We start from the raw sequence: 144,179 nt of genomic DNA on the forward strand, positions 1-144,179 counted from the left end.
TGGATGTTTCTGATACTTGAAAATTAAAGGTGGCATGAATATGACATATCAGTATGGATTAATGAAACCCGTCCCAGGCACTGTCTTGCCAGCAGGCGGCATTTTGCCTTTTTATTTAGACTCAGCATTATTATGATTGATTGCGATCATTTCACTCGAAGTGTGGAATCAAATTTTGTATGAGTAAAGGTGTCACAATAATACTCTACAACAATAGACTTGGATCTAGTGAAACAAATAGAAAGCTTCCTTCTACTGCCATCCAAGTAAGAAAGAAAAGTCATTTTAAATCATCTTATGTAGAAAGAAGAATAATAAATGAAACAATGAAATCCAGCTCAAATACGCCCTATTGAAATCAATGGCCTGGAGTTTAAAAGTCACTTACCTGGACTTAGTGTCTTCAAACTTATTTTAAATCACTGATTTCTCACAGCAAATGTATTCTGAGAACCACTAGCAGGAAAGATCACCTGTTTAATAGTGATTTAATGCTACAGAGGCAGTCACTGGACTGTCTGAGCTGAAGGGCAATCAGTCAGAGAGGGCAGAGTGTTTTGTGCTGGGGACCGTTTCTCCTCATGTCTTCAGCCATCCTGAGGAAGGCACATCACTTCCCTCCACATCATCAGGTCAGAAGAGCAAGCAGAACCAGAGACAGGTGATGAGAGCTGGTTGTGAGTCAGCTTTGGTTATTAACAACATTCCAGCTGTGCTGCTTGTTTTGATACAAGGTAAATGATGGGCCTTTTAAAGACACAAATACATTTTGCACATGCAGCAACAAAAGACCAAAAGGAGTATATGTCTCTTCTTCCACTAACATGAATTAAGACTGATTCACATGCATATGAACAGGATCATGACAGATCAAACCAGGCTACATAATACTTTGCATGAAGTAACCTTTTTTCCCACCTCTCCAGTTACTGAAATAAACCACTGTGTGTCAAACTGAATGCCATTGCTTGGACATAGAACATCATAAGCAATTATTCAGTAATGAAACCCTCCTTACCTAATTTGATGATGACACGTGAATAACAGCACTACAGAGCTGCAAAAAAAACCGGAATGATTTCATGCACTGTAGTTATGGCTGCTTGTAAATTCCTGCTGTGGGGATCCTCTCTGGAGCTTTGCACAGTCCTTTCCCTCCCTGAATTTTAGGGAGTTAACCTTGCATTCCTTAGAAGAGAAAATACAAGAGAAGGTGAATTAAATTGTGAGATAATTTTAAAAATAGATATAGTTGCAATTATGCTCACTGAGACATTCACAGAGACGCTGCATTAACAGTAATAGACTCACCTTAAATGGCACATGCAGTTACCACTAATGTACATGTTTCAAATGCTCCATAGCACGAGACAGGGATTAGCTTAATTGGTGATAAGAGAAATTGTAGAAATCTCTGTAGTTTGTGTGCAAGTCTCAGAAGTATTAATGAACCAGTTGATTAAAATTAGGTAGAATCTGAATCTTCATACAGGCTGAACTATACTTTTGGGAATTCAGTGGATTATAATTGAAGCCCAAAGTCCACATTTTACACATTATTAGCATAATAATTCTCCTATGTATAAGAAACTGAAATGGGGTTCTTTGCCAGTGTTCTCTAGTGCACAAAAGGTGTATTCACTATATACAATTCGTTAATATCAAGAATCTGTGTTTCTTTTGGATGATGACAGTGACAGGACATGAAAATCCAGGTAATAAATACTTTGCATCCTACTTCCAATCCTGTTGAAAAACGTTTTGAAAAACACAAACTGGGACTTTGTGCCCTATTGACTTATGCCCAGAGATGTGCTGTGCCTGGCTCTGCTTTATCTTGCTCTGCTTTTGCAGCTTGGTGCACCTTTGTGTTATCTGACATTGCTGCTGAAGGGAATTCAGATTGGAGCAAGTTGTGGAGGAATGAATGGTGGACTGAGCTAGTGTAGTTCAACCCCAAATTAAGCAGAGACCAAATGGGTGATAATGAACTATATAGTATAGGAATAAAACCTTTACAAATGAATTTTATAAGACAAGGGGAAATGATTTTAAACTAAAAGAGGGTAGATTTACACTAGGTGTAATGAAGAATTTTTTAATGATGAGGGTGGTGAGACACTGGAACAAGTTGCCCAGAGTGACGTGTCCCTGGTATCTCAGTTAATTCTACTTCAGAAAGGTGACTGAATACTAAAAGCTGTTGCTACTTCAAGGAACTATACTTATTATATGAGAACCTAAACCATCATAACCTAACTTAGTGTATAAATGAAATTCACAAGTTCCCCCCCTCCCCCCCTTTTTTAAAAAATTTTTTATTCATACTCCTAGTTTCTTCTGGCAGGAAACTACAAAATCGCAGGTCTTGATGTTTCTCACTTTCTGCATCTGGAGATGCATAATTACAATAAATATCCTTTTCTGTATTCTACCTATAGAGCCTGACCTCATAGGAACCCTCAGAGCACATTTCACAGTTTGGACTTCTGGAAAACATAAAATAATTTTGTGGCTATCTGTAGTCTTCCCTGAGGTGAGGTGTGATATGGAAGTCCAGGACTTGATTTCTCTTTTAATCTGTTGGGTATCTGTAGCATACTCCTATATTGCAAAATAAAAAAGCTCAGGAAGCAATCATTGCTTCCAGGAAACAAGACCAAATGGCACAGAGTGACTATAACACTAAACGATAATGCTCTGTGGAGCAGACTGGCCTATCCATGCTATATGTCACTTGGCTTTGCTCTCCCCCAGCCTCATATGTTGGTCCTAAAATGCAATTATTGCTTTTGCACATTTTCAATTCAAAGTGTCTGAAATAATGGGGAGCTGTGTTACAACCTTCCAAAATGGTATTTTATTAACATCATACTGAAAGAAGTTGTGCACCCTGGGATATGACAGCACAATGCTGTAGGTGTTTGAGGATATCATGCTGTTAGGGTAGCACTGAAAAATTGTGTAAACCAGAGAAAACCAAACTGGTAATGTCTTTTGCACAGACTTTTGCCTGAAGACAGACTCTGAGCAAGGGTGAGGGTGTGCATTTCAGCTCTGGGAGTTCTAACTTGGATGAACAATTATTTAGGAGACAATTCTCTGTACAAGAACTGTTGCAGAAATTCTTCAGAGGGGAATTTTGTGTCTGCTTACTACTTTACCCTTGATTACGATCTCTGTCCAGATCCCTTTACATATATATGTTTTAAATTTGAAATATCATTAATTTTTAAAGGAGTTGTACAAAACATCTGCAGTTATTCAACTCTTTGCCGAGGTTTTTGAGTAACTTTTGTCAGGGAGGAGGGGTGACAGTGCTCAGCACCTGCGTGAAAGAGCTCAAGATCTGCCTCCTTGGCTGCCTTAAGTTCCCTGGATGCTCATCACAGAGAATCAGACAATTTCTGCAATCTTTAGGTTCTTACTGGATCTCACAGCCATTGAATAAGGCTGGCTATTCATAAACAAAATCACAGGCCCTGGAAAAACTCCCAATGTAATCTCTTTCATTTAAACGAAATAGAAAAATATCACTAATGAGGTGCCAAATTAAGGCAGCAAGTGCTCATATACATTCCAGGCAGCTGATTATCTCTCATCAAGGTGGCTAAGTAATACAGTCTTCATAATGAACTAATGGATTTGCAGGTCCAGTTAACACAAAAGTTCAACCTCAGACAAGTTAAAGTTAATCAAGTACAAAAAGGATTAAATTAGTACATTTAAATTCAACTGACAGAGGCATTAGAGCTGTGCTGTATTCCCTTATTTTCTGCTTTGGTGTTAAGTGTTGGGGAGAGAATGGCAGTTGAAGTATCCCACTCTTTGGGGACTTCATGCTTCAGTTCCTTACCACCCATGCATATGGAGTCGCTAATGACAGAGCAGCTACCCATCAGGGAATGCAATTCCACATAGACATTTTCACCAAAATGGATTATTTCAGCCTCGTTGGTCACAGATTCTGTAGTTTTCCAGTGATTCATCTTACTATTAATAATGTCAGAGAATTTTAGGCCCTTGAATTAAATAATGATAAATAGGAGCCACTGAGCGAGCTCGGCAGAGGCAGTGCTGTTTATTTCAGTGTGAAGCTCTGTCAGGCCTGATAAATCGGATCCCTGAAATAGTTTATAAAGTACTGAATTGATGTGGTGGTGGGTGAGGGAGAGAATTAATGTTACGAAATAGGCCTGCAACCTAGATTTGATGAAAGCTGAGGAAAGCCTTTTATATAAATTCTGTGTCTGTGTAGGAAATGGTTGCAGCAAGAGGTGAAAGAGCTGCACAGGGAAATAATGTGCTTCTGTAATCTCCGTGGGCGACAGGTCAGGGAAAGAGGTGCTTTGTGGATGCGGGTGGTGCTGGAGCTCTGCGGTGCTACATGAGAGCTCTGCTGAGTGGAGAGCTGGTCACAGACTGCTCATTTCTAACACCAAACACTGAGGACATGCTGCACAAAAGAAAAATGAAAGCCTGCTTAAAGATGTAGAAGAGGCTTTCAAGTTTCACATGGCTGCCTTTGCCAGGCTGCTGGGGATGAAGAGATCCTTGATGTTGCCTTGAGTAGTGCAGTCACTATTGCTAATCTCTCTGGCTGAATTAATAGTTTACTCTTCAGATCACTTCATAAAAATCTCCTGGAAAATGCATCTTAAAATCATCTTCCACCCAGTTCATAATTCTAGTCAGGTGCTTCAAATTGCAGCAGGCAGGATTGCTAAGAACAGTGGCCGGGAACATAAAGTAGTCTGACCTGGGAGGTAGCTCTGCTTTCAGGTAAAGCATACTATGTGCATAAATGAGAATTTTTTCAAAGCTGCTTACTGATGTAATTGGACACAAAATTACTGTTCAGGTGAGTGAGACCTGGTGAAACCCAGATCTTGCAAGTGATCAGTTATGCAGGTGCAATATTTCTGGACCACCAGACCAAGTTGAGGGGTGAGATGGCAACAGTGTTGCTCTGGCTGTTCCAGATGTGTTAACACACCAATGGACAAACACCTGACTTGTGTATTTTAATTATTACCTGGGACTTAATATTTTTCCCTAAATCTTTAAATAGGAAGTTCCTTTCTGAGATCCTGATACACAATTGTCTTCAGATAAAGAGAAATTCTGTAGGTGGAGTTCTTGATGATCACTCCCCATGTAAATCAAATCTACTATGCTACTTTTCAGTTTCATATTAGCTTGTGATGACTTCCTAGAAGAAAGGAAAGGAGGAAAGGCTTTTTTTTTTTTTGGTGTTACTCCCTCACCATATGAGCATTTTTCTGACATTGTACCACATTATTAAAGCAGTTGCTATTCATGTGGCTCAAAGACTTCAAACTAGCTGTTAACCACAGGATGAGGCTGTCAGATTGTGGTTGATAGTTTTAACGAATTCTGTACCTGCTTCTTGCTACAGGATAGTCAAAGGAGAGAAAGATGGTAGAGGATTGTCACTCCTAAAAGTAAGTCCCAGGTCCCACCTCTAGTCCTTTCTTTCCCTTTAAATGGGTCATTTTCATACAAGTGTTTACCATGCATGTTTAAGAAAACTACAGCATGGCCAAGATCTGAAAACAAAAGCCAGAGATATCTGAAGAGTGAACTCATATACAGTTTGTTCATCAGGAAATCTGATCAAGCTGACAGGGGAATCAGTGGGTTAAGATCTAAAGGGTAATACTTACATGCAATTGAAATCTATAAAATCAGACCCTTAGAATGGTTAGATAATATTCAGCATTTAGACTGAGTTTTGGGAAGATCCTTAACGTGCCTTTTTTTCCTATTCGGTTTATCACATCTCTACTAACAACCATAAAATTACTCTTTAAATTGCATAAGTGCACACAGTAGCAAAACAACGAGAACACCATCATGAAAACAAAAACAAAACCCATTTTTCCTTGAAATGTATTATTTACAAGTGATGTGCATGGAAATATCTTGGTATCTGTTTTCTTTCTCTGTAGTCTTGTATTCCTCCTTGATCTCTGAAAAACACAGGGTCTGATTACAAGTGCCTTGTGCAAAGAGGAGGAATGGAACAGGCTGGATTAAACACTGTGCTGATTACCTTTATATGGACAATTTAACCTCTTCATCTTCAGTATCATAGGGGTAGGGAAAGATTGTAAATGATGAAATAGAAGCAATGAAAGACATTTGGAAAGTTCTGCTTAGTACAGACACAGAAATATATAGAAATGAGGGAATAATACAATTTTTCTCCAACATATTTAATCATTTTTGCCCTTCTAATTATATTTGCGATAAGAAGAAAGATTTGAATATCAAATAGCTTACAGGAGCCTAAAAAAATGCACTGTAAACAGTGGAAAGAATCCCAGACACTCAGCTCACCTAACTTTCAACATTTGCAATGCAGATACCAGCATCTGAGCTAGTTGCTCTGGTCTGCCTTTATAATCAGAGGAGAGAAACAACCGCTTTTATTGCCTTATGTTAGCATAAGATGGATTTATTCTTTTAAGTACATCTCTCTTCTAAATATAAAGGTACTTTTAGGGTGACTATCTCATATGTGAGCATTTTAAACATCTACACTGTTCACACAAAAACTATCTCTGACAGCTTCAATGCATTTGAACCAAGACATTTCCTTTTGCTGTAAGTGGTGTGTAAATAGAAGAGTTGCATCAAAAGTTCCATCTATGAAGCACAAGGAGGCTCCATTCAGTTGCTGTTTCTCCAGTCATTCACACCAGGACACAAAGGACACTCTTCTTTTTTTAGAAAACGGCATGCTGAAATAGCAAATGTTGGGGGGGGGGGGGGACTAATCTCTTCCTTGGTCCCACTCCAATGTATAGCAGGACACTCCAGTACCAGGGCAGTGGTGTTTATTCCTGGATGGGAACGACAGATGTAGTTCAGACGTAGACCCCAGTTCTCTGTCCTATATTAAATAAGAAGTGTTTTAGTCCATTCCCCCAAAATGCATTTCAGTAAATTATTGCTAGAAAGGTCGAACTCTGAGTAATTTATATGTTGTGGCGTTTTGTTTGTTTATTTGCTTTTAATCTGCTTTGGTCTTTGAGTTGCATAAGGGTCCATATTACTAGCCCCTTATTTCCCTGTGCCCACCTGATTTAAGCTGTAACAATTCTTAGGAGTACTTTTCACAGCATAGCGTAGGTCCAGTTAGGTCTAGTCTTAAAAAAGCTGTGTTATAAGATGCAGCTCCTTTAGGTATCTGCGCAGAGGTAAAGAAGATTGTAAAACCAACGGGGAAAGTATTCAGGGTAATAATTACAGTTGAAGCTCTTCTTAAGGAAAAGAGGTACAAGTACCAGAGAATTCACTTTGGGAGGCTGGGATAGCTGGATGAAAATAAATTAGGATGGAAACATATATTTTCTATAAGAAACATTTCAAATAGGAATGTCTTCTATGAAATCTGCTTAGAAAGTATATAGGAAGGAGAAGAGGCCTTGGTACTGAGTTTCTTAATTTTTGGACTGGCACAACTATCAGAGCAGGCTCCAGATGTCACATTTAAGTCCTTTTGTAGGAGAAAAGCTTAGTGATGCTCTCCAATTTAAGGATATTCAATAGTTTTAATAATAATTACAAAGAATATTAGTAATGAATGTGGGTGGCTCTGTGATTACTGATGAAGTATCAGCTTTGAAGTTGCTTGTGATATGTTAGAACTAGTAAATAATGCAAGTGAAACTACACAAAAATATAAAAAAGAAAGATTTTTTTTTGTGTATTTTTTTATGGAAATTTTATGTAAACTGATAAAATCAGGCTATCTACAGTTCATCCAATATGATTTAAGAACAACAAAAAAGCTTCTGTGTTATATATTTCTTGTTCTGCTGAATAGTTCAACCAGACAGTTGAGTTTCTTTAAACAGACAATACATTACAGGTGTTCCTTTCAGGATGAGGAGCTAAAGTTCTATTTTAATCAAAGCAACATTAGTATAGTTGGTATTAAATTAAATTATAAAGTTGGTATATTTGAGCCACAGCCTTCAATTTGCAAAAGTATGTATCACACTACTATTGTTGTTTAGCTTTATGATATATACCAGTACAAAACAGAATGTATATTGTTCAAAGTAGTTTTCTCATCCCCATTTTTTCCTCCCAATATTACCCATCTGAAGCTGAGAGGGTTAAGACCCAGGCATTTTCAAGCTATAAAAAAAACTCTGTAGAACAGATACTGAGAGTTTCTGTGTCTGCGTGAAATCAATATTCTGTGTTCCCTGAAACTGGCTTTCACAACCTTTCTTCATTGGGACCCACTGACATCTTGTGATCACACGTGACCTCCTTTCAGATAGGAAAAAAAAATCCCCCGTTAGAACTGAACTAAATGTACTTGATTATATCATGTATCTTCAATAGCTTATACATACTTGCTTAATCTAGTCCATGCAATAACATAGCACCAGGATAGAAGTTCATTGAATGTTGCTCTCTCTTAACACAGATGAAAGGCTGGAGAACATTCTTTAACCTACTATCAAATATGTGTTCGTATTAGGTAATTTTCCTAAACTGCTTTCTTAGTGTACGCAATGATAGTATAGGAATCCAAGAGGTGTTCCTCAGTGTGAATATATTCCAGTCTGTCTGCTTGAATCCCAAAATAATATAGATTTTATAATGCTTATAACATACATCTGTGATATCCTGCGAGGAGTAGAACCAACATCATCTGAAATAAGTGCCAAGTCCTAATAGCATTGATGTAGAACTTGGTGAAATGAAAGTAATCAGTGGGCAGTAAAGAGGAGAAAGATTTTGTTCTCTAGCAGTGTCTGTGGCACTGTTTTCCTGTAGTATAGAATACCTCTCATTATGATTAATGATCCCAAACAGCTAGGCTAGACCTATAGCTAGGTGGACAGACCAGCCTCTCCCACTGACTGGTTCAGGCAGAAGTGGACAATAGGTATTAGGAGATGTTTCTGCCTGTTTTTATAAGCAGTTATCAGGTGGGGCTCATGACTGAAAAGGAAACATTCATTTTATTATTGAGATTGAATATCTCAGCCTCCGTGTCAACTGTAGGGGTTTTTGAGGCTTTCTCAGTTTCTCCTTGGAAAACTACTCTGTTCAGACCAATCAAGTGTTAACTAGTCTTCCAGGTCACAGAAAGCAAGTGTGACACTACAGCATGGCACTCACCTGTGAGAGGTACAGTTGGTCTCTAGATGTCAGTTATAGATTTCCTAAACATCGAATAGTAAAGCACCTGTTGAATAAGCATCTCTGCCCCTCTTTCCTCAAACTCAACAACAATGATCCCTCCCCATCCACAGTGGGTGCTGCAGTATTAACTTCACATGTGAAAAATAAAATAAGATCCTTGAAGAGTCTGATATTGCTGCTAGAGGACTATAATCTTAATCTCCTTGGTTTTATGTAGAAAATTGAGCCACAGTTTCCCTGTAACAAGATGTGTCTTTGTACTGTTCTGGATGTGAAAGCATGGTGAAAGATGGAAAGAACACCACATTTTAAAACAGTGTTTCCTGGCCTCCAGGGCTTTAGCTTGGTATCGCTGAAATGTTTGGGATACGAATTGGTATGCAGGTGACTTTGTCCACATAAACTGAAATAAATTCAGTTGCCTACAAAGTTCAGCGGATTCAAGCTAGTTATTACAAAGATAGACTTGGATGAAATCTTTTGAAGATTAAGACATAAATATTTACTTTTGAATCAGTACATAAAAATGCTACTAGTTCCTCCTTTTCCTGTCATTGATCTGTCCCCCTGTATCACTTCAATTTTAATGCTCTTATTCAACCAAGTTTAATAATATCCCATAATTGATTTCAAGATAACAGTTTGTACTGAAAGGTTGTCTCAAGTACAGCTTTTCAGATTTGGCTGTAGCTTCCCATATACTGTGATTAAGAATGTTCTCGTTTAGTCTATTGTCATGGAAACCCAGGAAACTCAAAGAAATTTCTGGAACTCCAAAATATGCCTGTCACTTTTTATAAACAGTTAGTAAGAGAACAGGCATGAAGGAAACTCAGCAGTGTTTTTTAAAATAACTTTTTAGGTAATTGTATGGAGAGAACAGTTACCAAAAAACCAATAAACTCTGCAATTTAATAATAGTAATAATCAAGTTACCTAGGAGAATAAATTGAAATTAGAATGTACGGTTTGCTATCAATATCCACAGCAGTAAATGTTACCATATTAACCTTTTTCAATTTATTTTAGCACTGGAATCATAAATCTAATCAAGAGTTCTTTGAAAATAAATAGTTCTCTTTGAAAGCACATTTTTTCATGCAGGGAAACTCCTAATTTTTCTCCTCTTAGCTGTCTAGAGTCTGTTCTCAGAGTATTCAAAACTTCACCCTTTTCCTATAACGTTAGAAACACCAACAGTTAAAGTCAGTGTAGTTTATTAACAAGTCTTCTAAGTCCCTTCACCAGTAAGCAAAGCAATTCCAAGCTGTTGTCTGTGTCCAACAGTGGATGGAATTTGGATCAGTTTTTGTCCTTCTTTCCTAATGGGATTTTAAGTTCTCCTGGAGAATTTTACTACTGATATATGCCATGGCAAGAGTGCAGGTTATACTGCACGGGGTGAAAAAATTCACACATATTAATACTCTGATCTTCAGTTTCATCATTACTGACTTGGAGACACACTTACTTCTACTCTTGCTGTAGCATCTTACTTTTGTGATAAAGTTTCACTCCAGAGAACTGAGTCACAGTTGGAAGACAGGTCCCAAGGTGCAGATGGCAGGTTGAGGCAATCAGAGAACCAGCAAATGTGGCTCTCTTCCCAGGAACTTTTTCTAATACTGTGACCCCGACACACTGAGCATCTTCCACCTGCTTGACATGCAGATGCCTTGCTTGTGCTTTAGGTATATTAAGAGTGTTGCATTCTGTAGCTTCTATTTTGAAACAAATTGGAATTAATCTGCTTACTAGTGAAGAGATTGAGATGAGTTGTTAATGAACCGCACTGGACTTTGTGCTTTAAACAACCTTCTTCCCTTCCTTCCTCTCTCTCCCCCAGCCCCAGAAAACTCTAGAAAAATGTTGTTGAGTTGAATTATACAGACAACTTAATAATTACCAATAAATCACAGATTTGTCTCTATATTACTCTTTTTTTTTTTCTGTAATGATTGCTCTTGAGAGCTAACATTTGTGTGCAATTTCTTGTTTTTTTCAGACATAGCTGCTAAATTGTTTCTACAAATATTTCCAATTAAGCAGGTGATTGGCATACTTGGCATTCAAAATTAAAGACATTTAAATGGCAACAGACGTCACACTGGAGTTTTTTGTTCCCTGATTGCATAAGATGTGTAATTTTAGAATCTGAGCTTTCAACACTATTTTTTCCCTATCAACATTCTTGTCAACAAAATTGTTAGGCAGAATATTTAAAGGAAGCAAAACAAAAGGGATTCCAAAGTATAGATGTGTAATCTCAGACATATGCAAATACATGGCTGTATAGTCTGAGAAATGTACTGCTATCTTGCATGCATATATGAAGAAGCACAATTTTCAAAATAAATGGTGAAATACAATTATTATCTTTAGGTAGACACTGCTGAAAGGAAGAAATGTCGTTATATATTTAGTAAGCCATAATGTTACAAGGTAAGGATGTCAAAATAATCTAAATGTCTTTCATTTCCAACTGAAACTTGACTTTAATATACAGACATTCAGCTGCATGGCCTCAGCCTTTGTTTATAGTAACTGTAGAAGTTGAGAGCTCGATCATTGTCCCCTCTGTATGGTCATCTCCCTACATCTTGGTGTTATACAAATATTTATAACAACAAAAAAAGACAATTAAATGTAAACTAAATAAAAAATTAGTGAGGAGGTCAAGCTAAGCTCTGAAATGTTAGGACGTGTTAAAGCTGCTATCCATTCTCGCTTCAGCTCATTGAATATATGAGATAAGCTGTAATTAGATGCTGACTTGATTTTATTTTTTCAAAGAATGCTTTTGTGGCACATCCCACTGGATGTACTGGAACAGGCTGCCCAAGGGGGTTGTGGAGTCCCCTTCTCTGGAGACATTTAAAACCCACTTGGACACCTTCCTGTGTAACCTCATCTGGGTGTTCCTGCTTCAGCAGGGGGATTGGACTGGATGATCTTTTGAGGTCCCTTCCAATTCCTAACATTCTGTGATTCTGTGATACTGTTCATTCTACTCACTACTTCATTTTTTCTTCTTTGTTTGAAGGGGTGACACCATCATAACACCAGCCTTTCTTTGACATACATTGTTTAAATTACACACAGGATAGTATTCATATTTTTCCCATAGTAATTTTTCAAATATCTGAGAGAGTCACAAGTACTTATTAATTTATTTTCACAGCAGCACTTTAAAAATAGGGAGAATTATTCAAATTTTTTTGGAGATAAAGAACAGAAATAACCAGATGAGAGGGTCGAAAGTAAATACTCAATTTTGACACAATCTGTATGCTTTAAACATTTTGAAGTCTAGCTCCTATTAATTTTCTACTAACTAAAATTTAAATAATAAACCATTACTCAAATCAGTTGCCAAAAATCTCAGGCCAGGAATGAAGAATGTGACCACTCATGAAAACATTTTGGTCATGTTTTGTTTCATGAATTTAATTATCCCATGAAAGCTAAGAGCCATCCTCTCTTTTTCTGTAATCCTCAATTCAACCCCTGCTTGCCTTCCACCTTCTCTAACATTAGCAATACATGAGAGGTCTTCATTAGATGGGTCCATGCAAGCAGACTCCCTGAGCAAATTCCTACCTCTGTACTGAATAAAGTCAGGGGAGTTGTGGAAGACATACATATCCTTTGACCAAATGACTTTGACTGCCAAATCTGTTCAAACTGCCTGCTGTTCTTGTCTGGTAATATCCTTTTAAAAAATCAGTTCAAAACAATTTCCAGAAGGGAAAATGTCCTTTAAGTAACTGAAAATGGTTTGTATTAATGGACTAAAGTGAATCATACATGTTTGTGCCCAGACAACATTCATTGTTTGTTAAACACATGTTCACTCAAATAGGAAGCACTGGGCTACATAAGAACTAAAGTGTGTTACCAATCCCACCTCTAATTAACAGAACTAAAGAACATTATTTCATTTGTACTGGAAATGATTGTGATTCCTCAAAGTGGAACTGAAGCAAATCAATCTGAGCCCATTGGACCCAATCCAATTAAAAAAGAGCTAATCTGTTTTTGGAGAGAGAAACATGGCCTACAAGGAAGACATGATGACAACTAAAAGAAAGTGAAGAATTACTATTAATTCAGATTTCATTTTGCACAGTTGCTCTTTTTTTTTTTTGTGTGTGTGTGTTTAATAGTTTTGTGTATGATCAAAATAGATGAAGCTTATTGATAGCATCACTTGTATTTACAATGCTAACCAAAAGAAAAACTCCAGAGAATAAACACTTATTTTTCACCACACAGTCTTATACTTCAGATTGCATTTCACATTCCAACTATTCATTGGCTGTTCTGGAGGATTTCCTAAGTACTTATAATTGGAATATATAAGCAATTTAATTCAGAAAAAAAAAAAATAGATGTTTACCACTTCTTGATTCCTTATCATTTGTTGTAATGTTGTTCAAAACCCCCTTTTTTTTTTTTTTTAAACAAACAAACAAACAAACAAACTGGAGACACTGTGGTGGTTTAGAGGTAAGTACATAGATAGCTACAAAGTGACTATGAGTTACTACCAGCCATCACTAGGAGCGTATCTTCTTGTTATTCAATCCATTCAAGATACTATAACAAATGCTGTGGGTATAAGTCTTGAGTACCAGCAGCAGGAAAAAGGTTCACTAAATCTTATGTCACCAAATCTTCCAGTTAAGACTAGTGACAGGTGACTTTTAATAGTTCTGCTACAGAGTTTTGCATTCAAGAAATGTCAAAAAGATTATTCAAAGTAAAACACTGAATTGCTTGAGTATGCAGATTTCCAGAGAGCAGGCTTTTTGCTCTTGGCACTGACAGTTCTGGTACAGACTGGGGAATGAATGTCATAAGAGAATGTTTCTCAGCAGATGAACTAAGACTCTGTTTGGGGCCTGTCTGGTATGAAAAAGTCAGCATTTGGGATTCACCATACACCTCCATTTGCTCTGGTCCTCTGGATTACCGTTTCAGTGGGTAGAGAGCAACAAACTCCCTAAAGCACAGGACAGCTGATCCTACAAAGAACAGATGAAAAGCATCAGTGTCTCTTCCTTGTTACAGTTTGTAATGAAAGAGGAGAGTGACTTACTGCAGACACCTGAAATGACATGATGCATCCCCCACGCCACCACTTAAGGCAGGATACTTGATTTTCAACTTTTGTTGCACATATCTTGAATGGATCTGGATACGTCACTTGCATTTATCTCTGTACTTTTCTTGCCTTTTCTATAGAATAGGTGATAATAATTCTTCACCTCAAGAGTGAACGGTAAGGCTTAATTGTATGCTGTACAAATATCACAATTCACTGGACATATACTAGATGAATGAGTGGAGAGAGATAAATGCATTGATAAGATTAATTTTTGTTAAATGCTTTGAGCCCTTTTGATGTATAATGCTATATATCTTCAATATATTACTGTTTTATTATTTTACTTGAACTGGTTTATTCATCCATAGTTTAGAGGATTTTAAGGATAGCCCAGGTTCCTGTCAGATAAATCTCCTCCATTTTACAGCTAAAGAGGAACTGAACTAGATTTATGACAGTTAATACCTTTTTTCTTTTAAGGGGAAAATTGATAGACACCTTCCCATGAGACTCCCTATAGATGTGGTGACTGCCCTAATGATTATTCCATATCAAGCCCACTCTGCTAAAGAGGTACTAAATTAAAAGGCTGCTGTTTGAAGCAAAGCTACAAACTGAATTTCAAACACCTAATAAAATACTGAAAATTACCTCAAGCTTTCAAATGTCAGATACTGTAAAAATACAAATTAGACAGTAAAATTCAGCCTAGCTGTAATTAACACTATGATGTGTTCAAATAATCAAACATTATCCTCAGAGGAGTCTATTGAAGGAGATTAATATGAGCGGTAGTTCACTAATCATTATATGACAACTATTTTTATGTAATTGATCTAGGCTGCCTTGTCTATTTTGTCAGTGTCACTCAGCATCTTTTAAAAAAGGTGATATTTTCCCCCACACAGAGACAGCTCGTCCTACAACTCCAATTGATGTCAACCTTTGCTCACAGTTATCATCTGCACACAGCCAGGCTTCATTTTAAATCAGAGAAGCAGGGATAAATAAAACTAGATAGCTTTCAGTTCCAATCACATCCTGTTTTACCTCACATCAGCCAAAAAGTTATGATGAAATGGTGGATTTTTATCTGTGAAAGTGAAAAAGTAAGTTTAAGATTTTAAAATTTTGTAAATAAGAACTATTCTCTCAGATCTCTCATACATTTTGAAGAAAGGTTTTTTCTTTGGTTGGAAGATGAAAAAGTCTTAAGGATTTTATGATTTTTAACAATAGAAAGGAATTATTTTAGGAAGAGAAAAAAGCAGATATCTTTTGCAGAAAGGAAAATGAGACAGTCACTATATTTCATATTATTAGATAGTCAGCACAGATTCCCAAATCTTGAAAAGCATAGTAATTAAGTTTAAAAGCCCCATTCCTGCTCTTCACCCTTGCAAAATCTTATCCAATCCATAAAGTGTGCACAGATGTAAACTCAAAAAGAGCTGAAGGGTTCAACCTCCTTGTACATTCCTCTTTGGTATTGAGTATCTATGTAAAAAAGTGAAGCTTCTGCAATTTGACTCTTTTTATTTATTTATTTATTTAGTTATTTTTTAATATTTCTGCATTGCATATCTCCAAGCACAGCAGTATGAAAGAGAATAAAAGTTTTTACCTACCATCTATGCGTGGTTTAGTCTAATCCTTGAAAATAAAAATAAAAAGCCATGAATAAGAACTGAGGCTAGCCAAGTGTGTAATATGCTGCACTAACACCACTCACTAGAGGGTAAATCACCTATGACTTAGCTTTCAGAACACACAGACTATTAAGGAAAAAAGTTACACTGTATGATATCCATATGCAATATAATACAATGACAGTCAACTCTAACCTTAGTCTGGAACTCAAACAGAACCTCTGCAGAACTATTTATAAGGTTAGGTAGAGTTACACTTCAGTGGTGTCAAAGGAGTCGATGCAAAATGTTATTCGGGAGGATGTTCTGAAAAACTGTAAGTTCAGTTGGGCTTCTCTGAGAACTTTAAACATATTGTGGCTGGTTAGGAAAAATGCACTCTAAGGTTCATCTTTTCTCGAAAACCAAAATGTGTGTCTATAGTAAGAATATGTAGAAAGGCTGGATTTGGTTCCCATCTCTACCTTAAATCTCCATGCAATATTGGCAGCATGGTTCAGTCTCTCTGCACTTCAGTTCCTTCTCTATAAAGAAGATGTAATGCATTTCTTTTTCAATTTCTTTGCTTCAGCCCTTCAGTAGGTGAGTTGTGTTTTCCATACTATGTTGAAGTGTAGCTGCAAACCAAAAGAAAACAGTGGAAATATCCTTAGTAAATAAAATCCAAGATCTGTGGTGGCCTGGCTAATCATTGAGCATTTGAGATAGAACATTGGTAACTTCAAAATGGCTATAAAAGGAATGAAGAATGGCTGTAAATAGCCTATCCTGTACATATTTAAGTACATATAGTGTAACTTTATTGGGATGCAATAGCTAAGCATTTTCATAATTGGGAGCTAACATTTTTTCGGACTAAAAGTGTGAAGCTCCCTGAGGTATTTCAAAATGGTGTGCCACATGACATAGATTTAATTTTCTAGAAAGGAGACATTCCTTTTGCTCCTGATCTTGCACCTATCCTTCCTTAGAGTAGTCCCCTTCTCTCAAGTAGCACATTAATTTTAAAAGCAGGAGAGGAACAGCAGTGGCAAGACCCTGAAGGAAAAACAATCCCCCTTCAACAATTAAAATCTTACTGAGCTGTAGAAAGGGTGCTGTGCCTGTGGTGCCAGAAACAACCTGCACGCTGGTGAGGAGAAAGATATTGGCAGCGAAGGGCTCAAGCAGACGGAGAGCTGGCTCTGACAGCTGCTTTTCACGTTGAGGGGGTGTGAGCATCTGTCTGGTGTTGGGGCACAGGGACACAGGGATGGTGCCGCCGTGGCTGTCGGGACATTGTGGAGAGGGGCAGGAGCTTAGCAAGGCCTGACTGGGGAGGTTGAGCTGCACCTTCTGGGCAGCAAAAAGGCAGAATGTGTTAAGTAGCAGAGAGAAGCTATTGGAAGTGGCACTTTATCTAAAGTGCAGGAGAAAAAAAAAGGGTTTTCTTTTTGAGAAACATTTTTATCAGGGGCTTTTTGAGGCCTGGTAGAACTTGTGGAAACTGGTAGGAAGAATCCCATTGTGAGGAATGGAAAAGAGGACAAAACACAGGATACTGGTATTTGGTTTTAGTTTTTGTTGTTGGGTTTTTTTTCTGTTGGTTTGCTTTTTTGTGTGTGTGTTTCTTTGTCGTTTTATTTTTTCCCAAATTAAGATTCTGATATCTGCTAGAGAGGATTTCTATTCCTTCAGTGTTTCACAGTGACATTTGGTACACCTACTGATACAACGTTGCTGTTAAGAACAGAAGCCCAGGTTTCAAATCTGCTGGCAGACCTTCATTCAGGGAAGAACACGTCTCTGACTTCCCTGTCTTTTCTTATTTATTTTCATGTTTTCCTTGACATTCAACAATAATTATTTTCCTTCTTTCAAGTACTGTTCAATTATAGATTTTTTTGGTTGGCCAAAAAGGTTATTATTTTGTAGAAACTATGGCACATGGTTCTGGAACACAAATCTTATTCATTTTAACTTTATCTCTATCTTTATTTCTGGTTAATTATAGAAATAAAGAAAACTATTGATTCTCTTAGGTTTAAATTTTTTTCTATAATGAGTCCGCTTGGCACCTTACATTCTTTGTGAGGCTATCATTTTGAAAGTATTAATATACTTTTCTATTATTTTAGATTTTTTTTAACTTCCACATACACATGGTATTACAGATATCACATTTAAATTAAAAGTTTACAGACTGATTTTTAGTTAGTGGGTTTTTGAAGATGAGATATTACAGCTGGTGAATGTAGAAGCTGCATAATCTGTTTTGACTTCTTTTTATATCATTTTTTTAATCTCTTTTTTTTTTTTTTTTTTCTTTTGTCTCTCCTATCAAGTAATTAGCTAAATTTATTTTAGTGCTGCTGGGTAAGTTTGCAGTCATGGAGCTATTCAGTGCCTGTACTGTATCTCTCTTAACCTATTTTCCTGCCTAGCATTGCCTAGCCACTTTAGCCGTTCATTCAAGTCTACTTTTGCTTTCCCTGAGAAAACAGTAAATTGATATTGGTTGACAGTGACATTTTCCATTGATACTCTGCAACCTATCACAGCATCCCACAGCAAACTTGGGTGGTAAATGTTTATGTATTATCATTATCAGGTATCTGTTTGACTACTTCCAGAATGAAAATTGTCCCACTAGTGATTCCCATTGCAAAAATCTATAACTACCCACTGACAGAAGTGGGTACCTCACAAAATTTCCCTGATTTTTATTTTTTTTTTTCAGTGGCTCAGCCTTACTGCCATACTGGAAACCCAGAAAGATTTTTTTAAGAAAAGAACATGACTGAGAGATTTGGACATTTTAAGTAACAGTCTTACAACAAAGGTTTGAGCATCTACTAGTCTTTGATATAGGCTGCCCAGGGGCATTGTGGAGTCTCCTACTCTGGAGACATTCAAAGCCTGCCTGGATACATTCCTGTGTAACCTCATCTAAGTGTTCCTGCTCCAGCAGGGAGATTGGACTAGATGATCTTTTGAGGTCCCTTCCAATCCCTAACATTCTGTGATTCTGTGATCTGTCTGATAAAGGAAAAATAATTATGTTATCTTCGGAACAGGAAACATGCATAGAAAAGTTCATGCTAAATCTTAAGGTCCCTTGGTTATTTTGCCTGGATTTCCATTGAGTATAATGGGACTGTAAACACCTAGCAGAAGGTTTCTGCATTTAGATACTTACATTTATATGTCTAAATGTTGTCTGGAGCCTATCTAGGATGTTTAGTCATAGATAAAGTAAGGGTATTTTTTATTTGCTAGCTCATGCTAGTGAGAAATGGTTATTTTAAAAAGAGGGACTTTAACATCGATCTATAGGAAGACAAAGTTTCCCAGCTTTTGTACCTTATCGTGAAGTAACACAGAGCAGCATGTAGGTGAAAAGCTGGAGCTGCCTATTGCAGTAAGTGCTCTGAATCCTCTGACTCCAGTCCTAACAGCAGGATCCTGTCTGCTCTCCGCACCACTGTTTTTTTTTTTTTTTATTCATTTCCAAATCTTTTTAGTCAATACATAGGAAAAAAGAACTTTCTCTGAACAGAAAGCATACCTGACAAGCAAGCACTTTTACCATAAATGTTATTTAATCAACTAGTAGGCTACTTGAAAAGTAGGGTTTTTTTTTTTGTCCCTGTCTTGTTTGATTTTCTGGTGATAATTCAGTTTAACCCAGTCCAAGTTTGTACTGAAGAATGGCCATCTCTAATCACAAAATACATAGTTATCTCATTCAGGATACTCTAACAAAGAGCCACAGCCCAACTGCTTACTCTGTCTTAATCAGTGTGGGAGATTTGAGGGATTTTCTTGAGGCTGAGTTGTGGAGGGGTTGCTGTTAGATGGAGATTTGTTACTGAACCAGCCAGGAATTTCAAGGCTGGGAACAGGACCTGCCGTGGGAGAGAAGCAACTCCGAAATAACAAGGCCCCAACGTGGTGTAAATCAACGGACCTATTTGCAGTGAGACTTGGGCACATGAACAGCCCATGAACATGGACAATATCCGATCAGCCAATGCGTGTTTGGAACGTGGACATGTGATCAAGAAATAACTGTGTATATAAGGAGGCTTGTCTCTGTAATAAATGGCTTCGCTTGAATTTGTATTGAATTGTGTGGAGTCCATGAGTTTTCGCCCTCGCAAGTCAGCATCCTGAAAAAATTAAATCAGCAACTGTTGGTGTTCCCTGTGAAGGATCTGTGTGGGGATGCCCTTCTCAAGCCAGCTGTTACCATTGCCACTGCTTCTGAGAAAAGACAATACCTGAGGCCCTCCCCAACTCTTTGTCTTAGTTTCATCATTTGCTTTGGCCTTTTCCTTTCCTGGGACAAACCATCTTCCAATTCTTGGGGAACTGAGGTCAACTGAGATGGCATGTGGCTTGAATCAGTACAATTCAACTAATAATTGCATTTTTCTGCCAGGCCTGTGTATGTTCTTATTTAAATTTTTTTTTTTTTTTTGAATCTCTGAAAAAGGCAACACAGGCCAAAGTATTGTATTTAGAGCAAGGTGACCTCTTTGCTTGGCATAAACTCAGCTGTTTCATAACTGGCTGATTCTCAAGTTCTGCTTCTCTTTTCCTTCATACTGAAGAGCAATCCCTCTTGTCCCTCTTATCCTGTCCCCCTCCACTGGGAAAAATAGTGTTTGTTCTGAGTTTGAAGTGCATTAAAATAAAAGCTTACTGAAGTTTTGAAGTCATTATTCAGATTGTTCTAAACATTAAATGAATCATAAAAGTATTGTCAGATATATTTTTATGAACTGTATCTTAATCCAAAACTGATGGGCTGGAAGAATGAGTAAAAGAAAACAGAAAGAGAGGCAGAAAACTTGCCTGCTTGGAGACAAAGTTATTAATGTACTTGTGAGTAAAACTTGAGATGAGCTCTTTCGGATGCTTCCAATGCTTCATAAAATCATTATATTGTATTGTCTGCTATAATTTTTATTGCATGGTTGGAGCTTACTCCAATTTCTGATATGCACCCTGCTAAACCTCTTCATCATGTCTTTCCTGATCCAGGTTCCAAAGCAATATATTATAGTAAGGCCCAAGAGCTCGTAAGCTTGTCATATATCCCTTAAATCTGCAGTATCCAGAAGCTAGTAATTTTCCTTGCTGTGCATACACTGAAAATCTTATTTTCCTTCGTGTTCAAACACAAGTTCTATGCTGCTTGCAGGGGCTCTTTTGTAAAATGATGAAGAAAATTGGCTAGATTTTCTACTGATTTAAACTTGGTGCAGTCCATTTGAAGCTGATGGGATGATACTGATTTATCCTAGTTGAGGCTGTGGCCTTATGTAATACAATATTCTGAAAAACACCTCTGAGCAAAGTAATGCTGAAGTAAATATCAGGGGACATTTATTTTAAAGCACAGTTCAATGTATGCATCAATATTTAATAGTAGGCATATAATTCTACTATATGTACTTTATATGCTTTAGCAATCTGTAATCCCTAGCCATTATAAACTTCAGATAATCAGTGTCTTTAAAGCACTTTTGAAATCCTTATATCGCTGGTGCTGCATAGGTACTTCTAATTTTTTTTCTGACTGCTTCCTTTGAATACTTTTCACAGGATTTTGGAAAATTACCTTTAATTGTATGCCGTAGCATCCATGCATCTAATGGCAAGGCTACATGAAGAATTGTAATGCAGAAGTGGGAGATCACATTGTTATGGACACAACGTAGCGCTCAACTCAACCTCTAAACGTGCAAGGAAACTGATGACAACTTTTTGACAAATTTTGAAATAAGTTCTGAGAAATTTTCTTTTTCTTGGCCATTGTTTATCCTTTTCCGACACTTAAGTTTTGAATGAAATTGCAGCTTTGTGGACAAACATTTGAAAACACAGAGTTCTGTTTTACCTTGTCCATGTCTTTCTCCAGAGTAACTAAATTTACAGTGAAGATGTTTTCAAATTTCCAAAGAAAGGTAATGCTTATATTTTTTGATTTAACTTTTTTATTACTGTCACACTTATGTTGCTGCATTGTATTTGAGGGTGAGGTTTGTGAGGTAAGGTATATGGAGGATATAAAATCTGGATTTATCTGTAAGAATTTTCAAGTGCTGGCAAGTTAAGCTGAAATGAAACCTCAGTGGAGTATAGAAAAGATATGCAACCAGTGAATATTTTAACTATATCACAGTTTTTCTGTGAAAATGGTTTCTCAGTGAGTTTGTAGACTTTGAGAATATGAATGGAAATTCATGAACTCAGTATGCTTGGGAATTCAGTCTAGTTTAGTGAGTTTATACAAAAAAAAATTATCTTCTTCCTCTTTTTTTTTTTTTTTTAATAAAGAGATTTAGTGTTTGAAATAAGAGACTTTACAGACTTATTTAGACAAACAACTTTCAAAAAGAGCTTGGGGAGAGCTGATTCAGGGTTGAAGCATGCATGTGGATTAGCTTGTCTTTTGGTGTCCTTTCCAGACATGTTTTCTGTTGGTGTGTTTCTTGGAATGATGCAGATCGTAATAAAAAAGCTTGAATTTCTGTCCTGAGCTGAGTGATGGCAGGACTGACAGTAAATGATTGCCTCAATTTAATTCCTGTAATTTAAACACTACTTACAGGTTACCTTAAGTATTAGGATTTTGGATTTTACTGCTTGGTAGAATAATTATAAAACTGAAATTAGTGCTTACCAAATGTTTCCAAGTCTAAATTTCAGTTGGAATATTAAAAACCTGAAAAAACAACAAGTGTGGAAATGATCAATAGAGAATTAAGATACAATAGATGTCCACATCCATAAAAAAGTGGCTTTCTCTGTGACACATCTATTTTGTTGTAGAACTGTATCATTCTAACTGGGCATAAATTTAGTTTTTTTCCCCCAATAATCAGATTTGTTTGCAGGTGCTTCCTTCTCTAATTCTAAATAAAAGAAGAATTTAAAAATCAGCAACGTAATTGTTTTGAAAACCGGTAAATTGCACTTTGTCGATTTTTCAAATAATAACTTTAAGATTAATCTCTAATAATTATTGTAAAGGAAGTTCTAAAATTTGCTCTACTAGAAGGTCTTTGGTTGGTTTGTTTTTAAATTTGGTTGCATAATATTGGTAATGGTGTGTTTTGCTTGGTTTATGCCAATATATCAGTTGACAGAATTTGGTCTGTTTCTCATTAGCAAACAGAAAATTGTAACTGGAAAAGTAAAAATTCACTGGTGCCTATGACTTCAGCTGTGGTCATAAACCATGTATTTCCAATTGGTAAATGCTAAGCAATTTCTCTGAGCCAATGTATGAGGTTTTTTAGAATTTGTGGCCTACAAGTAAAGAGGAAAATGTATTCTTTTACTTGTCATGTCAACATTCACATTTGAGCAACTTACAACCACAGATCCAATGCCTCACACTTTTTTATTTTTTTTCTCCCACACAACTACCTCTTTGAAAGCTTAAGAATCATTTAATGTCTGTGGTTTACTAATAATGGGTTTTGTGAAAAACAGGAATTGCCAAGGTAAAGAATATGACCTCCTCTATTCTCTCTTTATCCCTATGTTGCAGCACTGTGCTTCATTTACCTTACCGCACTTCACTGCAAAAGCTAATTACAGTTAAAATTAAACTCTATAGAGTGTGTCCTGCTGCCTTTTAGCTGCTAGATGCAAAGAAGAGGCTGGTTCCTGTGTATTCACTTCTTGTTTAGAAGATTCATGTTTATCTAATGTGAAGTCAATATTATTGTCCTGAAAAGAGTTAGAGTATTGCTAACAATCCATCAGGGAGTGCTTCTTTATAGCACTGACGCTATGCTCTAGTGGCTCAGAAACCATTTAACAGTGCTAAGATTCTGATCTACCTTGGTACATTAACATTCAAACCATCATTTATCTCTTCTTAGATGCTTAACAATAAAATAGTTCTTCGTGTTTAACAGTCAGATATTCTGTAAGCGGAGGGAATGGACAGAATGAAGCACCAATGAAAGCAATGGAAAAATAAAAAAATAAACCAAACTCCCTAGGTTTCTATGCAACACATACATATAAAACATCTATTCACATATATTCCTATATAGCACAGGAATCAGGAGGTCTAGGTGGGGCTATATCATCTACCTTTAAGTGTATATATTAATCTGTGGCTGAACTGGAAGCCCTATGTTTCTGGATAGAGAGATTTAGATCTCGAGAAAGTTACTCATTTTAGGATGAGATGAAAGGTGCTTTAAATTGCTCTCTTTTTTTCACCATTAACCGTAAGAGGAACTTAGGCTGAGGAGCTGTAATTCCAGTATTAAACTTCCAGGTAACTAAGTTAGGACAAGGGAATCGAAGTCTGGATATCTATTACTTGCTTTGGCTTTGTATGCATGGACAAGTCCCTTAATTTTCTTTGTATAATGGATAGTCTGGTGTATAACCATTATCTTTTATTATTCTGTCAACAATATAGATATTCTCCCCTTTAAACGATTCATGAAATCTTATGTGTACATATTTACACATACAAATATATGTCTGCAGGAAAAAAACACGGACCTACCCTTCTCACAAGTTCAGTTGCCTGTGTTGGCCATCAGTCCGTTGAAGAAACATTTGAGACACAGACATATTCCTCTAGTGGTGACTAGCACAATTCTGCCTCTTTACAAAATGCCATTCTTCCACATCTGCAGATGCTGTGCACTTGTGAAGGGAGTCTGTATTAAAATTTACTGTAAGGACAGATATTTAAAAATTAGCTCAACACTAATTTCCATTTAGTTCTGCCCTTGTGATACCATTTTATTAATACAAGTTTTTTTTTCCTTTTATGATTTACAATAAAACTAACCTTTCTCCAAATTAGTGAGAACTGAAATGCCTTTTTTTTTTGTGTGCATTTTTGTTGTTGTTGTTGTTTGTTTGTTTGCTCACTTTTTAAATACACCTGGATTTTTTTCCCTTACTGTCTCAGTTTCATTATGAGAAACCAAAGAATAAATGAGGAAATAAGGCTTTTACTCTGATCTAATTTCTCCCATTGTACCTCCTTCACAATCATTAGAATTACTCCTGCATCACTGGAACTGGTTTGTGAAAGATTAGAGTCAGGCTTCACTGCTTTGTTTTAGACTGTCATTTTTTTTTAGAGATTTTAACTTTACACTATTTATTTTTGCTGTCTCCCCATTTGTTTGTTCATCTTTCAATCTACTGTTTAGAAGATTTGACTGGAGTGGGAAGAGAAAAAATTACAATCAGCACACAAGCTGCTCATGTTCTGCTGAGCAACAAAAAACAAGATTATTTTTGGTAGCAAAAAAACTGTTACAAATACAGAGATAGTTTGTTTTTTTCTTGTTAGCAATGCATTAGTTTTTATTTTAGCAGATAATAATATCAGATTTATTATTTTATTTTAACAATGTGACATTCACAAGACAAGGTCATTTAACCTATGTTTAGTAGGCAAACACATAAAGCTGCAAGATAGCATGTAATGCAAACTATTTTCAAATTGGGTTCGGGAATTAGAATGACAGAATGAATGAACTCCAGATTTGAAGAGCAAACATTTAATGTGGCATGTTCAGCATTGGCCAGCTTGATTAGATTAAATGCCGTATTTTAATGCAAGGTGTAAATATTGAACTAGAGCTCTACGCTGTTGATCAAAGCTGTTTGCTTGGCTGAAATGATTAAATAAGGGTTAATAAATATAACCTCTGTTAAATCTTCTATAACCAAATTTATCTCTCAGCTTCACCTACCACAGAATTAATAACTAAAGCTGGCAATTGTGAGCCAGAACATTTAGGCACAATATCTCTTGAGCAGAGTATTTGATATTTACTCAGACCGAGAGTTGTAATTGATTGACAGTCATAGCAAAAGAACTAGTTCTCGTGTGCTCATCTGGACAGAGAAAGGGACAAGGACAGTCTGAGCATTTCATTCGTAGTATGCCAAAACACGACATACTGATTACTAGTTGTGGATCATCTTCTGTTCCCATGTGTTGTACGAAAAGTTACAGGACATTTGCAGATATGTCGGTGTCTTTGATCAAGTAGTATCTGAAGAAGGAGGCTCCCACCTTTTCCAGAGCAGAAGACCCACTACGGATTGAGGTATGAGCAGGAGGGGAAAGACAACATGACCCTATAAACCCACATTGCAGTAAATATGGGGCAAGGTGCAATGCCAGCCAGGACTCATAGACTGGGATTTTTTCTGTGATCATGGAAGAAGTTTCAGCTGACAATTATAACTTGGCATGCATCACACCAGATGATGTGTTTACCTCTGACAGTTTCTGAGGCTCTTTAACCTTAGCTGGAAAAGCTAGCTACATCTTACTAAGAAAGCTCTGTTTGGATGACTTTGTTGTTCTTGAGCTGCATGATTAAGACAACTTAGCATTTAGTCTCATTTAGCATGCAGTAAGCACCAATAGTCAGGGAGAGAGCTGAAAGCTCATGTTCAGTGTCTCTGGCTACCTTTTTGCTCTGTGCTCAGCTATGTTCCTTGTAGCTCATACTGTGGTCAGTTTGATCCTCTTTGTCTTCAACACCAAGGCTCAGACTTCTGGAATTTCTGTTTACCTATCAGTGGGTTTCAAAGAGGCTTTTCTGTCACTATTTTAAAGTTTGGAAATCTAATCATACTCTACCAATCTTGACAGAATTTTTCATAAGACAAATAATTACATTAGAGTGATGGATGAACTATATCAAAGAAGATCATAAGCAAGTGCATACTTGTGCTGCCTGAGACAGGCAAAGATGGAGTGTACTGCATGACAGCTCAGCACCATATTATAGGATAGAAGAAAGAAGATGAATTATACAGGATAAATCAACATATCCATAATTTTACATAGTTTGTTTCAGGATTTACATTTCAACGTTTTGATGGGTGTCTGATACTAACACTAAATTTGCTAAAAATTCATGTGTAAGTTGCTTTTCATCCTCGAGGAGGGAACAAATAAAGCAATCTAAGAGGGTAACCTTTATCCAAAAGTCTTTCAAGTCCTTCTAGAAGTAGTAAAAATTGAATTGCTATAGTAGCACAATTTCAATACTTTATTTTTCCTTCCTTTTCATGCAATATAGTTTTATGTAATAATTTTGTATGTTTTAAAACTACAAAATCTACCTCATAAGAGCTAGTGGAAAAAAAAATCCTGCCTGACAAGTAAAGAACACTTACCTAAAGATCAGAAGAATGCAGCAAAAGTACAAACAGATTTTTGCTTAAGTCATGCTGGAAACATGTGACGTTAGACCCTGCCATGGAAAGTATGATGAAGTATGATGGTGAAGATTGTAAACATCTAAGTAAACTAATGAATTAGCTGTGCAACATTCCCTCATGATAGATAATGTATGAAAACAGACTTGCACACAGGGGTTACTCCAATGCTTTTAGCTAGTGAGAACCCCTCCAACTGCATCCACCGTACAGACTCAGTGTACCCTTTAATCCAACATGTACATGCTGCCCTGGTCTATTTTGGTACCAGGGATGGTGCCAGCACATGCTGCGTGATTTAGCAATGACAAGTCAGGAAGGGAGAGAGGGAGAGATGAGGCACAAAGGTTTAATGGCTCTGCAAGATCTCGGCAGCTTGTTAAGGCAGAGATGTATAGCATGGGTAAGTAAAGCCAGCCGGGCACAGCACAAAACATGCATCATAAAGCCAGAATTTTGATTGTGGAGATCTGGCATCCAGGACATGGCTTTATTCCCAGAAAGACAAACAGTTACAACACAAAAGGCCTGCAATGAGCTTTATTTCCTGCAGCTAGGACAGCATACTTACATTTTGACAAATGAACCAACATGCATTGGCCTGAGTCTGCATATGGAAGAGGACAGTGATATTGCAAGGATAGCTGGGGCTGTGATCCTCGAGCTATAGGATAGAAAGGGGACAGGAAAGAGCAGAGGAAAGGCCAGTGAACTAAGCTAAGGAATTGCATGGAGACAGCAGCACACAAAACAGCCAAGCTGTGCAAACTCTGCTGTGGTGACAGCAAAATTTTGTGAGAGACAGACTACAACCCATGTCCTGGCAAACTGGCCAGGTACAAGTTTAGTACTGATGGTACTTTTGATTCATCCTAAAGTAAATCAGTGAGTGTGCCAAAAAGATTAGGGTTGGGAAATCAAGATTTGGGCTTAGAAATAAAAGGAAGGGATTGACCTCAAAAAATACCCAACGTAACTAGTTATTTAGTTTGCAGAAAGTTTTCTTAAGAGTATTCTTTATCCTAAAAGAACAAGTTAGAGAATGACACAGTATTTCTGTATGCATAAGAAGGAGATACCAAGAAATAGGAAGAGGAAATATATTTTCTTATAATTCTTTTAAAAAAGGAAGATACTTACGATTTTTACAAAGGAGCTGTTTTCAGTACACACAAATTCCAAAGGACAGGAGGAAAGCCTTAACTGTGAGCCAGTCTTATTTTAATGAAATGCAAATGACTATTTTTAACATATGCACCTCATAATTCAGAGGATGTTGTCTTTGATTGGACCTTCAGGGCAGTTTCATGGGAAAGGTGGAATATTTCTGCCACATAAGAGGACTTCATCTGCACTTCATTCACTGAAAACTATAGAGATGAAAAACTATCCTGCAATCAAAGAAAGGAAGATAAAAGATTTAGATACTGGAACTAAAGCTTGTGAGTTGCCAGAGAGACTAGGTTCTTTATGAAAAGGATTGCAGTTAATTCCTCCAGGCACAGTTCATATTTCTGGCAAGGCAGCCAGACATAATGGGTGCATAAGTGTAAATGAAAGTGCAACTGGACATGATACAGACACACGCATGGCTACACATGAATACACATGAGCACTTGTGATAAATAGACTATACAAGTACATGTTGTAATAATGTGATGTTTTTAGCAGGTTTTTGCTAAATTCTGAACACAGTTCAAATCTATCATAGAAGATTAACATTATCAGTCTAAGACTCCTTTTGTGCAGCAGGATATGTTCTGTATTCACTGCCTAAATTAAAAATTAATATGATGACTTTGTAGAAATTTAACCCAGGATAATGTGATCTGTGAAAATATAGGTTTCCTGAAGCCATGAGAGGTCTTCCAATGATTCTTCCTTTTCCAAGACAGGTGCTGGATCATGCAGATGAAGTTCACCATGTCTGGATCCTAATATTTGCCAGAGCTGACACTGTTAGAGGAGCCAGACAGACTGTATAGCCTTACACAGGAGGACTCATGTCCTGATCTGGTCTCTGGTTTAAGGTACCCTGAAGGCTGCCACTGCCCTGTTTTCTTCAGACTTTTACCTGTGACAAAGAAGAGTCTCCTTCTCCTTTAGGTATGTTTGAATCACTTTACGAGGAGGAAATAAACACAGTTTTATTCTAGCAAAGCAAATGGTTACAGGTGTTTTTTTCATGCCTGGATACAAATTTTAAGCCTACATCTGACAGGCAGACATTGTTCGACGGTCATTAACACAGGTTACTCTGAGGTACCCTTCAGTACTGGAAACCATGGAGCCAGTTCAGCTGCTGGTCCATCCATGGTGAAGATGAGATATTTATAAATAGGTCTCTCGCTCACAGCTGGGGCTACCAGAATTTTACTGCATCTTTCCCTCCACACTAGTATCTTTCCTCTTTATACTTTTTGTTTACAAACACATTATTGTGGCTCTGATTAGAACTACACATTTGTGAGAGTGCAGATGAAAGATCTGAGGGAATTGTGTATGGCTTTTTCAATAAATTGAAAGTCTTTGATGTGTGGATTCTTCCAAGTTTTTCTTTCTGACTGTGCAGTAAACTGAATTACAGTGTAACCTCACTCCTCTGCCTTCCAAGAGGGTGTGATGTGCACTGCTGGCTTTCTACATAGCCTTATTCTAGCCCAGAATTATAATAAATAGTAACTCTGCAACATTTCATAGATTCAGCCGCTGGTTACTTACTCTACAGAAGGCAGGAATGGGGTATAAAAAGCGGGTGATAAATTTGACATTTAGAATGCTTTTTCCAAATCAGAAAACTTCTTTGCCCTTTGTCAGATTGGGATATTCTTGCTAATACAGGCCACCTGAAGAGATAAGGAAATCTCTCATTTCTAACTGAAAAAAACCAAACCAAAACAAAAACAAACAAAAAAACCCAACCAAAACCAGCACTTATAACAGGTATAACAGATAGTATCATATTTTATTATTAAATTAGAAGCAGCACAATTTGAATCAATTCCATATTATTGTTTCTTTATGCTGTACATGACATTTAGCTTCACAAGGATGAAAATGAAAGAGGTGCATATTTAATGGACTAAAAATTTGCTAAGTGATGATTTTTGAGGTATGTTGTAAACATTTAGTACAATCATATAGATGTAAATGGGGAATTGTTAAAAACAATATATTCTCAGAGGTTTGTTTTTCATCTTATTCAAGCTTTATCAATGATTGATGAGAAAATATGAAAACAGTTTGCACAAACAAGTATATAACAGATAGCAACATGTAAGCAAATAAGAAAAACAATCATATTGATTCCTACAGTATAGGGAGATTTGGTATCAAGGATAGTAACTTTGAAAGGAATTGAAAATTATTCATCCTGCCTAATTGCAGGGGATTGGAGATGGCACTCTCCTGAGGTTTCTTCCAGATTTCTTTGTGTATGAAATTGGATGCAAATACCTCCCTATGACTATTTTTCAAAGAAAATTTGCTGCGGAATTCTGTTATCCAACTTTGTACCTGAGCGCTTCCCACCCAAGTATTACATAAAAGAAAATAGCGACTGTGGCTCCTCTGGTTGATAACCTTAGAGGGAGATCCCTCATGCACTTGAGTCTGCAGAGCCTGTGTGAGGACTATGCAGAGGACTCCCTAGGGAAGGGCAGGCATTTTGTTCTGTCATTCTGGTCTTATGACATTATGCAAAGGAAAAGCAATCCTAGCTTCTTACTGGATTTTCAAAGGATCTTTTGAGCTTTGCTGTCTTCTCAGTCAGCATTGAATCCAGTTCAGTTCAGTTGCATCTCTCCCATTTCTTACATTCAGACAGCAATGAATTACTTGGAGCTTACAAACCCGTACACTTTAGGATAGAAGAGGAAAAATGGAAGAGGAAATGAAAGAACCATCTCATTGTTATCTCTATGGTATAATTTCGTATATTAATTCCCTCTCTACCTCTATCCTCGCTTCTTTAAAACACATGGTAAGGACCATTACCAAGTATGAAATACCCATTAAATGGTATATTTGGTACACCATTATAGCACGATGTTGTGCAGTAACACATAATTTCTAAATTGCAGCATTATGAATTGCAATCTATAGCTTATCACAAATTTATTTTGTTATTTTTCCAAGATTCCCCTCTATAAGACATAAAATCTTAAAGCATTACCTGTAATTGCTATTTACGAATTTTAAATTGTTGCCATACTTCTAGCTGAGACAATTAGTTGTGTGGGGTAAAACTTCAGCAGACATAGACATAATTCCTTTGGCTTCACTGGAGCTGAAATAGTGATAACTAGATGATCTGTCTCATAAATCTACAAAACTTCAAATAATTATTTTTATGAACTCTGTAGTGAAGCTTATCCACATTATTTTTCTTTTCCAGAGAAGTTCTGCTTCTGCTGCCAATTTCTCATGTATCTTTTACATAATATGTTCCTGCAAGTCTGCTTGGGTAAGGTAATTAAATGTTTACCAAAAGGTAAGCCAGTGAAGACAGTTTTTAAGGCAGAATAGGTACTGATCTGTATCATAAGCACATTAATAAAAATATTTTAGTCATTGAAACTGTGTGGAGATTCAGAAAAGCAAAGATATATGTTATCTCAGTGATAGTGCATTTTTTTTTCTTACCTTTTGGGAAAAATCCTTTTCTTATTCACCCTAATCCAATGCAGCTGTCTGTGCCATCATGACACTCAGGATCAGGAAAGCATTAACAGGATGGTCTGGAGAAAAATAATAGCAGAATGAAGCCACTGTTTTTCAGAGGCCTTGCAGGGATTGGTACCGATTGTAGCCCGGTTAATACAGTGTTGTCATTGCTTATAGCAGGAATGGGCATAACACCAGAGAAAGGAGGAGATATTGGAAAGTGTGTGTATATCTCACTTTAGCTGTATGAATTTTGGACTCTAACCATTTGTATCGTTCATAGTGGACTAAATTTTGTTGTTGTTGTTGTGAGACTAAGACTAACAAGATTAGACTAGCATTTATTGGATTTGCTTGCAAGGTTTGTTCCTCTTGCTCAGAGCAAGATTTTGAGTGCAATAGCTTCCCGGGGATCCAGGTAACCTATTCTCTAATTTAGATGCAAGAAATTGATAATACGATACAATGATTAGGTTTTGGTCTTTATGGTGTTTGGTTTTGTTGTTGTTGTGTGGTTTTATTGTTTTCTTTTGTTGGTTTCGTTTGTTTAGTTTAGTTTGGTTGTTTGTTTTAATTTTCTTTCCTGCCAATAGTTAAGATTAACATTCATTTTGTTTGGACTGAGAAAAATGACAGAATTAGTGCAGTAGTTCCAGATTTTTAAAGGAGAGAGACCAATCAACAAGTTATAAAAATTGAATGCAATACATACAATTAATTTTTTGCACACATCTCTTCACTTGCCTTAAGCTAGCATTTGTTTAAATCTTTTATGATTCTAGCAACTACAAACATCTTACAAAACACTGTAGTTACCCTACACCCAGTCAATGTCTGTATAATTATAGATGGCAAATCCCAAGAGATGCTGTGAAACATGTGTTTAACTTTTTGTGCTCTGAACTCTTCTGCAGCTTTCTTACACCTGAGAGGCTGATCTCCAGTGTCACTGAGCTGCTTCTCTCCAGTACTTTTTTTGATTGGTGTTCGTTACTTTTTCCTCTCATTTTTGTGATTGGAACCTTGACTCACTAATTGTTGATCTCTCAATAAAGATATTTTTGTCCATGCCTTTGATTTCCTTCTCTTGTGGAGCTCTAGCTGACATGCTTTCTCACGCTTTGACAACAGTTTTCTTAATTTTCACCAGCCTGTTGTACTTCCCTGGACCATGGAACAGAGGCAGCTCAGCCCCTGGGCTCAAAGTTAGTGTGCACCATACTTCAGCCCATTTGTGCTGAATGCCAAGACATTGGCTCATATTTTTTTGTTGTTTTGTGAAACTTGAAATTAAGTCTTCCTGTCTCTCTGTGAGAGACGTATATATTGGTGAAGCAGCACATGTAGAAAGATCTCCTCCCTCTTTGGTGTTGAAGCCTAATTCTGGGTGAAGATCCACTGCTGCAAAACCCGACTGAAGGCAACAACGTCCTTCAAAGCTGAGCATGTTATTACCTGCAAGGTGTGACCTTCTTCTTGGCATTTCCTACTGTTGAGCTCACGCCATCCATTACTTGACTCAAAGACCTCTGAGAGCCACATCTGGAGGCTGGGCCAGCAGCAGCATGTTGTAGGCAGAGCCCTCATGTCCAGCCTGCCTTGCATCCCAGTAGGCAGTGACACTCCTGAAAATTACACCCAGGAGCGCTGAGCCCAGCAACTCATGATTCGTGATCTTTCCTTTGAGAATCTCACCCTGAACTAAGTATGCAATTAACTAAATGGGAATGTTGGTAATCATTTGGGTATGAAATGGCCTGGCTTTTGGCATGCAGAGGTAGAAAATGCATATATGTATGTTTTGACATACACATTTTTTGGCATGTGTGCATGTGTGTCTGCAGCCCTTAATGATTTGGTCTGGTGTTAGCTGTGCTACATCACAGTGATAATACAGAAATTCAGCAGGAGATAGCGGGAGGTTTCCAATTCAAACTAAATTACAATTATAAGCCTGCCATGATCTTCATGGAGCTTGGGCTGCTTTATTAAGTACCCACTTAAACTTACACCAGGCTAATAATGTATTTGCTCAGCTTGAGATTCTCTACAATGAGGAAAAAAATTATGAGAAAAATCTTTGTTTTAATTTACTCTAACAATTTTCAGAAACTGCTGGAATCTCACAGGTATGATCCAGAATAAATTACTGGGGCTGTCACTGCTAATAATGCACTGGAAACACTCTTAAATATAGATTTAATTTAGGGTCTCAGTTGGCCGCTAAGCAATTTTAATTCTTTGGGTTGAAAAGAAGGACTAAATTCCGTACTGTTACCGAGAAGAAACGTGTGAGCAGCCTCTTCTCTGTTCATTAGGACTCATCCATAGGAAGTAATGAAACGTTATCACTGGGCTGACAGAGGTGGGAAGGGCTATACAATGTGTTAGACCCTGATGTGTTGCACAATGAAAACAAGATCTTCCTGCAGAGCTGCTACATGTGGACTATATTTTTGGAGTAAACTGGTTTTGTCTATGTTGACAAGAAAAATTGCTTTTGGGTAAGACCTTTCAGTGAAAATTTGAAAATAATTGTGCAAAAGCCTTGAAATTTTCAGGAAAATTATATAATTACTAGGGTTGGGGAAATACTTCAGTCCTTTTGTTGCAATTTTTTTGCATCTGGGAATGTAGGATAAATGTAGGACAACTTTACAAATAATATGAAGGTTAAAATAAAAGTTTGAAATTTTTTAAATGATCTTTGATTTATTTAATTGGCATTTCTTTGGGATGTTTTTTAATGTTTAAATCTTTCGTCCTAGTTTGGGACCTTAGGTGGTTTTAGAATCCTCCAACTTTCCTATGTGATTCTTCTTTTAGATGTTGTTTCTGTGGCATGTGAATGTATCTCCCCTTTTATTAGTGTATGTTATCTATTTCATGAGAGTTTAAAGGTTGGTTAGCTGATTTCTGTCCCATGAAAACTCTTTTTTTCATTTGAACTTCATTTTGGAGAAAGACTTACTACACTTAGACATATAAGTTGAATGAGGGCAAAAGCTCCTTGATAAGGCACTTGGAGAAAAAAAAATAAGTGTGAAGTAGGACAGGGAGAAAATGAAATTCAGTAAGACAGATTACAAAGTCATGCACTTAAGGACTAATAAGAATTGCTACTGTAAGCTGGTAGCTTATCTTTCGGAAACAATATAGGAAGCTGATCAGTGGATCATTGTGTAGAGATACAGGTGTAATAAAGTAATTGTTCAAGGCACCTGTGAGACCTCACCTGGCTGCTGGGTACAACCCTCAATGCTGGTACTCAGGATGGATAAGTTTTAACCTGAACAGGTTGAGGTAGAACTATGAGGATGATCAGAATAGAGATGACACTGAAATAGCTTTCTTAAAGAACAAAATGAAAAATATACTAAGGTTAGAGCTAGATATTGGTTTATCAAATAAGTGAGCACTATATAGCAAAAAGAGCATAAGAACAAATGTACCTGGAATATCTCTGAATAAATTTAAGCTTTAAACTTTTCTCACCATCAGGAAACTAAAGGCCTGGAGTAGTGTCCCACTCTGACATTTTAAAGTAAAGCTCAGCATACAGAATGTAATCTTTTTGCATGTTCAGCAAGAAAATAAACTTTGATCCAGGATTTGCTATGCCAAAACTACTGTAATTGTTCTTATGCAAAAGAACAATTACAACCATAAAGTCTAAACTTCTGAGAATCACAAATCATTTCTTAACATACCTTGACATTTCCTTGATGCTAGAGAGATGTGACAGATTCTTTCAAGATTTCCTCAAGAAGGTAGTAGTACTTTGTCTTTAAGGAAAATTAAGTTTCCACTGTAATGTCCTGTCTAGTCCTTTCAAAGTAATAAACAGTTTTGTCCTCTTCCAGACTCAACCCCATCGCCCTACATCAAAGCAGGGTTTTTCTTCAGTCAGTCATAGGTTTGTAGGGAACTGATCTGCCACTCGCTTGCTTAACCCTGTGTCTTGGTCCTGAATACAGGCTTTGCTTTGGTCTTTTATTATATTGCAGTGACAGTACATATGTATTTTCTACTTGCAGTGGCAACATATATAGATATGTGTGTATCCATATTCTCTTCTTGCACTCACAGTGCATCTTCATAAATGCCTTCATCTTCCCAGTGCTGAACAGCTACCAGTGAAAAGCAGCCCTCTTCAGCCTTCTTACTGTGTTTTGCTTGTCTATTAAGACTTTTAGGGGAAATAGAAAGTGAGGGTGGGGAGATGGATGACTTGTTTTTGCTGACAAGAATACTACACACAAAATGGTGAAATGCACAGTGATGTTTCCAGCTTGTACATACCATTTTTTTGTAGATTTCAAAACATTTAATGATACTTTTTTTTTTTTTCCCCCCGTAAAAGACCTATCTTTGCAGATTTGATGAGGTGAATTTTAAAGAAAGTTTGTTTCTGAATCTCATCATTCAGGGAAAATAAAAGAAAATAAAAGAGGATGTTAGAGTACTCTGAATGCCAAAGTACTAGTTGGCGCATGTGCATGTTCTAGTTAATCTTTTAAAAATATAACAAATTCTAAAGCCAAACTCATGAATTTTAACTAAAACACTTCACACAACTTGCTTTCTGTTGTGCTAAGCACACATCTGTTCCACTGACTCCACTAGTCCTTGAAGTAACATGAAGGAAACAAATGAGGATAGAAATGTATAAGCATGTTTTAAAATGCAGCCTGTGTAAGGGAAGAGTGTCTTTTCCCTTTACCATTAGTGACACAAACAATGCACAATCGAAGAATGTCTGGAGGCTGTCTCCAGTAATCAGCTGTTTGGTAGCAGCTGATAAGATAACTCTCACTGAGAAACAAATTAATACCATGTCATGCACATATATTTGGCAATAAATATTACAGGATTAGATTGCAAGCAGTAACTACTGATTTTGCTTCCTTCCTTTATTTTATGACAGCAGTATCCAGGAGTGAATAACGTACACCTCCATAGCATTGTGGCAGGATAATAAGAAGTTGATTAGTTTCAGCTGGCCACATGAAGTGTCATTAGATACTACTGAAAAGTTAACATTTCCTACTGACACTCTAGTGTTTTGAATTCTTAATTTAATTAACATTTGGAAGGTCAGACTGTGCTGAATTTAACAGTTTTACATTTATCCAGCTGTAATTGGCCTAGAGAAGAACATATTACTACCTCCTTGCTAATAAATATGTTAAAAAGTGGTAAATTCTGGGTAAAATTGTTACTCCTGCTTTGATACTCTGTAATGGGAAATGCCTTGAAATGTGTGTAGAGTAAAGCAATCTTGCTAACTTGTTAGTTACATATTGAATGTTGAATGGTAAGATTGTCAAGGAAGTATTTTATCTATTCTATTATCCCACTCAACAATAAAAGAGACAAATATTCCAGGTTATGAGTCTTACAATAGATAATTTTATATCAACTTTCTTCTTGGAAAACTTTTTAGTGAACTTTGTTTGGAACATATAGGTTCACCTGCAAGTTCCTAATTCCCTGACATTGTGATTTCTTCCTTATTTTATCCATCACTAATTTTCTCTCTTTGGCCACCTAAGTCAATTCAATCATTCAAATAAAAGTTAACTCAAAGTTTACTTACTGCTGGTGATGAAAAAGGCAAGTCCAACTTCTGAAAACTTCATTGTATCCAAGATGAAAGAGAAAACAAAAAAAATCGTTAAATGCTCTCAGTGGGCAAGTAAGTATATACTAGATTTATTAAGATGATCTATTTTACATCATAAGATCACTGCACATAAAATAAACATTACAAAGGAGGGAACCCAGGTCTGTATTCTTATAATTTGTGTACTGACTGCTGGGCTAAAAGTCAGGATTTCCCTCAGGCCTTTTACAACATCTTTTAGCACAACTGTCAATTATATGGAAGCACTTAGTGCTGCTGCCCATGCCCTTTTTCATCTGTTACTTTCATGAAATCACCATATCATAGAATAATTCAGACCAGAAGACATCTCAGGTGGTCTCCAGTCCAGCCCACTATTCAAAGCAGGTTGCTCAGGGCTTTATGCAGCCTGGTCTTGAAAACCATTGGGAATGGAGACAGCATAGCCCTGCTGGACAGCCTCTCCCACAGCCTGTCTGGAAATGGCTTGCATTTTAGTTTTTCCTTTTATATAGCTTAATTTCCACCTAGTTTCTCTTGTAAAACAAACCGTAAAAGAGTAGGGAAATAAAAACTTCCAAACTACGATTTCTTAGATGAATGGCTGTGCACAAAGCTCCTCAAGTTTAAGGTTGAAATGCTCTGAAAATATTTTTGTGTGGTTTGACAAATTCAAATACATGGACCTGAATCAAACAACCCAATACAAAGTTTTTCTGTGGTTTATGGAAATGTGATTTGTGGCTGAATTGAAGTATAATATTTTCTTTAGGTTTTGACAGCTTTGACAAAATTGTGTACATTTCTCTAACAGAATAAACTACTTTTGAGCCAACTCCTTTGGACTGGGTTTTTGGTAAAAATATCAGAAGGACTCTGTGACAAAACACTTTCTCTCTTAAGACCCAGTCACTAGGTTTGAAAATTTAGATAGTTGGAAAGTACGAATATAGTGAGTCAGTAAGTTGGACTTCTGGAGTTTCATTTTATTTAAAAATTAGACAATGACTACTGTCTTCAATATGGTTTATTTTTTTGTATGTTACAACCTGAATCTGAAATATTTCTAACTTTTTAACTCCTTTTCTGTGATATTCGTTTGCCTTTTAAGCTGCAGTAATACAGAAAAAACACACCACCTTCAAACAAAACCTAGAAAATAATTCTTCACCCTGAAATGAGCTTAATTTTAAGAAATATAATAATTTATTGATTGTTCCATTTTTGAGGAGATATAATCAATGGATGTCATTTTGTGAAAGGGTACAAGGCTTTTTTTTTGTATACAATGTATTTAGTTGCAATCCATTGAAAACCATCTCAGGAAGCCAGTATTTCAAGTATTGTGCAGCATATAATCATTATTTTAAAAAGGATTCATCATACTGCTTGGATGAAAAATTCACACCGAACAGACAGTATTTAATGAGTAAATCAATAATGTTCATTTCAGGAAAAAATTAGGTATGGAATACAGCTAGGGAAGATAATAAAACAAGATCAAATACTAAATCTCAGAACTGATGACCCATTAGGGATAATGCAATTCACTGCAGTATCAAGCTGAAGTGTATTAGGAAACTTACATCATAAAATTTGCTGTGTAAATGCAAATTCAATCTAATTTGTCATATTATTAAAACTCAGAGAGAAAGAGCTTCTATTATAGCATAAAATAATGGTATTTCAGCAGAGCTACACTGGCTAAGAAGAATAAGTATAAAAGGTTTGTGCTCATTATTAATAAACTGCTACATAAGTATTTCTTAATGGTAAGGGAGAAATACGCATGTGTACTTGTGAACACAGCTCTGCTGTTTAAAGATATGGTTACTATGATTTAGCTCAGAAATACACTTCGTTGCCAACACCAGGTTTTCAGGTAAGTGCTTGTTTTTTTCTCATCAGTGTTGCAGTAAATAGCCCTTAGAGAACTACATTTTGGGAAAGTGGGAGAAGATTTCATTACACATGGGATTCCTCACAGACATTGTAACCTGTAAAAAGCATGCCACCTGCCTGAACAACAACAAAAAAGTACAGTAAGAGCAGAGAAACTCGCTGGGTCTTGTAATTAAATCCTATTAAAATCACGAGGTAACAGGAACAATTTCATATGAGCAGAAAACTTTTCTTCCAGTCGTAAAAGAGACTTGTCCTCGTAGAACAACTGTCCAAAGCACAGCTTAACTGTGCAGGGTATGATACAGAGAACTGAATGTTAGTCTTTCATGTTCACACTTCATGTGCCTTGCAAGTGCTTTCTTAAATAGCTTCAAGTGAGATCTCATTTTAGTTCATGTGGGTATACACATAACTGCTGGTGCATATGCTTCCTTCGTACTATCACTCAATGGTCAGCTGAGAGATACAATTATGAAAGTCTCTCGGTAGAGAAAAGGAACAATCTATACACGAGTAGGAAAAAATTGGAATTGTTTCTGAGTGCTTGGAAATTTGTACAATAGTAACCTCCAAAAATACAGGAGTATATTGACATCTCATGGAGAATATGTTAAACCCTACCAGCGTTAACTCTTAAAAGCAAAACATTATATAAATCATACTCTGTGTGTGGTAGCTCTAACGTGCTGCTGCTGAAGCACTAGAGTTCAGCTGGTGTATACCTGTAACTGTGTTATTCAATCATTTTGGATATTTATGAGAGCCTCATTTTGGACCATCTGCACTTTACCTACTGCTGCACTAATATGTAGGAGTCACAGCTAAGATCATTGACTCATTCAGAACTTTCCTAAGGTCTTTGCTATTGCTAAGATGTTGTTCATTAAGGTAAGATACATGCTTGGATCACATCCTTCTGCATACTTGAGTATTCAAGTACCTGGTTCTTCATGTATTCAGTTTGGGTAACCCCAACTCTTTGAAGGTGTCACAGGGCATGAGACTCGATCTAGAACAAGTCAGACAACAGCTGTTGTCAAAGGCTGCCTTAGACTCTGGTTGCATTTTCAGAGATGTGGGCTGACATATACTAAAAAAGTCAAGGAGGAGAGGAACACATTGTGAAATTATGTGTCAGAAATGGTTGTCCTCTGTTTTATACAAACTCCTCGGGTTGGAACTAGGGAAGAAACGAACATCAGCACAGTCCCAACTTCCCAGCTTATGGCTGGAAGTCAAATGCTGGCTGGGGATGAAGTTTTTCAAGGACTCAAATCCTTGTTGGCAGCATGACTTTCTTTTAGGAAAGACAGAACTGTAAGCTGTTCATAGAAGTGTGAAGACATGTGGTGGGGCTGGTATGACATCCAAAGAATGGATGCCTTAAACTATTAGCTCATTTTCAACTAAAACAGTAACCTTTGAATCTTATACAAGAATAATTGTCTTGTTGTCTGTTATGAAATAAAAAACATGTGACAGGATCAAAAGAGAGGCAATGAAATTCCCAGTGTAACTGAATTCATTGGTGGGAACCAAAATGTAGACGATAAAAACATTTACCCTTCTGTACATCTTATAACTGTATGCAACATCTATAAACAAATATAATAACAAATATTTTTCTCTTACTCCTCAGAGATGCACTTTATGTATGTTCTCCCATCATCAGTTCTTGCTCCAAGCTAATCTGGTTATTGCAATTTTGTGTGAAGTATTACATTTTCTATTTTGGCAAGCCTCAAATGGTCTTTCTGATATCATTTACACTTAAATATTTGTTTTGAAGAAACTTGGAAAAAATGGTGCTCTTAACAGGATGCTTTTAACAGGATGTGCTACTATGCCAATAACTTTGATATGGAAAAAACTAATAAAAATATGCATTTTGAGTGACAATGCGAAGTTCACACAATAAATAGCAAGTTTTCTTTATATATAAGACTACAGGCTTGTCCTGGTAATTTTTCTAGGTATTAATTATCGTAATAATTGCTCACCTGCAGAAGTCATTAGGTGACAGACAACCTATAGTTATGTTGTACCATCATGACAGGGGAGCCTGAAAGGATTAATTACAGCATATTATACAAGCAATGGCATCTTTGTCTATTGTAGTAAACTGTAATCATGTTTATAGTTGGCTCTTTTCCTTTTTTACTTGTAATTTTATTTCTTGCATGTGTTCCCTGCAAAATACTAAGAAAAATCCCATTTTTACTAAAATAGCCTTTTTAAGCTTTTTAACCTGTAAACTCCCTTTACTCTGGCTACTCTTAGGAAATAATGTTTTGTATCCATTTTTCAATTTTCCCTCTTTGATTTTGATTTCTTGGAGTGACAAGTAGGAATTTAATTCATATTTTTCAAGCTTAGTCTTGTTCTCATTCTTACCAATTATCAGCTAATTCTTTTCCCTTCCTCAGAATCATGACTTTCCTGTTTAGCATTGTTTCCTTTTGCAAGTAAGATCTAAATGATCACTTTGTCTGTCTTCCCACATTAAAACGTTGACTCTGTTCCACTACAATACATGGCAAATTTCAAACAAGTTTAACAGAAGGATTTGGATGTTCAAGAAAATTTTTTCTTTGACAGATTTCAAGGACCTAATTTAGTCTGTTTCTCTTCTTTGAAACATGAGCAAGCTCATCTTCAGTCACTGGGTGGCTCATTCATGGTTTGGTTTTTTTTTTTCCCCTCACATCTCCAGATATTTTCCGGAAGATACACTTTTTCATTAGCTTTTTTTTTCGTTTGTTATTAAAATGGCTTCCTGCAGACACAAGGTTTGCATAATCATTCTGTGTTTCTGTGCATTCCCTGTTAATACTTTTAAAGCTGCACCTCATGCCATCAGTGTTATCTGTCCTTGATGCACAGGCTCAGCTCTTTCCTTTGTCATCATCGCAACATATCCTTTCATATGGTTGGGAGGGTTGAAGAGGTCCTGGGAAAGCACTATCTGAAGGGAGCTAAGCCACAAATACAGTTACGAAGCAATACAGAATGGGTATGATAGGAATATGGAATATATATGAACCTGCTTCCTGGAGGATTTTATGGCATTTAGCCAGAAGAGTCCAGAGTTAGAAACATAATCTTTATTGCTCATAAATTGTTTTAATCTATTCTGAAAATTTTAAGTTCACAATGTTCATGCTGTTTTTATGATATTTTAAAAGATCTGACTGTTGATAGCAGACTGACAATTTGAAACTAAGTGCTGAACTCTCAAATTTAACTTTTTTTACCTGCTGGAAATATCAATGACACTTTGTAACATGGAAAATGTAATGACAGGGGATTTTCACCATCTCTTAGTGAATCCTTTGGAGAATTCTGGAAACATTTTTCTCCAACACAAGCTGAGATGATGTCTCTCAGGAGCTTCTTCTGATGAAAGCAAGTCGTTATTCATCACACATAGTAAGAAGAGTCCTTATTCATTACAAGTGGCAAGAGCTAGCAGGTTAGACTGCATAGGAACATTTTCACTTTCTTCTCCTTGTTCTTCTTGGTGTAAGTTTCCTTCATGAGTCCGATGAGGTGGTTGGTTTTTGTTTGGTTTTTTTTTTACTTCCTCTATTTTTTATCTCCTATTTATTTGTTTGTTTGTTTGTTTGTTTTTAAAGCATGAAATTTCCTTCAAAGCAAATGGCACATGGGAACATTACCTGTCATTCATGGCTATCAGTAATTTACCTGTTTTATGTAGATTAATATAAATGCATACTTAAAATTCAGTTTTTCTGTGATTTACAAAAAAGTGAAATACTCCATTAAAGTAAAGAAATTATTAAGTGTTTTCCAATGTTATGTCTATGTTCTTAAAGTGTTTCCACAGGTGTTACAGCTTATCTTTTTTTTTTTTTTAGATTAATGTCTTCCAGAGGCCTACTATGCTCGATCAACTCAGAACTTACGGAAGAGAATAATGGAGTTTTCATTAAAGGACAAGAGTCCTTATAGTCATTTAAGAGTAGAAAGTGATGACTTGAAATAAGAACATTTACAGTTTGGGATGCTAGTCTTAAAAGGACATTAAAAAAACCACAACTTTGTATTTATGCATGATGCTAATAGAAGGAATTCCTACTTATGCAATGAATGCCAAGAGCCATACTTTCTTTGCCCTTTTAAATGCCTATTTTTGTCAGTGCTCATGAGTCTATGTGTAAAAGTATGAGGTCAAGCTCTGCTGAGAAGGTTTGGAAGTGGTGAGTACCTCCAGCCTTGGCATGAGGCATTACAAAGTAACCTGATTTCCAGAAACTGTTGATTCTGATACTCTTTCTCCTTGAGCTACCTGAGATTCATTTATCCAAAGCAGGTTGCTTTAGCAGGCGGGTTGGACCTGATGATCTCCAGAGGTCTCTTCCAACCCCAAACATTCTGTGATTCTGTGATAATCACTAGTTATTGTGGAAATCTTATCCATTACATTTAGCAATAGATATGAAATTGTTATATAAGCTGAAAACCTTATTTTTCAACAAGACTTTGTCATTTGCTTGGTTCATAGCGCAATGAACATACAAGTAAAAGGAGAATGATGTTGTGAGAAGATCAAACAATTTTTATTTTAATGTTTGAAATAGAAACAAAATTGCATTTCGACTTGTTAATTGCTTCAAACAAAGAAAATAATTTTAAAAATACAAGAACAGTAAAATGCTTTCTGAGCTTGGAAAAGTTATTAAAATTGAACTGCTTATGAGAAAGGTTTTCATCTCTATCAAGTTATATTTTAGTAAAAGTAATATCATCATTAAAATTTCTGGAAGTTTCTGTTTTCAGCACAAAATGCCTACTTTTTGTTCATAAAGATGAAATAAATGCCAAAATGACTATTTTGAAATACTTGTTTTGCATTCCCTTTGTCCTGGTCTTAACCTGGAAATTAGATTAGTTTAGGAAGGTCAACATTTTTGGTAATTCTCTGCCTCACATTTATCTCAACACTAGACATAAAATCATGCACCACTTTAGCTTTTCAGTGGTAGGAAAATATGCTAAGGCTCATAATCTGCATTTTTATTTGCACAGATAAAAATCTTAACGATAAAATCAGCATTGAGCTGTCTGTTAGGAACAGATTTCATATACCTGTTCCCACCCTTTTAGTGAGTCTCAAACCAATAAACTACTGAGATTAGTGATAAAGAAGAGTTAGAAATTATTATTTGAATAGAAGCGTGTTCCTCAAAGTCACATATCCACAGAGACCACAATCTTTAATAAATAGAAGACTGAATTAGGGTTTAGCAGCTACACATACATCCCTCTGCTTTTTATGTCTTCACCTGGCATAATATGTAGTTGTTATATAATGGCTGTTCAATGCTTCAAATAAAGAAGTATTGACCTTTTCTACTTCAAATATGCCAAAACCATAAAAAAACCCCACATAAATGCAATTGGAACTGATTATTACTTTTACTGACATGCTCAGTTGATTGAGCATAAATTGCATTGTAGTCCACCACATTTCTATGAGATTATCACTCCATGTCAAGAGAGAGAGAAATAGTTGGAACAGAACAATGTGCTGTTTATTCCATCCTTTGTCTCTTCTGGATAAAATGAGCCTTTATTTTCCATTGTTCTTAAACCAGAATTTCTAATAAATATGAAGAACATTTCGTCTTTCTATCCTACCCAGATTTTTGAGCTTCAATCACACAAGTTGTCCCTGAAATCTTCAATAAAGATTAATTTTCTGATAAAACTGTATATTTTAACTAATGTTCTGAATCAATTTGTTATTCTTTGTGTAATAACTTTGAAAAATAATGAACTCATTTATTATTGTTCATATTCTATCAGAGTCCCATTGTAATTGGGCATTAAATAATGTGCTGTTAATATTTTTTACAGATTCACTTGCCCGGTGTGGGTGAGTGTGTCTTAATGGATAGCATCTTATCAGTGCTAAAAGAAGTTAGATAATCTGATTTTTCTATGTTGTGATTGCTTCCAGAAATTAATTTTAAACTGTGTCATAAGTAAATGAAATATTTATAGCTTCTTGCTGGGAGTATGTCTCCCCAGGGTGAATATGTGTGAGAATGTGGGAGGAGAAGATGAGAAGATTAATATAAAGACTTTTCCAATAATCTAAAAATGAATGAGTTCATGCACTCTTTTCATGTTCTTCCATTCTGTATCTTTGGCAAGATTATCCAAAGCTACAAACGCAAGCATGTGGTTTAAAACAGGCTGATAAAAGGGAAATGGCAGATGGAGGATCTTTGCTACAGAGGCAGGTCGTGACACTGGTATGGTGTAAAGAGGAGTTGCAGATGAAGGTGAAGGAGAAACTTGGGTCACTACTTGGGTTCTTTTTCAAGTAGAGCAGGATTTGAAATGAAAGCATGGAAAGGAGACGTATTCAGAAAATCTATCATAATTTCTAAGTTCTGTCCTTCCCTTCCAACTCTGTTTCTCTAACTGTAAAATGAGGCAAATGTCTACCTTCATTCTTTATTTACTCGTGTCAGTAAATTTCTGCTGACAGTTGATTGTGATGATCTCAAATACAAGGAGATATAAGGTATAATTCTGTATGTCATTATTTAACGATAACACAATATACAGTTTTAAGAACGGCCCCTTTTCCATTGTGTCTTGCACACTGTAAATTTAAAGTCTTACTGCTTTTTTGGTGGATTACCAGTGAAACATCCTTCATAAATCGTAACTGTTTTCTAAATAACATTATCAGTCTTTATCCTGCTTTTTGAAGGGACAAATTATTTTTCTACTAATTTCTTCTTCCCATAACTGCACACAGCCTAGCCTTGTTATTAGAACAGATACAAAAGTTTGCTTAATTATTATATCACAAGTTGGTGGGGATGAATTAGCATCACATACTTCTAAGTACTCTTAGACTAGAAGGAGAAAACATTGATCAGTATATACTAGTATTGTGAAGAATGAAACAAACTGGTACTGGGGAAGGAGAGTTCATCACATGGTGCCACTGCCATGAGGTAGATATGCAGAAGTAGGAGGTATCTATCTATCTATCTATCTATCTATCTATCTATCTATCTATCTATCTATCTCTAGTAAGATCTTGAGAGACTGCCATTTACAGGAGCGTACAACTATGGCTTATGGATGTGTAGCGCTCTGTTAGTTGCAAATTTTGGGGAGATGGTAGGAAAAAGAGAAGAAGATGTAGAAGATAAAACGGGATGGTGCCAGAGCTAATGAAAATAGCAAAGTAGTAAAAAAACATGGGCCTGTGCTGGCCATGGCCTGTTGGGAGTGTCATGGTATGTGTGTACTCCACATCTCCTCTGCACTGGTCACTGTGTCTGTGAGGACCTGGCAAGCACTGGATCCCTCCAGGTGCACCAGAGTACAGGCAGGTCAGGATGAGCCCACTCATTGTTTTCTTTAAATTTACTGAATGTGTAAAACAGAACATCCTTAACTTCTGAATTTAACCCTGATTAACAGTTAGTGATAAAGAAATAAAATATTTATGGAGTCTTAAGGCCAGGCTTCAAACTGCAAAAGGAGAAACAAAGCATTTCAAGCACAGAAGCCAATAATTTGAATACACACTTGACACTTTCTGTTTACCTTCCCTTACAGAGGAGTTTCCAAAATGCCTCCTGAGTGTTTTAACTAAGGGTTTGAGTATGCAACAGCACTTCTCCGTCTCAGAGATCTGCTCTACTTTGGATCGCCTTGATGTATCTCTTGTTTATTCTCCATAATGTGACAATTTACAGATGGGAAGATTTGAATGTGACAATGATCTGTCCCTCATGGTTCCCAGGTTCATTTTCTAGGGATGGATTAGGGAAACTAAACTTCAGGTGTATCCAGGCATCATGGTTGATTTTAAGCCTGCACCCTGTCCCATAAACCACCTACTGCAGGGAGTGACATCCTTTGTCTCTGCATCACAGGCTGCCTGTCATCCTGTGATAGGTGGCTTACTTCCAGCTGCTTTGTGCTACAGAATTTTGGTGCCTAAGAGCTGTTTCAATTATGCAAATAAGCCTAACTGAACAGAAAGTATTTTTTACTTTCTTGTTAAAGCTATATACAAGAGTCTGCATTCAAACTTCAGCTGAACATTTGATTGTAAGATACTTGTTTTAGTAGTTAGCTGCATTTGCTTTAACCCAAATAGTTGGCCCTGCACTTCTCAGAGATGAGTTAGGATTATTTGAGCTCTGAGACTTTCAAGATTCACTAGGGTGACAATATCATAATATGAGATTTACAGACCTGATAAGTATAATTCTTTTATAAGGAGTCACCAATAAAAGCAATGTTTCAATACAAGTTTTTAAAGATGACAGCAACAATTCTGAGATTCAGGGAATATTAAAAGAAATGCAAAAGTAATTTCTGACCCAATTCAATCATCAAATAAACTTTGCTTTTTCAGATTTCTGTAAAAAATAATTTGCACTGTGATTGCCATTGACAACTATTTCTAGAAAGCAACAAAGGCCATGTTTAATTCCCGGTAAATTCATAATCACAGATCCCCCAGCCCATCTGAGGATCTGCATCAATACTGGTCTTCTGTATTGACTTCAAGATGAGAAAAAGCTTCATCACCCCTCAGTGAGTACAGATTCACTGATTTGGTGCAATCTACCTAAAAGAAATATCATAACACATTACAATGGGCCATTATTATTAATCAGAGCTATTATCAACGGTGTTCCGTTCTGAAGTATCATGCAAACATTTGCAAACAAATGACCTTTCTCTATTGAACTTTTCTTGTCCTTGTTTCCTTTTCTGTTCTTCAATTCATACATTATGTCCTTGATTCTTGTCCACTCTAACAAAGTATTTCACATACAGGTCATTCCGCCAAGTGTTTACCTTTTCTGTTACTACCCCTCCCCAGTCTTAGCCCTCAAACTTTCTAGCATTTTAACTTTTTAATGTGGGACAGAAATGGGGAAAAATCAAGCAGGAACTACTATCATGGGCGCTATATTACTGACGTGATTGTCAGAAAGCTGTGTCTAGTTCTTACATACACATGCAAAAAACAGCAATGAGAAACTGGGAAATCAAACCATTAAAAGACACCCTATTCCTACCCTATCAAAGAGACAATTTATCTTATAAAAATTAAGATATTGTTTTATTGGTTTGCTGGTAGCATCGTGGAAGACTTCAGCTGTAAATGCCTCTTCATTATAGCAGAGGTTCAATGGATGGAAATAGAAATAGAAACCTGGAGCCAGAGCACTCGTTCTAGCGCTGAGGGTAGTTAGGTGGTCAGTAAGATAACTTGGGTAATCTCTCACTAATACATCAAGTTGATAGAAATTATATTTCTCTTACTCTGGTGATCACTCATTGATTAAATAGTGAAGGGCAAGCTGTGTTAGAGGGATTTTGTAAGGAGACTTTTTAATATGATGGAGTGTCCTTTAATAACCAAGTGACTATACTTGAATTCCCTTTTCATGTCATCTACGATGACATCCAACAGAAATATGAAAGTCTCTGTTATTGTAATTAAAAAAATAATGTGGTTTAAAGCAAAAGGTTCTTTGTCTACAATTGAAGCACCAGACTACAAATTTATAATGGTTACATAATAATTTTTGAACAGCTGTAAGTGGGAAAAGGACCTTCTTTTTGAGTAATAGACAGAGAACTCTTGACTAACTGATCAAATCTTTCCTGACCTTAAAATGAAAAATAAGGCCAGTTAGCTCTTATAAGTTAGTTCTTATACCCTTTTGAGGCAACTTTCAAAAAATTATTATCTAAGTAACAAATCCCAAACAAATTCATCAAGAATTAAGATATTTACATCTTGGAAGTTAATTCTGCATGCAATATAAATTAAAAAGAGTAGATCCAGCCTGCTAGACTGCCATTAAAAGGCAATTTTCTTTAACTGAGAGGTGACTGAGAATGTAGACTCAATATTATGGAACTTGAGTACATCTGTGTTAATCCACAGTAACATAAAACATGCTTATGTACCTTCTATTAGCCCGGTCAACAAATTCCTTAAGAAAACACTGAGTTTCAAGCACGGCTATAACTCTTATTGATTTTATTGGGACTTAGGCGTATAATTAAAGTTAAGAATGGGCTTAATTAACTTGCATATGTTTGTATCTTTTTATCCTTGTCTTGTTGTCTCTAATTTTGTCTGATTATTTTAATTTAGGATATTGATAGTTTTATCTAATCTAGCGAAACTATTCATCATGATATATAAAAAATCTTAAAGATTTAGGATCTCAATGTCATTTTAAATTACTAGAAAGTAGAAAATTTCTAGAATGATTCTTGAGGTTTTATTTAAAAGACACCTCAGAAATAAGAAAATTAATTGATTTTTATTTAAGAGTATGTTGTTTGCTAGAGGTTTTCACAAGATTAATTTAATTTTCAAACCAGACACAGATTTATGTAAAAAAAATGAAAACTTAGCTACATCATTACAAATTTCCTATTTGATGATGACTGCAAATTTTCTCATATGAGCTTTCAGTGGCAAAGAATTCCATCAATTTCATATATCAGTAGTTTATCCTCTTCTTACAGCTGGCTCTAGAGAGCATCCAGTCCAGGTGAGAGAGCAGCAGTGCTGGCTGAATGCCACTTTTCACCAACCCATATAACGAAGGGCATCATCTACTCTTTGGTCACAAAGGCAACCTGCATAACCTGCCACTCTTTCTGCTGTGAATTGATCTTTAATCAAACTGTCTAGCTGTGCAAGACTGTAGTTTAATCACTGCCTTCCAGCCACAAACAGAATCTACATTAATCTAATTAAAAATGAAATTATTCACTGCTGCTCGTCTTGGTTTATTTTTTTCTGTCTTTTGTTAAAAATATTTGTGCATTAAGGGCCTTTTTCCACTTTTTTCCTTGCTGAGAAAGATCTTAATCTCATTTTAGTCCTCAACTATATAGGTTTATATAGACAAGTTAAAATGTTGGCAAAATGTCTTTAATTCGATTGACAAGAGTAGGTTTATTTCAAAGGAAAAAGTGCCTTCCATGTCCTGTAGTGTGGTAGATTTTGTCCTTCAAGGAATACCTCTCCAAAGAGGCCAGATGAATTCCTAGAGCTTGGTGAAAATATTTATGAAACAACCTTAAAAAACTCAGTAAGAGGTTGAGAAATCTTGTACTATTGCATCCTGCCTGCTGGGAAGGGGACAAAAGTTATATAGTGTGTTAATTTGTTACGTAGAACAGACATGACACAGTGAAAACTGCAAGTCTTTTTTCATCAAGTGAAATATGGGTTTTATTCAAAGATACAGTACAGCTACCTGCTGAGTACAGGGACATATCTTATCGCATGAAATTTTGGTGCAATATGTTGATTTCTGAGTTTCTTGCCACAAACTACTGATTAATATAAAATGAAAGGTTCTCTCAATCTGTAATAGACTAAAAAAAGCCCACTAAAATTACTAGTGAATAGCATTTCAAAGATGATAATTTATTTTTACCCTGAACAAGACACTTATAACATTTTCAAGGACATCACGTCTTCAGGGTTTAAAATATCAACTAATTATCAAATCAATGATCATTTGGGGGAAAGTAATGAAGTATGGAAAATAACCACTTCAAATTATATAAGTCATTACTGTAAAGTATTTAAAACTGGTAAGTCATTAGCAAAGAGATTTAACATGTGGGGATTAAATGCCTTAAAAGTATGATAAAAAAAAGCAAATTGCATTTTAATTGTCATAATTTCCTTTAAAATAAGAAACTTGTCCTTTAAGCTCTTTACACTTATCTATCACTTGTTTATTTTTCTAAGGAAATATTCATTCATTTATTCAAATTATTTTCAGCTTTTTTAAAAAGTTCACATCACTTTCTGTTTACATCAAATACTGGGAGATATTTTAAATAGCAGCCAGTAGAATGACTCAAAGTTCAAGACTGGAAATACTTAAAGATATGCTTAACTTTAATCTCATGACCAGCCAGTCCTCTGGAGTTCAATATATACATAAATATTTCCAGGACTGGGAACCTGCTTATTGTATTTTAGTACCTATATTTGTTTAATAAACCATTGATTTACTGTATCCATAATTTCAAGTCTTGCTACACATTTCAAAGCAACTTTCCTCCTGTGTCTTTTTACAAATAACTTATTCCACATTTGCTTATGAATGCACAGATATGGAAGTAGGGAGTGAGGTGGAGAAGGAAGAGGCAAAATAATTTATACGGCTTTCTTTCACATTATTCTTTCTTCTTTTCCGTTTACCTTTGAGGAATTTGTCACCAATACAATCTCTAGGTAATGTGATCAGTGCTAACACTTCAGGGATTTGCCTGAAGACCAGTCGATCTGTTGTACTTTTGGGAGTGTAGAAATTGGGCTAAGCACTTGCTAAAAACCAGTAGAGACTCCTTCACACTATTTATATGCTACCTTATCAGTATGAAAAAAAAAAATCTGTATATTCTCCAGTATCTCAGTTTCTCCACTTCCTATCCTGTATGTACACTGCTGTGGAGAAACCTTTCCTTTTTCATGAGTTACAGGAAATAAAATTATTGCCACAGGATACATGCAACTCATGGACACAGGCAACATTCAGGGTCTTATGTATAGTAATGAAGGATCCAAAATCTCATGACCACTTTGCTAGACAAGTTATTAATATTGTTTTTTTCTCAAACCTCAACTGACTTCTATTGTGGGGAAGTATTTTAGGGTTCTACTTACTGCAGAACAGTGTTTAGATTTCTCAAAGAAAAGTGCGACTTAAAAGAGTTCAGTGGCAGATTCACTCTATTATTTACTCTGTGGGGGAAATAGGCTAAGCTGAACCCTGCTTACCTTCTCTCCAGGAGCCTGATACTCATTCATGGAGCAAACTTTCAGGATTCTTCTCTCCCTGACAACCATCCACTCTGGAGCACTCCAGAGGCAAATTTCAGGGGAGGCCAGATACCCATTCATGAAGAAAACTTTCAGGCATTTACGTCCCTGATAATTGTTCACTCTGAAGTCTGTATTTTTAGAATTCTGGAGGCAAACGTTCAGGTGAGGCCTGATAACTGCAGAGCAAATTTTCAGGAAACAAAATTTTCAGAAGTAAAAAATAAATTAAAAAAAAAAAAGGAGTAGAATATCATGAGGGCTGGCTCAAGCTGGGTACCTGCATAGAGGTCCAACCTGAGCATAGAAAACCATAGACTTTTATATCTTTACAGACCATTTATACCATGATTCAGTGCAAAAGAAAACTTTCAGTTTGGGGTCTTCTTCCCATTGGATCTTTTTCACTGATCTCATATGTACCTTTGTTTCATTTAGCTGTAGACATTTTTTATAGTCCATAGCCTTGCAGGTGCTCTTTTGTCTGAATAAATCCTTTTCTCAGTGAAATGCAAAATAAGCCCAATTTTATAGATGTCTGTAATGTCTTTGCATTAGCCTTTTTTTTTTTGTTTTTTTTCCTGCTTTTTGTTTTGTTTGGGTTGTTTTTTTCAGTCAATTCTGTTCTTCCCAGTTGAATTGGAACTAGACTTCATCTTGCAAGTGTTCAGTGTGGTTTGTAGTTTATTTTCGTAAATATGAGCAGAACTTTAGACCTTAAGATTTCATCAAAACCAGCTTACTAAGAAACATGAAGCAGAGTATATGAAAAATCCTGACAGATTGAGAATGAATCAAGCAGCATAAAATTTTCCCTTTCCACACTGTCAAAAACTTTCATTACAAGAGAAATTCTGTAGCTTCCCTCAGCGAATTACGTTGTTGCATGTTCAGTGATTCTGTAATTAAAAAAAAAAAATCAATTTTCATTGTATTTTGTTTTATTATGTAGTAAGAAATTCATTAAAAACTGTAACTCTAAACTTAAATATCACAACAAAAACATCTACTATTAAGAAAAAAAAAAACCAAACAACAACAACGAAAAACAATTCCTGGCTTTGCCTTGTGTGTAGTTTGTTTATATTTTACTTGTGTTGAGTATTTTATTACCAGTAAGAAAAGACTTTGGATAAACCACTTAACCAAGCCTACTGAAGCTCCTTTAATCTGATTCTTTTTGGTTTCAAACACAATGTTACCTCCCCAGTCAACCCCAAATTACTTCTAGCTTTCTTTTCCTGGGTAAAGTCCTTCAGTAGTAGCCAAGTAGCTGCACTGTCTGTGGATGGAAAAATTCCATCAAAGTAATTTCTATTCCGTTCTAGTCTAGTCTAGTTTCTATTGTAGTAAAGGAAATATAGCAGCTGGTGATTTCATCCAGTGTGGTCTTTGGCTTTGTGGCTGAAATGAACAGTCTCCTGAAATGCAAATTTTTGGGGACCATGAAGGTTGTCTTACCTGCTCAGTCTTCTAGCTGTACTTCTAAAACTTGTAAGATTATGAAATGGCCTAACAGAGCTTTAATCCTCTCAGCCACTTGTGCAAGTGTCCTCATTTTGTCAAAGCTGTCAGGTGCTGACTTCCATTTCTAAGAAAAGAAATTTTAACCTTCTACAGTATGATGGGATTTATGACCAAAATTTAGGCAAATCTTTATTTGGTTTCATTGTCTAACCATGAGGAGAGATTTGAAAATGGCCCTCCCACGCCAAGGTTGAATGCCTTCAGCACTTCTCAGGATGCTACTGCAGAACCAGTGGGACTGGATGCACCATGATGCACGTTGATATTCTTTTATGTTCAGCCTGGTCTTTTGAAAATAATTTGCCAATGAGTTACCTTGTAGACAACTCCTATGGAGCAGCGTTTTCCTCCTGTAGTTTTTCTCCCACCCTAATATGAATTAGTGATGCATCTCTGAATTCCTTGCATGCTGCTCCAAAGGTAAGCCACACCACCAACTGTTAAACTGAGGTGCCCTCGCAGACACCACAGCTAAATCAGTTATGCCACAGAGTTAAAAGAAAATATATTTGAAAAGGCAAAACTGAGCTATGCTGTAAACTACTGGAGCTGTGTTTACCTTTTCCTTGTTTTTATTAGAATTAGATCCAAAATTGTGTGTTAAACTTGGAAAAAAAAAAAAAAATCATGCCTGGCCTTACAAGCCATCTCTAAAGTGGCTGGTTAAGGCAGTGGTGATTGAGCAGTTGGTTTCAAGATTATCCTCTGAGTGGAAAACAAGTCATGGTCCTCTAGAAATCCCCAGGGATTTCAGAGTAGGTGCTGCAGGCATGAATGCCACTTCCATTATTGTTTTCATGGCTAATCAATGAAGAACATCCTTTGACTTAAATGTAGTTCTGAATATACATGACACAACCCTTGAGGAAATAAGAGTGTAATGCTCTAGGACGTTCCTATTCTCTGCACCAAAAGGCTAATCTAGTGAGTCAAAGAAAACAATCTGCTATTACCCAGAAAATTTCCTCCTAAAGAAACATGTGCTTCAGCAGATCGCTTTCCTTCACTACTCTGGAAAGATTAAAACAAGCACAACTGTTTAGATGACAAAAACACTGATTCTCTTGAACAGTGTTTTTGAGTTATAGAAATTATATACTCTAATAAAAGGTTTCGGTGGATAGTTTTTCATCTGTGTGGGGCCTGATTTTATTGTTGTTGTTCTGCATTCATAAGAATAATAAAAAACCAACTCGGAAAAAAAAAGAAGAACCATTACATTACGTCAGTCAGACTGCAATAATTCAGAAGTAAGTCTCTGGAAGTGACTTTATTTGCACAGGTATGAGTCCAAGATCATAATCACACAGAGTTACTACTATTGATGAATAAAAGTTAGCTTTTAAAAGTTACTAGAGCTGGAGCTAAAGATGATCAAAAAATCAAGTTATGTGCTACTGATGTTCTCTTCCATCATTTAGCAAAATGACAGCTGTGATTAGAAAATCCACGATTAGACTTTGTTTTCTAATGTGTAGCAATATTCTACACCTTGTTATACCGTTCTATAAAATTGATCACTAATATTAAAAGTTGAGACCAGGTTAATATATATTGTAAATATAATTGGACGACCATAAATTAAATGCACTGTGTAAATGTCAAGCACTACTATTAATAATACTACAAAGTATATTTGATTAACTTGGTAATTAAGGCAGATTTTGTTCCTCTGGCAGCACCTTTTGGCATCCAATCTCTTGAAAGAAAAGTTCTGATTTCTTCTTCAACATGTTTTCCTGACAAAACTGCATGCAGCTTTCTGTTCTCAAACTCATTATTCTTGGTGATGGTTTGTGAGAATTTGTCAAGGACCAAAGAGCACCTGCTGATTTCTAGATTCTGGCCCTGAGAAGATCTCATTTTGAATTATAAACTGAATAAATCTGACACAAAAGTTAGTGCTAGAGAATTATTATGTGCCTCTACCATATCTAATTTACCTTATTCCGTGTCAGATTTGCTTGGTTTTAATATAGAGTTATCTAGTATAAATTAAAGTCTAACCATATCTGGAACTGAACCACTGTGTACCTCAGGGAGCAGATAGGTCACAACAATAAATCTGAGTTGGAAAGTTGTGATAGACAATAAACTTTGGATTTTATCTAAAGATACGGTGGCCTTGCCAGCCTTAGCTGAGTGATCAAAGAATCCCATAAACTCATACATATGCTCAGTATCCAATATCTTCCCTTCTCTTTGCTCCGAATCCCCCAAACTAACCAGATAATTGACACTGTATGAGCAGACAGGTGTAACAACAGGAGTTCTACTTCCGATGGACACAGAAGTGTTGCGGTATGTATTGCTAGACATACGCTGACATATCAAAAGCATAATCCCTCCAAAAGGGGATACTGTCTTTTAAAGTACAGCAATTCTCATCATGGGTTCTGAAAAACAGATAATAAATAAGCGTTGTGGTGACTATGAAAAGCATCACATGATGTTCTTTCATGTATTGCCTATTAAAGAAAGATCCCTTCATCAGCAAAGTTCAATTCAGTTTTTATTGAAAAGGTATAACTAAAAGAAGAATGAAGCCATTTATAAGATTCAAATCCTACATGCTTTACATACTCATTGGAGAACTGAACGAGATTGGCATAAAGTGAAGAGTACATAGAAAACTCCATCCACAAAAAGAAAAAAAATAAAAAATTATATCCCCTTTGTCTTGCAATGAAGAAGACTGTTATGTGTGTTATGGATCTGTTATGTGATACTGGAAAAACAAACAAACACACACCAAAACCAAACCAACCTAACAAAAAAAAAATCCAAGAACCCAAAACAAGCCTGGAGAAATGTTTTTCTCTTAATTGAGAGTTTGGATACCCTTTCTGAATGGTCGCTGTAGTTTTTAACAAGCTGAATAAGAAGTAATCCCAGCTGAGCATCACTTTTAGCTGGAAGCAAAACAAAACAAAACAAACCTGTATAAAAAGGGAAAATGCTGAGAGCATTCTACGAAGAATCTTATTCAAGCAGGAAGAGTTCCCTCTGCAGTCTCAGATCTGAGCTTCTTTCCTCCAAGCTGTACACACTGACACGTAACTAAAGGAATTTCAGTTGTCAATAGCCTGTTGCAATTGCACCACATTAATGAGGATCTGGTGTCATTCCCCTAGTCCTGCTATGAGTTCAGTGTCTCAAGAACAGCATGTGATGGTATTTATTTTGCCGTTGGCATCATATTATCCAGTGTAATATCAGCATTACAGGTTGAGAAGCTTCTTAGTGGAATTTCTGATTTGTTCTCCAAGTTTGTTTTTATGATATGAAAGTACAGAAATATGAATTTCGATAGTGTTCATCAACATTTAGTACAACAAGAGGAAGTGGAATGGCATACTTATTATTTTTGTGTATCTATCTTATATATTTATTTAAATGACCATCAATGTTCCTGCAGCAATATTACCTCTGGGAATGTTTCCATGGTGAGGGCAGGGAAAACATCTTATGAGAAACACCGTTTTTTTTTTGGTTTTTTTTTTTTTTAACATGATATAGAAATAAAGGTAAATGGTAAAAAAAAAAAAAAAGAGGGTCTAGGGGTACTGAATTATCAGAATTATAGAATTATAGTAACTTAAAAGGTTTTGATGTGCAATTAAACTACAAAAGAGGATATTTCATGTGAAAAAATGTTAGGCTCAAAATCCTCTTTATGGTCAAAGAGGAAGCACACCTATATCTAAATTCCAGAGTTTATTTATTATAACCAATATCTTAAAAGCCTGATCATTACTAGTCTGGATCTAATTGTTACCGAAAAATAAAGAAGAATAATGTAGTTAACATCATAATACAAACTTTTTATGTTCTAGTCCTTTTCCTGGTGTTATGATCATCCTTCCCTCATTCTTTTGATCCCCAAGGCCAATATGCTCATCCTGGTGGCAGTGGAGTGGATGTTATGGTGGGTCATCAGCATCTGGAGACCTTCACCAAGAGAAGCAATTCTAGCCTGCTGCAATGTCTTGCTCTCCCTCTTCTCAAATACTGAATGACAACTGCTAAATATTTGCTCTTTATTTTTCTCACCAATTTCTGCAGCATTCAGCTATAATATACTCTACTAACCTTGGTATATCTCTAGGTATGCAGCTAGCTAGTTGGAGAAGCATAAATACATTCTGGTAAGTATCTGCAGAGATCATTCAAAGCACAGAGCCTGGAGAAGCTGTTGTGAAACCATCACACCAGATCAGCTTGTTCAGTAAGGCATTCGCAGGGTCACACTGGTGTGAAAATCTCCAACCCCCATAGCAGTTGACTGAGAGGCACAGAAAGGAGCTTGGACCAGGTCAGAAAGAGCCAGCAGCAATATCCCTTATATTTCCTATATTTTTTAGACCCTTTTGGAAGGCAGTAATGATCTCACTGAAGCAGGGGCATAGAAGTAGTTACATTTATACAGTCCTAAAATTACCTTTGAAGGCAACTGTGAGGCTGATGTGACCCCCCCCAGTGAACATGAGTTTGATGCCCCTACACTGAAGTTTATCAAAACCTACAAAAACTATCTCAGATAGGTGAGAACAGTAAATGGATGTTTTCATGAGAGCATCACCAACCCCCAGGATGAGACTCGGAGACCTGTTGGGTTGCCCCAGGGTCTGCACTGCTGTGGGACAGCTCATTCTTTTGAAATGCACCCACAGACAGTTCTCCAGTCGATCCCTGGATCTTCCTATCCATACAGATGCAGAAATATCAGTGTGACTGATCCCCCATGTTGCAAGGATTAAAGCAGCTTCTGTGTCTCTGTCCTGGTTGCTCACCATTATTCATACTGAGAAGGATGCAGCCAGACTGGGATTTTTAGTTTTAGAACTTCCCATTTTTTTTTCAGAAATCACAGTGGCATACTAACCTTGAAAACATCAAATCTGGAATATGTGCCAGGCTTTATAACCTCATTAAAGCAGTTATGGAAGTAGTAGACATGCTTAAAGAACTTGTGATAGAATGACTAAGTTATCCCATGTATGTTGAAATGCAGTATTGGTACTTTGTTTAAAAAAACCCTTCAGTAGCAAATCTTTACGTGTGAAACAGTGACTTCAGTGTTCTCTGAATCAATTGCTTCATATTTATATGTGGGAAGTTCTTAGATCACTCCTGAATTACACAGAAATTGTTAATTCTGACATTATGCTAAAGGTACAACACACAAAAAATGTTAATAATTTGAGTTCCAGCTACAGAAACAGAAAATTCATTGTTGAAGGAAATAATAATTAGTCCTTTTTCTGCTAGATTGTACATATTTTGCTTAGGACTGTGTTGTGTGGCTTTAAAGCATGATGAAATCAGCAAAAGTAAAAAATTCTAATAATACTACATGCGTGATTATAGAAATTTGCCTGCTTCTAACATGCAGATTTTGAAAGTGAATGAACTGTATTAAAAATGTGTTCCAACTTTTGAATAATTTGAAATAAGACAACAGTACAACATGAATTGAGTTTTTGCAACAAACTTTTTTTCCTGGGAGATCAGAGATTAATAAACATGACATTTTCCCTGCTTGTAAATAAGCATTACAGTTATTTTTTATAGGATTTTAATTTGGTAGTTTATTGCATCATAGCTTACTAAAAATTGTATTTTATTACCTAACTCATAATTCATGTAAAGTGTTAAACATAGCAAAATTCCACTGATGTTATCAGATTTGAACTGAGAAGAGTATAATCCATAAATTGTAACTATTGTTCTTTCAGCAAAAAGTTATTTAGGAAAAATGTGACTTTTCTCCTTATAAAGAGGTCAGTTGGCCTAAACTGTTTAAGTAGTTGTGTTGAACTGCCAGAATGTCTTTTTTCAACTTTTGCCTGCTTGACTTCCTGGAGTAAGAATATGATATTAACAGCAAACCTGTTCTTTATTTGTGAATCTTCTTCTGTTCTTGTCTATACATTGTGACAATGGGCCATACGTATGTTTCTGATCTGTCCTTTTGTAAGCACTGAATGTAGCATCCCAGTCTGGAAAGAGTTCTTTTTCCTACATAAACTACAATATTGCAGTGTAACTACCGTAAGCAACTTTGAGATCAACGAGGGACTGAGTCGAATCACTGTCTTTCTCTAACTACGACTTTACACACTTTATAGATACGTTAATATTTGCTTTTTATCAACCTTGAAATTCTCATGCAGTACAATTAAAGAATTTTAAAAAATGAGCAAAACAATTTCCTATTGCAAATGTCCCATGTGTATAATAGATCTAGTAGAGCAACAGTAATATCACTTAGCCGTAGAAAAAGGAAGTGGTAATGTGTTTAAATTCACACTTTAGAAAGCACAAGCAATTGAAACCACAATGACCTGAATAATATTGATATTCAAATGCACCTGATCTATGACTTCTGTATGTTTCCATTATTCATTATCGCTGATCTACATCTCCACTGTTAGATGCACTGAGTGTGCGCATGGGTGTGAGTATTTGTGTGTATCCACCCATCCCCACCACTAAACAATTTTACACAGGAGAACACAAACCATACCTTTACCTTCAGAACAGATCAAACTAAATGTTGGTCACCTCAAACATAAATGCTGTTCACTAGAGCAATTAGTTTCATGTAAAGCTACAGCTGTACTTCTTTATTTTTCAATGGACTGTCTTCTGTCTAGTCTATATTTTCTGTGATACAACCACCGCGGCCTGAAAATACCAATCATGTTTGTACATTATGGGAAGTACCCTGTTGCAGTATCCAGCAGGAGGAATACTTGCTTGCTTGCTCTTAACCTATCTAAGGATCTAATGAGAGAATTCCTGCAGAGCAAACCATCTTTTGCAGGACATGCATTGCAAAATATGTTTTAGAAGTATCTTACATATAATTAGACTATTTTAATGCACAAAAGCAGACAAAGAAGAAAAACACAGTATCTTAGTTAAAATGTTATCCAAACCATTAAGATATTGGGCAGACAATATGGAACAGAATTTTGAGGAAAGTGGTGTTTTGCAATTTTATATACAGGGAAAATTTTCTCAATTATAAAAGCTTTACATATAGTGTGTCTTTCCTTTTCGACAGATATTTCCAGCTAAAAATAACAAAGTGCAAATTCAAGAACATAATTTTGTATTATAAAATCACAGATCTGTCTCACAGGAGGCTAAAATTATTTCAGATTGCCTTTTTTGTGTGTTCTGCTTAGAGATATACTGTACATAATATGAAACATGACCAATGGTTTGATATACTTGTTAAGTATGTCACATAGCCATTTTGGGAAGCTACCGTTACCCTGGAGAACAAAAGTAGACTTTATCTGGACAATTTCAACCTCTTATGGAGTATATAAATCAGAACTTGAACATCCCCCACTCAAAAATATAGTAAGATGGGTATGAAAATTTGAAAAAAAACACAGGCATTGATTTAACAATCTCAGTTCAAAATTCAGGCTAATCAGTCAAGGAAGAATTTGTCTCATATCTCTGGTCAGCTGAGCTAACCATCAGCTAGACTCACTTTGTAGCCAAAACAGAAAATCAGGCACTTCAGACTGTCGTTTTGATAGACCTGTTTTGACATTCTTTAGGGTGAAATGAGTTGTGTCCTGGATTTCATATGTGGGATTCTCTTCACTAAATGCACATGAATTTAGGTGTCTCTATAAGTGAGCAAAAGCTCCAAGCTCCCATTACAGTCACTGGACACCTAATCAATGCAATCAATAGAGTCTATGGTGTCTAATGAGCCTTTCTGACTCAGAGGCAGACAATTATACCTGGTCTCCTGAACAGTATTCTAGGTACCATTTACTGAGTTGCATAACCAGCACACATGCAGACAGCTACATGTCAGCATCTAAAGTGAGGGGTCCTCATCTGCAAGATGGATGTCACTAAATTAACACTAGCAACTATGAAAGGAGTCTACGGTGTGTAGTTCATACATACAAGCCACCCTGCAGATACCTCTATTGAATCAAATCAGATGCATCACTGGTGGGTAAGTAAATTTTATGCAACTGTCTACTCTTTGATTTGCCAGTACTGTCAATCTTTATGTGCTGAATGTCCACCTCTCCTTTTGTCTAGAGTCATATAATCTTCATATGCTCTCTGCATTTTTGGTTGAAAACTCTCTTAATTCTCATTCTAAACAGTCTTTTTTGTTATTTTGTTCTTCTCTTCTGTCTGTTCAAAATGAATCATTATATAAAATTGACTGTAAGATATAACAATGTGATTTTGAGAAAAAGATATAACTATCCAAATCATGTTAGTTCTTGCAATGCCAAGACGATTATTCTTCTCCCTAAATTGTGAAGTAATGAGTTGTGCTTTGACCACAGGACACTGACTTTTCCTGCAATTCCTTCTCCATCTCATTTCTTTAGAGTATATCTTAATGGAAGCTGAAGATGCTGTAAGAAGTTATGAAAGAAAATCTGCGTTATGTAAGCAAAATTGTCCAGTTTTTCATACAGATTACATACCAACTGTCTGCAAATAGTCCAAGTCTCTGCTTGGTTGCAAAAATCTGGTCAAATAAATTTTGAATTACAGTAGAATCTATCTGTTGTCATTCTAGAGTCTTTTCAATAGAAGTATGTAAACGGAGAGTTGGAAAAATGTATTCTATTATGCATAAATTGTTAATTTAATATTTATTTTCTTCCATAAAACCTCAGCTAAACCAGACCACAAGAAAGGAACTAATGTTTCTGACTCTTTTTGAAAACGAAGGTTAAATACTTGTACTGGGTCTGGCTGGGAGAAAAGTTAGTTTTCTTCATAGCAGCTTGTTTGGTTCTACGCATTGGATTTGTGACCAAAACAGTGCTGATAACACAGGGGTGTTTTGGCTACTGGTGAGCAGTGCTTACACAGCATCAAGACCTCCTCTGGTTCTCACACTGCCTCACCAGCGAGGAGGCTGACGATATATTAGGAGTTGGGAGGGGACACAGATGGGACAGCTGACTCCAACTGACCAAAGGGATATTCCATACCATATGTTGTCATGTTTAGCAATAAAAGCTGGAGGAAGAAGGAGCAACAGGGCATGTTTGGAGTTACAGCATTTGTTTTCTGAAGTAACTGTGTGGGATTGAGCTGCCAGCCAGCATAAATCCAACATAGTCTTTTTTGGTGTCCAACATGGGGTGAGACTTTTTATTATTTTGAAGTCCCTTCAACTTCTACCATCCACAAATAACCCTATAGGGAACAAGCTCACATCTCTGATATATTTGTTGATTGTATATATATATTTTTTTTAATTTTGTATTGAAGAATTTTACAGTTTTTTCATCTGTGACAATAACAGTTGTCATTCTTCAAGCCTTGTCTTTTCAACTAATTGCAAACTAACCAGCAGGATCTCACTTTCTGTGTGGATGAGTGGTCAATTTGAGCTGCATTTGAGTTGTACAAAACTTATAACTGTTAAGAAGTTTGCGTAAGAGAGTAATTTCCTGCATGTTTTATAGTTTGCAAGACAGTTGGTATTGATGTCAGATTTAATGCCCTGACTGATACTATAAACTTATTATACCTAGTGCCTTGTAGCCACATAGTAGAGGAGAATTTCTCCAATAGAACTTGTAAGTCAGAAAAACTGAATATAGATTTTCTAGTGGAAACTGGTCATACTTACATTGAACCTTCAGCACTTCTAAAGGTCTCTGACTTGGACGCTTTCTCAAGATCACAGGGCCAAGTCTGTCAACTGAAGTCCCCTCTCCTGAAGAAGAGATCAAGATCTTAATTGGGCCACCACTGCTCCTTAGTGTGTCTGAAAGGGACATAACTAATAATCTCTGCACATGTTCTTCTTGGTCCAGGATGGCACTTTTACCATGCCACTAGTTGCTTCTGCAGTTCCAAGAGCAGGAAGAAGGTAATCTATTTCGCAGGATCAATCTATTTATTTCCTTCTGTAGGTCTTGTCTGTCACTGTCTTAGCAACATCCATCACCTTTGCATTGGTTAGTCCTTCAGTGTTGTTTCCATATAAAATATAAATAATTTCTATACGTATCTGGTTTTAAGTAGAGGTCAATTATTCTTCTGTGTCCAAAAGATTTTGAAGCATTTCTTCTTCTAAGAATCATGATTCTTCCTTTTATTTGTTTATGCATATGTTCAGAACATACCAAATATCAAAATGGAGATATCAATAGGAATTGTTCATAAATTCAGACCAAACTAAATAAAAAAAGTAACTCAGCAGCAACTTCCATTTTGTAAACTAATAAGTATTTAATTCTAAAAAAAAAATCGTGTTCAGATTCTACTAAAACAGGAAAGGGGTTGAAACTGACAAGCAGATTCTAAGCATTCTTGAAAGTCGGTCAGTTTCATGGTAATCATGAAAATCTGGCCTTGCTTAGTTAAGATTTGAGTATCTTTCACCACTCTATCAATGGGGAAAATTTGTTGCTAAAAAGAATTTAAAAAATCCATATAATTTCCTAGCAGCTGGCAATCAAGGGGAACTGGGATCTGTAATGTTAATACCCCAGACAATCCTTTACAGATTATAATTGTTAATTATCATCACCTGTTTATAATTTCAGTTAACAGGGTGTTTGACTAAGGATGCTGACTTTCAGAGAGTGCTCAGAATTTTTTTTTTAAGTTAAAAATAAATAGTATAAACTCTGTGATATTAGGGCTAGACCCTTTTTACTCTACAAAATCTAACTTTAAAGATGGGAATCCATATTAACAATCCATTTTAAAAGCTGGTGAAATGAGACATGAAACAGCTTCACTTTTGGTTTATTTGAAAATAGAAAGAAAAGCTTCTTGAAATCTAATTTCGTCCTTAAAACTGCCTTTTCTTTTCTTCTTTCACTTGCTCCATAGAAGAAAATCTGTGTGAGATGTCTGAACTCTGAACTTGCAACAATAATACTAAATAGAGCTTTGCCATTGCCATGCAATAGCAGTAGATCAAGCACATAAAAGACAAGTTGGTCATGAGTGAAAAAGAAGGGTTATGAGCCTTCAATCACAGACCAGACTTCTATCAGTTTGAAAGGATATTTATGGATAAGATGTTCAACAGGAACCTCTTTTTCTTCATATATTCAAGCCCAAGTGTGATTTTATTTAGGAAATACATCAATGTAGCATAAAATGAATAAAGAAATGATTGTAGCTATTTTTAACTAAAATACAGTTAGAGATTCAGTATAAATCTGGGAAAAGGCTTTATGGCTATCCTCAAATTCATCTAATGCTGCAAAGATCTGAAAGGAGGAGTTCAGTCACTATTCATATTAAGATGAAAGTGAAATGCATTTAAGAAGGGAGTTGCAATGCAGGTTGAATAAAAGATCCCAGGAACCCTAGACTTCTGCTGTCATTTGCACAAAGATACTTTTAAAACCAACAGCTTAGCTCATCTGGAGCTAACGTAACAAGAAAAAAAAGAGTCCTTAAAATAAGGCCATCATTCTAGAGAGGATGTAAATACAGTCTGCCAATGTGGTGAGTATTTTAATTTGATTCAGAGAAAATCCTTCACCCTGGACTCTATTTTTAACATATGAGTAGTTTTGTGCAGTCTGTTTCATCCAGAACTATACATCAGAGTGTTGGCATGTATATAAAGGTTTACTGGGTTGTGGATGGAAGCTTCTAACAGGATGAAGCCATGGCTTGATATATATTTATTTTGAAAATTTAAAATATATCTTAAAAGACCAAGAAAGAACTGGATAGATGAGGATAATTCGCCTGGTATATAATTCACCATGCCACCAAGTTTTAAGTGTTTGGGACTCTTCAACAATTTATGTTTGTATTGCACATATCATAGCTATTTATGTTAATGAATGGTATGGATAATCTATATCTATCCAGAGACTGACCAGAGGATAAAAACCCACCCCAATTAAGAATTCAGCTTGTACTGTGAGCTTACTTTTATCTTGTTCATTATCCTTTCTACTTCTCCAATTTATTTTGACATATCTTAACAATATCAAACTTACTGCTCATTTCCAACTAAAATTTTTCCTGAGTTTATTTATTAATTTGTTTTGAGACAAGGGAGATTGGAAAGGAGAGCAAGAGGGAGACTTCCATTTTTAATTATTTAAATATTTGACTACGTAGTCAATAAAATTTTTTTGTGACTAATATGTTTTGGAGCACTTGTGGTTTATGCAATGATTTAATCTCCCCCTGTGTTGTGCAGACAAGTATTTTGCCTCCTGTTTGAATGAGCATGTTTGGAAGTGCTAAGACAAGAACTTGAGGACTTTTTTTTTTTTTGACAATTTGTCATTCAGTAGTATCAGACACCGAAACACACCAAGCATTTTTGTTCTACCATTACAGAATTGCAATAGAATAACAAGACCCTTTCTCAAAGACCCTTTTATTTCCTCTTTTGAAATAGCACACCATGCAATGTTGCTGATGTAGGCTGTAGTATTTTTTTATTGCCATAGAAACTTATGGAAAAGTCCCTTTGTGACGGTGAAAATGAACTTTATGATGAGTAAAAAAAATACAAAAATTTCAGTTTCCTTTTCTGTGCAAATAATGCTAGCCAACTCTGGTATTGTTTGCTAAATGTTAGTAATGTATACATTATTTGCAAAAGGACATGAAAGCTAAGGAAAAAAACATGATACATTGCAAAAATCTTACTTGAAACAGGATTATAGAAGGTGTATAGGAGTTCATGCAGATTTAGGCACACTAGGAACAACCTTATGAATTCTGAGTTATAAAACAGCCTGTGTTAATGCTAAGGGTTAATTTAAAATTATAACTAAGATAATAATTTTTAACATCTACATAATATAGCTGAAAAACGGATTAGGAAGCAAATATATATCTTCTATATATTTATATTTTACAAAAAAATCCTCAGTTACACAAGAAAAAAATACAGAATAATTTTAAAATATATTGATATGAAACTAAGAGTACAAACTGTAGTATGTTTTTGTAATACATAACAGACTGAGACAGTTATTTCCTTCTATAACATTTTATGTGCTTTGCTTTTCAGTACTGTATAATTAACTTTCTTTGAAATATAATAGACATGTGCAAATTAAATCTAATGAAATGAACACCTATGTGGGGACATTTTCTAATATAATCTTCATCATGACCTATTGCAGTCAGTCCACCCACACAGTAATATTTTCATTGGTTCCTACGTTATTATCAGAGGTGTACATGATTTTATGTAAAATATTGGCTCATCACAGATCACAGGAGGCTAACATAGTTCTTTTATGATTCATAAGTCTTTTCAAAAGGCCTTTTATTTCATATGTTATGGAGACAACATTAAAAGCATACATTCAATGTTGTTAAAACATATGTTAAGAGATAGGCACTTATCATTTTGATTGTCTTGATCTAAAAGTAGAACTTTTATTCAACACATTTATGTAACAGTTTCACCTCAGAAAAAGTATTCCTAAATACTAAAAATAAAATAATCTCATTTGCTGATAAATTTGTAATACAAACCAGCTTGATGTTTCTGATTGCAGAAGTTCTTGAAAGTTTGATTAATCGTATTTAAATTGACTCCAATGCTATTGATCTCAATAGGATTTTTCCATTGGAGGAGTTTCATCTCAAAAATAATACTACAAACTATCTTCTGCATGATTTCTACTTGTTCTTTATTCTTTGAAAATAGTACCAACAATATGAGAGCTATTTGCCTCTGAAACAGTGATCATGGAATCATGCAGGTAAAGAAAAGTGGGTATGTGGTTGGAGTTAGCCATAGTTACATATTTGATGCTGCCCATGGAATGAAAATAGCTTTTCAGTAGGTGTATATGGTAGATTGCTCACCACAGCAAATAGTTTTAATTGACTTAAATGTCCATGACTCATTCACAGCAAATTTGGTTTTAAAAGCAGTCAGCAAACGAAGTTTGAAAAAGGTTTTTCCTAAGTCCCTAATTTTCAAATATATTTTTCATCAAGTTAAACAGATTGTATTTTATTTCCAACAGCATACCTCCACATTTCTAATTTGATTGATCCTTCAGTGAAAAAGCCTCTAGGGACAAGTCCTAAGCCTTAATTTTTGAGTGAGCCTCCAGATTTACTTAACCATGTGGAGGTGTTCGCTTTTCATTCACATATACAGATAATTATCCTCTACTTCAGCGCCAGTTTTCCTCCTCACACTTGCATGTAGACTTCTATCCTACAATCCATTTATCAGTCTTTTGTATGTTAAACCAAAAGATTATCCTACCTCCTGGAGGGGACAAAATATTTAATCCAGATTTTCCAAATCTGAAGGGCCTTACACATATGGGCTTTTGCAAAGTTGTGGAAGGTTCTAGGAAGGCATTGAATGAAACTGGCTTTTGTAAAATTCTCTCATTGACTGAGGACTTTGTAGGATAGAAGAACTTACGGTCTGCATTCTAGGAATCTTTTATCATCTTTTTATAGGATAAAATGGATGGGTTGGCAATTTTGGAAGAAATCAAAAGCTTCAGTCTCTATGAAAATTATTATTTTTTTTTTATTTGACTAGGGAATATAACAAAGTTACTCAAAATGGAGATAGGAAAGGCTTTTAACTAGCAATTAGTCATAACAGCTTTTATTTAAAGGCACATTAACTCTAAATACAGGGTTCTTTACAGCAACCCAAGCTCTTTTTTGTATTGGTATCATTTCCTCCATACATAGAAAGTTATGACCTTGGATCATACTTAATAGATTTTTCACTTGGAGCTTCAAAAGGCATCATCAATTCTGTATCATTTCTCTTACCGGCTGCATTTTTGTTCACACTGCTTACCACATATGCATAGATAGTTATATTTATTCTAAACATGACAGTTTGCCCTTTTACACTTTGATGTTTATTTTGACAACAGTAAAGTAACAAGCAATCCCCATTAAAAACAAACAAACACAAACAAACAAACAAACAAACCCATACACACACAAAAAACCCCCACACCTCTTTCCAGAGCAAATTCAGAAGCATTGCCAGCCCCTACATTTACATTTACAAGAAAACTTGACTCACTGGTTTGTAGAGCTCTCTCTTAATACAATTTAAAAATACAAGTTCTGTCCCTTTCCCAAACTGACAGTTAAACCACTAATGTGAGGAGAAAGATTATTTATATCCTACTGTTAAGGAGCACTTAAAATAATTCTTCCTGCTACTGAGTTTTTGAAGATGTATTTTCAAACTTTAGAATATTTTTAATGGAGAAATAATAATAAAAAAGAAACAGCACTCACTTTTTCTGAAGTATAGTTTTGTTTGGTGCATTTGAAAATACTTTGGTCCATACTCATAAAAATATTCAGGCAGTATCATGGCATGTGTAAGTTATTCCTCGCAGTCACATATTGGAGCTCTGTGGCACCAGGAAAAAACCTTATGTTTCTTGAGATGTAAGAAAATGACCAACCTGCTGGATTTCACTTTCTCTTGAGAGAGGAACCTTTTCCATATAGCAGGGGGCCACAGCAGCCTCGCAACTGCCTTCAAGGGACCGAATGTAATTTTAGGACTGTATAAATGTAACTACTGCTACATTTATTTTTGCCAGTGATAGGGCAAAAAGTGATATGTGATAGGATGCACCTGTCCTTGTCTAAGTTTAGCCATTTAAAAGTTCATCTTATCGCAAGGCAGGTGTCTCACAGAGGTGCCCATCTGCCTCCATTGACCTCACAAGAAGTCTTGATGAGTGACTTAAATCAGATGTCATTTCACTGACAGGTAAACGTGAGACAAATCCTAACCTCTGACTCTAAAACACCGCAGTGTCTGCCTTTGTCAGGACCCCACTGTGAAACACAGTTCACTTTCCTAGTTCTCAGACTTGAGTAAATAAGTGATGCAGAACAAGATTTCTACAAACAAGCACAGTAACAGGGAAACCTATCTATCAAATAGAAAAACAGTCAGTTTTCCGAAGTGAAGTCTGTGACGTATAATGGTTACCTGGAGATGCTGGTAAATTTACAAGTCTTCATCCCAGTGAATACTCAGATATCTAAAAACAAAATGGAAAAGTTTCAAGAGCAGAGTTTAAGAGTTTTCCTGACAGTTCCATTGTCTGGTGTTTTAACTGTGATTACTGTCACTTATCCTGGATGAATGTTCCACCACTAGGATAGTGGGTGAAAAAAAGCATGTGGGTGAAAAAAAATACATGGGTGAAATAGTGTCTTACTCTGGCAAATTTTTTGGTGCAAAATTCAACCTTATAGGTTTGATTTTACTGTGAGCTGGGTCATGTCAGCTTTATGAACTCCGTAAGCCCAGCAGTAGGTGTGCAGTGCTGGACTGAAGGGATTCTTAACAAGGTCTTTGGGTACCTACACTCATCTATGCATCTATGTGAGTGTGTATAAGAGGTGCATAATTAAACATAAGAGCCACGTAACTATTTAAATAAATTCATGCTGCTGTGATCTGCGCTATGCCCCCTATTTTATTCTTCTTGATTATAGTTAAGGTATGGAAATCAATTATGGATTACATAGAGACATGTTCAGAATCTGAGCCCTTTAGTTGAGAACAACATTTCTAACATTACATTGATCATCATGGTATGAGATCTGTTTATGGGGGTTTCTGTGGAAATTTTATGTTCTTACTAAAACGTGAAAAATATGTTATCTGGAAGAAAATGTTTCCTGTACACTGAAGAGCAATGGGAGTTTACAGTTAATTAGAATAGAATAGAATAGAATAGAATAGAATAGAATAGAATAGAATAGAATAGAATAGAATAGAATAGAATAGAATAGAATAGAATAGAATAGAATAGAATAGAATAGAATAGAATTAGAACACATCCTGCAATAGCTGATGTTATTACATTTTGCATCAGCTTGGTAAGTAGAGCTTAGGACATGGTGGGTAAAAAACAACCAAACAAACATTTTAAATTGTATTTAGAGTGTAACCCACTACTATAGTGGAGTTGTATCCAAGAAGCCAACTAATGATGGAAGAGAAAAGGAGGTTTCCTAACCTGATTTTATGAAGATGACATGAAACTGGAAGTGGTGTTATAGAATATAAGTTACAAGGTACTGTCTACCTTGAAGGAATCTACACAATAAAGCAGAAAACTATAAGAAAAGCAGAGAAATGTAAAGCAGGTTCACAATATGACCGCTTAAATACAAATAAACCATCTAGATTTAAATTAAGCTGGCTGTTTACCTGAGTATTTTTACATAACTTTCTTTGGGGTTTTCTTTCTAAATGCAAAATAATAACAAAAGCTTTGAAAGGACTGTTTTGGAAGTGACCAGGTAAACAGGTGGATTAAACCCCAATGAAGTCTACACAGTGCTATATATATGTGTGTATATATATATTTTTACCCTTTTCTAGTTGCTTGTCAATTATTGCCTACCTATTACACTCTTCTTTCTGCCTTAGCTCCAGTTAATCAGATGCTGATTGGGGATTCTAGAATACACTTGCTGATGATTATGTGTTATTTTAACAGGAGAATGACAATAATTTCCTGTAATGCCACTTGTTAAGGTAATTATGCTGTAATTGCCTTATCAAGGTGTCATAGAGGAGAGAGGAGAAACTCTGAGATTTCACAGCTGCTGTCATGCTTTGATAAAGTGTTATCTTGAAAATATATTATCACTTGTCAACCTAAATTTCAATCAGTTCTTTTAAATCAGAAAAATCTGTCTTGGGTGTGGCATATGACCTCTGGGTTTGATGTTTCTCATTCTGATAATTACAGAGGATGGATTATCTTTGTTTTAAGGCATAAGCTTAACAACAGATTTGAATAGATTGGAGTAAATAAATTCAGATTCATGAAAGTGTCTCTGGGATTTTCAAAGATGAGAAGCTGCTTCCTGTGAAAAGATATGACTTCAAACTGCAATATTGGTTGTAGAGTAGATACGTTACTTGGATATTGTCTCTGCTGTTGAGAGAGAAAAGGGAAGTGAAACAGAGAATACGACAGGTCAAAAGTAGTAATATGATAGATCTCATAAACTTGTTTTCTTCATTATTTATTAAAGATTTATAAACAGCCTTAGTAAGAGCACTTATTTCAGACTTACTGAGATCCATTTGCCAGAAACAAAAGCTTGATCTCTGTTTCCCTTGGGTCAGAAATACAGGATACTCAGCGAGAATGTAGGATACACTAAGTGTCTGGTATCAGGGCAAAATCCAAGTAAAATGTACCTGTTGACTGAATTCAAACCAGAGTTTGCCATTTGCACTGCCTACCTTTATCTAAGGGGATCTTTTTCAGACTGTTGAATCTTGTGGCAGTGACCTGGGAAACGTAAATAACACCCATGGAATATATCTGTTATGCAGCTGATCCTGCACTGCCAGCCTGATTCTGTCACTCATACTCATGCCAATGTAACTTGGACAGAAGAAGCAACTACTTTAACTTGTGAGGACTGACTGTCCCTTACGTGATTATTGGTAAGTATAAGGTCAAAAGTAGTGGAGAATTGGCCTCATGAGGCCTAATTCCTTAAAGTATTTAGTCTAACATCTGATGTCAGCAGAAATTTTGTGTTGTGTACCTTGCCCAAGTGCACGCTTTAAGAGTGGCAAATAAATGTGCATATATTTTGTACATTTGCATCTGTTTCATATCTTCAAGGCAGCTGATGCAATACACCAAGGTAATGACTACACAAGCAATGCACAGATAGGTATGCTAGTTTGATTAATTTCAGATCTAGCACTGAAGCAATTCCCCAATCAGAAAACTGAGAAACTAATTTTGGAGGATGAAACATTTTTCTCTACTCTTCCCAACATCTTTCCATCTCTCTGAACTATTCAGGCATGTGCTGCTAACAGTATAATTTTCTGGGTGAAGGGTCCATACAGAATATCTGCCTCAATTCTTTGTGTTACATAGTGTAAAATCCAGGAAAAGAAGCATCACTGACAGTTTGGAAACACCAATTTGTGGAAACTCATTGACAGTTTTGAATTGCCGATTTGTGGAAACCAATAATCTGCCAGATTAACAAGGGCATGCTCTCAAATTGAGGACATTTCTGTATCTAGTTGTAACAGGTTAACTTCTCAACATTAAATCTAATCACTACCAAAACCTCAGAGAATGTCTGAGAATGGAAAAGTGACCATGAAGTTACAGCATTTATGACTCAAATAATAAGAAAGAATGAAAACAAGAAGAGTGAGGAACAGAGTTCAGCATACCCAGGGATTAGTAAAAAGGCTCTTTGGAGAAGAAAGTCTGAGGAACAAAAGCCGAATTTGCATCTTTAACATGTGGAACTAAAGGCACAAGAGCAATCTATATATTCTGAGGCATAAAAGAAGAAAAGATATTTTACATAAAGTAGAAGAAAAGGCTCACAATCAAAATAAATGTAAGGAGAAAACCAAACGAAACGAAACAAAACCCAACCAAACAAATAAAATGTCAGGTAGACTAAAATGAAAATGGACAATATAGAAAATGGATTGAAGATAACAACCACAGAAGCAGCAAAAATAAAAGGTTCCATAAAAAGATTAGCAATGAATTTAAGAGAGTTCCATCATGCGACTGGGGAGGAAAGTAAATTAGACATTTCATAGAGAAGGTTTACAAAAATATTAGCTAAATTAAATGCATTCAGTTTAGTTTGATTATACTCACTGTTATTCTCAGAAGAAATTAAAAAACTGAGCTTTGTGATAATTACAGAACAATTATTCTTGAGGAAGCAAGAAGAATGGGGGATGTCCAACTGGGCTTCAGAAAGATAAATAAAAGAGAGTTGGGGACATCAGAACTTTCTGATATATGATAAGCTAAATTATCTTTTAAACCCTCAGGAATATCAGAACAATATGGATTTTTAAGTTTAGCTGAAGTCAGACTTGAACTGATCTCATGGTTAAGTGAAACAATAAATGAGGTATTTCTTAGCAAATTCTCTGACCAAACCATAGATATATTAAGTTCATATGCAACTGATTAAAAAACCTACACAAGTGTCTACCAGTAATGAAACATCAGACTAGAAGAATATTTAAAGAGATGTCTCAAATGGATCTGAGATTAACCATCTTCTACTGATTATTTTCATTAATGGCTTAGACAATGTAATATAAATTGTATTTAAAAGTAGTCAAATTGTTCTCAGAGATTGACACTTAAAGGACACATGCTGCAACAAAGAAAAGTCTGATTTAATGTGAGGCTTTTTTTTTTTTTCTTCACAATAAACATGGTCAAAAATTAACAGGTTGTTCAGCAAGGTTGTGGAATCTCCATCCTTGGACTTACTCAAAACTTGGTTTTGGTTATTACCCTGGGTGTGACCCTGAGGAACCTCACCTGACTGAATATCTTCTTGCTGAAGCAAGAAGTGGGAGCAGAAGTACTTTCCAACATAAATGATTCTTTGATTCTACAATTACATTGAAGTTTTGGATGAAAATTGAAAGAAAACATAGAATTACACACAACCTTGATAAATCAGCAGAATCATCCATAAGTAGCTAAAAAAAAAAAAAAAATCAGAGAAGATGACTGCAGAAAATCACTTGCAGGTAGGAGAAAACACTCACAACTTTACAATAGGAAGAGATTTCTAAGTAGAAGTAGGGCAAAGTATTTGAAAGTGTGCTTCCAAAACTTGGCCTTTTCAAAAAAACACCACAAAACTACTCCATCAACCAAGAGCAAAGTTTCAGTTTATGATATAGATATCTGCCCTTTGAAAAAATTAAGTCAAGTCCTGTTCTGGGCTATGCTGTTTGCAAGACAAAAACCTAATTGTAGTAAACTTAACCAATGATTCCATTCTATCTGGCATTTCTGAGGCCTCATGTTCAGCATTCTGTCTGCTTTTAGAAATGTTACTTTAAGAAGATTAAAGACAAATTAGGAATAGATCACGAAGTATCAGTAGGAATGCTAAGACTGTTAAGCACACTTTCTGATAAAGGTTCAAGGAATTTTTTTAAAGTCTTTTAATGAGAAGGTGGGGACGATCTTTGTGCATTTCAATACAAAAATGCTCTTTTTAAAGAGAATACTGGTGTGCTATGTACCTGCTGTGTCATTGGACAAAAAAGCAAGAATCCATGAACATACCATGCACTTAAGAAATTTTTAGGTAAAATTCTGGCAAAGATAAATTCTAATTATAAAAACACTAAAGCTCTGGAACAGACTATTGAAGAGTGTCATGGAACATTAATAGCAGATTTCTAAAAAGAAGTTAAACAAGCCTCTATGAGTGACAGTCTGAGAATACTCGATCTTGCCTTCATATGGAATTCTGAATCAGATAATCTCTTGACATTCTATATTTGCAATGCTCCTGTTAAATAGTTGCTAATTGTTTTTGGTGAAATCAAAAGGAACTGGCATTCAACATAAAGCTCATCATGAAAACTTCATCCATCTGCAGTCATCTGTGGTTCAGTGACAAAACCAGTGGCTCTCTGCAAATTGTAATGAAATGTAGCCAAGATGGAGAGAGCTTAGATGAGAGTTGTCACAGCCCTTTCTCACACATTTGTTTCACAAAAGCCTCACCCAAGGTTGCACTGTAGGAGACCTGGTCTGGACCACAGATGTCCCTAAGAGGGGTAAGAAAGTTAGAGCCTCTGCACCTCACCCAGGGCCCTGACATTGCCTTATCTCATTGTGCCCTTCCTTTCAAGAGTTGTTATAATGATTGTCTAATGACTTTCCTCTGAGCCATAAAAATGGTGCAAAATAAGGAGAAGAGACCTTAGATGTTAACACAATAGCAATAATTTACAACTTCATGAGCAACAGCCACATGAAGGCTGGAAATCAGCTCATGAAAAGCTGGAAAATGGGAGACACTGAGCATAGTCATCGGGAACTGCTGGGAGCAGGATGTGGTGGGAACACAACAGCTTTCTGCCAGAAGGGAAGGGTGCTGCCATGTCCGGCCAGGCCAGCCTTGACAGCAATGCTCCTCCTGTCTCAAATTCCTGGCCAGTTAAACACCTGATAAAGGACTGGAAGACACAGATCAGGGAGGAAGGACAACCTATGAGAATACTGTGCTGTTTGTTTTTTATTCCACTATTACACAACTTTAACTTGGTTTTGTTATTGGTTATCAGTTATTGATTTAGTTAAGATGCTCTCCTGGTTATGCTTGTATGTCTAATTGACAGCATGTGCTTTAGTGAAAAATTTAAGGATGAAATCAGTTATACACTGACACACACACTGATGTCTAGACCAAGAGAAACACATTTCTATGGCAGCAGATTCCTTTAATATAGTATTTACCTACTGATGGCTTTATGGACAGAGACACTTCATTGCTCCTACATTTCTGTTAAATGACATAAGCCATCATTTTATATCATGATGTTGATTCATTTTGCTTTCTTGCATTTTGAAAATTTGATGTCCCTGGTATATGTCAAAACAGAAATGTTCTGAGATGGCTTTTTTTATACTTACTTTGCATTTACTTTGATGCTTTGAAGCTTCACAAATATATTTCAAGTGTCAAAGTTTTTCATTTAAGGGAATATGGTCTTGCTGGTTTTAAAACAGCTAGAAGACCACTCGAATAGTCAGTTTCCAATAACCAGAATATCCTGACAAAAATACCCCTTGGAGATATGTTCTGGTTTTTACTAGAACGATACTAAAAATACACAGTATCCCAATGAGGACAACTAACAAATACTGACAAGGCTTGGCCTTGTCTGAAGGAAAAACATGTAGTAATTCATTTCTGCAGGAAAACCTTCTCTGTGCTTTAACAGTATTTGAACACTAATAAGATTTAGCATCCCCTGCTTGTGTGGATAACTGCTCAGAAAAAATACAGTTTTGATTTTCCTTTTTTGCAAAAAATGTGAGAATGGTTAAAAATATGAAATATTATTTAAAACAACCAATCTTTTGCTGGACTTCACGTAATTTTGAGAGGGGTAGAAGGGGAATTGAGAGAAGGAACGTTTGTAATTTTTTCATATAGTCAAATTTTTATCTAACTTGCCTAAGGAGACAGTGACTGACCATCATTCATCTTCTCCCCAGACTATTAAAGAATGCAATAAATATAAAATCATGATTGCAAGCTATGCACATCTGTTAAATTAACTAAACAAAACACAAACTGAGCAGGGTTGAAAGTGCCTATAACAACAGTATGTTGCCTGAGGCTCAATGAGTCTGTGTGAACAAAACTGCAGTGTTGACCTCCCAGAGCTTTAATGTCTTTTACTTCACCCTTGAACTGAATAAAAGCGTTTAATCACTTGTGGGAGGTTTCTCTAGTTCCAAATATAATTTTATTTTGCTCTTATTCTTTATCTTTGTTCTAAAACCATATTTTAAATCTATTAAAAAAAAATAAAAAACAAAACCAGAATATCTCTGGTTAGCCTTAAAGGTGGAAAATTATTCAAGAGAATGGACACTGATTGAAAACAATATCTTGATTTTTCACTATGAACAAGATTTGCAACAATAACTGCTAATTTCTGAGGTGGGATGTTGGAGTCCTCCTTGAGACCTTTTGAAGATTCAGGACATTCACAGAACTGACTAACATGGTATTTTATGGCTTGGATACATGCAGAAGGAAGCTTGAATGAGAAGAAAATTCAGTTTTCTGACAAATAGGGTGATAAAAGGAATTCTTGACTATTTTTTGTGTTTTGAAGATAACAGACATAAAATGTTGTCTTAGATTGCTCTTTGTGCCTCCTGCTTTCTCTCAATATTCAGTTTAACTGAATTCAGTGCCACTTCCAAGTCAGAATTAGCTGAGTGGTATTTTAAGCTAGGACAAAGAGTGATTCTTGCTGTCTCCTGAAAAATAAATGTTCTTTTGATGCTCTCTTTACTTGTATTCTGATTGTTTATTTATTAAACAATCCCATGACTTTGTTCTATAAGCATTTTAGCTTTGGGAAGTTATAAGCAGTCTGTTGTTTGTCACCTCAGATAAAACTGCAAAGAATTCTGTTAAAAATGTCATATTGCTGTGTTTATTTTTCCTTAAATCAATGAGGAGGCACACTGCAACTTGAACTTGGAGAATGAATTCAACCCAGACAGAACTTATTTGGTTGTTGCAGTTTTTGAAGTGAGCAGAACTCCTAAAGGGACATAGATGCATTTCCATGTAGTTAATTTAAATTCTTTGTTCTTATAGTCAGAGAAAATGTACATACTGTTAATGAGTACTGGAAATGTACTTACTACCTAGAATTTTTGCTGGTTTATTATCTAGACATGTTACTGTTTCATTGACATCTTTGTATCATCCTTTCATGAGTTTAAGCTCTATAAATACTAATGTAGAGATGTACAGTTGTTGTTTAACATCATGATTATAATGTTTATTATAATGAATTATGTTTTTAACAATTTTATTTTGAACTTCCTACTATTACATAATTCAGTGGGCACATATCCCTAATGACTTCAGGAAAAAAAATAACAGAAGGTTTTGTATTTATCTGTTTTTCTTTATCCTTCCTTCATTAGAAATGGATACCTAACAAAAAGCACCATTGAGCACTTCTCATTGAAATTTTAAAAATATATTAACAAATATATTAAATTAAAGCCCTGAACTGGATCTGTCAGGCAAAAAAAAAGAAAAAAGAAGCCCTCCAAGGCAATACTGAGTATTTCTGTACAGAACATCTTTCACAGTACTACAGACATCTTGTTCTGCTGTTACTATTCAGATTTGAGTGATGCTTTGAGGTCACAATGGTTGATTTAAGAACCTGAAGTGGAAATTAATAGAGACTTGGAGCATCACTCCAGATCTTAATCCAAAGAGAGAGTTGAGGTTCCGTCATTTAAAAACAGAGAATTATCTTTCAACGAACTATTCCATATTTCCTTTCAGACAAAATCAATCTAGTTTTCCTCCTTTAATATCTTTTACTTCTTATTGCCTGTGCAAACATATGCTTAGTTCCTCGTTGAGTGCCTGACTGATTTAATTACACTATGAAATGAGGTGAACACATTCTGTTTACAAGGTGGTTTTCTGTAGCTTCCAGAAACATTGATATCTTATGCTAGAATTACATTAAAATATATGAAACCATCTCATGCTGGCTGTGAGTTCCCAGAGCTTTGTTTTATTTTCTGCCAGAGTTTTGTCATTCTTACTATATAAAGATTCTTAAATTTGTTTTGCATGAAGTTAAAGCATCATGAAAATGGAACTGGGCAAATTATGTGGCCAATAAAAGGACTGGGGTAATTTTAACAGGTTTCATTTTTCTGTTGTTGCTGGGAAAAAATGCCAGCCGTGTAATTTTTTTGTCTACTTTTCATGTCTAAGTCCAAACAATTGAGGTATCTTAAATATTTCACAAATCCTGTCCTTGAATACTAACTCTTACATAAGGAAATAAAAAAGTCCCCATCCTCTGTGCTTCAGCTTTTGTGATAGAACAAGGTTATGTTGAACAACTTCAGAGATTAAACCCTGAAAAAAAGATTATTTATGTGAATTACTGTTGCACCTACTAATACCAATCCAGACCCTTGGGTGATAGATGCTAAAAAGACACTCCTTGCTTTCAGAACTTAAAATATGGATTTTGACCAGACATAACTGGAAGAAGTAAATCAAGGAGGAAAGTGAAAAGCAAGCAGCAGAAAAGCAAGTAAATAACCTTAAAAGGGATATATGTCATGTTTTACAGTTTACTTAACCACAATCAAAATTTTAAGGGAGCACTTTTCACAGACCTATTTGAATAAGAAAAAGATTATACATTTTATATAGTAAAAAATTCTTCTTGAATTCTAGTTGTCCTTGGAGTACTAATTATATTGTTGTTATTGGGCCCTAATTATGTTGTTGTTGTTATTATTTTGTCGGTGATAATTATATTATCTCATTCACAGCTAACTTCAAGTTTAGCCTTGTCTTGACATCTGAACAGTAGTTATCAAACCTGAAAGCACCCTGGTGCTCAAAGTATACCTGGCTTTTTGCTGATTCAAGATGAGAAACTGATCCAGCTTGGTAATGGAATTGCAGATACCAACTTCTGTTTCCCTCTGTGGCTTTTAGATATTAGCTGGGTGTAAGCTAAAACCCCATGCTGCTGTTAAGCAAATTGGTCCTTCAAATGAAACTGTGGCTGTGGTTAAGCAAAATCTTAGAAAATTTTATTCTATTGAACAAGAAATGTAGAAATAGCTGAAGTTCTTCCTGAACCATGTAGTCAATCTCACTTTTCAGGAAGAATAAACAACATTAAAAACTGTCTTAGCATGATCACACTTTATTCATAAATTAAAAATAATAAATCTACTTCCACCCACAAAGTAAAACAAACAAATATAATGCATTTTCAAACACTTGCTACTGGAGAACTGTTTCTCAGAATGTTCCATCTTGTTAATGTGTATGAGTATTTTAATTGTTCAGAAGAAATGAAGGGGAACTAGTTGCCAAAGGAGGTGTCTCTTTCTTCACTTCTATAATTTTTCAGCAGCTTTATATATAATTAGAGATCGCTGATGCAGTGATTATTGTGAAACAAAAGAAGCTTGATTGCTGCACTATTATACATTGAATGAAGGGGAAATAATTTGCCATGATTGAATTTACTAATAAATATTTAATGGAATATTCTGTCCCAACATATTTAAACAATATAGTATGCGGGGGGTGGTAAGCCTTAAGCAAGCAATTTTAAACTGTATATCATTTTTTAAAATCTAATTGGACATCAGTCTCATGTCATAAATTCTTTACTTTGAATAATCATGTCTCCTTGTACTCCAGATCATACATTATGATTTGTGAATTTTCGATCTCAGTATTTATTTTTTTTAGCACCCTGTTAGATAGAACTTATCACCTGTATTTATCAGAAATCCAAACAAAAAAGAATTTGCTTTAATTTAACTGCATTTTTTTTAACTTTGTTATCATCTCTCTGAACCAATGATTTTTAGATAAATGAATGGGAAAAGTAACTGTAGTTACTGAAGATTTAGTTTAAAATAGTCCTTAACCATGTGTTCACCTCTTTGACTTCCCATCAAGTGTCAGATCAGTTAAAGACTTAAATATGACATTTTTGTTCTAGATTATTAACCCTCAAAGCAGTATGAAGATCCAAGTTTGCATTCTTCATGAAGTGCATAGGAAGATGTGGCCCTTCATTTGGCAATCCAAGACAGACCCAAATTAAAAAGGACTTGTTTAGACAAGGAACCATGAAGTCCACTGGCATATGTGGACTCTTGTTCCTGTTAGGCATCTATGTGAAAGATGACATGAAGTTGCCTTCAACTGTTCGTACTCAAAGGTGCTCCACACATTCATATCAGAGGCCAAGGCCAACCCTGCTTTTTCCTAGAAGAAACTGGTGAAATTATCCTACTTTCTAACAGTGATCTAATCCAATAAATAAAGAGAGAGAGATTCAGATTTGTTTTCTGTGGCAGTTTACATGGTTCCAAGTCTATGTTTCCTCAGGAACTGCTTTAACCAGCAGGTTGTACACATGGCTGAGAAAGTACCTGTACAGCCAATTGTCTCCAGGCCCTTAGGTATTAAAGAACAAAAGATTCCTGGTGCTGTAAAAAGCAGAAAAAGAGTTTGAGTCTGCAATCCAGTAATGAGGGTTCTATCTCAGGAATGGCAGTTTGAGCCCCCTCAGGCTGAAAGAGAATTTAAACTATGGCTCAGTCCTCCTGGGCAAACCTTTCAGATCAGGGGCTCTGGGATGCTTCTCCTGACAGCCAGCCTGAAGCCAAGCTGATGAGAAGTGCAGGATAGTCCATTAGAGATTTGGAGGATTGTCAGCAGTCCACTGGTCCTAAAGTGGGGGAAACGCTTCGTTAAGCACTGCCACAATTGCACTTCTCTCCTCTCTTTGGGGAAGGTTTTTCGTATAAAACAATGACATCAGCAATTTGGAGGTGGTTTAATCATGTCAGCGTGTACAATATCTTCCTCTATGAGGACAAAAATTTGCTTTTTAATATATGCCACTTTTATCAGTATTATTTTGAAAGCATTTTTGTCTCTTCCTAACTTTAGGAGATATTTTTAGCATGTATAAATAATTCCAAAATGTATTTGATGTGAATCCAGATGAAATCAATTCAAATATTTCAAAGGGCTGATGTAGTCAGTATGTTGCATTTACAAGCCAAAGATATACATATATATACAACTGTGTGCTGGCATGACTGGCAAGACTTGGGTGAGCTTCACATTGTATAGGAAAGTCAGCATGTGAAAATATTAGTTTGTTCAATTTCACAGGTAAGTATGTCTGTGAGAAGAATAAAGAGACACAAAGAAGAAAAAAAAAAAAAAGAAGCAAAATAATTTATATAATCACCTCGATCTTTAAAAAGCTGGCCAATGTTAAGTTTTAGAACACTCAAAGAAATCCCAGCCCTAGAATTCTCTTAATTCCTTTCTGTAATGCAAATCCAGCAACCTGCATACCTCAGTGTTTTTGTTGTTTTTTCCCAAATCTCTATCCTAGAATTCACCTTAGATAACACATCTATATGAATAACATTATCTACACACACATGCATGTATACATACATACATGGTTTCTAGATCACTATATTTAAATTTAGTCTTTTCTCTATAATCTCTTGTTTTTAAAAACAGAACTAAACAATGTTTTCTCATACATTACTTGGAAATGTGGTCAAACAGAACACAGATTTTTTTTTTTTCCTTGGAACATTTACAAATATTTTTGTTTTCTGTTTATTGTGATTTTATACTTTCTGACTTTATTGCCTTTGGTATTCACAGGCAACTTGTCCCTTGGATGTTAAGACTTCTAAGAAAGTAATCTCTAATTAGGCCAGCTGATAAAAATGGAACAAACAAACATTTCAGCAGACGAGCTTACAAAACTTGTGTCACAGTTTTCCTCAGCCATGCAGTTAAAATAGAATAACCTATTGGATTGTTGTTGATATGTTGTTTTCCAAACACAGATACAAAAACATAACACCATTTGTCACCACGCCCTCTTCTTAAGAAACTTCCTTATGTGTTTTCTATTAATGTATCCATCCTCTGAGCATTTCAGTGAATGCTTCATCACTCTGATCCTCTACATGGTAAGTTCTTCATATGAAAACATTTGGCCTTCCTGCCCAAAAATGTCTCATATAGCTCTATATCAATTGTAAGTGGCATATGAGTCAGGAGAAATGGTTGTAAATGGCAATGTGAGTGAAGCGTGAGAACCCATTGTACAAACTAATAAAAAAGGTCCTACATTGATTGTTGACCATTCATTGTTGAAAATGAGAAACACTACCTCTCAAAATTTCAGTCAAAATTGGAAATTTGGAAAAGATCTTCAAATTGTAGTTCACTGTAAAGAAGACATGAAGAGTGAAAAGTCTTTTCAAGCACCTCATTACCACTGCCCTGTTGCTATCCCTGCAAATGGAGGTACCACAGAGATTATAGAGAGATATTGTCCCTTAGAAGTGCTGGTCTTTCTTCTTATCCATCACAACTCCCCGTGCCATTCTACTGCCATAGCAAAAGCAGTGCTGGCCCACACCAAGCCATGATTCCCTTCCTTGGTCAACTTTTTGGAGCATGCACCAAGTTTTTGTTTCTTACTTGTATGACAGCACAACAGTTTCCTGGTCAATCACCGCAACATGATGACATTAACAGAGGTAAAGCAGCTCTAGCGATAGCAGACACTTCACATTCAACTCTAGCGCAGAAGGCAGGAGAAACACGGTACACTTACCTAGTAATTATATAATCCAGCTGAAATCCCATTGCAGCAAATTTCTCCATATCCATCAGACTCAACAGAAACAAGCCTCCTTGATAGGCACTTGCGGAGGTAGAAGGGGATACTGGTAATTCTGTGAAGATGTCAAAATAAGTGGAGGTTGCTGTTTGCAGGACTGTCATGCACCTTCCGTCAAAGACAAAAAGGCAGGTCTATATATTTTGAAAATGCTTTTATACAGTTTGGGACTGTGAACAACCTCTGCTTTGCTGTGATTTTTTTCTTTCTTTTTTCTTTTTTTTTTCTTTCCTTCCTTCTCTCATGCTCTCTATGTGTCCCTCTGTCTCGTAATTCACATTAACAGATAGCACTCACTTTTAGTATAAAGTTTGCAACAGTAATTCAGTAAAGTAAAATTCTATTCTGGTTTTAGAAGCCTGGATACCAAATAAATTGAAATTAATTTTGGGGTGATCATAAAAGCTCAATTATTTCTATGTGCTGAAATCACAGTAATAAAAAAGTTAATTGGACATAAACGTTTGAGGGATTGTCTGTCTCAGAAAAAATATAACTTTAAAAATATTTTGCTAATGATTCTGAACTTATACCATTGTTTTATTGTTTTCTCTACCTTAATTCCTTTTTCATTACTAGAACTCCTGGTATTAAAATCTATCTCAGTGAATCTCTGGTGACACTGATTCAATTTCTAGCATACATTGACTAATTCAAACTCTTCCATTTACTATGGGTTAACCTGAGAGCGGGCCACCTGCCCCACGTGAGCATTCATTTCTTCCTCCAGTGTTAGAGGGACACAAAGAAGCTGAAATAATCCTCTCGAATTTGAAAGTGTCCCCTGCATTTCCTTCTTTTTCAGCAAGGGAGAAAATGAAGAGTTAAGCTCCATTTTTCTTATTCTTCCTGTATTAATAAGCTGTGGTCATGTCTTCTGCTATAGAGCTCTTATCCAAAGCTACCTCAGTTTGCCTGCTGTGTCAGTTGAAAGAAGTTCAGTTATTTCCTTCATTTAAAATCAGTTCCACCAGAACCAAAGCCTCACATGTGTACATGATTTAGAGTGTTAATATTTCAGTGCAAAATGAATAAACTGAAAGCTAAGAGGCAAAAGGAAACACTTGTGTTTCATTTTACTTGGAAATTTATCATATTTAAGAATGTTTTCTGTTACATTTTCAGCACTGGTAATAGTTCCTAAATTAGTATAATCTTTGTAAATAGAATAAGTTTCTTAAAAGTATAAAAAAGTAGCTTATTTTTGGGCAAGATGTCACCATGCAGATCCAGCTTGCTTTTTCACTCTGCTAAGGGTGATTTTCTGCAGAAGAATTATTTTTACAAGATGTTATGCTAAAATTGTAAGAACATGGATTTTTTTTTTTTTTCTGCATTTCCTGACCTTTATGCCTCACAGAGATTTCAAACTCCGCTTGATATTTAAAAGAATATCCTGACATCAACTACACCATTATTTCCAATAAGTCAGTAGCATGAGCACTAAGTGTTTACCACATTTATGTCCTTTCAGCAGCAGAGTTCAGCTGGTTATCAGTGACCTCTGCTATTCTGTATTCCTACCAGCTAAACCAAAATCCTTCTAATTAGCTTGTCTTTATATTCCCATGTTTAAAATTAGCACCTGAACACAATTCTATGAGGGCCCATGGAGAAACAGCTCCAGGTAAATAAACATCATGTGCTCTGCATGCTGGATACAGGCTGGATGAAGCAATTATCTTAGTAAGTGATTTTCCTTTTTTTATTCAAAACAGAATCCTGCCCACTTTCTTGTTAATTGACTGTGGGATTCTAACAAATCTGTTTAAACTAGCAGTATCTTGCCCATAAATATTTTACGACTTAAGTAAGAAGAGACTTAGAGTTGACATAATATTTACGGTTAAATAATTTAATCAACACGTAACCTCTGCTAAGTTTCTCGCTGTTCTTTGGACACGTGCTCTTTAGTAAGAGCACATGCAGAAATCGTACTATATAGTCAGATTTTATTAGACAATGGAGCCTTGAAAGCAGACGAATTCTTAGGAAAAAAAAATAAAGATGGTAAATTCAAAATGACAGCAATGTACATCAACATGTATGATATTTGGCATTTAGAGAAAAGATCCATGGGAAGGGAGCATTTTCAAAAGGCCATAAGTCATTTCCATGAGTTTAAAATGTTCTCACAAAACTGCTATAAAGGTAAACTTTTATTCTACTCCATTATAAATTGTCTTGTAGTTTTCATCCCAAAGTGGCACTGTAGAAACTTAAAAAAAAAATATCATCATTAAAAAAAAATATACCAAATGTTGCTAAGAATTTAGAAATACAGTGTAATAACACTAAATGTCAATTTATTTCAAAATAATGAATTTTAAGACATGTATGTAACCAAATCATGACACAGATATCCAAAAGTATCAAAAAGTTGACAAAGGCGATTTAGAAAACGAATGCTTTTGAAGCATTTCCAGTTTACCCAGAATTCACTACTCTTGTAAGTTTTTCCATCACTTAAAACTAAGAACCAAATCAGTATAAAATCTTTCCCTAAGTTAATTCTAAATTTAATTATAGCAGACTTTTATCTCCAAAGGTCTTGAGATTTTAGGTTCTGGAATTTTTGTTTGCAAGATCCATTACAATATCTTTGGATATGATGAAGAGAAAAAGGGAAAGAAAACAGAATAAGTTATGTTTGTTTTCAGTAGTTCACCTGATGAAAAATAAACATGATTCATTTAAACTACCTTCAGGGTATCTTGCCATATAATTTAAAACATCTTTGTGTACTCCTATATAAATTTTTGGTTATTGTCTCTATTTCACTGTGAAGATTACAGAAAACTCCATATGCTGAAGATGTCTCACAGTTGCCAGCTTTATGTTTGATTGGGCTTTACGTTTTTTAGCAAGGTACATTTCCCAATCTTTCCCTTCTAAAAACTATTACCTTCTTATAAGATGTTTCATATAGCAAAAATATTCCAATGTATTGGCCACCATTCTGTTTGAAATGCCAGTACATTGGCATATCTCCCTCATTGGATATATTAAAAAACTGAACATGGTTCTGGTCAAGTGGCTCCAGGTGCCCCTGCTTGAGCAGGAAGGTTGGACCAGATGACCTCCAGAGGTCCTTTCCAACCTCAACCATTCTGTGATTCTGTGGTTATTCATAAGCAACAACTTTCTCAAAGTATACTAGCCTATTAAAGATCTACTTAGCTTTATTTTTAAAATATGACTGTAGATATGTTAGCAGAATTCAGATTTATTTTTTCCAACAAAAATATAATTAATATTAATTGATAAACTGAATTGATCTCTATGACAGATTTAGAGGCAGAGGAATGAAAAATAGACCAAGGGAATGAAAGATTACCTCACAACTCAGCAAGATATCTTTCCTAAACTTAGAGAATTAGCTGCGCTTCATTGCTCATCCTAAAATTCTCTGTGTGATACACAGAAATAACATCTGCTCTTTGGATGGTTTTAAAATGTTAAGAGAACATTACGGTAAAGAATTTCTTATTTACTTATAGGTTTAAACAACATGATTCTTTACCAATGCAGTTCTGTGTTTACTGTAATGTTGGTGGTATCGGTTAAGGGCATAAGCCAGTCACCCAAACCAAGGAATCCAGGACTCTTTCAGAAGTTCCCACGTGTCCTGTCTAGCCTCCACCTCCTGTTTCAAGAGGGCATGTTAGGACCTGTCATGTCTGGCAATCCTACATGAGAATTCTGTATTCTCTAGGGAATCATCCTTTATTTTATAACTAACTATAATGGGAGCTGACACAGACATCACATGCGGGAATCCATATGTAGATGATTACATGTAAGTCTGCTGAATCCCACCTCTGAAAATACTCTTCAGCTAGGTGAATGGAAAATGCTGAAACTATTTTCTATGTCTGCACCAGAGAAGGCAAGAAGTATTGCTAGCACTCAAACTGTAGCAAACCAAATTCAGATTTAGTCATGAAAAAACCCAAAATTTTACAAAATGGAATGTTAATGACTGGAATAGGTTGCCTGAGAAGTTTAAGGAGTCAGCCTCCTTGGAGAACTCTAAGAACAGCTGAGACAGATATAATGCTAACATAGCCTTACAGTGGATTTAGACTAGATTATTCCTTCAGAAGACATGGACAAAATGGAATAGATACTGATTCAAATGGAAAGGAATATCTGAAACTAATTTTGTCTTCTTTTCTTTACTTATATATCAGTCCCTGCTGCCATAGAATAAATTTATTCTATCTCCACATTTGACCTTAAGAGATATATCCTGTACTATACCTCTGTCCCTCTGTTTCAACAATTACAAGAAGCTGACATGCCACATGCCTCTGAAATGTAGCTGTCTGAAACTTAGTTGTGTACAGTATGCAGTCATCAATAATTAATCAACTCTGCTATTGTTTTAATTGTATCTCAAAATCATTGTTTATACAAGCTTTGAAAAAGGATGATGCCTTAAAGATGACTATGGAGTTTGCACTACTCAAAATTCATCTGTCTTTTATGGAAAATCTGTATACAAAACCTGTTTAAAAACATGCTTTAGAGTTGCTACAAAAGGGTGACCTGGGGTATGTTTTATTCTCTAATTGAAAATAATATCTAAAATAATTTTGGCATTCTCAATTCCAATGTCTTGTCATTTAGGATCTCTCCATAAAATAGTGAGTATGCTGAGTGATGCAAGTTATGTCTTATTTCTTCTGTTCCTGACCAACAGTAAAGAGCACTGACTGATCTGGTGGAGGATGTAACTTGGCCTGTGGAACTCTATCAGATGTCTCCAAGGCAATGTCACACTCAAGTGAACTCTGAGCAATGCTCAAAAGTTTCTGAAAAAAAAAAACCAAACAAATTTAGTTCCTGTTCTCTTGAAGAGACACAAATGCAGTCTTGTTACATCTGATCATCTGCAAAAATACTTACTGGAATTCAATTCCATTTTCTGATGTGAAAGAACTTTAAAACTTTTTCCAAGCCCAAATAATTATTGCACACTTAATTGACACACTCTATGATTCAGTTTAATCATTGAATATATGTTATATCACACTCTTCTGCAGTTTTCATAGAACAGATTTTACCATGCTGCTATTTTAAGATTGACAGAGAGGAAATTATGGGATAATTTAAACTATGATTACACGTAATGAAAACTGGGCAGTTATCAGTAATATACCATCTCCATTTTGCAAGAGAAAAAGGGCTTATGGTCTTCATCAACATCAGAGTAAACTGTCTAAAGCAAGTAGTGAAGGAGCTGGCCAGTGTCACTGCAAAGCCATTTGTAGTTGTCTTTGAAAGATCATGGCAACTGAGGAAGGCTCCTGAAGAGTGGAGGGCAAGAATGAAGATCAAGGAAAGTACGGGCTGGTCAACCTACCTGGAGACGGAGAAAGGTAGAGGGGTGAATAATCTTGGATGCAATTCCCAAATGTATTAAGGACAAGTGGTGATTTGGAGCAGTCAGAATAGTTTCACAAAGGGGAAATCCCACTTGACCAACCTTATAGGCTTCTTCAATAAAATAGCTTGGTGGATAATGGGAGACCAACGGATGCCATTTATCCTGACTTTATCGGGGCTTTCATCACTGTCTCATATAATGCCTTTATTGGCAAACTAATAAGGTACAGACTTGATAAGTGGACAGTGAAGCAGACTGAAAACTGGCTGAGCTGCTGGGCCTAGATGGTTGAACTGTGGCATGAAGTGCCAGCATCCAGGCAGTAGTGAAATACTCCAAGGACAACACTGTTTAACATTTTCATTAATGACTTGGATGATGTAACTGAGGGCACTCTCAGCAAGGCTGAAGATAATACCAAAAAGTGGGAAGAATGGCTGATACACCAGATGGTTGTTGTGCCATTCAGAGGGACAATGACAAGCACTAGAAATGGACTGACAGGAACCTCATGAAGCTCAGCAAAGGGAAATACAAAAGTCCTTCACCTGGGGAAGAATAACCTCATGCACCAGCATAAGCTGTGGGCTGACTGATTGGAAAGCAACTTTGCAGAAAAAGACTTGGGGTTTCTGATAGACAACAAATTCATGTAAACATGAGAAAAAACTCCTAACTCTAAGTGTGCTCAAACCTTGGAACAGGTTACCCAGAGAGGCTGTGGAGTCTCCATCCTTGGAGATATTTAAAAAACAATCAGACATGGCCCTGAGCAACCTAGCATAGGTGACCCTGCTCTGTGCAGGGAGTTGGACTGGATGATCTCTAGAGATCCCCTCCAACTGTGAAATGGCACAAAGCACTGATTGACTGATACTTAAACAAGCATTGTAGAGTAAGACAGTGAAAGGGAACATGTAATCATCACTTTGACAGGTAACAATTTTGGACAATACACCAACAGAGGCTCTGTTTTGTCTACCTTATTGAAATAATTTGACTCTAAAACAGAACTTCTGGATAATTTTATTTACTTTAAAATAGAGAACTGTAAAGCAGGGGAGAGAATGAACAGTGAAGGTTCTTGTTAACAGAAATGGACCAAATATTTTAGCCTCTAGCATTCCTTACTACTGGATATGATGTTGACTTTCCTGTTCAGAGAAAGCTTTTTAAATACGATACCTGGTGGTGAACTTCTGACCTCCAAACTTCACAATTCAGGATAAGGTGTCCAAGTTCACTTCAATAATGTTATCCTTTTCAGAGATGCTCTAGAGAATTGTCATGGTAACCCAGGCATAAATGTGTGAATACAACTATAGACAAATTCCTCGCTGAGTTTTCTAAAGGCATTGAGGCACAGTGGATACTAGTGAGCTCACCAAAAGCAGAATCTGCTTGCACACAGGAGCCTGGTGAGACTCCCATTGTCATCTGTTACAAAAGTTGACCCTTGATGATAGGCTCATTCTGGATCTGTGTTATGTAGCTCCATAGAATTAACTGCATCTGGGAAGGTGTCATTCAATTGTTTTATGCCATACTAGGAGAATGAGCATTAAATGTGACTACAAACAATATATTGAACATTTCCATTCTATGATTGTTTTAGGACAGCAATAGTATGCACAGTTTATATATCTACTTATGACGTTACACTCTATTCATCATACTTTAATGAGTGCACTCCTTTATGCATTTCCTCAATTTCACTTTCAACCATAGAGGAAAATTCTGTTTCTGGAAGATACAAAGTGGTTTCAACGAATGCTTACCTTCTTCAAACACACACAATGCATGTCATTGCTTATAAATATTTTTTTTCTTCTCTTAGTGAAGTCTCTTACATCTCTCATCCTCCAGGGTCCAAAAGAACAGAAAAATAATATAGACTTTATGCTACGAGATGACCACTGTTGAAAAGCACTTTGTGTTTTTCCACAAGAGTTACCTTTTAATGCTGAGTTTCTTCAAGAATAGTTTGCGATAGGCCACTCACATGGGCATTCCACTGCAGGATTGCAGCCTTAGTCTGCTAATATTTTTTGTAACCTATTACTGGCATTTACAGATAAAAAAGCCTGTACAGACATGTAAGTAGTAGTACTCCTTTCTTTTTTTTTTTTTTTAGCCACTTACACTTTACACTTCAAAAATCGTAAATAGCTTTATTTCCTGTTAATGGAGTAATTTATATAGTACCTACTATCTACATTGACAGCACTTTTTATCCACTAGGAAATGTGAGGCATTTACTGAATCAATTACTTGAGTTATGAAGAGGAGCACAAAGCCTCATTGCCACTCCATTCTTCTCAATAACAAAGGAGAAAACACATTAAAAACTAGCATTGATGGGTTGTTGTGAGATTCAGTCAATGAGCACTCCCAGAGTTGAAATTAAAAGGCAGTTAGGAGAAAATTGTTTTCTCTGGTCATCAGTCACAATGTGAAAGGCCTTTTTCACAATGATTAATTAAAAGCTGAAAAAAGTCTGAGCTTTAATAAAGTGTCTGGATAGGTTTTTGGTAGCATCATGAGTTAATGGACAGTGGCTTGCCTTGACTAAGTGTTATTGCTCTAGTCCATAATTTCATCGTGAAAATGGGTAAGGGAGTGAATCTTCCTCTTAGTAATTGAGTATTGATTTGAAAATAAATGACACTGAAACTCCCACTGAACTGTCAGGATATATTCTGGACAGTACTGACAAGAAATGGCTTTTGGTTGGTGTGAAAGTTATGGATCAGCTTGATACTTGAATACATAGAGCTCCACTGCAATCTATCTTCTGATTTACCAAGCTTCAGATGGTCAATATATGACATTGCAGAGGAAATAACATTTATGTGCCTGAAGCAAGAGCAGAGAAACATTGTGGCCTTCTTTTTGAAACATTTCTTTCAATTTGTGAAGCTATTTAAAAAACAACAGCAAAACTTTGGTTGATGCCTCAAATAACTATTCCCACATAGAGACATTACATTTGTAAGTATTTTAAATGTGCTTACAATGAAAGTGATTAATTGAACATATGCACATTATCTTAAAATAACTTGGTGACATGCAAGTGGTGGCAGTGTGGACTGTGTAACCTGAGAGGTTATAAAACTGACAGTCACCACCTTTTAAGGTTTTAAGTGCTGTAGTCTTTTGGCTATATTAAAAGGTATATAACCAACACTATAGAAAACATTACAACTTTCACTAGTGGTATAAAATCAACATGTAAAACTTAAATACTATAATGAAAGGTTACAGAAAGTACAGAGACCATGGTTTGGAGTTGCTTATGCAAGTCATGGCATGAATGGAAGAATGGTTACACCGATTTAGCAAAAAAAATTAACCTAAATTAACAACATTAATTGTTTACAAGTGTGTTCTATAAAAGACAGGAATTGGATGATTATCAGTTACCTTGCAAGACTAGAATTTACTTTATTGAAGTTATTAGTGATAAAATAGGTTCTTTTGAATGCAGTGAGGAAATTTCCAGCATATTTAACTGAATCAAATTAACATACTAAAGCATCAAAAGTAAAATGTAAATTTTAATTAGCTGATCATCATGATGGGTTTTGAGCTGTATTTCACTTAACCATTCTATCTTACAAAGAACTATAAAGACAATATGAGAACAGCAAAGACCATCTGTTGAATTATGAACCAATAAAGGAAACATTTCCAGTAGGTCAAGTCTGACAACTTTGTCTAGGTATATCTGTCAGATTTAAACAAATTAGTGATATTTCTTAGCCAATTACAGTGCAGAAATACTTCTCTCTTCCCTGAATGTATCCTTAAAGTACCTTCACTAGATAAATACTTCCTTCTATTCTTCTTTCACTTATTGCAAATTTTGGAAAAGCAAATTAAGGCCTGAAGTTTTCGAAATATTTCTTAGGAAAAAACACTGGGTGTTATTTGTGGCTTGTTGTCTAAATATATAAAAAAGATCGGTCATAAGTACTTTAACCAAGGACACATAAGATGTTAATCACAATCTTATCTCCCAATTACTCAGCTAGTACTTTAATAGTCAACAAGCTCTAGCGGACATGAATTCAACCACAGCATTCATACAAAGAATATTTGGAGAATGAGAATTTTGAAAGCACAGATGAGCATTATTAATGTGGGCTACAACTTAACTCAGGGTTTGTTTGGATCAGGTTCTTCACTGGATTTAGAAGAGATACATCTGAAGACTCCAAACTGGCTTCTACAGGCTTCTCTTATGACTTCCTCTCCTTCCTTTGCAGTAGTGAGAGGATCATTCACTGATTCCAGTGCAGTAGACCACTAATGGTAGTGATGTAGAAAACAGTAATAGAAATATGAAGGTTTGCAGGGATGGAGAATAAATTGGAACATGCAGTGGGAAAAGGACAAAAAGAAGTTCCTTAAGAAGATCTGTAAGAATGACATCTGCACCTAGATCTAGGTTATCAGGATCCCTGCATGCAGCATCTCTGAACACTCAGATCAGGAGACAAGGAGTAATGAATAAATCCTAGTGACTCACAGAGGAAGGACAGGATAGAGAGAATGATTGCTGCTAGCTTCTGAAGTGGGGTCCCCAAAGAAAGATGAGGTCATAAGACATGATAACATCCAGTCAGTTGTGTCCTCTGTGTCTCACGAGGAATCTGACTACAACACTGGGGAGTTGACTGAAATCTGGACAGACCTTGAGAACACGTGTCTCCATGCTGCTGAGGGCATGGGGGTGTTAACAGTGTGTGAATGACTAAAAACAGGTTTTACTTTCAAACAAGGTTGGGCACTGAGAGTTGCTAGGTTTTTGTTACAAAGTAACAACAGTAGTTCTTGCAATGGAGAAGGGCAGTTACTCTTGGTTTTCTGGTTGATCCTTGAAGGTCACACAGGGTACATTGAGTATTTGGGCTCACTCAGTAATTCTGTCAGTCGGCTCAGCTCCTGGTTGGTGACAGTACATTTAAAAGGATGTCTTTTCACATTGTTTTGAAAAGGATTTGGCAGATTTTCCTGTTCAATTGTCAACCATTTTAAAGGGGTCATGAAGTCAAGTGTTTCCTCTCACCGGCACAGGAAAAAGCAAACAATCCTGTTTTCATAAGAAATCCTCCTTTCGAGTTTTTACTTGTGATACATACATTTGAAATTGACAGTTTCCAGCATTGTCTGTTCCAACTGCAGCAAAGAATCCAACAGGAGACAGAAATCACAAGTTAAACATCACTGTGGGGCCAGCTCCAGTTCATGAAGAAACAGCAAGCAGAACAGCAGGAATCGTATTTGATGCTAAGTCACAAACAGATGGTAGTGATTTCTTCAGGGCTTCAAATTTTACTTTATTGTGCACCAGAGTCTAGAACAGGAATGAGTTTTTCACTCAGGGATGTGAGAAAGCATTCTGTGTTCTTTTACCATTTACAGCCTGAGCTCTTTTACATTCACATCTCACCTTTTACTGAAAGAATTCAAATCAATAGCTCTGACTTCTCAGAAATACATCACACTTGTAAACTATTGTTTTATTAGTAAGAAGGAAGAAAGAGAAATAGGAAAAGGAAAGTTATAATCATCCCATTGCTGTTATGCCACAGTGAACAGAGAATTTAAAATGCATTGGGCTGCAAAGATAGCATACAAAAAGGAACATGAACCTTGCACACAATGAGAATTTGAAAACGAAATTTTCCAATCAAAGTTGAAATTAAGTATGTGCATGTGTGAGAAAAGGGAAATATATTTTCCAGTTAGCTCCCCTCTGAATGCAAAATATGTCAAAAAAAGAAAAGAATATTTGCTATTTGAGACACTTTTTTTTTTTCATTATTTTAAGATAAAATATTTCTGCTATGTGTCTTAGACATTTTTCCTTGGCTATGCAGAAGCAGAAAAGGTATACTTATTTTGGAAACAGGATTCCCTGACTTTGGCTACAGATTATGTTGAGTCCTAACTTTACGGGTGGATAGATCTGTATTCTCAGTGCAAGTACCGCAAGCAACTGCTGATTCAGGAACACTTAGATATTTTTGCTTGATGACAGGAACCCTGATGCAGATAACTGGATATAAATTGAAGATGACATAATGCAAACTGAAAATTCCTGTTGCTAGAGATGATATATTTTTTCAGAATATCTCTCAATACTGTCATTCTGTGACAGAGAGCTCCATTTCACTGGGATACAGACTCAATTAAGCTTTCTTCATGAACATGTAACTTTCATAAGACGGACTTAAGCAAGGCAAACAATTTTTTTTTCTGTTGTACATATCTTACTTTGACTGGAAATATAAGACATCATAGTAATATGCAATAGACCAGCATTATCTGAAAAACTGTGGGAGTTTCATTTCCCCAGGAGTTGCTGGGTAACATTGTACTGTTTCACTCCCCAATTCTGACAAGAAAAATAGTTTGTGATGTGATACACCACCTAAAATTATCTGTTTTACCATCTATTTAACAGCACAGGATAGTACCTTAGAGGCACATAAAAAAAAAAAAAAAAAAAAAGGAAATAATTCTGCAAATTGTTTTTGGCACTAATCAGCTTCTTAATGAACAGCTGTCATACATAATTTTGCAGTGGCTCAAAGTGACAACTAACAGTTGTTAGTATGTAAAAAGAAAACCCTCAAGAAACAAAACGTAGTTGTTCAGTTCATTAGTCACCAAGATTATAAGTTTAAAAACCCCTCTTATTTTAGGCAGAATAAAATGTCCTTATTTTTTCTTATTCCTTTTTCATACTTATAAAATTCATATTTAAGCAAATTGAATTCTCATGTTCTTAGACTGAGACTGACAGAATTAAAAAGAAGAAATCCACTGGTAAATGAACCAATGCTTTTGCAAATATCTTCTCCATTGCTTAAATCTATTTGTTTCAAGATATATATTTTCATGTGAAGACAAATTCCTTTTACTATTGTTTTATGACTGCTTTTATAGAGCTAATTTTTCTGAAAGATTAAGAATTGACATTATTCAAGCTTTGTGACAGAAACATTGTGACCATGTGAAATACACATTTCGTCAGTCATAAAAGCCTCTGAATAAAACTTCAGCTAAATTTTTTAGCAGTGCAGTTCTTGGAGTCAGAGATGAATTAACATATGCACTTTGTGAAGTGGAAAAGAGTATCACTGCTTAATCAATAGCAATCACACTAGTTATCATTTTGACTCTTCCTTTAAGCAGAGTAATTTTTTATGTTAGTAGAGAACTATAAACCCAAGGGTCAGGTTCCTTCCAAGAAAAGAAGAGATAAAGGCAAAGTATAAGGATATCCAACTTGTTGCATCATGAGAATGCTTCTCGCTGACGCCAGAAAAGTACAAAATAGAACAGTTTTCAACCTGATACACCAGGGTAGACACTGGAGACTGTAGGAGCCCACTGACAGGGAAGACTACCTGTTCTGACAACAGTTATGTCCAAACCTTAACCAGGCCTTGCATGTTCCTCAGTCCATGCCTGACAAGTTTTTCCTCACTTCCCTGCATCATCGTGCCTATGATTCCTCTTTTTAGTTCATCTGACTCACTTGATGATATGTTTACCTCCTCTATAAATGAAGACATTGTCATTGCTTGAAGTTTGGGGAAAAAAAAATGCCATGTAGTTTTGGTATTGGCTCATGATTTTAATTAATTTCTTATTTTGAAAAGTGAAATGAAATGGCAATTTAAAGATATATAAATCCTTTCAGTATATTTTTATTTTGACACTCATTTCTTTACAATCTGTATGCTTTAATGAAATATTAATTTCTTTGTTATTTTTTTCTGAAAAATAGGTGAAGAACAAGTGACATATAAAGCCTGTAGTAGAAGAATCAGCTCCCTGTTTCCACTGTTAAGGTCTCAGTATTCCTGGGAGGGCAGCCGCGAGGTGGCAATGGGATCCCTGCAACCGGCATAGGTCAAACTTGATGCAGGTAAGAACAGTATATCACACACATTAATTGGTGCCTTTTGCTACAGAAGAGTTTTTCTGAAATTCCTTTGTGAAACCATTCTGTGTATAGAGCCATCTGGGTGTATAAACATTATATTTGCAAAGTACCACAGAACAAGCTTACAAGAATGTGTTCCCATGGATTCTTTCATTGAGAGGTGAAGAAAATAACCAAACTCAAGAAAGTTCTGCACTGAACTATGTCTTTGTGGTTTTAAACGCACAGCCATAAACTTTCAGATTTCATCTTACAAACACTTGAAAACATGTACATGTACTGAAACTGAGTATTGGTTTCCTCTGTCTGTCAGAACCACCTTAATTTCCATGTAGTTAAAACATCACTAATTAAGTAGTCCGATTTCTAATCTCTTTCCTTTTGTTCCCATTTGCTACCTTGAAGGTTTTGAGATTGCTTTCCCTCCCATTCTGTCACCTTTGGAGAGGTGAGCAGAGATGCCACAGCCACCATCTGTTCCCAAGGATACCTGAAGGAAACATTTGATTCCTGCAGCACACTGGTCATGCTGTTTTGACCTCCAGCTTCCTGATAAGACAGATACATTATGTTTTCAGCCTCCTATGAAACATGAGGAAATTTTTTTGTTTGGAGTTTTTTCCCAGTGGAAAAATGACATTTCTCACACATGCACACAAAATTGCTTTCTGTCAATAAAATAGGCTTCCCCCCTCCAAGGTGAAGTAGGATGTTTAAAATCTGAAATATTTCAATAATGAGATTGTTATGGTGCCTCAGGGGAGTTTTAGATCCCTAGTTTCTTGTTCTTCTCATCTTATAGCTAGGCCCCATGTGAACACTGTATCCCTTATCGACGACCAGGAATAGGAAGTCTTGTAATAAAACCATACTTGTTTCCTACAATTTTGGCTCATATTCTCTTATAGTGATCCATGGCCACAAACTCTAGCATAAGGCTGGTATAATAGATTGAATTTTATACTGATAAGTTGAGGACAGCACAGACATGAGACAATTGAGTTAAAAAAGCTTGAAGTACCCCACTATTTCCAATTTACAATATTGTATATTTTCTCTAAAATAAAACAAACAAATAAACAAAAAACACCACCAACAATAACCCCATAACTCATGTTTCTCTATAATAAGGGTGGCAAAACTTATGAAGAGATTTTCCATGGAAATTAAATTGTCCTTGTCAATTTTACCCTTCTCCTATATTGCAGATTCTTCTTTAAATGCAAAGGACTTAATAAGATTAGTGCAGCAGACAGAGGAACTGGCAGCATTGAGGAAGCATACCTTTCTTGTCTAATGTCTGAGTTGCAGGCAGAAATGATCATTAGTATTAAATAAAATTTCTTAATTTTCCTCCCATTGGAGCTATGTTTAAATATTTAATATGAAAATGCCACAGTTCTGTAAATCAATTTTTTTAGTAAGTTTTCTTTCATAAGAAGTACTCAAAGCCTCAGAGGAATACGTTGGAAAAAATGAAACAAGTTTGTGGGGGTTTTTTGTTATTATTTTTGTTTTTGTGTTTTGTTTGTTTGGTTTTGTTTTGTAAATAACAACTTAAAGATATGTGTTTGAAACCAGCACTGCATAGTTAGAGTCTGCCATCACATGCATCTCCTATCATATATCAATGTTAACAACAACCTAGTACACCACAGGGAAATATCACAGCAAAAGATAATTAACCTGCCATTTAATGTTTCCTTTTGCCAGCAGTGAAAGACCAGAAATATGCTGAGCAGTAGACTGCTGAAGGACCTGTGTGATATAGTAAAAGACACCCTATCAATAAAGGCAGATTATCAAGGGCCTAAAAATATATTTTCAGTACTCAATAACTTTAAGTAATTTGTCTCAATTATTTACCACATCAGATGTTTTTAAAAAGACAGTTTATTGCTTAGGCTTTACTAAATCGAAGATGTCAATAAAGGGCACGCAAAAAAAACACCTGCCTTAAGGGATTTATGGTCCCTTACTTTTCCTGTTGCTGGGTTCTTGCACTGGGACTTCGGAAACAGAGTAGATAAGATCAGAAGTCTATTTCTTTGGCAACTTCTGTCATTTCATGTAATGCTTCTTTGCTTCATATATCTTGTCCCAGACAACTCATTATTAACTTCAGTTTGCTCATGTAAGTAGTATACCAATGAAAATAATGTATACCAATGAAAATAATATATATCAAGGACATTATAGTTAGTAAAGCTGAATGGTCAATTCAGATAATGTGAATGAGGCCAGTAAGGATTTTAGGGTAGGCTTCATTTTATTGCCTCTGACATTGCACAAATATGAACATACTTGAAGCCTATGTCATGGCAGGTGACAGAAGGTGGATTTACTCTGTAAAATATTTACAATGGGAATAGTAATTACTGTAACAATAAAATTTTCATTATTTAATATTTTTTTAAACTACTATGACTTGTCCCTTTCCTATGCAAATATTTTTTCAGACTTCATGGTCTTAGAACGTATCTGTTCCTTAAAAGATTCAGTAATTTAAAATATTCATTTCTGTATCTAGTGCTTAGAAGATATTGCTGGCACTGAAGTTCCCTAAATCTTTTGTCAGGTGTAAAGGAAGCACTCAAATGACATATAAGGATTTTTCTGTGCTTTGATACCTATGCACATGTAGCCTACCTTAAAAGAGGTAAGCAGACCACTCTTTCATTAGCAGGTTCTTATTCACAGAAAAAGATAAGGACTTCTGCCAACAAGCTATATAAGTCCTTTAAATTTAGGAATACTTTGCTTGAATGTTTCATGGTCAACTCCTGAATCCATCCTTCCCAAGATGATGTGTGTGAGAAGTTGCCTAGTGCATATTTGCCACACAATTTTGCCTGTAATGCTAGGGAAAGCGAAAATTTGCCAGATTAACGATATTATTCTTGTGTTTTTCTATCAAATTGGGTAATTGACTATGAAGACAATTCATGCATATGTGTTACCTCCTATTTGAATCAAAGAGACCCTGCTTGGTACAGCTGCTTTCCTAGAAGGTTAGTGCAGGTTCACAGCTATTCTTTAGTGCAGATTAGTTTCTGTGTGAGGTGTTGCCGTATTTAGAAATATGTAAGGATTTCTGAGAATGCAAAATGCTGTGTCAATTAATTATGTGCTCAGTGTTTCTCAGTAGAAAAAAATGAAAAAAACATTTCTTTTTACAGATTTTAGCTATAATAATCTAAGTGAATATGGAACACACGAAAGCTATTATGTATATGATATCAAAATAACTGGCTTAGGTCTGTGTAAAAATAAAATGATAATCGGCCTTTAATGTTTGACATTGTTGAGACAATAATATAGATTTCCTATACAAATGATGAAGATAGTAACACTTTAAGCCAACTTGGTTCAAATCATTACTGCTATTTTGTTTGTGTGCATATATAACACACATTGACTAAAATCAAGGTTACTAATGGGAAACCAAAGTGCATTATTGACTGCAGAAGGTCACTTTGCAATCAACTGGGTCATAGTTTTTTAATTTCCCAACTTCCTTCCAAACTAAAAAGTTTGCTTGTGCATTTTGGTTTTTATTTTTTAATAGTCTATTCACCTTGGTTTCATTGATAGTAGTGTATTTCAGTTTATTATAATTTAAATCACACATTAAACCAAAGAAGCTTGCAAGTAGTAAAATTCACTATCTTGAGCAGAACATGCCAAATCTTTCTGCAGTTTTTGCAATTTCAGCTTCTGACTTTTTGTTTAAACTTTTTATTATATTTTCATTAGAAGTCATCCAAATATATATACTCATGCTTTAGAAAGGATTTTAAAATATGTGCTCCTGACCACATACCTCTCAGTACATTTTTGGTGACACCCGAAGAAACCAGGAACTCTGTCAGTGATGTATGCAATATAACAAACCAGACCCAAACAATGGATAACAAAGCAACCAGAACAAACCAAGCAGCAAACCAGAACACCTGCATGCAAACCAGCATGTTATGGCTCAAAACATTGCTTGAAAGAAATGACAGAATGCTGTTGTGACACTCAAAGTCTGTATTGAATTGCATGATTCTACTTTTTCCTGCTGTGTAACCTCAAGACAAGAACTTTAAAGGACTTTCATACACATTGAAGAGTTCCTTCAGGCTGTTACTGATATTTTCTAATAATCTCTTAGGTCTCTCTTCCTACAGACAGCTTTTTTTCCTGCTTGCTATCTTGGAGGGATGCGAGAATAGCCACAAGGAATCAAATCCCTGAGACACAGGTTGCATTGTTGTTTAACATTGCTTTTTCTTCTCTTTATATTTCTGAAACTATATGCAAACCTAACCAACAGAATATTGACCAGAATTATAAAACAGAAGTGGAAAAGAAACGAAAAAGTTTCACCACTGTTTTCTCAAAATCATGTATTTTTCTAACAGATGGTCATTAGTCCATCTCAAGCTGTAGAAAATTATGCCAAAGGAAGTGAAATTTATTTGTCCATGTAATGCCAGGGAAATCCATTCTCTTAATTGACAAGATGCAAGCTAGTGAGCCAGCTTTGTAAACTCAACCACAGATCTGTCCTAAATGGTTTGTGCACCAAAGCTGATTGACAGACTTCTCTGCTTAGACCTCTAGACTTGCAATGATCTGGACTCTCTACATTGTGCTATGGAAACTATCAAACTAAATCCATCAGTAAGAGAAAAGCTGAAGAGTTCTTCAGGGTTTAGAGATAACTTTTGTATCCATATAAATTCTTGAATTTAAGTAAGGTCAGATATGTAAGAAACAATATTGGTAGAAATATAATTCATTAGTACTGTTTCATAGTCCAAGCTAGATGTATAGGAGTGATGTCAATTCATTATTTTTAAAGCTGATCTTTAAGATATAGTATTTATTTCATGCAAAGCAACAGAAAATACCAAAGTGACCTTCACAATGTAATAGACTTACTATAATGCAGAGGTGTAGTAGAACATGTACTTTAAACTAAGTATGGAGAGTACCTTTTTTCTCTGTATGTCTCATCCACTTGCCTTTTTTTCTTTTCTCTCTGATACCTATTTAGATAGTGCAAAGAAGTACTATGTATAGTAATAAAAATTGTTTTGCAGCACTTGGTATTTGGAAACATTTATAACGGGTCTTAGAAGGATTTGAATATTTTAAGATAACAGTAAAAAAACAAGTCTGCGTTATCAGAGGAAAGCTGTTAGAAACTCTAAGGGTATTTTCACCTTGTAATGTTTCCCATAATAGATTAGTGTCTAAGAAGCAAGGAACTTATAGAGGTATTACACATTTAATTTGCTGCTGTGGGCATGTAACTAATGAATTAAAGTACACAGGATGCCTCCGAACATAATCTTGGTTTCAAGCAAAGTCTCTTCTCTGCAAAGTCATTTTGTTAGCCTAGGATAGCGGAAACATAGGCATATTTCCTCACATAAATAATTGTGTCTTAACCATATAATTCTGTGAAACTGTTTTTTCCATATTTACTAAGCTTGCACTTGAAACCTTTGTTAGGAAAAGACCATAAGTTGCAGGAGTTCTTTTGGGACATAAGCAAAAATTCTCTTAAGTAATGACTGTCTACTCTGAGCAGGCTACAAAATATGTTTGTGATTATCACTTCATTAGTCAATTGGAGAAGCTGTTTGGTTTCAGATAAATGAGAATAATCCTCACTAGCACGATTGAAAATATGTCCAGCATACACACTCCACCCGACAAATTTTTGTTTAATGAAAATTACTATGTTACATTTTTGACTTTTTTTTTTAATGTTGCTACTTAAAAGATAACCCCATAAAGTTAAAAAAAAAAAAAAAAAGTGGTGGTGGACTGGTTTGAAAGAGAAACAGTCAAGAGCAGAGATTGAAGTTAAAGATAATGTCTCACTCCTTTTGTAGGTAGTTCTCTGTTATTCATTATTGTGTGCATTGTTTTGTTTTAAATGGAAAACAGATTGACAGCAGGAAACCACTGTTTGTATCTAATACAGTATCTGTGTCTATATCTGTACCTAAGCATGTGATGATAAATTTTAACGATCTTGAAGCACCATAGATTAGCAACTGAGTTGTGACAGCATATATGTCACCACCTTCTACAGAATGAGGCTATTATGCCATGTCCTTTTCCCGTTTAACTCTATTACAAATAACAAAAACACTATTTTTTTTAAATTTAATTGACAGGCATGTTTTAGAATAGATTATTTAATAACATCTCATAACTTTTAAAAACAACTTTTTATAACCATTAAAGACCAACCATTTTTGAATGAGTCACTTACAGGAATGTTTGTTAGAAGTGGACGCGGAAGGGAAGGTAATTTCCATGATATGTACAACCAGCTAGGTTAAACTGCTCCAATGTAATTTCGGTTTCCCAATTCAAGTAGAGCAATTAAAAATAAGAAGTGTAGCCTCTGAGACAAAGTGTTAAAAGAGGTTGGGGATGGATCTTGTCAAATTCTCTTAAAATATTCACATTCTTTCTTATTCTAAATAGGCCTCTGAACTCAGTAAGTGTTGGTCATGTTAATTCAGGTACCTTATCAAATTCTGACTTTATTTGTCACTTAGATTTTATACCATTGTCCACATACAACCAAGCACAAACCCAGTCTGTTATTCTTTCTTCTATTCTGCAGTAACTGGGGTTAATGAAGAGTTGTGAAAAATATTACTAAAAACTGCAGAGGTCACTCTTATAGTGGCCTTTGATCAGTCTCATTTTTTTAAAGTCCAGAAAATGCTTGCTCCAACAAACTTTAATAAAACAAAACAAACAACTGGCTGAACATACAGACTGGGGGATGAGATGCTGGAAAGCAGTTCCACAGAGAAGGATCTGGGGGTTCTGGTAGATGGCAAGTTGAACATGAGCCAACAGTGTCCCTGGCAGCCAAGAGGGCAACCGTGTCCTGGGTACATCCAGAAGAGCATGGCCAGCTGGGCAGGGAAGGGATTGTCCCGCTCTGCTCTACACTGATGCGGCCTCACCTGGAGCACTGTGTGCAGTTCTGGGTGACACAGGATAAAAAAGATATTAAGCTACTGGAGAGTGTCCAGAAGAGGGACATAAAGTTGGCAAAAGGTTTGGAAAGGAAGCCGAATGGCTAAAGTCACTTGGTTTGTTCAGCCTGGAGAAGAGGAGACTGAGGGCAGACCTCATGGCAGTTACAGATTCCTCACAAGGGGAGGAGGAGAGGGAGTGTCACAGTCCATTCGGCGATGGACTCACGATGGTTCTTTTACCTTGATCTCAGAGCGCAAAATTAAGGTGACCAAAATGCCAAAGGGTTATAATTCAATCAAGCATTGTTACTTTATTAATTTGCCCGTAAAGCGGCACACGACAGAGAGAGAAAGAAAGGGGAAAGAAACAGGGAAAAATAAAGGTAAAGATGAGAAATGAGGTTGCGTTTATCACCAGTCCAGTTCCAGAAGCATCCCTCTGGTCTCCAGGTCCCGTGGAGTCCGGACAGTCCTCTGTCGTGGTTCGGGATCCCCTGGTGGGAAGATCTTCAACAGTGTCCATTCTGGAGTCACCTTTTATGCTTTTCCAGCCCCCCTTGCTCACATTGTTTTAGGCCAGTCTCCGCCTAGACTTCGCAACTCAGGCTCATACTGTGCAGGCTCAAAAGATTCACGCTTTCTTTTGCCAACGCTTACGTGTCCAGCATTCAGGGGTCTTTCTCTGGTCCATTGGGTGACCTCAGGACCCTTGGCGAGGTTCTGGGCATGCTCCTTTTCGTTGGCCATTGTTTGAGGGAGCAGGTGAGAGACACGTAAAACCGAGGCTGCAGGTAAGAACACATTCTTCTGGACGGCAGCTAATGTTCCTGGGTCGAAGAGACCCTCATAACAATAGCTTTCAGGAGGCGGGGGCTGGTTTGGCTGAAGAAGCAAGCAAAGTCCACATGTTAGTAACAGAATCAGTTTTACAAAATGTTCCCAAAAGGATGAATCAGTTTTGTAAACTGTCCCTGAAAGGATGTTCAAGCATATCGTGTTTTACCTAATAAGGAATTTGAGTATACTCTTATCTTATCAACCTAGCTTTTATCTTAGCCCAAATATGCCTAGAATGAGAAGAAGTATATACAGTATCTCTGGAGATTGAGCAAGTCAGCAGTTATATAACTATAGAAGTAGTATGCATGTGCAGTACCTAAAGACGAGAAGGACAGAAGCGATGAAGACTATTTACTTCATCCTGAAGATCCCCTAAAAGACCACCAGAGGACACTGCGCATGATCAAAGTAGTTCCAAGATGTTGCAATCGATGTTGCAATCAATGTTGAGTAACTGTTACGTATCCTAATGAATACATGAATACTTATGTGAACGGACTGTATAAATATTATGTAACTTAAACTGACTGTTGAAACCAGCTTTGGGTGCGAACCCCTGGTTTCCCAGTGCTGGAATAAAGCATTGCATATAACTACGCCCGTGGTTATGTGTTCTGATTACTAACACACACAACAGCTATTGTTAGCAGGAGCCCCCCCATATCGGAGAAGCAACAGCACACACACACACACATGCACACACACACACAAAAAAAACCTAAACCAAAAACAAACGAAAACAACCCCCCAAAAAACAAAACACCAAAGAAAAAATATTTTCTGTGTGCTAAAATTTATTTACAACTTGGCCAGTCAGAAGCGCTAGCAATTCCAGATGTGGTAAGTGGTGATTGAAAATGTGAAAATGCAACCCACTTTAGTAGTTGCAACTAGATTTATGAGAGAAGACTGTCTATGTTAACCATACCCCATCTGCACACAATTCCTACTGACTGTATTAATAGGCACTATTCCCATATTACTCTTTCTCACAGCTGTGGTTCCAGGCAGCTAAAGTGCGAGCTGGAAAATTTTGTCATGCTTACAATGCATCTTCCCACTTCTTCTCCATAGGCAACAGTTGTTTGACTTTAAAAGAGAAAGGATAACAACAAAATGCCTTGGGAGCTGGGACATCAACAACAGCTGTGACATTTCAGTACAAGATGTGACAATTTTCAAATATCAAGAACTACTTAAAAGTTTTACCCAAACCAAGGCAGAACACTAAATTAAATTAAAAACTATATTAGGACAGTTGCTAGCATTTTATATTTGTGTTCTGAGATTCTTCCCTGCTGTTACTAAGAAAATAATTTAATAACTAAATATGAATTTGCACTCATATCAATACAGGAAACAGTTTACTCTAGGCTTGATTCAGAAGCAGGTCTTGACTTTATGGATCATATTTAAGAGTGAGTCTGTGATTTTACGTTGTAGACATTTCCAATTCATAAATGAATTTTCTGATTCCATTGAAATCAGAAGATGCTCTTGTATTCATTTCAGTTGTAGCAGCAGTTTTTATGAAGTCTATATTTCAGTTTTTAACAATTGCACTTTTTATTTGAAGTAAAGTAGTATTATATCCTTACTTATGTAGTTCAGTTACAATAGTCATTGTAATGATCTTTCAACCCATTCCTGATTTACCACACTAAAGTTTTATCCACTTTTAATAATTACTGTTTTCTCCCCTATAGTGATCAAATTACACCTAATGTTTCCATTTTTCTAGGTAATTCACAACCCCTGCACCTACAATGTATTCTCCATAAAATCTGTTTAAAACACACAATTGACTTTTGATTAATGCTTGCAGTATTTCAAAGGACCACAGCAGGAGAGACAGACAGTACAATTTTGAGGCAGTGTAAGTACTTGCTGACCTCAAAGCTTTTAATCCCAAACAGTTTTTCTAAATTTCAAATCACATGATAGTTATGCTGTGAAAAACCTGTCGCTTTGCTTACCAGCTGATACATAATGTGTCCATGCAGTACACTGCTGTCTTCTAAGATATCAGCATGCCCTGTGACACTGTATTTTCTGTGTGCAAGAAGGTAGAAATTTTGCAAGTTATCAAAAATGCAGCACAGTGGCTATGATTTTTACTTTCTGCAGCTACAAAAAAGATTTATAAAGATTATCCCAGAACAATAATTGTGCTTTCTAACATTGCTGGTTTAGGCATACAGAATATTTGTAAACCATGGTATAATTCTTAAATGTTTTGGTAGGCCATTGTGACAAGCAACTCAGAGGCAACCACATAAAAAGGGTAGATGTAAAATATATGGATGTCTTCAATATGACCTCTAACATTCAAATTAAGTCTAAGGAGGTGGCAATAGGGTAATTTAAAAGCGAAACGTTTAGTAAAATTGTAAGATAATTGATGTGGTATTAAGGGAACACAGTCATGTGGTAATATTGATTCCCAGAACGTACTGCTAATCCCGAACATTTTGACATGAATCATTTTTAGATTAGTGAAGGTTCTTCTTCTTGCAGATTTACTACCAAGTTTTTTAGGCTTAAACCAAGAATAAGACACATGCTAAACACACACACACACACACACAAAAATAATATAAAATAATAAAAAATAAATTCAAGTTTTGATTAGACTAAACAAAAGTGAAACAGCAGATGTGTCTCATGTTGCAGTTACTGGGCTCCAGAACCATATATATTCTGGTGAATCTTCATCTCATCTCTTACTACACTAATCAAAGTGAGATGCAAACTACCCTCACACTTGGCACAGTAATGCACTGGAGGAGAAAACAGACTTATCAGGAATTCTAGAAGAGAAACACAGCAATGTTGTTGCATTTGTTGTTGTTATTTTGCTGGGTTTTTTTACTTCTTCGTAGCTAGTCTTCCTAGTGGTAATCATGTTCCAGTCTACTGCCGAAACATCAGGCAGACTCTTAATCCCAGGCCACAATAATTTCTAGAGGAAAATAGCATACACCTAGACAAAAAGCTTGGAAAGCAAAGAACCTCCTTTCACAAGAGACTTTGATGAACTCTGCCTGCTCACAAAACTGAATGTAACATTTTACCTGGGCTTCATCAGGCTGCTTAGACAGTGGAAATTTACAGCTCCACATCAGCCTGTGAGCTACTCACCCACTTCACCGCTCAGGTGGTGGGGAGTCTGCTTCATCATCTTGGTAAGCAAGTAAGACAAATTCACAGAGGTGCTTCTGAAGGCTTGAAAGACTCAGTTTGAAATGCCACAGAGGGCAATATCTCCTGTCCCAATTTAGCTCACATAAAGAGGTTGTGATCCCTGTAATATTCAGATAGAATATCTGGAAGCTTCTGCCTGGTGTTTCCTAGTTATAAAACTTGTATTTACATCTGCAGATATTAACATCTCATATTTAATTTTTATTTGTTTTTCTGAAATGAATGAATGAAGTCATTTATTTCCTAGGAAATCTGTAGTTCAGTCTTTTAAAAGAACATGAGGAAATACACCAACCTTACTGCAGACCCTGAGAGTTAATAAGCTCCAACTTCACCAGATCAAAGATCTAAGGATATCTCCATCAGGAAGCCTTTTGCTTACCATTTGTGTTAGAGGAACGCAGGCCTCTGAATTCAAGTAGCACCTCATTAAATGCTTTAATATAATAACAATGAAAGCTCAGTATCTATGAACCACTTCTGAAACATTTCAACATCCTCACCAGCTAGAATAGTACTGAAAAAGTGGTTTTGTCTTCGTGTCTCGCTTGTGGCATTAAAGGATCACTAATTATTAACCCCATAAATTCACCCTTTACAGCAGATGTCTTCTATAATTTTCTTCAAGGTATTTTTCTGTAACTTTGTCCATTAGTTCAATGTTGTCTCTGCCTTATTACATGATTTTTTTTCTAGGAATTTGTGTCAGGACTATATCAAAATTGGATGAAAACCTGTCCACTAACAAAACTTTGCATCAGGTCAGCTGAAACAGAGATTCAGATATGAAGGCTCTGTGCCAAAGAAATCATGTTGCAAAATGCCTCCCCTTGTCTTTTCATTTTTCCGTTCCCCAAATATTCAAATATGTATGATGGGAAAATATGCTGAATGGAACTGTTTTTTAACCAACTTTGCTTTGATCTGGAGGAGATAAACAGTTCCTCCTGATGAAGTGGTTAATTAATGTCGGCTTGGAAAAAAAACCAAACCAAACCAAACCAAACCAAACCAAACCAAATCAGCTGAAATTCTTTCTCTTGAAACAAAACTACAAGCCTTGAGAAACGGTAACAACCTGGTCACTCTGTAAGGTCCCAGGCAATTTTTGCAGTCTTATAATCCCTAGCTTTGGAGACTTTTGTTTGGCTACCATTGTAAGATGGTGAATGATAAAAAATGAACATGATTGACAGCACATCACATTTTATCATTAATCCTCACATAAGCTCTTATCAAACATCTTAATCTCAAACTATTGCAACCATTGAGACATTCTTTAAACAGCACCACAGTGGTACAGATTGATGTTGAAAGGATTGAATTTCTGATTTTTTTTTTCACAAAAAATCTGTATGGCTTATACTTTTCTTTATCATTTCAACATTTCAAATAGCAAAATGTGCATGGAATAAAGCAAGAAACAAACCTTATTTACCAAATTTATCCAAGGAGCTTTCTGACATTGGTGTCTGTGTTTTAAATGCCACCATGTTTACTTAGAGATCTTTTTATACTTCAGGTGACTTAATCAAATGATGACTACTGTGTACTCTTCCCCCTATTTTGCAGATAAGAGGAACAGAAAAATCTTCATAATTCTGAACTTCATGTGTTGACATTGTCAACACAAAAACAAAGTGAGGACTGCACCAACCCTTCCTATTTTTTCCTGAAGGTGATAGGATTAATGGAGGTCTAAGAGATAGCTATTCAGCTGTTTCCTAAAAAGGCCGCTCCATTTGAGTACAATGTACTTAAAGTATAGTGAAAAATGTTGCTGACAGTTCCAAAAAGATTTGGCCCAACTGATGAACAAGATTCATCCAAACTTCATTTATTCTCTCCACTTAATTGTCTTCAAGTTGAACAATATTACAGTGTGTTTCTACTCTGAAAACTCAGGCAGGCTGAAACTTCCAGTCCTTTTCCTCCCTTTAAAAAGAGCATCCTACCTGAGATGCATGTGGTGATTTTTTATGGTATATTTTTTAAGAGATTCTCTGCTTCTTTCATGCTGACTGAACACATTTGAAAATGCTTATGAAGACTGTGTTTGATGTAGATACTTTGAAAGTAAGTGTGCACTTTGGGGAAAATAGGCTTTGAAAATATCTTTGCAGTTGATTTGAAGGGGAATGGGAAAGTTTGGAAATAACATGAGAAATATATTTCATAGGCAGCATTTCACCTGCTTCTGTCAGAGGTATTCAACATCTGTGTAAATAGTTATAATTTATCCTAAATCAGCAGAGATCCACAGATCCATACCACATAAACTGGCCAAGAATTTCAAAGCAAGACAGAATCAGTGAGGCACAAAGGATATTAGTGTTCTGACCCTCAGTTGTAAGGTCAGAGGGTTAGAGGTGAAAGTATCTAAATGAGAAATTAAATCATAAGAAATTAAATATTTTATCTATGAAAAATGAAATTGTCTCTAATTAAATCGAATATTACTACTAGTAATACTTGGGTTTATGTCTACAGAGTATCTGCAAAAGTTGAACAGATTTCTACGTCATCATCTGACATATCTGTAGCTTATTGTCCTGATACCTGGATTTGTTTAAAGAAGGAATACAATGTTTCTTTTCTTAGAGAACTGTGTCTAAGAAAATAGCACAAAATCTGGAGACTTACAGTCTCCTCTAAATCAAGATATCCCTTTTGCTTTATGATGCCCCTGGTATTCCTAGACTCATTCCAAATCTACAAGGTGTTTCAAAAGGATGGACTCAATTTGAAATCACTCTATCTTTGAAACTGGTTCCATCTTTTTGAAACAACCTGTATAACACATACACACATCGTGGAGACCAAGGAAAATTCACCTTACGTGTGTGAGATGGGAGTCTATTCTTTCTAACACCTAGTGAGTCTCTGCTTGACTTCTTCAAATTAATTTGCAATTCCCTGTCTGTCAGTCTGCTGGATCCAGGGAGGAAAGAGATTCTTAGTCCTTTCTCTTTCACCTGTTACGTTTGGCAAGCAAAAATCAAAGCTTGATCAGGTTAGAAAGCATAATGGTGAGCATGGATTTCTGACTTAATAGGTGCAAACTCCCTTGAGGAAGCCTATGTTCTGTTCGATGCTCCAGAAATGGCCAGTGGATAGATAGATAGATAGATAGATAGATAGATAGATAGATAGATAGATAACAAAAGTTATCTACATTATTAAATAATCATTGAAATAAAGATCAGATCCTATGATTCACCATCCTTATCCAATCCCCTAACAACTAGGCTGGAGACTTATGTTTTAGTAGGTTTTTTAGCTTTTTGTGTGTTTGTTTGTTTGTTTGGGATTGGTTGGTTGGTTGGTGAGACAGCTTGAATAGAGACACCAAACACATGTTCCTCTAGTCCTTTTACCAAAATTATGTTGCCTAACAAATGACTTCCTGAGAAAAAAAGGGAACTAAATCTATTCACAGCTGGGAAATTTGACCAATAATATACCTGTGTAAAAGTGAACAGACATTACTAGCAACATTAAAAAAGCCACTTTTCTACTGTAATTATAGATAATTTTAAATAACTTAAAAAAATGTTAAGGTGCTTATTGTCAAGAAAATATTGAGACCCATTTCAGTTAGTTACTTTTGGCAACATGATTTGTTACATTGATTTCCACAATCTTTTTTTTTTTTTTTTTTTTAAATGAATGAACATGAGATCAAGCAAAAATCAAACACATACAAGAAGAGGCCTTGGGGATAGTGAATATTGACAGTACTGTTAGTCTTTAATTAGTAGGCTTATTTGGTGAGTTTAAGAATTTTATTCAGAGCTTGATGTGAAGTGAGGAATACCAAGGATAACGAATGGCATGAAGAAGCATCTGTCTTCTTCATCTTCTATGACATTACAGATTCTTGATAATTGAACATCACGTCCCTTTCCTACTGAAATGGAAGCCTTCATAAATTCACTGTAATTAGTGGTATTCTACTAAACTTCAGTTTTAAGCCACTGCCAGTTTTAGAGAAGGTTTCAGCAAATACAGCAGAAAAGAGTTAAAAGCTGATGCCAGGCTAAAGACTTTTTTGGAAAACCTGTTAGTTGTTCCAGGTGAAATGGAATAGTTCTCTGTATTAAAAAAAAAAAATAAAAAAGAAAAAAAAATAATCTATTCAGCATCCCTCAATACTGCTCTCTTCTTTTGTCTGCCTTGAGATTATGGGTATCATCGTGGGGAATTTAACACTCATTATTCCATAGGCTAGCAGTAATCACTGTGTTTCTGTGTGAATAAACAGAAGGCATAGGGTGAAACTAATCTCTACAGACCATGAAAAGCTGAATCTTTACTGTAGTCTTTTAGTATACTTGCACAAACTCATGCATGCTTATAATTACATATATATACACAAGTACAGACATATGCATGTACACAAAAATACATACAAACACACTAAATCAAACCAGACTGTGGACTGCAGACAAAATAATTGTGCAGTATCTTACTCTGCAGAATCATAGAATGTCCTGGGTTGGAATGTATCACACATACTGTGTGAACGATGAACAAAGACTTTCACCAGAGTAGCTGATCTACAAAAAATCCAAACTCTTATCTCACAGAAATCTATTTGTGTACACATGTTGAAGAGCTATAAAGAACATGGTGTGTGCTATCACTTTATACAGTCATTTGAGTGCTGTGAAATATCTAGTAGCTATGACTGACGTTTATTATAATCCAGCTGTCTTCTCAACTAAGTGGTGGTGTGTGCTTGCACATTGTGCATTCTGTAGGTACACAAGTGAGAGAATTGCAGAGACGGTTACATAAACTTTGGCAGGACTGCTTGGTAGCAGAGTGGGTAGAGGAATTTGAGAGTCAAGTTCAAAATCAAGTGGGGATTTCAGTCTGGCTGCTCATATCTCACATGTGTTTTGAGCTATTTAAAATAGATTCACTTACGTTTACCTCATTGAATAATCATAGATGAAGAGATTTGAATCTTGGCTTCCCACGGTTCTGCAGTGTGCCTTAACTGTTGTCAATGCAACTGACCTCTCTAGTTATTTTATTGATTGTAGCCAGAAGTTCCCATGCTTAGTCGAGAAGTTCCTCTTGATTATATTTGTGCTGAAATTTGAACTGTGCAAAGTTTAAATTTCAACAAATTGACATTTCCTATTTAAAAAAAAATATCTCTCATAAAAGAACACTTGACAATTTCCAGCTACAAAGTAGAGTTCAGGAACTGACACATTGCAGCTTGTCATAGGGGTTGTGCTGGTATTTTCTTTATTTAAATGATATAACATTTAATTTTTGATTATACATGTGATTTAAGTTTAGAAGTCAAAATGAAATATCATCGTGATAAATAGCAATCTGGAAATAAATGGCAACAGGACTGAATGACAAGAAGAGGTTAAATGGTAAGCTGACACTAATTCTCTACCACATCCTCTGAGTGATATAAAAATTCTTCATCAAGATAAAAACATAACAAAAAGGATCAGACAAGTAATACTAAAGGTCAACCAAAATGCAGTGACAAGCTTCAGATACCTTCCCACTTCAGCAAAGATTTGATGTAAAATCCAACAAAGAGATCTTTAATTGTTAGTATTTAAAGAGGGATTGTAGTCATTGACAAAATCTTGATCAGTCACTGAGGACAAAATTCTTCATGGATCTCAATTGTTCTTTCTCTTAATCCAAAAGAGGTTTCAAGGCAGTCACTACCTAAAATATCAGTCTCAGAGACTGACAGAATGCTGGGGAAATACACTTGGTTTAAATCTGTTTTCATTCAACCTTGTACATTTTGCCATACCGATGCAATGATCAGTAGTCATTGATGTGCTGGTAGTTCCTGCTAGCTGTCACGCTGGAGGAAGGACCAAGAGAAACAGAAACCATTTCAGGCTCCGGTAAAATTATTCAGGTTGGTTATTAATTGCCAGTAGTGTGACCTGGCTCACTTTGTGACTCACAGAAGCTGGTCTCCCTGTGTTTTTTGCAGATTCGTACGAGGCTAAGTGCTTGCCTTTACTTCTGCCTTTACCTTTGCAACCACTAGGAAAACTTAATATTTCTACGTTTCTTCTTATAGAAGCATAAACAATGTAATGATACAGCTAGGGTGTTGTTCTGCAAAGATTAACTTTATAAGTAAGTAGTAAAAAAAATAGGTGATAAAAATAGCTGATGCTGTAAAGTGATGTAAAATTCACTGTAAAACCAAACAAATACATATCTGGACAGGTGGATGATATACATTCAACAGAGTAAATTGAGTTACCTGGATGTCAGAGGATCTCACCTTGTTCCACTGCAACTTTCCATCTGAGCGTTGCAATCAGATCTAGGCAAATCTCAGCATTTCTGCTCTCCAAGGAAATTATTCTTATTCTTATTTGGCACAAAGTCAAATGCCTTTTTTTTTTCTTCTTTTTTTTTTTTTTAAAGTATTTTTCTACAGAAAAATCTAAATTTGAATTAAGAATTCACAAGAAATGCATAATGCTACTTAATGTAGGACTTTTTTTTTTAGGATTTTGTTTTTTTTTTTTTTTAGGATTTTGCTTTTTCTATATGCTACATGGTGATATGTCATGATACAATGACAATTTAGCTAAATTATTTAGTACGCAACTACATGGATTTAAATTCCAAAATGGTGATAGATTGCTTGTTTTTATTTCAGCTTTTTCCCTCTGGAAATTATCACTTAAACATATAACATTTAAACATTTGAATGAAGTTAGCATTCAAAATTTAAAAATAAATTGTGGAAAAAATTTCTGCCATCTCTAGCCAGCCAAAAGATTACTCACCTAATATCAACTACTACTCTTAAAATTCATTCCAGCAGTTCCTAAAACCATTTGTCTTTTTCATATACAATGATTCCTTAGGATACGGCATTGTTTGAAAATGTTTTACCATTTATACAGCATTTTTTATATGCCCAAATGAATCTAAATGTTTTAGAGGGGCTCAGTCTCTGGCTAAACACTACAAATATGTGCAACTACTGAAAAGTGCTTAATATCTTGATATTTTAAAACACTGCACGAGCTTCCACATTGTAGGATGATGGCATATGCATTAACAGTCTTGCCTCTGTCAAGCTGGTCAAATCCTATTTCTTTCTTTTTTTTCCTTCAACCACATTGAAAACTAAGGGACAGTAATAAGGGTAATGATAAGGTAACCCTCTTTATGCCAGATGGGTAAATAGTAATGATATTTATTTTTTATCTTTTCATTTTTTAAGCAAAGTCAAAGTCAGAGGGCTGGTAGAAAACGTCATCAGTTAGAACTTCTTTGGAAAACAAGATTTTCTCATCAGACTTAGCAAAAGCTGAAATTTGAAAGGGGAAAATGTCCTAATCCCAAACTTAGCTAAAAATTACGTATTATCTTCAACACTTTTGGTAAAACAAAAACGAACCAACCAACCAACTTTAAAAACAGTAGGTCAAATTAACTAATAATGTAACTTATTTAATTTAATCCTTTTAGATGGACAGTACAATTTCTAAACAAAAAGAAGCATCCACAACAGGAAAACAGAGATCTTCCAGTAATAAAGTTTAAGGTGGACATCTTTAAAACCTAATTTGTGGATGCTTTTCTTGAAACAGGACATTTTAAACCACCTCATTCTCAAAGTTTTCAGACAGAGTGGTATTTTCTGATAAAAATTAAAACAAAACAAAAACAAATAAACAAAAACTAAACCACAAAACACAGAAAGTCTTTCCAAACAACAGTACTGCATCTGTCTTTGCCTTACACAGCCAGTCTGTTGTAAGATAAATGGCCTCTGACCAGCCCTTCCTGTTTAATTTTGATTTAAACTTGGTGAGCGTGAAAGGTGCACTTAAATGTAAAGAAACTTAAGTAATGATTGTTCCTGACTGTACCCGTCTTTAGTAAATAGTTTAGCATTTACTGAAGTTTATGGATTGTTTATTTTTTGTCTATAGTATATATTCAATGTGAATCAAAGGGAATTACATGTATACAAAAGCCTATTTTGGGACGTAGTACAATGATCACAATGTTGAAAATCTGATGGACTTGGGTTAAAGTATTTTGATAATATATATTATTTGAAATTCAAGTTTCTCTCTGAAGGGCTAAAACTTCATGACTGCGAGGGTGACATTCTTGAAAAAGTCTGTAATTTCCCTTGGTGCCAGGCTTCATTTGCTCAAAATATTCCATCCAGTGATGCCTTCCTTTTCCCATCAGTATTCTGATGTCTTCTGATGCTGATGACAGTGGCAGAATAAATTTGGGGGGGGTGGGTCTATCCTTGATTTATTGCTTCAATATTGTGTTTTCCTTTTAACATTCACAGTTATTCCATAGGGAAAAATCCTTGTATCCCAGCCTGTGTATTGTTATTTATAGGCAAGCAAACTGCTTAAGATGAAAGTAGAATGAGATCCTATCTTCACCCTATCCTATAGTAATTTGGACTTAAAGTTTATCTTTGCATATGTTGTTTTGATATCTCTGTATTTCTTACTTCTAAGTAAGTTGAAAAACAAAAGCTGTACCTGAAATCCACTTTTTCTTAAAACACACATGCACCTTTTTAAAGTAAAAGGGCCAAAATAGAATAATTTTTGTGTGCCCTCATAAACCATTTCCTCACAGGTCATGGACATTTCTGAAGATAGTATATATCAGTAAAAAGGACTAGGCAAGATTTGTGAGATGAATAAAGAGGAAGTAAAGGGAATAACAGAATGTTAGGGATTGGAAGGGACCTCAAGAGATCATCTAGTCCAATCCCCCTGCTGGAGCAGGAAAGGGAGGATGGAAGACGTCAAGGATGAAGTAAGGACACAGAAAGACTGACTTGGACAAATTGCACTTTAGAGTAGAACAGAAAAAACATCTAACCATCACTTCGTGTCTTTCTCTTTTCCCAAGCAGCCTACAGGTGTAGGTCCTTCAGGCTTTCGAAACTGGCCCTGTTGATGAAGAAATGGCAACTATCATCAATCATGCTGATTCAAAGTCAGATAAAGTGAAGTAGGAGCCTTTCCAAAATCTTGTGGCCACTGCATCAAAAGCTGAAATAAATAAGTGTATGGATGTATGCAATTCATCATTTACAATAGGATTGGTACCTCTGATACGGATAGTTACGTAAAACAAGAATCCTTAATATGTAAACTGCATACATCCATGTGGACATGTTTATTTTTAAGGGAGAATTACAACTATTCCTATTGGTATCTTTAAAACAGTTTTGGTGATGCTTTATCTAGCTTGCGATTATAAAAATTATAGTTAAAAATAATATCCTAGAGGTCACTGAGTAACATTCAGACTGAAAGTGAAAAATTTATCGTAACACATTAACTCCAGTTATGAACGCTGAACGCTTAAAGAATGTCAATAACAGTTTCAAGAGAGGTAATATCTGAAGGAGTATTAAAACAATACTTAGAATTATCAGTTATATCACATTTTGATGCATTTCCCTGAGGTTTAAACATTTGTAACATAAAGGTTATGACAGTATAGTCTACATATTTTTTTATCATTACACCTGATAGTTAAGAATCCTACATAACTATATAATGCCAATTGTCTGTTGATTTTAGGAAAGAGTAGTCTAAATAAGTGTTTTGAATAGTAATCTAGAACATTTAGCCACTTGAAAATTGAACCTTAGAGAATACATTAAGTGAATGTTCTTGTGCAGTCACAAAGCAGAGACATTATTCCTTTGGTTTTTGAAAGAAGGCTGAAACCAGTGCTTCAGAGCAACTAGAGAGAATGCAGGATCTGGATGTGGAGCAAAGCCAACAAAGATCTGAAAAAAAGCAGTGCTGTTTAATTAAATGTTTTAGGTCATAACTTCTAAAAAACAGCTGTGTGCTGTTTTGTAACCGGCTAATTACTGTTTCGTTTGAGTGAACCACACTGCACTGAAATAAGAGACTACATGAACTACGAACAAATATGCTTGGAAAGGGAAAGATGAAAAAACAGGGAAAAAGTAACATAGCACCACCTGTGGAGCCATCAGAAAAAGAAGTCATTCATCAACTCAGTATGGATGGTCAAAAGAAGGTACATTTGTTGTAGGCTTTTTTTTTTTTTCCCTATTGTTGTAATCCTATTTACATAAAATATTGAGCCTTTTCTGTTGTTCTCACCTTTGTGTCCAGCCATTTTGTCAAAGCAGATAGAGGAGACAAAATGTGTGCTTGCAGTCCTATAAATAAAATTATAAACCTACTCTAAGGGTGAAATATGTGTATATTTGTAGACTGGAGAGTAGGTGGACTAGGAGTAAAAACAATGACTTAGGGAGTCTTACATATTTATGTGCATTTTTAACCCATCTGGGAGGAAGGGCTGACACACCAGAAGGCTGTGCTGCCATTCAGTGAGACCTGGACAGGCTGGAGGGCTGGGCAGAGTAGAACCTGATGAAGTTCACTAAGGGCAAGTGTAGGGTCCTGCACCTGGGGAGGAATAACCCAGGCACCAGCAAAGGTAAGGGGCTGACCTGCTGGAAAGCAACAGCAGGGAAGGACTTGGGAGTTCTGGTCAACAAAAGGTTGACCATGAGTCATCAATGTGCCCTTGTGGCCAAGAAGGCCAATGATATCCTGGGGTGCATTCTTCTTCCCCTCTACTCTGCCCTGGTGAGGCTGCATCTGGAGTACTGTGTCCAGTTCTGGGCTCCCCGGTTTAAGAAGGACAAGGAATTACTGGAGGGAGTCCAGTGAAGGGCTACGAAGATGATTAGGGCCCTAGAGTAATTTTCTTATGAGGAGAGACTGAGAGCGCTGGGTCTCTACAGCCTGGAGAAGAGAAGGCTGAGAGGAGACCTCATCAATGTTTATAAATATCTCCAGGGTGGCTGTCAAGAGGATGGGACCAGACTCCTTTCAGTGGATGAGGGACAATGGGCTCAGACTGAAACATAGGAGTTTCCATCTGAATATGAGGAGAAACTTATTCACTTTGAGGGTGACAGAGCACTGGAACAGGCTGCCCAGAGAAATCGTGGAGTCTCCTTCTTTGGAGACATTCAAAACGCGCCTGGATGCATTCCTGTGCGATCTACTCTAGGTGTACCTGCTTCAGCAGGTGGTTTGAACCAGATGATCTCCAGAGGTCCTTTCCAACCCCAACCATTCTGCGATTCTGTGAGTCTGTGATCTCCCTGTTTGCATGCTGCTTTGCTGACATAAGTTTCCCTGCTGTCTTTGGGTTCTTGAAATGGTAAACCTGAAAAATCTCTGGGCTTCTGTCTTTATCTGACACCAGCATTTCTCTAAGGTGGACAATCCACTTTCCTGCAGCCAGAATCAGGAGGCCAAGACATTCCAGGCACTGACAGCAAAACATGAACTTGGGTACATAAAGTGTTTTTGAGTCTCATGGTGTTAAAAAAAAAGGAAGCTGGCATGGTAGAATGAACATGTAATGCAGAGAGGTCATTGACAGGTTTGGAGGGTTTTTTAAAATTTATTTTCTCCCTAAAGAAACAAAATTATAGCACAGATCATGATCTGATTAAAAGAAATTGAATTCTTTCAGCTGTTTTATGTTCATATTACTTGCATATGGAAATTATATTAAAATCTTTCTACTACAGCCCTATAGCTCTTTTTTAGTTACCACTGCATGAATGAGTTTTTTTGGTCATCAGTGGGTTTCTACTGTCAGAACAGTTACCCCTTTATTTTGCTTTGGGACGTAAGTTCCCTGACCATGTACAGTGCACTTCAATTTTCATCCAGATTCTATTCAGGAATGAGCCTGGTAGTTCTTAAAAAAAGTCAAACATGGAGAGCAAAAGACACCTGACTGACAGCAAACACCAAGTTGTTTCTTCAGAGCTCTCCCAGCATGTGCTCTCACATGCCTTGTGTCCTCCCAGATGAACTAATACAGATATGCTCTGGAGTCGCCTGTGCTACAAGAAATATTATAGCTGTACACCATGGGATACGTCTGGTGGGACACAGACCAGTTGGGACTTGTCACCCTGCATAAAATTTACATTATTTTAAAATGTGATTTGAATTTAAAATATTAAAAATAAAGTTTTAGAATTAAAAATTTAAAGTATTAAAATTAAAACATTTTAAATTATTAAAATTAAAGCATTTTAAAGTATTAAAAATTAAAAATTGCTGAAAATCATACCTTCAAGAAAATTTCTGGTGCAAGGACTATCAAAGAGACTGATGTTCATCTCCAGTTTTGCCTTATTTATAGCCCAGCACCTGGGCTGTTTGGCCCTTATAACTGGATTTCCTATAGACATCTTTTTCACTGTGATTCTCCTAAAAATAATCTAATAACAAACACTCTGATGTCTGATTTTTATGAAGACAAAAAAGGTAGAGTTGTTCAGGGAACTATACTGTACTGTATACATATATATACTGAAAGAGGCTTGTACTTTCTTACATATGTCACTACAGAAAAACATGGATGAATTTCTGGACTCTCAGCCTTTTAAACAAAGTTTAGGTACAATTAGCCATTTGACTTACTGTGAATCTAATCCCATATATCATAATATTATTTAGAAAAAGACTAATGTCATATTTTTGTGCAACAGAATATTTTCACTCCATGGATGAAAATATTTTTCAAGTATCACAATCTGAGGGATTATGTAAATAAAGTTTTCACATACATGTACATTTCTATATCTATGTGCATACGTAATACACAGGTAAAACCATGAAGTGTGCAAAGTTTTAAAATGCTTATGTGGCTGAAACCACCACATCCATGAAGGAGTTTTGTGATCATAGTTAATATTTACTTAATTGTCAATCCTGCACTAACTGTAATGAAAAAAAAAAAAGGTAAAAAATCAGAGAAGCAATTCATACCTTCACTAGATACGGCCTGCTTATTAGAGAAATATGAATTGTAGAATACATATATTATAAAGAAAATAAATGTCATTGACATGTCTTCTACTCAGCTTACACTGAAAAGCACTTCACTCCTCAAGTAGGAATTTAGCCACCAATATTAGCTTAACCTCACGACTTCTTCCTCCTCACCCTTGTTCTAAGGGTTCTTTCTACATTTTACTTCAACAACCATGGGATGAATCACTGAGTATACTTAACACAATGACAGTGTGAATGGACTTCCCTTGGTAAGAAGACATATTGTAAAAAAGATACTAAACAGAAAATATTGATATTAAGAATCAGGTTCAAATGGTAGTGCAGAAGGACTCATGTTATCTTCTTACTAGCTCTTTTGGATACCAGGGTAATCTACAGCTACATCAAGCTCATTGCTGAGGTACAAGTTAAAAGTAGTTAGTTTGGCTGTCTGTACATGACACTGTAGGATTTAACTGATTGGCTTGAATACAGTAATTACAGCAGGGTGGGGAGGTGAAGGAAATGACGACTTAGATGCAGACACATTGCCACTGTGAAAGACTTCCAAGGAAAGGATGAGAAACTTGAATTGAAGACTGAAGGAAAGTAGAGATAAGCAAAGGAATTTGCAAAAGGAAGTAATGAAAAAGGGAATTGAAACTGGCAATAAAAAAGTGCTGTGCTCAGGATATCAGGAGGGGAAGATGAGTTTAGCAGCAGTGCTCCCAAGAGACTGAAGATGCAGCAAGGCAAGAAAGCTGCTGCATTTGAGATAGACAGTGTTGCACTTCCAGCAGTAGGGAGAAAAGAAATATTGAGGAAGATTCTAAGCTGTTACCAGTCATTGACTCAGGACAGCTGTAGTGACAGTGTCGGAGACAAAAAACTGTTACAAAGGTTTACAATCAGAGAAATGAATTCAACATTAGAGGTACAAGAGAGAACAAATACAGCACAGCTCTTTAGCGGCATCTTATCTGTGGCTTCATGAGCATGAAACAGCTGAGGCAAACATCAAACCATCTCCCAACAGTCTTCCGACATCATAACCCTGCCAGTAAATTTTATCATCAGTTCTGCCTCCAGGAAGGAATATGATCAATAAAACATATTTTTTAACTGACTGCTTAACACAGTATGAACAATGTCATTTAGCACTTACATATCAGCTTATGTCTATGCTGCTGCACACACATTGACTAATTAATCAATAAAAAGTAAAGAAGGAAAACCTCGCTTTCTCCCTAGCTGCTGTCACCTGCATTAACAGCAGTTTTTTTAACAACAATTCCATTTAATAAACTGAAGATTTCTCCACTAGTGTAGCTTGACTGGTACTCTTGCCTCTTACATCTTTTATATGTGTCTGTGTTCCTGTAATAGTGCTGTTCATCTGCACAGTATTCTAAATATTAATTAAAAAATAATGTCACTTAGAAAGCTTTCACTCTTGTCTCAGAGAACTCAGGGATGTGTACGGTTATGTCTCAGTGTCTAAATATCACAGACAATGAAAACAGTGAAGAAATCATTCATAAGAACAAGCTGATTGAGGGAGAATAGGATTTTCTGTAAGACAAGAGATTTTAGAAATGAAATAACTTCTTAAAAAATAACAGAACTCATCCTACATGCAGGAAAATGTCTTCAATATTGTGAAAAAGAAGAGGGGGAAGAAATTAGGTCCCTGACAGGAGGGAGTAAGTGCCATTACTCAGGAGAAACAGCTGTCAACCTAAGCTGTCACAGTCTCCTGTGAATCTGTAGGTCACAGTGTCAGAGTGCAATTAACTTGTAACATAGGAACATAGGAACATAGGAACATAGTCTTAAGCATGGCCAAGGCCTGCCCTGTAAAACTCTTTGCACACCAGCTAGATGATGCAGAAATAATAATTTAAATAGAATATCCAGGTTCTCTTAATTTAGGGATTGATCCCTGAAGTCTCCCTCCCTGTAGTAAATCTTTTTGAGAATCCTATGCAATCTCTGTCACCAACCCTTACCTTGGTGCCAAGAACTGATCTTACGAATATTTCAAAGCAAAATGATGGTTGTTCAAGTAGCATGATGCCAACCCATGCAGATAAGGAAGGAAGATAGGCCAGTAAGTAATTAGATGATCATCTTTTTTTCCTTGGTTATTATTTTTCACATTGAACAAAGTTTATTAAATGATGTACCTAATTTTTACCTCATATGAATTCCCTGGTGATTTTTGCATGGTACAGAAGACAAGATAAAACTTCAGTCTCAATAAACACATAGAATCCTGGTTTCCGTTGCTAATGGGAATTGTGAAATGCTTTATATATGCACAGAAATACATAAGTTTCTTATCTTTCTGTAGGAATATCTGTTTTGGTGCTTTGCAGTACATTGATACTGTGTTCAACCATTTTAAAGTGTTTCTCGAAGAGACAACACAGAGAATTTTAGGTCATTCTGACCAAGAGAGTAACTCATGATTCTGTGGGAAAAATCACTTGCCCTACATCTCAAATTCTTTAGTGTAGGCTGTTTTCTTTATGGCAGACTAAGCACTCCAAGAAATCTCATCCTATATATTATATTTTGAAGGAGCACTGCTAAAGAAAACAAGACATGCATTAAAAGTGCTGAAACAAGAAAAGAAATACTGGAAAATACAAGTTCCAGGAAATGAAAGCCAAGACTAAGGCAATGTAGGGCAGTAAGATTAATGGGTAGCTAGAAGGTGGATTTTAAAAGAAGAAGAGTAAAAATGACTAATTTTCAATATAAAATTGTCTTCCATCAGTATGCCAATAAATGGTTCCAATTCAAACATGAAATTGCAGGCTTCTGAGGTTCACCAATTACTAATATTACAATGCAGTGTTGGAAATACCCAGAAAGTGTCTGTGCAAACTAAGATTGAGATATTAGGTGATACATGGGGTTTCACTGCTTTTGTTATGTTGGACACCATTATTGAATGTGTTGCCATTGTTCCTTGAAGAATCACAAGCCAGCACACCTCTGTGTTAACTGCTGTAAAGCTTTACTGTAGAAAACATCTGAAATGTTAGCTAGTTGTAATGACTGCAGAAAGTGCTTCACTTCTGTGTTGTTCCAATAAATATATTCCCCTGTGGACTGTATATGAACTTATTAAAATGACAAAATATTTTAAACATTCATGACATTAGGTAATGTAAGGAAGTACATTTGCATTTTATTAAAGATCTAAGTTTTTACCAAGCATTACTCATTCATTACTAGTGAAAATATTTATTGCTTCAAATACTCTTAAACATAATCATTGTCCTTTAATTCTGTGTAGTTCAGTAAGTTCCCAAACTAATGCTTTCAGTACAGTCTTAATACCTATGCATGCAAAAGACCAATAGAAATTTGGGACAAAAGTCTGAGTGTAAAATAAACATAATCTTTACTGTTCCCGATGATTCCAAACAAATTTTAAAATATCTCAAAGCAGTTTAAGATCTTTAAAAAGTGACAGTTCTGTAAAGCTATTTGTTTTGAATTAATCTCCTCAGAATGGAAGATGGGAAGGGAGAAAAAAGGAATGGTGAGGGAGCTGGTAATTCTATAGGCCAGGAAATTTGTTATGAAAAGTCAGGCTACGGGAAGGACTGAAGATCCATTTAATGTATAATTAAATATCTCTTTTAACAAATAAAACAGATATAATATCAGCAAAAGTTAGCAGGAATTGTTTAGTATAAAATATGCTGGATGAAAGGGATATTCCTTTGATGTGAAGGAATGAAACAGATTTCTGAAATCGCATTATCTCAGTCTGAAAAGAAAAGGCCTCCTCCCCAGCACACTGAAATGCAGAGAAATTTCAAGAAAGGATAACAACAAAAACTAGAATGATACCAAAGAAAACTCTATCTATGGATATAACTGTAAAGGATTATAATATAAAGAGACAGCCCATAGCTGCAGACTGTAATAAATCTGAGAAGAACTGAAGCTTCTGGTTTTCACTTCTCTGCTGATTAAAGCTCATGAAAACAGTACCAATAAAAATGAAAGAATAAAAATATACAAACCAAACCAAACCAAACCCAGCTCTCAGACAGGCAGAGATGTTACTGCAAAAAGGATAAAGGCTGATAGAGAACTGCAGTTTATCTAAATATTTGTTTTATTTGGACTAAAATTATAATTCTATCCAATATAAAATTGTATACATACACATGTACATAAATACGTAAGTATGTATATATTTATGAAAGTTAAATACTGACTTTCACAGCAGTACACCGTGGATTTTACCAGGATACAAAGCTGCAAGATATTCCTTGAAAATCTTTTAGGATGACTGCTGCCTTTTGACCTTCAAGTGGTTATGAAATGAACTTCAGGTATATTTGCTTCACCAGGCATTTGAAAAAAATAATAAGGGTTGTTACTGGCTCTGTGGACCATCATTCCCAGAGGCCAACAGAAAGCCTTCAGACTGAATACTGTCTCTTACAGAAGATATCTTTTGTAAAAAATATTCTCCAATGCATGTAAGGCTTTATTTTTTTTTTTTTTTTTTTTAATAAGAAACAGTCAGAGTTTGATGAATTCCTAAGCATTCTGCAAAAGATAAAATAATTAACCACTGTAAAGATGTACATGGCACAGTGGCAAATATTTATTCCTTCAGAGAAGATTAACATTTCCAGAGCAAGGAAGGAACGAGAAGAAACTTTCCGGATCTGAACAATACTAAGAGGTCCTTCTTAAATGACTTTTAGAAGTTTTTTTTTTTTTTTTAAGTTTTAACTTCCATGCTATTTATAAGCCTTAACAGGGATTCTCTGTCCAAATACGACTGCATAAGAGCTTCCCAAAAATGTGGGTTTGACCTTATCAGAAGTTCAAAAATGTGCATTGTGATCCATCTTTCCTGCTCAAAGCTAAACTAATTCACTTCCTCTCTATATATTCAGAATGTGACAGAAACACAGGATCTTTCATCCTAAATTAAAAAGTTCTTTTAAAGCCCGTGAGCAGTATGAATGCATCACCTGGTTGAGAAGATGGGTCTGTGTTTCTTCACTATTTGTACCATGAGATTTTTAATAAATACACATACCTAATAGTCCAATGTACTGTAAATGTCCACTTCATTACTACATGCAATATAATGGAGATCTTTTGATTCGCATCTTAGAAGTTGCTTTGTAGTTCCTAGATGTTTTTAACCTTCCTACTTTGAACCATCTAGTAATTTCATATAATTTCTGAAACACATTTAGCCAAGCAGGACACACATAATTTAAACAAACTGCCTGAAAGAGACAAGTTCTCATCTCTGCTCCTACTTGATTTTCCCTTTTCAGATATCAGAGAATCAGCTTTTGGAATACAGGTGGAAGAAGGTCTTGCATAGACATACCCTTTAGGCACAGAATTCCTTGAGACTTCGTAAAGGTGATTATTTCTGGTAGCTCTTAGGTTCTTCAGTCAGCCACTGCTGAGTGTAAGACATCCTTTATGTGTTCTTAGTTACTGGAGGAGTTATCATACATCTTGTTTCAAATGCACTTTTTTATATTTTTAGGACTGCAGGATTTGGAGTTTCATTATACATATTGCAGTAATGAAGAGAGAAATTATTCATGAGGCATGAGTGCAGATGGTGAAGTGAGAAGGAATCCAAGACATGCTGTAGGGGCCAAGGCATTTGTACATTATGACACGGACATTAAGAAACATATGTACAAATAAATTAAAACAAAACAACACAACTGTTTCTGGTTTGGAGCTTCTAGGGTATAGTTTAAATGAGCATATTACATTCCTTGGCTCTTGTCGTCTATGTATTAGAGAAATAGTTAAGGATAACAGGTGCAGATCAGGTTTCAAGATATTTGCAACTTTCCATCAGGAGATGTTCAATCCTACACTGAAATGTTAAACAGAAGATTTTTATACTTTTTTTTTTTCCTCTTTATTTTTTTTTTTTTTAAGTGAAAGAACTATGATCTTGTATTCATTCAATTATACATGGTTGGTGATATTTTGATTCTCCATGGATGCTATGTTGATTATAGCAGCACTTCATGGATTTTAATCCAGATTCTAATTCTTAATATTTTAATTCCCTCCCTTGTTCAGAAAGCAATAAAGAAAAATAAGTAACTATCCTTAATTCTTAATTAAAACTGGACCTACGCAATACTTTGAACATACGGAATTTCAGTAAAGCTAAAGATTAGAACATAATTTTTGTGGGCTAAGATCATTTGTTGGTTTATCTGAAGTTAACACATTTTTCATGTTAACTAGTAACACTTTACAGGTTGGCAAATTTCTTGGCAAAATGTTAAGTCTGAACACTGAACATCTAAAACTTCATTAAAAAAAAAGGTATTGGAAAAAGGTATATCAGATGAAAAGAAAAACAACAGAAAGCAAGTAATAAGTTTGCGGGTTTTGGTCATCGTAGATTCATGGAGAGACAAGACTCTTTAGGAGCTATGACAGTAGCAGGACTGTAATAACCACAGAATAAAATACAGTGGTGGTTATTTGGCGTTAATAGGATTCTACTTTTGTGAAACATGCTGGGAGATTTAGAATAGGCTACAAAGAGAGACAGAATGACACAAATTGGATTTAGCTAGCAGTTTCATATGAATTTATGGGAACAATAAAGCAGGTGGAGTCACACTTGACAGTTTTAGGGGATTGAAACAAGGGAGTTCCAAGGCAAAAGCTATATAAAACATACACTTAGAAGCACAAAGTTCACAAAACAACAACAGAAAAATGTGCACTTCCACAAGGAAATTTCAGGCATTTAGTATTACATTTTTCTTAAAGGCATTTACAGATTTTTTTCTTAAACAACAGGTCAATGGTATTAACATTTTATGTAAACAAATTGACCACAAAAATCTGTCACTTTTTTGAACACTGCTTTCCAACTGTTTTTGGTTTTAATCATTCATTGCTAGTATTTTATATTTTATAACATAGATATAATATTATTATACATCATGTTATCAGTGTATGTTCATTGTGTTACTATAATAATCATGGTAAAAAAATTGGGAAATTTGTCACACAGAGTAAATGAAAAGGAAAGAAAGAAAGAAAACAGTAACTTAATCTTTTGATGATGTATTTATTTATAAACCAGACTAATTAATTTCACAAGCCATCCAACAGAGTGCCTAACTTACCACCTGAAAGAGTGGCAACTAGGTGGTAACTAGCAGTACAGACGAGAAACAAAAATGTGTACAGGAATCCAAAATTTTACCCAAGACTAGATTTTTTTTCTAACCCTTGAAAGTAAGTTCTGGAAAAGGAAAATAATAAATTCAGCATTTTTTTTTTCTTCTGAATAATAAAAATAAAGTAGAAGAGGTTAGAAATTACCAAAGTTTGTGTACGAAGCAGCTTTTCCTGTGGACTCATGGCTTCCTCCCTTCGTTTTGTTGCATTCTTTGGAACCTCCAGCTATTATTGAGTGAACTGAACAGTAGTATAATGACGTCTATTTGACATATGCAATCCACATTTTTAATAACATTTCTGCATAAAAATCTTTCTGACTAGCACCCGGCAAGGATGAGGGAGAACATTCATTTGAAAGAAGTGGAGAAGGGTAGAGATGAATAAAGCTATAGAAAAACAGTTTGTTGGAATATCAAGACATGAGTTTAAATGAGAATGTACTGATTAATGTGCATGGGAATTACATTAGCATAGGGATCTTACACTTTATATACATGAACAAAGAAATGCAAATACTTGATGGAACATTCTAACACTCCAGTTCTAACATTTAACTAAATACAGCTTTTTCCTTCTTTAACTGGGGCTGTGGGAAATGAGTATATATGTGTCAGTGCATGTGAAAAGAGATATAAAAAATTGTTCTTGAGTAGCTGGCTATGGCCATTTTATAATTATGAAATACATTCACACCAGACAGGTCAAAACATTTCTATAGCTATCTTCCTCCTGTCTTATATTCATATTGTTTATTGGAAAGATTTGATACATTTTTGAGCCCTGATGGCAATATCAAATGGCCAATCAAATGTTCATTATGCATCTAAATGATGTCCTTTGAGTATTTTAAGGTGGATAAGGTCTACTTCTTCCAAATTGTCTCATTGCAACTGTCACAAAACCTTCTCTAACCCTGATGCATTCAAACACTTGGGTTAATGATGAGAAGCATGAAATCTGGTAGCTTGAACAGTTTTTTATTTGATTGAAGATTATTTGTTAAATAATTCATTCCTGGCTGTCCTCATTTCTTTCTCACTTGTAAGTTACACATCAAATTTAATTGAAGTTTGTAGCTATTTTTTTTCTAAAACCAAGTTTCCTAGCAGAAAGATTTTTTTCCAGGCTCTTACCGCTTTACCAGAGGTATACATCTGAGTTATTATTTGAAGAAATGCATGATCAAGCCAAGATCTTTGCATGGGTGGGTAGGAACCCATGGGGCAAATTAAATGGCTCCATTTGCTAAAGCCACTTTAAAAATACATATCATGAAGAGGAATACGCTGTGTGCAAGGACGCAAAGGCAGTCAAGTGCAGTCATGCGGAAGGCAAAGAATAGGGGTGTTAAGCAGTGCAGGCTATGTTTGTAGACTCGGTGACAACTAGCCCTTAAAACCTGTAGCTGTTGGAAATGCCCAAGACAAAGGAAACCCTGGAGGATATACAAGTACCATGCATGCTGTATTTGAAAGACTTACTATTTATTACTTTTAACTTCATGAGCACAGGATTTTCTTTGCCTATACTGTCTGTCTTGACAGTCAGATGTGATACATTTGCTTTATACAGACAGATATTCAGAGAAGTAGCATAGCCATTGCAAGGCTGAGCACTGCAACATTTCCGATTTAGCAGCTCAGCTCAGGATAAAGAAAGATGATCTATGCTTCCAAGATCCTAATACACTGAATAGGTAAACAGGTATTAGACTGAGATTCATAAAAGGCAGAAAATATGTAGCAAAGAGAAGCATGCCTGAAGCTCTGCTTCATAAAATTCCATGTTATAGCTGCTGAAAAGCTGAACACAGAAGGCAGCAAACAAGGTAGGCAAACAATTGCAAAATACCTCTTATCCCCCAAGAAAATTCTCAGTTTCTTTTTCTTACTTTCCATCCTTGAAAATCTAGTAGGGAATTAATTTTTGATAATTTCTACAGTTATCTATCCTTCCTATCTGGAAATCAGAATTATGTTCAGTATATTGATAAAAACTGCATCACACAATTATGAAGTAGGTACGCTTGTCAATGCTGTGATTCTTTGTGGCAGAAAATATTTGAAAGACTAAATAACAAGGAATTTTATGAGTCCTTGACTAAATCTATGATTTTCATTGACAACAAAGCAAGACTGAATCTGCTCTATAGCAGATATTTAACTCCTCCATGTACAAATTGGCTAAAGCCTGAAAATTTTTTCCTACACTGAACTGACACAATGTGGATCATAGAATCATAGAATCATGGAGTGTCCTGAGTTGGAACAGACCCATAAGGATATGTCATTTTGAACTTGTGTGCATAAACACATGTATCTGCACGGATGTGCAAACTTACATCCCATATTTCATGCATTTGTATTCCTGGTAAGTCCTGTTGCTTGACAGGTAAGTGAAGAAATCTTCTTTCTCAAAATGTTGGCTCCTTAGAAGGAACAGCTCTGGAAATCAGAAAAACACAGGACTCAATGTGAGACTTCATTGCCAAAGGATCTTAAGTGCATATAAATGAAAGAATACCAAGTATAAGTGCAAGCATGAAGTCTATATTTGATGCTATTATAATGAGAATTTTGTACAGTTTTTAGGGTTAAAAGTGAAAACTGACTGAAGTAATTGTGATATACAGGAAATTTGCCTAACACAAAGGAAGAGGACAATGGAGTTATGTTTAAGTTCACCTCCAGTAAGCCAACAGTCTAAGCAGAAATAGAGAGGTGTGGGGAATTTCTGAGAACGCAAGGATCCTTTTCCCACAGGTCTGTTCATAATTCAAGAAGGATGTTAAACTGAAGAGGGCTCAGAGAAGAGCTATGATTAAAGGACTGTACAATGTGCATCTCTTCTAAAAGAATGAAGGATCTCATGCTGTTTATCTTACCAAAGAGAGGGTTAAAGGACATGCTCCCTATGTAGGAGAAGAAACTTGATAATAGAGGTCTCTTCAATCTACTGCACAGAAGCAGAGACAAAATAAGACCCAGAATAAAGTCTGACAATTTAAAATAGGAATGGTAATGCAGGTTTTTGGGAAAATAGTTAACCACATGGACAACTTAGGAAGAATTTTGGTGGGATCCATGTCAGTGGCAATTTTAAGTGGGAAGTACTTTGGGGAAACGTGACTTGACATGCAAAATTTCAAACTGAAATCACTGTGCTCTACTGGATTTTCGGTCTATTGCTGGAGAGTCTGTAACACCTTCCTTGTTTTGTGATCGCTTTTAGTGAATCAAGGTTTTTATTGCGGATTAGTTTTGTTAATTTTTCTATATTGTGGATCTCATTGACTTGGGATTCTGAAATATATATATATATTGGTTCCCGATATATGAGCCACAGATAAATAAAATACAGCTAGCTGAATTTGAATCAGTTACAGGGTCACCATTGCAGAGTCAACAGATCCTGAAATAAACAGGCAGATTTTTTTTTTCTTGGATGATATTTTAAAGTGTAAGCTCATAGGAAGTCCCAGATGCTAAAATTAACATGTATATTCTTTTAGTAACAAAATAAAAACACTCTGGAAACTAAGCTTGTCTGGAGTTAATCACTTATTGATCAGTTGTGTTCAAGTCTTTCGGAACTTACAAAATCATTTTTGAAGTTTGTTGGACAATAATATTTTCTGTTTGGCGACCATCTCATAAGAATAAATGAATCCAGGGAGCCCCTTCTAGCCTTCATCCTTCACAAGGTAGGCCATGTCCAGACTATAGTTCCTAACATTGTTACCAGTAGTTTTATCAAAATGTATCACTGCAGCATGTACCTATAGCATAATAGCAGCTGAGATGAGAATGACATATGTAGAAGTAAGTCCTGTAGCTCTTTCTTCTTCCTTTCCAGACCTAAGAACACATCCTCATGACTTCTATGCTTGACTAAGGAATATGAAATGGGAATAATTTGCCTGTATCTCTCTTTTATTTTTTTAATGTAATTTTGAATATGCAACTCAGGAATATAACATAAATTTGCAAGTTAATTTTGAATTTCACTAAGATTTCAGGAGGTGTGACACTTGAATTTCCAGTCATCTGTTTCCCATCTTATTCATGCTAACATGTAAATGTGATAATCTAAAATTTCAATCACAATATACAAATTGTGCCTTCTAACCTCCATTTTAAGAACAAGCACATCATGTTTATGTCTGTGTGTGTTTAGACATGTGTGGAGGGGTTTTGTTAGAAGGAGATATGTTGTTGAATTAGTCAGGCCCAAAGGAATCTCAAGGCCACTTCAAGAAGCTGAGAATAGAATCTGCTGTGAGAAAGAGGGGCGTTTCTTCATTAACAGGGCCTCAGCATGGCGTGAGTCATCGGACCTATCATCGGTGGGGCTCCAACGTGTGGACTGCCCATGATGTTCATTTAGCGAATCCATGCTTAGAGCGTGGATTCGTGGTTAGAGAATAGTTGCGTATATAAGGAGACATGTTTCTGTAATAAATTGCTTCGTGTGATTCACATTGAATCGGAGTGCTGAGTTCTTTATTGTTCCAACAGACATGGACATGTATGTGTGTGTATATACACACGAACATATGGTAAGATGCAGGCAATTTGGTATTTGGGCTGTACTCTGCAATTCCCGCCATGTGGTAGATGAACTGTGATAAGGATAAACTGTATCAAGGAGATAGATGATCTTACTAGTTGTAGGAATGTGGTATGACTGAGTCTGCAATGTCAGTCATGTTACAGGCTTGGTGTCACAGTGGGTCTTGCTTTCTCCATGCTTCTTCCCATTCTGCCAGATTCAGTTAATGACCCTTGAGGAAATTCTTCCCTGCTGAAAGCCAGTAGTGTTTTAATATGTCACTAATAAGAAGTATTTAAAATGTCTTGAAGGAAGGAAGAGAAGTTGCCAGTAGTTCCTGTCCATTTTTCAGATGCTGTTGAGTCTCACACATTCCGTTACCCAGTCCTTCCCAGTAAACCACTTCTACTGGATGATAACCTGACAGCTGATGTGCTGCAATCCCTGTCTTCAATAGTAACTCCCAGTAGCTTTATATCACTTTGTCCAACCTTGGAAATGAATTCCTACTGACATCTTAAGTTGGGATCTTTTTGCATTTATTCCTATCTAGTAGTGTAATGTATGTAATGTAATGCTCAAAATCAGGATTATTCAGAACTGCTATAAAAATAATAAGACTACTAATTACTTATAGAAGTAAATAGTGTGGGGTTTCATTTGCTTGTTTAGTTGGTGTGGGGTTTTGTTTGTTTGTTTTGTTTGGTTTTTTTTTGGGGGGGTTGCTTTTTGTTTGTTTGTTTGTTTGTTTTGTGTTTTGTTTGTTTTTTTTTTTTTTAATATGCTCCAGCTGCTGGAATGAAGGATGAATGCTGCCTGAAATAGTTTATCCTTATCACAAAGTGCCAACAAGGTGATTGCTGACGGGCTTGATATTTTCTGTACTAGAACAAGACAAAGGTACTTCCAACCTGGAAGATGAGGTTGCCAGATCTCTCTTCATCTGGGGAATTTTTAATCATCACAGAAGTTTCCCAACTACTCTTCAATACTGAGACAGCAAGAATGACCATAATAAATGAAACTGGCACCCTAAACTGTTTTAATTGTCCTTTCACAGGGCTGCTAGTTGTATGGGGTTTTTTTCCCCAAATTTAATTAGGACCAACCAGAGTTACAGTATCTGGCAGGTTTTATGTCTTTGTTCAGCTGTGTGTAATGTTTCAAAGCCTTAGAGGTGGATACAATCTCAAGTTACTTTCATGTCATACTCAAGCCAGTTGATGAAGATGTGAATGGATCTTTGATCTGTTTAGCTCCTAACATCTTTGAAGGATCCTCTTTCCATCATATGATGAGCAGATTATCTCCCCATCTAGCATAAATTATTTTCTGTACACTTATTGTATTCCCTTTTCTTATGCAGGTTGATGTGCAAATAAAAAGCTCCATCTCAGAAATACACCCAAGTGAATCCAAAAGCTTTTCAAAACAAACTAAAGACAGATGAAGTCAAGCCATTTTTAATTTTTAGTTAACATTTGCCAAAGTATTTTTCACTGTTTGACCAGCTCCACTCTACAGGAGCCAATATTCTCATGTTGTCAGTAGTATGCACAACTGCACTAATCAGGTCTTTCACTGCAATTCCATTTATGTTTAACTTGGCTGGGTTCTCCATCAACACAGCAGATTGCTATGGTTAAACACTACCTGCTCTATGCTGGGCCCAAAGAGTCTGTAAAAGAAAATATTTTACTCTAGATAGGTGAACAATAATATTTTCTTATTGGAATATTAAATACACATATTAAAAACATAATTTATTGTTATTTTTCACTTTTTTTTTTTTTTGTTACTGCTGCATGGGCATTTATCAATTAAAACAAATAATTATTTTTAACCAAACACAGCAAGAGTTTGACAGCATGGAATATATTTGTTCTCTGTAATGACCTCAGAAGAATTGTGTGCAGCCAGGTAAACACAGAAGAATATGATACTTTTGTCATTCTCCTTCAGGATTTTGTTATTGTTTCTCATGTTTTGAAGGCTGGAATGCAGTTGATTGGAATGGTGAAGCTGATATCAATGTGTGTAGCATGAATATTGTTGTGGCAGTAGCTGGTAGCAGGAATGAAAGAAAACATCCAGACTTCCCACTCTTTGTGAAATCAAGACCACAGTGGTCCATTGAGTATCATTACCAAATACATTTACTGCTTTAAATAAACCTGCATGTTGGCTCTATCTCCTTACATTCCTACATGGAAAAGTTTCAGTGAGGAAATTTAGCTGATTTCCAGGAATGGGTAGAGAAGGTGGTTAAGATGAAATACTTTAGTCCTGCCACCTTTCTCTGATCACTTGTCACCACAGCAACACATCAAACCTGTCCTCTTGTCCATCCAAGCAACAGAATGTGAGCTATTAGGACAGTTTTTAAAATATTTGAGACCTCTTTTTTTCAGGTCAAGACTTGGCCACAGGAAAGAACAATCTAGTATCAAAAATATTCACATTCATCCTCAAGAACATCGTACCAATTCATTTACAAGCTGTCATGATTGATGTAGACTTCAAATTACTTTCAAATGATATTTTATTTTAGTCAATATATTAGCTGCTTCTCCTTGCAAATGTTATCATTGATTTTCTAGACCACTCAACTAGGGCAAAAATTTTGAAGATTTAACAAGATTTAACAAGATTTATGCAAAAGAAACCTTCAACATATTTGGAGAAATTCAGTTCAATTTTTGTGCTTGACTTTAGGTGGATGTGAATTTATTTATTTGAAAGAATAGTGCAACTTAAGGTGAAAATAAAGAGTAAGGCAAACAAAGGTCAGAATTTCAGCTCAGGTAAATCATCCTGCTACTCCTAAATTCACAGAGCATCTTTCTACTGTTGGACAGTGATTCACGTCTCTAGTCCTATATGTTTCCCACAGCAGATGTGATTAAACTCTACCAGCTTTACTAAATGTCATGTATTTCTACATTATGTCCATATGTTCAACATAAGATGTAAATAAAAGTCTTAAGTATGGATGAACTGAATATTTTTATGTCTATCAGTTTGTCTAATTAATTTAGCTCTTAGTGTAAGGATAGAACATATTTTACAACATAACCAGTTGAGAGGAGACAGAATATAGTAACCTCAGATTTTTTAATAATGTTTGCTATTATATTTTACTAATATTAAAGTGTAAAATAATTTAATTTTGCATAACTATGCACTTGTTAATACCTTAGTAGAGCCAGACATAAGAAGTAAACAAACTACAAATTAGAAGTCTTATCTACAGTCATAAATCCTGGCAATATAATAACAGATAACTCTAGTGATCATGAAAAAATCCGAGAAAGACTTAGATGCTTAAGAAGCCTTTTATACATAAATAGCTGGAAGTGCTTGAGTGCTTTATAGACAACTTGCATGTCCAGCTATTCTAAGGCTCTTACTGAACCCTGAAAATACTTGTGGTTATTATATTTCACATTAATTTACAACCATACTGTTATTACAATATTATGACAGAATCATTATATTAGGCATAATGCAATCATTGTAAGCTTCCAGTAGTATGTATAATATAATAAACAGTTGTATGAATCAACTGTACTTTAAAAGTCAAGACATCAAAATTTTGATTGCCCAGTCAGTGTCAAGACATCCTATGAAAATGAAAACTGAAATGACATGAAACTGAAATAGAAATATACTGATTCTTTTACTTGATATCAGCATGTCTGAAAGACTTGGCTGCATGACACAGACCACTGGGCTACTGAAATCCTGAGAAACAATGCGATCACCGTTGTCTACAGAGAGCAACCAGTGACCAGCCTTCAGCTGCGGTGAAATACTCAGTTTCACTTAATTTGCAGACTACTGCAAGAGGCCAGAACCTTAGTTATTCTCATTTCAGTTCTATTTTTGACAGGCTTTACTAGTTAAAAAATATTCTTCCTATGTCTCTGCATCCATCCGCAGCTATCATGATGTCAGTTTGGGGATCAGCTAATACTCCGGTAACATAAAATACAGATTCAGATATCAACTTGAGGAGATTATTTGGGGTACAGCAAAATAAGAATAATGGAGATCCACAGCATGCATACATGTGGCTCATCAAAAACGACGCCAGAGCCCTTCCTGACTCCAGCAAACAAATACACCCACGTGTCTAGTGAGGAATTATATTAAGGATATACGCTTGCCTGTATCTGGCAAGGAATTATTGAAGAAAATGGACGTACTTATATTTAAGCATGGAATACACGCCCTGGTCCAGCGAGGAAAATACTAACTTATCACTCATCCACACACAGAGATGAGGCAGTCCCATTTTTCAGGAGGTTACCTTAGATGGCGTCTCAGTCCCAGGAGGGTTCCTGGTGGTAGCATTTGGCTCCGCGCTCTGAGAGGACCACACAAAGAGCAACCTTAGCGGGACCCCATTTTATAGTCTTGTCAGATCTGGCTGTGGGCAGTCTAGAAGCTTCGGGGCTTCCCTGCACCCCCCTACTGTGGCTACCTGTACCCCCTCCTCTCTCCTAATGACTCTGGCCTGGGTCTCACAATAAGAGCCATTAACTTGCCCCATTGCAGGAGAGGGGGGATGTGTTGAGAAAGAGGGGAGGTGTGCACACATGCAGCTGCCACATTAGTTCTCAGCAGAGTGGGGAGTGGGAGACGAGTGTACTGCCACAATAACATTTAAGACTAGTGTTCAACAACAGAGTTGTAGCTATCTTTTCTAAGCGAAGATAGGAGGACTTATGTGGGATTTTAAAAGCCTGTACTATTATAGACAAAAATGTTACCTAGTTCAGATCAATTAAAAGTACATTTTTCACAAGGCAGACTTGTAGTTTGTTGATTAAATATTAGAGTGCCATGACACAGAAATAATTAATTCAAAACAAACTTCAGATGCATGTCTTGTAAAAAAGCCTGATGGTTTTGAAGGGTTCAGATTGTGCCTTGTCATGAGAAGAGGTTAGACTATTCACTTGTAGGTAAAAGTAGCCCTTCAGTACTAATACACACATGAACACTTGACAGGGAAAGGTCTTCTTTCCATAGAAAAATATCTAAAAATGAAAAAAAAGCAACTTTTCATTACTTTAAATTGAAAATTGCATCTGAGATTTTCCTGTATTCAGGTGTTTGTCTTTTCATTTAACTTAGTTTGATCAAAGGAATGCACTAGTCTTCTGAAATGCACTAGGTTACAAAACATGTTTTACTTACATGGACCTTATCTAAAGAGTAAGTGAAAATCAAAGATTTATAGCTACATGGGTTTTGCTTAGGTCAGTTAGGAGTTCTTGCCCTTCTTGTAAGAGAGTAAACAAAGACCAAACAATATGTTTTTCTTTTTACAAGTGCCTCTTCAGGGGTCAACAAAAATAAAAGGAAGAAGAATGTAAGGACAGTTCCAGAACGTTGACTTCTATAAATCAGGGATATAGAACTAGCCTACTGTATTCAGCATAGTACTGCAGGTCACACTTATTTGTGTTGTACGAATTTTAAAGTCAAATTAGATTATTTTCTTTTACTAGATTTTGACAGCTTTTATTAGAATCAGGAATTGCGTATTTTGTTGAAACTCTATGCAATTACCAACAAAACCACAACTTTAGGAATCCTTGGAATTTCATAGGAAGAATCTGGTCATCTTTAAAAAAAAAGTGGTAGTTTTCTTCAAAATTCAGAAGAATCGCCTTCAACAGTACTGCACAGTATCACCATACAGCAGTACTTTCATCAGCAGATGCAATGGTCTTTGTGAAGCATTTCTAAAACACCAGTCTCTGTAGCAAAAGTTCTTTTAAAACATTCTCAAAAGAATACAGGCAAAAAAACCCAACAGAACACAGAAATTGAAGCCAAGAGCTAAATAATAGTTTTTAAATAGCGTGGGGAACAAGCCAATATAACAACTGTTCTTGCACAGAATTCATAATCTGTTTTATCCTGTGCTGAATGTCATAAACTACCTTTCTAACCATACTAAAATGTGCTGCAAGCTTATTCAAGAACATTAGAAGTCTAAACAGCAGTATTATGTCACCTTGTAATTTAAATTTAGAGAAATGCTAAATGGCATTCTCCAAAATTCCTTCTCTCTAAAACATACAAAAGTTTGGATGCACACAAATTTTGATAGGAAAGATGCACATGCACAGACCTTTTTCTATCATGTCACAGGGGATGCCAAATATATCAAGCAGTGATAATAACAGATTATAATCCTTCCAATCCTATTGCAAACAGGCCTGTGATGTGTTCTATGTCATAGTGTTCAGAAGCAGTGGGAAGCAAAGTGCCACATCTACTGTTGTAGCTGTTGTAATCTCTTCCTATAGGCAGGCTAGATCTATGCCATCTTTCAGAGGTGGATGACGTCTGTGACATCACAGGACAGGTTGAACAGAAACTCTGCAGTCCCTAGTCTGAAGCAGGGCTGGCTTCAAAATTAGATTAAATTGCTCATGGATGTGTCCAATGAAGTTATGAAAGGCCTTTAGGTGGGAGAGGCCAACCTGTTTCAGTGCTTAATCATCTACATTATGTTACTTTTTTGTCATATCTGATTGGAATTTCCCTTGCTGCAATTTTTGTTCATTATCTCTCTGTTTGGGAACAAAGAGAAGCAGTTAATTTCTTCCCATTACTCTTCTCTTCAACAAACTTATCTGTGGCTTCTTTCTATGCATGATGTAGGGTCAAATCCATGTTTAGGGAATGCCTGAGTAAAAATCCTTTATCTATGATGATGTGGACAGAAGGGGTATACAGTGTCAAACCTAGTTGTTTCTATCTACCCGTTTATTCCTGATGGTACTATCATATTATAACACAATATATCATGAGAAGGTATTCTTTTTAGCCACTTTAATGAAAATATGTTCTGTGGCCACAAAGAGTTCAGACTACCTGTAAAACAGAGGTGACAGGTTTAACCTAGCTACAGTAATCCTAGATGTAGCAGAATGAATGCATGAAACCAGGTTATGGAACAAATTCAACTTGGTATTGCTTTTAGCAAAATCTTGGTTGAAAGGCAAATACAAAAGGCAAGGTTTGGCACCACATTTTCAGGTTTCCTATGAAAAAAAGGTGGACACTTGAAGCTCTGTTATGCTTATTAAAAACACAGGTGGCAACCCAACTTCTTAGCTGTCTGTAGAGATGCAGGTTGTGAACACGTGCATGCATACTGCTCAGCAGATGTTTTTCTCCAGCCATCTGTTTTCTGCACAAGATCTTGTTGGAAAATAGATGCTTTTACCTATACTTATGTGTCTAAACTTTCAAGGAATCTATATCCAGGGTCATTTCCAAAGTGAATGATTCCTCCAAGCAGAAATTTCCTGTCATCTAGTCAAGAGCAACCATATTTTATGTGAAGTCTTCAGAGGTTAAAACTGATGGAGAAATAACATATTTGTAACAGCTACTATTTTTTTTTAAACATGTCATTCCAAGCATAAAAAAATTAGACTTCATATTTTGCAAGTGGTTCATGAAAAAGACTGCATATAGTATTTATGTAGTAGACAGAACCTGCATTTGAAAGGAGAAGCTTAAAAATGCTTTTAAGAAGGAGGAAGAAAGAAGGAGGGTGATGAAACTATGCACAATTATTAGTTGAAAAACTGTCCTATATTTTCTGTTGTATTTATTCTATGCCAACTGAATCTGAATAAAAGTAGCATTACTGGCACTAACACATGGCAAGTTCTGGGAGTGTTTAAATGATTGCTGCACCAATTATTACTAAACTTTTAAGTATTAAAAAAAAAAAAACAAACAAAAAACCAAACAAACAAACAAAAAAAACCCAAACAAAACAAAACCATGAATTTTTTATTCCATTATATATTTTTCCTTTCTCAATGGTTACACCAATAGTTCTTTCAATTTTTTTTTTTTTTTTTTTTTTTTTTTAGTGAGCAATAAGTCCTCATCTTCATCAAGGCGTTACATTGATCTGGTTTGTTCTCTCTAATTGCATTAGTTTAATGCTATTGAACTGGAAGGTCTTGCTACCACTGTGATGCAGTCTTAAGGTGGATTCTTTTATAATTGGTACATTTATACATTTATATGACTCTGTTTTTTGTTTGTATGTTTGGTTTGGGCTTTGATTGTTTTTTTTTTTTTTTCAAATTCAGCCATCATTATATGCTTTCTTGTAATATACTGTGTGCAGCCTGTCACAAACAATAAACTACCAGCCCAGGAATGTTGCAACTGAGAGTAAAACATCACAAACTCCAGTAGTCCTGGCACCATACCATATAGTATACTCAAAATATAAAGGAGATTGTAACCTACATGGAGTGTTACGAGGCCACAGCAAGAGTCTTGGCTGTGTACCCGCACACATGACGGAACACATACTCTGCTAGACTTAGCCTATCCCCATGTCCTGGAGACAAACCACAACACAGCTTCCTCAAAAGACTGTGCCATTTCCATAGTGTCACGTGAACCTCGTCTTCCCTTGGGAAGATGTCTGTATGGGGCTGGAAGTTATGATACAGAACCTTACCAGTATTGTCAATAGGTACTTGGTAACTATTTCTAGGTAACTGCTTGTAGACATCAATGTCCTCACTAATACCTTTGGACTCTCCTCAAAATCATTATGAAACATGATCACTTTTAGGTTGCAAAATATATGACCTATTTAACAAGTCTACTTTGGGATAGGAAGAAGCAGAGTCCGGAACTAGTGGTTCTACAGGCTAGTTATTCACCAATTATGGAAGAATTCTAGGGAAATTGGTTCAAACACTGATCTCTACATTGCAAATAGCTATACGTGATCAGATTATGCTACCCGTTATGCCTGCTTGCTAAAATGAAAAAGGAAACACTTTTGCCTTGCAGACAAGGACACAAGTAAAGTTGTGAGACTGTCAATCATTTTTTAAGGTCCAGTTTACTCCCTGTCTCCATGCATTTTGGAGCCTTTCACCGGGCTGATGGTCAAAAGAAAGAAGGCATTTAAAATTACCCTAAGGACCTTCAAGAGCATCTGTGAGTGATGTGTACTTTGGAAGAGTGATATGGAAGTGGTGATGCCTTATGACAACACACATCATTATGTGCTCTGTATTGTGTTCATTTCACCCAACATCTATGAAACATAAAGAGAGATCCTGGAGGATATGTCTGCTAAGTGGACGTGAAGGACTTGGAAGATTAGAGTTGGTTAGAAGGATGCACTGCAAAATGTTCTACATGATCATCGCAGTGAAGAACACTGTGTTTCTCTGGAAGTTAGAGAGGAGACTAGGTATGGAAAACAAATAGGTTTCAACAAAGAAAATGTTAAGTGAGAGGAGCATGTAATTTCTGACAACAGTACTTGATGACTTGTCTTTCTGTATACCAAAATGTATATACTGAGGGAATAAAACTTATGAGAAGCATTGTTTCTCTACTAAAACAACTTAAAAGGTCAAACTTGAGAGTAAGGTGACTAAATTGGGGTAAGCTTTTAAGTGTTCACAGATGTCTATGAGAAATGCACTTCCATTATGTGGAATGAAATATTTTGGGAGTATTTCAGACTTTATTTGACTGATAAATGCCATTCCAAGTATTTTGTAGGATTTGCCTACAGTGAGAAATGCTGTAAACTTAAGATACTACTCTCTTTTGTTTCAGTTAAGATTTTTCATTGTGGTGGAAGACACTAAGTATATAAATTTAAAAGCAGGTGTGTAGCACAGAGTATATGAAAGCATACTACATGCTCTAACTTAAAGATTTCTATAGATGCATTCTCAAGTGTATTCATTCTTCTGGGAGCCATGAGTAACCTTAAGTCTCTACAAAACTCTAGCAATAGAAATCATAGAATCACAGAATGTTAGGGATTGGAAGGGACCTCGAAAGATCACCTAGTCTAATCCCCCTTCCAGAGCAAGAACACCTAGATGAGATTACACAGGAAGACATTCAGGTGGGTTTTGAATGTCTGCAGAGAAGGAGACTCCACAACCCCCCTGGGCAGCCTGGTCCATCACTCTCACCATGAAGAAGTTTCTTCTCAAATTTAAATGGAATATCCTGTGTTCCAGTTTATACCCATTACCCCTTGTCTTATCATTGGTGGTTATAGGGTTATAAAGATTTTATAAACATCAGGAAATTATTCTTTTCTGTGTGTATGGAGGTTTCTGTAGAATATGTATTAACAAAGGTATATTGTATCCAGAAGTAACGCTATTCTGCCACAAAAATGTTCTCACTTTACCGTGGTAGTCATCAATGGCATTGCTCCAGAGCTGACTGCTGTTTCCTGTGTGCTACATGTTGCTATAATGTGATTAGGTGCCCTTCCAGACAGGGACTATCTCTGCTTGCCTGCTTTTAAAGGGTGAGCATATCTCAGTCTTCCCTGAATCCTCTGGACACTGCATATAAATAATTAAAATAAAATATTAGATTCCTATAAAAGTTTGTATTTTCCATCTGTTTTGACTACTACTAATCTGCAGAAGGAAGAGGACCTGGGAATAAATATGGATGTACCCAGTGCCATTCTGCAGAGATAGGCCATTGTTTTGGCTTACTCTGCCTGTTTGGAAAGGTATGTACACTGTGGAGGCCCCAAAACACATGTTCGTGTGCAGTAAATAAGGATTTATGGTGCATAGTTCATATGATTACTCTATTAGTAGCCTTCGTGATCACTCTGCAAACACTGTGAAAGGCACATGCTCTGCTAGTAATTCTGGAGGTTTTGATGGCACGCGAAAGCATTTGTTACAGTATAGACGTGGCAAGGCCCCACTCTCAGCACAAGATCAGATACTTTACCATTCTAGGAAAGAGTTTCAAACAAGCTGTCGAATTTATTTTCTTTCCCTGTAGATAATAATAAACAAGGGACACAAAGCTCAATGCAACATTAGTGTCTTTAAGTAGCAGATAACCAAATGAACATTAACTAGTTAAATAAACACTGTAAACAGACATATTTTGTTTTAACAAAGTATATTGAGCAACATTGTCCTTTAGGGGTTATATAAAGTGGAGCTAAGCTACTAAAAATGTAAATTTATTCCTCAACATATTGCTGTTCAAACTGGGAATATTCAGATGTCTCTAAGGCCTTTCTGTGTAATTTTATCAGGTTATGGCTACAATACTTCAGAGCCAGATAATAATGTTATTTTCTTAAAATAAAATCAGAACAAAGCAATTTTTCCTATTTGACAGTTCTGGAGATCCCTAAGTCCTCTTCTGATTGTCACCTTAATTTACCTGATTTCAGCCTGTTTAATATAAGGTGTCAGAATACAGAGAAATATGAACCAAATTTAAGTAATTGATAGTGTTATTTCTATTTTTTTTTTATTTTTTTTTTTTTTTATTATATGCACACTATAAAGTCTAGGGCAAGCTTGAGATACATTTGCAGAGCGGGCCGAGAGAAGATTTGAACCTAATGACAATTTTGCATTTAATAACAGGAGAAACAAGACCTGAAATTGATATTCTAAAGCTGGAATTTA

Source organism: Patagioenas fasciata, chromosome 2, assembly GCF_037038585.1.
Source record: "Patagioenas fasciata isolate bPatFas1 chromosome 2, bPatFas1.hap1, whole genome shotgun sequence".
NCBI lineage: Eukaryota > Metazoa > Chordata > Aves > Columbiformes > Columbidae > Patagioenas > Patagioenas fasciata.